Source organism: Astatotilapia calliptera, chromosome 15 (assembly GCF_964374335.1).
Source record: "Astatotilapia calliptera chromosome 15, fAstCal68.1, whole genome shotgun sequence".
NCBI classification, from domain to species: Eukaryota; Metazoa; Chordata; class Actinopteri; order Cichliformes; family Cichlidae; genus Astatotilapia; species Astatotilapia calliptera.
In genome coordinates, this window is record NC_137436.1 from 12,837,553 (window position 1) to 12,967,864 (window position 130,312).

General features: G+C 41.2%; 4 protein-coding genes across 8 annotated transcripts; 1 reads left to right on the top strand and 3 right to left on the bottom strand.

The window, feature by feature from the left end:
* Positions 1-385: 385 nt before the first annotated feature.
* On the bottom strand, positions 386-44,191 carry foxo3b (forkhead box O3b). Its single transcript, XM_026194144.2, has 4 exons — positions 43,847-44,191; positions 42,784-43,504; positions 2,746-4,210; positions 386-1,489 (listed from the first exon to the last, which is right to left on the bottom strand). Exons 2-3 carry the CDS (start codon positions 43,339-43,341, stop codon positions 2,765-2,767), a joined length of 2,004 nt encoding a protein of 667 aa, XP_026049929.2. The 5' UTR covers positions 43,342-43,504; positions 43,847-44,191; the 3' UTR covers positions 386-1,489; positions 2,746-2,764.
* A 4,997-nt stretch (positions 44,192-49,188) lies between these two features.
* afg1lb (AFG1 like ATPase b) lies at positions 49,189-79,626 on the bottom strand. 4 transcript variants are annotated; one of them, XM_026194145.2, is made up of 13 exons: positions 79,470-79,626; positions 78,939-79,246; positions 73,703-73,766; positions 73,506-73,607; positions 73,125-73,252; positions 69,468-69,567; positions 63,917-63,975; positions 56,384-56,466; positions 55,618-55,688; positions 54,653-54,753; positions 53,665-53,805; positions 50,220-50,327; positions 49,189-49,891 (listed from the first exon to the last, which is right to left on the bottom strand). In XM_026194145.2, exons 1-13 carry the CDS (start codon positions 79,582-79,584, stop codon positions 49,745-49,747), a joined length of 1,527 nt encoding a protein of 508 aa, XP_026049930.2. In that variant the 5' UTR covers positions 79,585-79,626; the 3' UTR covers positions 49,189-49,744. The 4 variants fall into 4 exon arrangements, with proteins under 4 accessions (XP_026049930.2, XP_026049932.1, XP_080145719.1 ...); XM_026194147.2 differs by lacking the exons at positions 63,917-63,975; positions 69,468-69,567; XM_080289593.1 differs by lacking the exons at positions 55,618-55,688; positions 56,384-56,466; positions 63,917-63,975.
* A 781-nt stretch (positions 79,627-80,407) lies between these two features.
* snx3 (sorting nexin 3) lies at positions 80,408-99,927 on the top strand. The gene is made up of 4 exons (XM_026142464.2): positions 80,408-80,620; positions 95,521-95,616; positions 95,949-96,073; positions 99,091-99,927. Exons 1-4 carry the CDS (start codon positions 80,459-80,461, stop codon positions 99,194-99,196), a joined length of 489 nt encoding a protein of 162 aa, XP_025998249.1. The 5' UTR covers positions 80,408-80,458; the 3' UTR covers positions 99,197-99,927.
* Positions 99,928-101,105: 1,178 nt separating this feature from the next.
* On the bottom strand, positions 101,106-109,337 carry nr2e1 (nuclear receptor subfamily 2, group E, member 1). Of its 2 annotated transcripts, XM_026143359.2 has the most exons (9): positions 108,729-109,337; positions 105,983-106,128; positions 105,114-105,201; positions 104,532-104,767; positions 103,922-104,068; positions 103,469-103,565; positions 103,232-103,381; positions 102,914-103,019; positions 101,106-102,195 (listed from the first exon to the last, which is right to left on the bottom strand). In XM_026143359.2, the coding sequence occupies exons 1-9, from the start codon at positions 108,787-108,789 to the stop codon at positions 102,033-102,035; spliced, it is 1,194 nt and encodes a 397-aa protein (XP_025999144.1). In that variant the 5' UTR covers positions 108,790-109,337; the 3' UTR covers positions 101,106-102,032. The 2 variants fall into 2 exon arrangements, with proteins under 2 accessions (XP_025999144.1, XP_080145721.1); XM_080289595.1 differs by lacking the exon at positions 105,983-106,128 and having other exon boundaries at positions 108,729-109,336.
* Positions 109,338-130,312: the final 20,975 nt, after the last annotated feature.

The following is a 130,312-nucleotide window of genomic DNA, read 5'->3' on the forward strand; positions in this document are numbered from 1 at the left end:
TAACAAGCCCCACAATCTCACGACAAGAAACCAGCAGAGCTTAACATGGATCCCTGCTATTTTTTGCTTTTTTTTTTTTTCCCCCGTGTGTGTGTGTGTATTTTAAGTGTGTGCATAAATGTGTGTGCTGTCATTTGGCTGCCAGCATATCCTACTGTTTATTTCAAGTAATTTGGCAATATACAGAGATAGCTTATTGTTTTAATCAAGAAACAAATGGCTTCTAGAGGAATGAGCCTATAAAAGAAAAAAAAAAGACAACAACCTTCTCCCTTTGCTCAAACTTATCATGCTACAAGTGGCCGCAGCTCTAGGCTTCTGTGGGTTTTGGGTAAAAACAGGAAAAAAAAAAAGAACAGAAAATATGCACAGCTTCCTCGCAGGACAGGATTCAACACTGTTTATATAGCACCTGTTGTGGTGTGGAAATGTTCACAACCCTAGGACACAGGTTTTTGTTTTGGCTACATCGAATGCTGTGATAAATGACCTCAACAGAATTCACCAGAAGTTAGGAAAGCAATGAGAAGACATACAAGATCTTTTCCCTCTTGAATTTTTACCTGCCCTGCACTATTCTGTACCAGAAGTTTTCTTCCTCTAGTCTTTTGATATATACAAGGATAAAACAAAAGCTGTAGCAATCATCTAATCATAATATAACCCTCAGTATGCTGCTGTTATTTCAAAGTCATGCATCATATAATATAGAAAACAGCAAGTGCATTGTGTTAAATTGAGGAATTTAAACTTCTGGGGTTTTGGAGATTTCACAATCTGGGGCAACGTTTCAGTTTGTCTACACATGGACTGAATAAGTGGCCACTCAGTGAGTACGACACTCCCATTTCCACCTTTTCATTTCACCAGTACAATGACTCTTTCTCTACAGACATTTTTGATTAAGAAACAAATATGATAAAACAGGAACTCAAAAAACAACAACAACAACAACAACAACATATGACATTTAAAATTACTTAGAACAGTGGGAATTTCTTTTTCAGTATTACACGTCTCAGGAAACCACTGGATCTGATTTACACCACAACATGTCTTGTTTTTTTTTTCTCTTTACACTTCAGTGGGAAAAACTGCACCATGCTCTCCTTCGATTCTTTGCTTGCCATTTAGTCCTCAATTTCCACCTGAAGACCCCTTTTTGATAAGCAGTGTCTCTTTGATATCAGCAGACTGGGCGTCAAAGGAAAATTGCATAATTCTAAGATTTGTGAGTTTCTTGTGATTGTTAGATGTAGCTTTCGTTTTTGCTGTTGTTGTTTCACAAGAAGCTTTGAGGGCTCATGCGCAGCATCTCTCGAGTCTGCAGGATCGTTCATGGTTCACCAGTGTGGGAGCGAAGGTAAAGCTCTCAAGAGGAAGTCTTCTTCTGTAAACACAGGGTTGGTTATTTTACATTGTGCTGATGGCAGGTTTGGCAAAAAGGATGTTGTGTGTCTGATCTTCTCTTGCACCACACAGGTCAGACCTGGAATGAAAAAGATATGATTATCTTTTTGTGTTCGTAAGAATGAAAATCTTTTCCCTTCTCAAGGTTTTAAGTCACATTTTTGAATAAGTAGATTGGCAAATGTCACTGGCTCATATTAACAACAAATTTCTGTTCACTGCTGGTTATTTGCAGCTGCAAGTTAGGTGCTTAAAGCTACCACTTCTGCATATGTTTCATAATACATGCATTTGAATATGAATTATTGAATATATGAATTATTCCTGATCAAGTCCTCATCACATACTTCCTAGAAACCCAAGAAACCAGTGGTTGACTGACATTTCTTCAGCAGTGTGCACATGACATCATGACATCACTGGAGAATCCTCAATTGAAGTTTATGGGAAAATTACTTCTTCTCACTCTAATTAAGACCTCAGTAAACGTTTTGCTGGTGAATTTATGGTCTCAGTCATATTTAATTAAGCATGATGTTCATTTCATAAATGGTAACAATAAATTGAAACAAATGAAGGGAATGTATCTGGGCAAGTCTTCCTTGTGGTAGACAAGTTGCTACTGTTTGATTATGCAGCTTTACTGGGTTCTTGATCATATTCAACCCTCACTCACGACTACAGGATTTTAAAAAAATTGATGATAATGGCCAAAATTCCCAATTCAAAGCTGCGAAACAATATCTTCAATGTCACAACATCATGGCAGCTATTTTCATCTTTTACAGACCAAATACTTATTTCACTCATGACAAGTAGATCAATTTATAACTTTTATGGGTGATATTCTTTCTCTGTCAATCAATTGAAACAACCTTTAAAATAGACACTGCTTATTTCTTTATAAGTGAGCAAACTTACAAATTCAGCAGGGGCTCAAATAATTATTTCCCCAAAATGTATATGCAGTCCACATCCTTATTAAAAACATGTAACATGTAAGGAAAAAAACTGCTGGAGAAGTTTTTTTATTGTGTCAATGTGATTTAGGAAGAACAATTAAGGTCGAAGTGGTTCAATAAAGAAAAAACCCCAGTAATTTTCTTCTGTGAAGTCCTTTCTTGACTCCTGTTATTATCACATCATCTTAGTGCTTTTGTCTAAGGCTGTCTCTATTCATGACACAAATAACTCTACAACCCTACTGTGAGCATGACGTGTACTAGACCAAATTTTACAGAGTTTTTTTCAGGAAAAAAACAAACAAACTAATTAGCTCATACATCAAATTCCCCATTAGATACTTCAAAACAAACAACACTTCAATTTACATACCTGCTCTGCTCCCACCCTCTCAGCCGGGTACCCAGCTCTGAGAGGTCTGCTTGGTGTTTGTGAAGTTGCTGACTCCATTCATGTTGGCAAGAGAGTCAAAGTTAAAATCCAGGCCATCTGCATCCATAAGATCGTTCCTGATGATGGAGTCCATGTCGCATTCCAGGCTGCCATTGAATATGTCCAGGTCCAGATCTGTGGGGAAACGATCCTGATAGTTCCCTCCATTGCTGCTAACTGTCCCACTCAGGAAGATTGAGGTGTCAATCTGCATGGAGGAAGACCCATTTCCTCCCAGGGGTGAGAGCAGGAGCTGCTGTTTGGCATTAGCCAGAGTGTTAGCCTCATTCACTAGGTTCAAGCCTCCATTTATAGACCTCAGAGAGCTGTGATTGTGGTTGTTACTTCGCAGCATCTCTTGTTGGTTGCTTTGAAGTCCTCCAGTTGTCCCAAAAGTCATGACAGGATCATTGCGGAGCATGAGGCCACGGCGGGAGTTCTGGGAAACGAGGGCAGCTGCACTGGCCTGTGACATCAATGGATCTGACTGGGTCATCATTACATCACTATGGTTGTGACTGTCAGAGTTGAGCAAGTCTTGCAGTGTCTGGGTGCCAAAGCGGGTCGTGCTGATGCTGGAGAAGGACGTTTGCTTGTTCTCCTGGATGGTCTGCATGGGGGACGAACGCAGAGAGGAGCCCGCCGTGTGGGGGCCGAAGATGGAGTTACTGTAGCTAGCACTTCCATTAGAAGAAGAATTGGATGATGGAGAGGAAGTGGAGGAAGGTGAGGCTATCCCATTGGGTTTGGACCCAAAACTGAAACCTGAGGAACCATTTGGTGCAGTCTGGCTGGAAGTGGTTGGCACCATGCTGATGTTCTCCAGGAACTCATCCATTATGTCATCTGTGAGTCCATCATTCAGATTCATTGTACCCGCCAGGTCTGCCAAACGGGGCAGCTCAGTCGGCACAGCCTTCCCATTCGTCTTGGCGTTCCCAGGAGACAGTGTTCTGCCAGGACTGGAGTAGAGCATAGGCGAGAGAGGCGGCTCGTCATCAGGCACCTCGTCTAGCTCGGGGTTGGCCAGAATAGGTGAGAGGCGGCCACTCACTGTGCTGGCATTGGAGTTTGTGCGAGAGCGGAAGTCTGTCCAAGCATCCAGCTCCTCGCTGCTGCGTGAGGTCGGGCTTCCAGGCCACTTAGAGAGACCTGAAGGACTGTCCGCACCACCTTCACCAGCTGCAGCAGCTGCAGCCTGCAGGGCTGCCTTCTTCTTGGCAGCACGGCCGCGGGCGGACTTGGTGTACTTGTTGCTGTTGTCCATGGAGACTGCCCGGCGCCGTGGAGCCTTACCACCCTTTCCTCCTTCTGGATTGATCATCCACCAAGAACTCTTTCCTGTTCCCTCATTTTGGACGCGGATGAAACGACTGTGGAGGGATAAGTTGTGTCGGATGGAATTCTGTAACACAAAACAGAGAAGAAGACTCAGCTGAGAGCTGTGTGGAAAATACTTTTTGCGACAATTACTCAAACTATGCCTGTCACCAGTATGGATTTGTATCCATTCTTCTTTTTGCCAGTGCAATATTCAATGAAAACCTCTCATTAAGTTCAACAACACTGATCCATAAACCACCCACGAACGCTCATTCTGCAGTCACGTAAACAGTTCTTCTCAGTGACTAGACGTACAAACAGCAAAAGCCTATTGTTTCAATTGTTGATCCACTAAATATAGACAGGCTCACATTAACATTGTGCACCACTTAGCACTGATGTCTGCATTGTTCCCGCTGTAGCTTTTGTGTTGTGGGCATAAAAGAGAAAAGAGAGAGACAGTGTTCTAAAAATCAAGCCTCCTCAATAATGAATGACACATACAAAGAGCCTCTATATGTCAGATCATGTGTGTTTGCGTGTGACTGTTTGTCTTGGCTGGTGTGTATTGATCAGCTCTGAGCTCTTTTCTTGTGAGAGGCCAAAAGGCCCACTGTGGGGCAACTTTTTCACATGACAGTCCCTGCCAGTGATCAAGAGTTTCATTCACGACACAGAGACGTACGCGCGCATTAAAGGCCCAAATGACTACATAACAACCCTGTTGAAATGCTTGTTGTCTTGGTGCTATGTTAGCATTAATAGTTAGCAGGCGTACATTTGTTCGTGCTTCACATTGTGCAGAGACTTTCACCACACTAGCAATCATTGTCGAGCTACTTTCACACGTGCACTGCAGCCCAGAGGTTTTCTAGACATTACCCAGAAACGCAAATGTCAAACTCAGTTGCATCTAACATTAAACACTCTTTACCCTACCAGCTTAACAGTACAAAGTCTGTGTCGTGTACAACCCATCCTTTTTTATAAATAGAGCCAGTAATATGCAGAAGGACCCATGCCATCATGGGTCCTTCTGCACATCTTTTTTCATGCATCTCCCATCACCGTAATGTTGTCATGTGCCACATAGGACAAAAGGCAACTTCACTGCTTGTGTAGATCTGATCCTCCTGGAGTTCATGTGTAACTTCAGCCTGTTATCTGTCCATAACCTTGAAAATTGTGCATGGTAAAAGTGGTGTACTTATTAAACTTCATGTTAGAAGTGTAGAAGTGTCAGAATGATTATGTTAGCCAAACTAAGAACAGGTGATACTGAGGTGACTATCTGATATTTCTAGTAGTTTCAGAACACAAAAGACTGAGAGAGTCAGATTGGCTTCTTTTGGATGCAATGGCTTGGGTTATAGTTAAACCACAAGATAAGAGTCAAAGGCCAGTAACAGATAACACAGCTTGATAAAACTGGGATACTATTTAAACAAGAGGTCTTGCAAGTTTTATTCATGTGTGTCATTATGAGTTTCCATTTGCACAATAGCAAAGATTCACATGCCTTTTTTACTTTAGAGAAGTCTGTTCACTTCAGTACTCTTTTCAATAATTAAATAATGCAGCTTAAACTGAGGATTGCATTGTGTAAAAGCAGTAATTTAAGACTTGAAACTCAAACTTGATCCCTAAATTACAAACATGTTCTTATCCATCTGGACATCCACCCCCCCTTTCCGGCCATCGCACACATGCTCCCACACAACACACACACCGCCATCTGGTTACATAACAGGACATCATTTCATGGATCTTTTTATGACAGGATAACAATGTGTACACACAGCCATAGTCTCAAATTTCAACTCACAGTAACACCATTAGGAGTCTTAAAAAAAACATGCATTTTAATGAAAAATAATTCTGTTCTGGATCACTAACTTATATGTTTATAACCTTGCCTCTAGCATTAATTACACTTTCCTCGTCTTCTCAATTTATTGCAGGCTTTGCTGAATTAATTATTTTGCCTCAGTCTCCTTCTTTTTCCACATCCCCTCCTTCTTCCGCAGTTTCTGTTGTTTCACAAACACATAGCTCTTATGGGCCCTGTGGGACTCTGGGGCTATGCTATATCCTCCCATATAAACAACCCAACCGCCATCCACAACATGCACGCAATTTTCCCCTCTCCTTTTACCTCTTATGTATATTTTTACTCATAAAGACGGAACAGACTTCTGGGTTCAAATCAGCGAGAACCAACATCTTCTTGTTTTTGTGGGAATCACAATATTGTTTTCCACGAAGCAGCACCGTCTTTACCAGGCAACAGTTTACAGGCAATTTGGTCAGGACTGTTATTCTGGTCAAAGGCAGTTCAGTCAGAGAGGAGAGAGAATGGGTTTAAGTTACATTTCTGAATGCTGCGTTGGCAGAGAAAGATCTCTGGGGCCAAACTGAACCCATGACCCTGTGTGAGTGTATGCATATTTGAGCGTGTACTATGGGTGCGGTTGTGATAGTTATATGAAAACGCTCTTAAATGGTTTGCAACTGTTATGCAAAAACTTGTTTCTGTTGGAGCATATGCTTCTTCCGACCCTTGCTATGCATTGCATAGAATCATGAATGATGGTGCGAACATATTTCTCAATTGTGCACCGTGTATTCTGCAGTGAGGTAAGAGGGGAATAAATACTAGAGAGACCAGTGTTTATCCTCTGCCGGCATCTCTCGAGGCATGACGTATTGCTGCTTTATTACAGAACACACACGTACATAAATGTTTCCATCTGCCAAGAAGTTATAAATAATGGCAGGGGATTGGCTTTGTAAAGGAAAAATAAAAACTTTGGCGGGATGAATAATAGGAGAATTTCTTAAAAAACAGAGTTTCTTTATCCAGCTGGTGTAAACATTCACCTGCCAGCGCCCGATACTTCATCAGTCCTTCTCCCTCGAAAGCCACTTGTTTAATGCATCTCTTTTTTTGTGCCATTGCTCGTTTCCTTCAAATGTCAAGTGTGATATTTCATAACTTTGTGTGACGGGCAAGTGATAAAAGCAAGCAGGGCATCTGCAACCACAGCATGGACGAGAAAATTTGGATCCATGTGAAAGGGAGGATAAGAACATGATGATTACAAGATGAAAGAATGAATAATGTGCATGCTGTCAGTACAATGTGTGATAAACTAGTAGAAGCAAGCCCTCCCACATACTCTTCCTCACAAACTGCACTGATCACCACTTTTATTCTGGAGATTTCAAGGATTTCCTAGACACAGTTTTCCGTGTTTTTTTTTTTTTAAATTTGCCTTGAGCACCACAATCCGAACTGTGCATAGATGCAGCACTGCCTGCGGTTTAGTACATGGAAAGTATGTTGTTTTATGATTTTGGTGGCCTGACCTTTTAACCGTTTAAAACATTTTTTACTTTGCATTTCTTGCAGACATTTAGCCTGTCGTGCAAACCACAACATCTCATTTCTGTCTCCTGTGATTCTTCTACTGCATTTAATGACACACCCAGCATATCGTTGAAATTTCCATGAGTTCATTAAACTCAATATAAAACATAAGAAAAACTCTTAAGACACATATGGTGAGCCCAATCCAAAGTCCTGGAGCTTAAATTTAAAACCCACCTCCTCCTGCCCATCTTAAGCTTAAATTTCCCGTCATTACTGACATGCACTCACTGGCCACTTCTTTAAGTACATCAGTTCAACTGATTGTTAGTGCAAATATCGAATTAGCCAATCATATGCTGGGATTTTCCCACACAATCATGTCTAGGGTTTACAGAAAATGGCCTGAAAAAGAGAAAATGCAAAAAATGTCTTGTTCCTGTCAGGTGTGACGTGGGATTGACATCATGGATGTGCAGCCTACATATCTGAAATGACTGTGTGACGCTATCATGTAAATATGGACCAAAATCTCTGAGGAATGTTTCCAGCACCTTGTTGAATCTATGTCAAAAGACTTAATGTAGCCTGAGAGTAGATTTCAAAAACGTGATAATATCATTACAGCTCTTTCTTGGAACTATTCTCTTACTTTGAGGCGACTTCCTTTTATTGATTTATTTTTAAATGTGCCTGATGGTTACCACCCCCAAACTATTAAAGTAGTTTCATTTGCTGAAAATTTGCACGTTAAGAATTTATGTGTGAACATGGTAAACTCACAGTGTGAGCTGAGTACTGTATACATACTGCTGTAGCTCCTTTGGGGTATTCCCGAAGCCCATTAATAAAAACAGCTCGCTGAGACAGCAGCTCTGAATCATAGCTCCTACTATGCAGCCACGGCAGCTAAATAACGCACATACACACCTACAAACAGCAACAAAAATGAAACTGCTGATACTATCCAGGTAACTTTTGGGACTTTTTTCTTTTTAAATTCTTTCTTTCTTCAGACCTCTTATTTCTCTCTCAGGTGAGCTTTAATTTCTGAGACTTGAAGTTTAACAGGAGGGCCCTGTTACAAAGGCAGACAAATTGATTTTTTTTTTAACTCAACCTTGCTTTTCATTTCTTGAAAAGAAAAAAAATACTTCTTCAAAGATGTAGTTTGACAGTTTAGCATTGTTGAGAGTTACTTTAGCATCCGTATTACTCTCATACCTGTTGGTTAAATAGGACGTGACAGCCAGAGTATGATTATCTTTACACGGCACAAAGAGTGGAACGTTGGCAGCGACGACAAAAACTTGAATTATAATTGTGATTCAGTTGTGCTTGCAGATTTTGTTAGCCTCACAAAGAGCCATCCTAGCAATTTAAACACTCCTGAGCTAAACAAACCTCCAAGTTAGCCATAGCTTTATATTTAGACAGGCATAAGTGTGGCTCGAGAAGCTTTAATCATTTAATTTTTGCCAATGAAACTGATAACAGACACAGATTGCACCAACATCTGATTTGATATTTAAAATAAAGTGCTCTTTCTAATGATGTTTTCTCTGACTCACCTCTGCTCACCTAGATAATGCAGGTTCAGCTATCAACTGTTTGGCAGACCGGTTATCCAGGTTTAAAAGCCAACTAACTCAGAGTAGCCAGATAAAGTTGAATTTGCTTGGTGAGACAGGCCCCAGCCGGGTGTGTGTGTGTGTGTGTGTGTGTGTGTGTGTGTGTGTGTGTGTGTGTGTGTGTGTGCACCAGCTGCAGCTAAAACTTAGGAACACATAGGCCTTTTTGTCTGTCAGCAACATGTGGGAACAATTAATCACTGTCAGCAACCACGCTAGGAATCTCCCTCCCTGCTTTCGCTCAATCCTCAAATTTTTGAAGGTGTGTCAGTGAATGCATAGAGTATTTTTGCATTTATGCAAAACTGATTTGCCGGAGGTGCAGGTGTGTTATAGGCACAATGAAGTTTTTAAACAAACAAGGGGATTGTAAGTGCACTCGGGAAATTTAGACTGATGTATAGGCAAAATGTCGTGTTTAAAATGCAAAGAAAGAAACGACCGAAAAGTCATTTAAAAGCAGATTTCTCTGATTGGTTCAAACGATCCTGGGAGCGCTTTGTAATTGGTTCTTGCAGTAGCAGTGGTGATTGGTGGAGTGAATGTGAATGTAGCCAGGCAGTACAGAAAAGGGAGGGTCTACGTGGTGTTGCAAGTGTATTTCATCACCCAGCTACAGTACATATTTAAACTCCAATGTATGAACTGGGTCAGTTTCACTTTGCCTTGTACTCTGTGTTCGTTTGAGAGAAGTGTGGACACAAGAGAGTGTTCATGTGAAGGTGAAAAAGGTGTGAGGGGGCAAGGAGGGCGCAGCTTTTCATGTGTGCAGGAAAGAGTTGTGTCATGAGGTTATAATGTCATGGAGTCATTAGAGAGCACTGAGTCAAAGGTGCTTTGAGGTTGCACTTTTCACCCCATACATCTTACAACTCCACCCCTTTTGTCCTGCTTCCACCTCCCTGATTGGACAAACTGCGTGACCTGAGCCTCACACCTATGGTGTACTTAACCATCAACTGGTACACTGTGCATGTTTTCGAGAGCCCTAGACAAATACAACTTTATCAGCCATTATGTAAACCAGCACTGATCTGACACCAGTGTCAACAGAGACTGCTGCAGGGTCAAGTGTACAACTATCACAAATTTAGCTACTATTTAAGATCAAGGAGTGATATATGGACAAGCTTATAATACATCTTGGCTTCCCCTGAAGTTTGGCGTCTTTACAGAGTGCAAATAAGATTACATTTGTGCAAACAGGTGGTAGACAGCTTGCTGGCAAATGTACAACAGATATGACCATAAAATGTTTCTGAGGCAAACGCAAGGGACAAAGAGGTCTTAGATATGATAACTCTGAACGTCATAGTTTTTATGATTCCTCTGTTCTCTTACAATTCTGCTATGCTTATGATTTACACTAACCTTTCTATAACGATCCTATTCATTCTTACTGCATGAATTTACTGGGTTTCTATTATTTAAAATTGCAGCTTGTTAGCAAGCTGTATTTGCAGAGTGGTGCATTTACTGGCACTTTACTTTGTTGTGCAAAATTTGCAGTAAAAGTGGATGCCAGTGCAGACTTTAAGAAGTCACTTACTCAAAAGTGCTTTGCAGCAAGTCTGAGTCGAACCTCATGGCTGCTGGACTCCACCAGGGCTATCCTTTGACACCTATCCTGTTCACAACTTTTATGGAAAAACTTTCTAAGCCTAGCCAAGCAGTGGAGGCTTTCCACTTTGGTGGCCTTGGGATCACATCTCTGCTTTTTTGCAGATGATGTGGTTCTTTTGGGTTCATCAAGCAGTGATCGCCAGCTCGCACCGGGGTGGTTCGCAGGTGACTGTGGTGGGAATGAGAATTAGTACCTCCAGGTTTGAGGCTACGGTTCATTAGTGACAGGAGAGTGGAGGGGGAGGACGGACAGACTGTTGTGGCATCAGAAGTTGATCTGCATTCCTACTCTCAACTACAGCCATTAGCTTTGTATCGCAACCAAAAAAAACCCCCAAAAGAAATCTCAGATACAAGCAGCATCTTGAGGGCATTCTAGCAAGACTCCTTCTGAATGGTAGGAGTTTTGAGCATGAGTAGACTGTAGGGCAGATCCAGGACACGTGGTGAGACTGCATAACTTGGCTGGACAGTGTTCCCTTGGAAGAACTGGAAGAGGTGCACGGGGAAAGCCAGAAAAAGGGCAAAAAATGGATGGATGGATGGATGGATGGATGGATGGATGGATGGATGGAATTTGGCTTTTGAGGAGTGCACGATAATGTAATGTAGAACTCACTACTATCCATCCTTCTGGTTCTGGGTCATGTGATGTTATGTAACAACTTGGACGAATTGAGGAGAGTCATGTGTAAAAAAAAAAAAAAGTCATTTGTGCAAACATATATATAAAACACACATTCTCGCATGAACAGCTAATCTGAGTGTGTAAGATGTGGCAGAGAGCACTGAAAGCGTAGCCAGGTAACGTCAGACAAAGGTGAAGACGACACGCAGGTCTTTGACACGTAGATGGCGGATTATAAATAAACTGCCCTGCTGGTCTGTGCTAACACTCCCCGAGAGGGGACGATTATTTATACTGTGACCCTTCACAAACACACACACGCTCACATAAACACACACACATACACTCGGCCCAGGTTCCAGCTGCCCTGAGCTCTGGACCTCAGACAGAACATTCCATTCTCTTCAATCATATGTGCGTTTCCTGGCCAGAGGCTGGGTGTCTCTCCGAGTTTGTGTGTGTGTTTAAGTTTCCTTTATGTGTGTGTGTGCTGAAGAGGGATCTGGTGCTTACTGGTAGGATCCTCAATGTGCTTCTAGTTCCTTTGTACAGTTTGTTAATTCGGTTAACTAAGGCACACACAAACAAAACTTAAGTGTCATTTAAGGTAAAAAATTTAATTTTGACAAAAAAACTTACATCTTTAAAACAACTTTAAAACCTGATTCACATATCACAATGTAAACGGGAGCAACAAAAATGCACAAATGCTGTTTTCCACAATTGTGACCCGATTAAAGATAGATAAGAAGCTACTGACATCACAAATGCCTTACTAATGTAATATTAACCTCTCTCTCTTTCTCACCGCTTCCGATTCGTCTCCTTCGCTCTCTTTTCTGTCTTTTTTTAACTGAATAATGTGTAAGGCCCCATGCTCAAAGAGCTCCTTGTTTACTCTGACATTTCCTCCAATCACTTTGCCTGAGTCGGGGGGAGTTGGCTCACCCATCCCACTTCAAACGACCAATCAGTGTAGATCATGCAAACGTAATGGTTAGTCATGTTACCTTGCCTAGGCTTCACTGGGTCAGTGTGTTTTTATCAGTACTGGGGCACACAAACGAGCGCGTACACACAAACACAGAGCAACTGGTGGGGTCAGGGATACATCCCGGAAGAAGCAATAAAAAAATCTTATTTCTGACATCAGCACACAAAGAAACATGAGTTTGCGAGACATATGTAGCTGTACATTAACCAACATGTTGTTCATTATAGCTCAGAACAGCGTGTGTAGTCTTTGCTCTGGGACAACACAGGACATCCCTGCTGGGCTTTATCAACCCGAGTTCCAGGACACGGCGTCCTAAAGATACAGAGCAAGTGCGCCTGCCAAGAGCATATACGCACACACACGCGCATGCAAATACACACCCACGCACATCACACACACACACACACACACACACACACACACACACACACACACACACACACACACACACACACACACACACACACACACACACACACAACTAAGACAAAGATGACTTCTTCAGACACAGAAGGAGAAACAGGCTTGCAAGAGAGAGTCTGAGTGCAAAGCTGTGTGCATCCAAAATCAGGAACAAATCTCTCGTATCCGTGCTGTTTTGTTTCGTAAGAATTCAAGCTGTGCTACTGCTAAAAGCTGCGCATGCAAGTGAACTTGCACATGGATCAGTCAACCCATACAGATAACTTTCTATTCCAATATTAATCGAGCCTAGCTGTTAAATCCCTGTTATATTAATGCCAACTTGAGCTCTTTTAAGCTCCTTCAGTCTAAACATAAAAATGTACCAGGCACTTAATGAAGCAAGGACCAGACATCTGCCAGTGTTTTGTAAAGAGAACCAGAGTTAAAAAAAAGAAAAGAAAAAAAAAGCTTTTAATATATTTGACGATAAGCTGCTGTTAGATTCAAAATACATTTGCTTTGTGGAGTTGTTTGGGTTTTTCTCTGGCCGTTCTACCCTGGCTTTGGGATGATGCTGTGGTGACTCTCGGCCTGCCCTTTTTAAGAACTTGAACGATTTCATCAACAGACATCTAAAAATAGCGAAAGACCAGAGGGCGAGCCTGCCAGCGATGATAATCGTGGCGAGTGAGCGCTGATGACAGAAGAGCCATTAGAGGAAAACACATTGACGTGTGATGGCGCAAGGTATACCCGAGTACAAAGAGAGAATAGTAAAAAAGACAAGAAAGGCTAACCACCAAATGATCCCACTAGCATGCATTACAGAGTATTCCTGTGTGAACAGGTGATTAATGAGTCTGTGTGTGTGTGAGGGAGAGATAGAAAGTCATTGAGAGAGACTCGAGGAGACAGAGCTAGATAAAGTGTGAAGGAAAAGAGGACAGCCTCAGTATTAAGAGTAGCAGGGTGCCCACATGATTAATTACATCTCTGTGTGATACGAGCAGAGCTGAAGTGCAGAGGGACAAGAGGTGGTGGGGGAGGGAAGGACCAAATCGTATAAAATGATCAGGAAGGGGAATGTTGCCATTCCTGTGGGAAAATATGGTGCAGGTGACAAGGAATCCATTGGGGTATGAGCCTGGCATCTACACCTCGCCACTCAAGACACATTTCAAGGACAATGTAGGAAGACAGTGTGATTTATTTATCGTTCATTTTCAGCACAAGCAACAGCAGGTGAAGGAGTTGACGTTGATGTCTTTCATTAAGTTTCTCAGTGAATGAAACGGAACAAACCACACAGCAGTATTATTTACCAATTTCTTTAGTTTAACTTGATTCTGTTTATCAGTAGTGAGTTTATTCTGCCTTACATACTAACATGCAGGCTCATACAGTGGGGCAAAAAAGTATTTAGTCAGCCACCGATTGTGCAAGTTCCCCCACTTAAAATGATGACAGAGGTCAGTAATTTGCACCAGAGGTACACTTCAACTGTGAGAGACAGAATGTGAAAAAAAAATCCATGAATCCACATGGTAGGATTTGTAAAGAATTTATTCGTAAATCAGGGTGGAAAATAAGTATTTGGTCACCTCAAACAAGGAAAATCTCTGGCTCTCACAGACCTGTAACGTCTTCTGTAAGAAGCTTTTCTGTCCCCCACTCGTTACCTGTATGAATGGCACCTGTTTGAACTCATCATCTGTATAAAAGACACCTGTCCACAGCCTCAAACAGTCAGACTCCAAACTCCGCCATGGCCAAGACCAAAGAGCTTTCGAAGGACACCAGGAAAAGTATTGTAGACCTGCACCAGACTGGGAAGAGTGAATCTACAATAGGCAAGCAGCTTGGTGTGAAAAAATCAACTGTGGGAGCAATCATCAGAAAATGGAAGACATACAAGACCACTGATAATCTCCCTCGATCTGGGGCTCCACGCAAGATCTCATCCCGTGGGGTCAAAATGATCATGAGAACGGTGAGCAAAGATCCCAGAACCACACGGGGGGACCTGGTGAATGACCTGCAGAGAGCTGGGACCAAAGTAACAAAGGTCACCATCAGTAACACACTACAACGGCAGGGAATCAAATCCCGCAGTGCCAGACGTGTTCCGCTGCTGAAGCCAGTGCATGTCCAGGCCCGTCTGAAGTTTGCCAGAGAGCACATGGATGATACAGCAGAGGATTGGGAGAATGTCATGTGGTCAGATGAAACCAAAGTAGAACTTTTTGGTATAAACTCAACTCGTCGTGTTTGGAGGAAGAAGAATACTGAGTTGCATCCCAAGAACACCATACCTACTGTGAAGCATGGGGGTGGAAACATCATGCTATGGGGCTGTTTTTCTGCCAAGGGGACAGGACGACTGATCCGTGTTAAGGACAGAATGAATGGGGCCATGTATCGTGAGATTTTGAGCCAAAACCTCCTTCCATCAGTGAGAACTTTGAAGATGAAACGAGGCTGGGTCTTCCAACATGACAATGATCCAAAACACACCGCCCGGGCAACAAAGGAGTGGCTCCGTAAGAAGCATTTGAAAGTCCTGGAGTGGCCTAGCCAGTCTCCAGACCTCAACCCCATAGAAAATCTGTGGCGGGAGTTGAAAGTCCGTGTTGCTCGGCGACAGCCCCAAAACATCACTGCTCTCGAGAAGATCTGCATGGAGGAATGGGCCAAAATACCAGCTACTGTGTGTGCAAACCTGGTAAAGACCTATAGTAAACGTTTGACCTCTGTTATTGCCAACAAAGGTTATGTTACAAAGTATTGAGTTGTATTTTTGTTATTGACCAAATACTTATTTTCCACCCTGATTTACGAATAAATTCTTTACAAATCCTACCATGTGGATTCATGGATTTTTTTTTCACATTCTGTCTCTCACAGTTGAAGTGTACCTGTGGTGCAAATTACTGACCTCTGTCATCATTTTAGGTGGGGGAACTTGCACAATCGGTGGCTGACTAAATACTTTTTTGCCCCACTGTAGGTGCAACTCTGTGGCAGCCCCAAAAAATGGGGGGAAAATTATTTTAATAGTTGAAAGAAAACCAAGAAAAGAAGAACAGGTCAGGTCAGTGGAAAGAAAAGAGGAGGGACAGTAGTAGGAAGGGAGGGCGAGGAGACATACATGACGTTTTAACGTGCACCGCTTAGGTGAGGGGTCGACTGAGGTTTGCCGCCTCCTTTAACACCCCTCTTCCCTGTGTGCATAGCGGTATTTTCACTGAGGACTTGTCTGAGCTCTGTACAGAACAAAATGTTTTTAGGTAAACTGAGGACACAGAGTGGCTTATGAATTACTCTGAGGGTCTGTGAAAGATTTATGAAAGAACTGCGCACCCTGATTTTTCTCAGCAAAAAAAATACAAAGAAGAACTGAAGTACAGAGAAGATTCCCCCACTCTTGACACTGTGGATTTTTCTTAGTAACTAAAAATAATTTCTAATATTGTCATTTATTATTTCTGCTCTACAAATGTTTTCCTCGTGACTTCTGTTTTTTCTTTTCACAGAGCACCACTCTGTACTACCAAAATAATACATTACTAGTGTCACCAGATGTGTTTTTTTTTAAAAAGAAGAAAAATCTGAGAAAATCCTTTTATCATGTGTTTGTTTGTTTTTTCTAATAAATGAATTTTCTTTTGTGTATTTCTTATAGTTCCGTGTTTTTCCCCATTTAATCAGTGTTTATTAGAAATTGATATCTATAGTATTCTATAGTATGATTTTACGCAACTGTAAGTTGAAAATGCCATTTAATAGCACATGCCCATGGTACAGTACTGTTTGGTCTGTGTTGTTTGGTGGTTGCTCGGCAACACGACGACGTCACAACACAACATGGATAATTCCAGTTTTGTTAGCTGTCACGAAATCAAGATGTTATTATGCTTTTATAAAGTGTTGTTGATGCGTAGATGCTACAAATTGTTTATTTTTAGCCCGTTTGTGGGTGGTTGCTAGGTAACATGATGATTTCATAATATCTGCTATAGATAAGAACCTTCACGGTGCACAAAGGTGTACCCTTGTGCCAACTTTGGCTGCTGAACTCCTGATTGTGTAACAGGAGTTGGTAAACAAACAGGGATTTTTGTACATTATAGCCTAGCTTGGAACAAGGCAGGAAACTAGCAATAGCTATGAACTCTCACGCAATGTACTGGCACTATTTTAAATGCCATAATTCCTACCAAGTAGAAATTATTATTATTATGACCATCATTATTATAAACATCATGTCGGATTGTGGACACAGAGTAGGTTTTTCTTCACTTCTCTGTGTCACAAGACAAAAAGGATTGTAGCAATATGAGGCCTGTGACTGTGAACTTGTTAGTACAGTTGTAGTGCTGCCTATGTTAATAAGAGTTGTAAGAGAACTTAAGTCAAGACCTTCAACTTATGTAACACAAACATTTGCGCAAGTCCTGCCAAACTGTCTCACTGTATCTCCTTAGCTGTAATAAATGTATTAAACTTTTCTTTGCCTATTCAAGAGTTCACTTTTCACTGATCTTGCAACAATCCAAAACAGACCTTTGCCAGCAAATGTCTAGCTACTTTAGCTGCAATGTGTGTGTGTGTGTGTGCATGCAACTCTGAGGTGTGTCGTTTCTTTGGCCGAATATTTCCACAGCACAGGCTGCCTGATGCCTCAGGCTGTAACCCGGTCATGCCTGCGTTTCTATCACTTGCCGTGTGCACTGTAATAACCTCTGAACCTATCAATTCACTCCGCTGAAGGTGAGCTATGATCTCGTTTGACAGATCACGGCGATAACAGTGTTGCACATGATCATGTAACAAAATACTAGTCCACAAATCGAGTTTGACCTCAGTTGTTTGAAACTTGTGACTTGCTGTTCCTTGTTTGTATGTGAGTATTTGCGTTGTGATTGGTGCCTTGGTTGCTGTAGGGGAATTCACATCTGGTCCAGATTATCTTGTGCTGAGTTGAGGCCCTGCTGGTGTTCATGGGGCTCTTCACTCTAATGGTGCTAAAAACAGATACAGTACACACAGCAGACCGCAGGGCACTGATTTCTACCATATGCTGTACCATGACAAACATTTAGAGGATAATTGTGGTTTATTGTAACCCGGTCTTTATTTTTGCAGTTCTGCTTGCTCTAATAATAACATGATGCTGAAATTTGATTTCTGAGAAACGGGAGTGTGTGACACTCATAAAAGGATATCTAGCTCAGCAAGAAAAACAAGCAATCAGTCAGTCTGATGGGTATCAACCCCAGAGGTCAGTCGAACTTATTCTGAAAGGGACCCAAAGGTAAATTATGAATTGCCGATTGTAAACACTGAGCTCAGTTTACAGATACCAAGTTAATTCCTTGCAGTTTAACCTCAAAATAGAGTGGTTTAGATAATCCCGCAAAACTCAGTGTGTAACTTGCAGGTGTGCGTTTCTCCACCGTCATGCAATATTTCACACTAACACATAGAAATGAGTGCCAAAGCTACAAGAATAAGAGGTTATTAAAGCCAAACCTAAGCCTTTGTGATGACAAAGCATGCTGCAAACTCATTTGTGTTTATTTTTTTATGACTTGTACCAGTTTGGCCAGTGATACTGCCAAAAATGAAAATTAGATTTTTTTTTAAAAATCTAATAGGTCGGTTTAACCTCACCTGATCTAACCAACACCTCTGCAACAGAAAGTGTTTCTATTTGACTTCATGAGCATTTGAGTGCATGTCCTTGTGTGTGTGTGTGTGTGTACTTGAGTGTGTGCCTTCTTCTCTGCTGATGTCAGCACTTTCAGGCCTGTCAGCTCTCTTCCTCCCACACACCAGCTGAGCAGCAGGAGAAAGGGAGCGAGGTGGCGGTGAAGGTCTTTGACATGCATATGCTCACATTGTGGATTTCATGTTTGTTTCAGTGCAAGTGGAGATCCTAAGTAGTGTTAATGACCAACTTTTTTTAAAATTTTAAATATGCAATTAGTAGTGTTGCAGAGGGACACAGTTAAGAGGGCTTCCCTCTCCATATGCTCTTTAAAGTGCTTTTAAAAGTGAAGAATATCAGTGAACAATTGTCCACCGATATTACGGTGCAGGAAAGATTCCCGTCAGTCATGTTACAGTTTTGGTTGCCTCTGCAAGACAGACAAATCACGCACACACTCTGTTAAAGCACACACCAACCGCACTGACTCAGACCTATGCGTTTTGCCCCAGCAACAATGAGCTACTTTTTCAGCCCCTCTGGGCTCAAGCCCTCTGAGGAATCACATGACTTCCTGTTTCAAGACAAAAGGAAGGCGAGCTGCAGCTGCCTCAACTCTGACCTGGATTTACAGTTTCTACAAATACATATTTTCATTTCTGTCGTTTCTAACTGAAAACGTACAAAGTCTGTGATGAAATACCCCCAAAATCATGACTACTGAATTCAAAGGTAAAAAAAATAAACAAAATAACAACAACACAAAAATCCACAACTGGCATCAACTGTCTCTCACTTCGCACTTTGTGTCCTTGTGTAAAACCACAGTTTCCCCCCTTAATGTACTCCTTTCTCTTCTATTCCGCTTTCATCACTTCCTGTGACAGAGATGCTGAAAAACCTGGTTTCTAGAGCAAAGCAGTTGTTCTATGACCACATAACACACTGCACCGGTCTCCGTAAGTGCACGGGTTTGCGTGACCGATAGAATTATGGCTGATTAAACATCACTGTTTGTGTGGATCACTGCAGTGGAGCTTGTGTGTGTGTGTGTGTGTATTTGAGCATGAGCAAACATGAGCTCAGAAGTTTTACGCAGGTCTGTTTGTGTAAGTGATGCAAGCGTCAGTTAAGCTTATTAATTATGAAAAGTAGCTCATGATAGCGTAAACGTGCACGTCCTCTTCACCGATGCACACTTGCACACACGTTTGTTTCTTATGCACATTATGTGCTGTTAGGTTTGCACATGACCCTACGGATCATATTGTGCAAGCCTTTTTTGCGTTTTGCACAGCTTATTTGTGGATTGACAATTTCATAGCGCTAAATCAAGAATGACATGTGAAATTCCTGATCTACCCGAAACAGTGAGTGGTGAAAAACGAAACACTCTGTACGTGTGTGCCTTTTTTTTTCTTTTTTTTAAAACTTTGACATAGGACATGAACTTAAAACCATAGCCACAGACGGGTGTAGTGAGTGTCATTCTCAGAAGCACAGTCTCTTCTGTGATTCTTATCTCCACCTCTGTTTCACATCTGCCTACAAGAAAAGCTCAGTTTTAGTTGTTTACGGGGCTCCTAATTACTGAAAAAATAAATAAATAAATCTTGCACAAGGCTGTCTGTTTTTCTTCTGTTAGACCTGTCTGGATTTTATTAAGACTTTCTGGTATGGAAGAGCTATGCTGTGCTTTTATGCAATATTAAAAAACACACAAAAGGAAGTGACAGGGAGTCTGGGGGAATGAGAGCAGACATGCTGAAAAGGTTATGAGCCAGACGGTGGTGAATTTTAAATTATGCATTTTTGTCCAAACGGACCAGTCACTCCAGTTTTTTTTAACACCTCATAGAAAGCACAGTGAAAAACAAGTCTTCACTATAAGGAAGACACTTCTGTCATGAAACAAGCAATAAGGCAAATTAAACTCCTTATTTAAGCTTCTCCTTTTTCGCTTTAGTGCCATGGTGACTGTAGTGGAATTTCATTAGCAGAGTTGAAGCAGACTGTATTGTTATCAGGTCTCAGTACTTATTTTGAGCCTAAGAGCAGCGTGAACTTAAATACCCTCTTTCTATATCTTACTATTTGAGGTACAAGTATGGGCGCATGGGTTATGTCGTCTGTCCTAGCTCTCTCACACGCTCATAGCTTTGTTTCCTGCTTCATGCATGGCAGTGCTCATTAGTCACAAGGTTTTCTGTGTCATATACACACATTCTATCTATCTATCTATCTATCTATCTATCTATCTATCTATCTATCTATCTATCTATCTATCTATCTATCTATCTATCTATCTATCTATCTATCTATCTATCTATCTATCTATCTATCTATCTATCTATCTATCTATCTATCTATCTATCTATCTATCTATCTATCTATTCAATCAGTGTCCCTTCACATAACCCTCCCTTGATCCACATGCAGCACTTTGTATTAATGTTACTTCACTATTAATAGACCACTGATAATTGCACTGCTACCACTTCTGTCTTTTGCGAGTGTTTTTCATGCAGGGGTGACCAGCAAAAGAAAAACTTGCACTTTTCAGTCGTTGCTATGTCTAAGATCGGTTGTGAAAATGTGTGCAGCTTGCAGCCGTGACCTCAAGTGATTCTCACAGAAGCCGGTCTCATCTAAGCTGCTGATCCCATTTCCCATGGCATTAGTGACTCAGTGCACTTCTCCTGACCTCACCTGTTGTAAAAAAAAAAAACAAAAAACAAGAGACTACCTAGTGTGTCTAAGTGCCTAAAGTTTCTTACAGACTAAGCGGTTTGGCAGAGGATAAAAAAAAAACGATGGAGGGAGGAATAGATGAGCAGAACAGTGTAGCCTAATCTCTTTAATCTACTGTACAGGCTCATGAATGAGTCTCTATCTTTTCCCTCAAACCCTCCTCCCGCTTTCATTTTCTTCGTTCTCATTATTTGTCCATCTTCTCCCTAACAGCTCCCCTTTTGTAATAATTTTTCCTCCCGTTTTGTTCCTTGTCCTCTCTCTCTTTAATGCTCTCTCGTTGCCAGTTTCTGTATTTTCCTGTCATCTCCCGCTTCTTTCTTCGCCTCTCTGAAAGGTCTTTTCTAAGTCAACTCTCACAACAAAAGCTGTATGGTGGCACTAGTTGGCTGTAGGCCAAAACTCTGCTCTTTGCCTCTTTCTCCATGTCTGTGTTGGTGAGCGGCCATCACTCAATCTGCTCTTCATACTCCCCCCTCTCCCAGCTCTCTCCTCCATCCACACCTCTCTTTTTGTTTTTCCTCCCACACGTTCGTCTCTCTGAGGAGGCAGAGTGGGTAGTAATTTCGGGATTTCAAATGTTCTCTTACACACCAACACACATGCACACTGCAAGGTGACTATGGAGCTGTAGGGCTCAGTGCTTCTGAAAGGGGTGTGTCTGGTAATCCTTTAGAGCTTGTGTGCGAAGGCCTTGTAAACCAGAGGGAAAAAAAGGAACAAGAAAGGAAGAGTGGAGAGAAAAAAAAGTGAGAGAGAAAGAAAGAGCTGACAGGCTTTTGAGCAGAGCAGGCCTCTTTCTATAAGGGGTTCAACACCACAACCTCCACATGATAAAAAAAAAAAAAAGCACACGCACATATGGTTTAACAAACCACACTGACCTGAGAGTGTGTGACTCCTTCAAGGAGGACTCTAAATAACAGCACCTTAGAGCTGATTGACAGCGCTTTCACCCAAATGCAAACATGCACACAGTAATGAAAGGTTTGCTTAGGTTTGCTTACAAATGCTAGTCATGCAACAGGTCCACGGAGCTTCAGACAGCAACCGTGGAAGGGAGGAAGAAGTAAGAGACTAGAAGACTTGTAAAGTAGGGCAAAAAAAACCCAACAACCCCTAACCAAGAAAAAAAGAAGTAAACAAGTGACGGGGGGAAAAAGTGGTTTTAGGTGTCTGCTGTGCAACGCCAAACCAAAATCCTTCGTGTGAGTTTTACCCATCTGAACCTACATGCTGACCTTGCAGCAGTAGCTGTGTTGTGGCACATGCAGTCAGCAGGCACCGGCAAGTGACAGAAATAAGCAGGGGAAAAAGGAAGTGGTGGCGTTGCACGAGTCAGTCGATCTGTCAATCGCTTGCCTGGTCACGAGACTGAGGAGGAAGCGAAGAGCTGAACTGGCTAGCGCCGTATCTCTCCATTGTATAATGTGTATGCATCTTTCTCATGCGTTAGTGCATATTTGCCTTTAGACATGTTTATGTTTCAAGGCGTGGTTGCGCGCAGTACATTGCAGGCTCTGTGGATGCACGTTTTTTTCTATCTGGACGCTGCCATACGCCGTCTACTTGGTGAGCAGTGGAGAGGTTAAAAATTTGAGGAGAGGTTAAGCATTTAAATGAGAAAATTTACATAATTTTCAAATCTGTCTGCACAGTGTAAACCTAGAGCGAAGACACAGTAAATCTCCCTGCCAGAACCTACTACTATTTATACTCTGATTAGTAAAAGAATATTTTCCACAAATCACGATTTATCAGTTTTTTCTAGGATTAAACAAACATGATACCAAACTGACTGCACTAAAAATGCTCTAGCTCTTGTTCATATTGAATAGACACACGCAAACCGTATCAGCCTTCTTAACTAGCTTTCTGCAATTATGAATTTTTAACAATGTAACAACTGCATAAGACATGAGACTGGAGTGTATTCACTGAAGGTCACAAAGATGTTACTGTATGCATTTCTAGTTGCATTTGTGTGTGACCAGTCTGCATTACCAGACACTGAGTAAGCCTGTCTTATATGTGTATTTGTCTGTGTGTGTGTGTGTGTGTGTGTGTGTGTGTGTGTGTGTGTGTGTGTGTGTGTGTGTGCATTTGCATCTTTTGTTGTTTTTTTTAGCTTAGTTTACACAGCGTGCCCTGGAGTAAAAAGCCCGCCGCCGTCTGGTGCGCTATTTCTCACTAAGTGGGTCAGTTGCTGGGTAAGTTGGGGGTAAAGTTCAGGTTAAAGTCAGCCTATGTATCTGTGCGTGTGCATGAAGTCGGGGCAGGGATGAGCCTCCGAGGTTGGGGCAGGGTGAGGAGATACGAAAGAAGAAAAAAATGAGAGCACCAAGATTTAAAAGAGGAAATAAGAGACGTCCAGACAGACAAGAATGTGCTTTACTTCGTGTGGGCAGGGCTGCATCTAAAATGCAAAGATATGGGGGAGTAATAATAAAAGAAAACGCAGACTTGTGTGAAAGGGTGAGATATGCAGATCGGGAGAGACAGACAGACATCGGAGGGGGTGGGCAGGGGCTGCAGAGAACACAAACTGCTGCAGGGTGCTTTTAATGTGAAGTAGGAGGGAGTAGTAAAGTGAAGTGTACAAGACTTTATTTTGTCTGCTTTTCACAGTCTGCTTGTCTGGGTTAGTCTACTATGGGCAACGCCTAGGGAGCACCACTTATGAGGGGGGGGGGGTGCTTGACTGTGTGTGTGTGGGAGCACTTAGGGGTAGAGTAAACACTGTAGAAGAATTTGGGTTAGCGTGAATTATTCACTGGTTCAGCTGAGTACAGAAGTGCCAGGCAGACTTCTCCTTGGGCGGCGCGCTCAACTTTAAAAGCTGTTATCGGATGTGAGGGGTAGCTGCTGGAAGATTGCTGCACAAATGAATGGGTTCGCTTTGTGCACAGTGTCACAACCCAGACGATTAGATAACCAAACAATCCTGTTTCTAAGTCATTTGTGGTCTGCGAACTCAGGATGTCCTGTGATCAGCCTCCATGTGAAGAAGCAGTTGGGCAAAGCACGCACTTTGAAATAGTGTACCACCAATTCACAGCTGCAATCTCCCTTCTTTCATCATATTTATTTGTGACACTCTTCGCTCTCCTCCATCTCTTCCAACATTCAAACGGAGAGAGAAGAAACCACACTGTGGAGCTATATTTGCCAGCAGGTGCCTGTTTGTGTGTCTGTGTGTATTTGACTGCCTAACATGCTAACACACACTATTGCACTCACAGATGCAACAGGGCACCCCATGTTAATTCTCCCCCCAACCCCCACTCTCCCGCCTACGCTCTCCTATGCTCTGCTGCCTCCTTCCTTCACCTCGCTTCCTCTTTTACCTCCCTGTTTTATTCCCCCTTTCCTTGCTCGCCTCAAGTCTGGGTTTGAAAGTTGGAACGTGGCCAATTAACACAAGAGCCGGTTCACCAAACCCAGGCGGTGGAGGAGGGGAACACAGAGAGAGAAAAAGGCTCACATCACTACACACTGACCTACATACACTTCCACCCAGCTGATTGAATCCTACGTTGAAGCCCGCGGCCAATCACGAGTGGGGGTGGAGTGCCAGCCAGCCAATGGCATTGGCCACTCTTCGCAGAGCTCATGCACTGTCTCTATACAGTTTTCAGTAATCATACAGAGGCAGGGAAAATGAACAAGACGGAGGAAGAAAGGGTGACAGATGCGAGGCACTGAAAATGAGCAAAAGAAAGAGACAGAAGGGGGTGAGAGTGTGGCTGATACTGAGAGGCAAACGTGGCTCAAACGGGCAAAAATTTCACACTTGCTCTCAGCCTCAGTGTCCCATGGTGCAGCAGCCACTGACAGATGAAGTGTAATACTGGCTAATGCTTGTCCTCGCTCCATTCCCGGTCCAAGGCCCAGCCTAACCTTTTCAGAGCCACACCTCTTAATCTCAAATAGTCCCCAAACATGCCAATGAGTTACGTAAAAATATGAAAAATTCCAGAATTTTTTGCTGAATTTTGCCAAACGATTACTCTCCTTGCATGAACATCGGTGAAAACCCTTCGATAAACACTAAAAGTCCTGAATTCCACACCTTCTGTCGGTTTGTGGTTTTGCTGTCACACCAGTGCAACCAGCAGTTACGCACCTCATGATTACATTATCTACTAAACCTCATAATCCCATGATGACCATGAAAGCTGAATTAGATCACTTGTCTGAGTGATTAATCTCTTAAAAAAAAAACAAAAAAAAACCTGCACATCGACAACGACTCTTTGCCAATACGGAAAGACAAATGAGATCCGACTCAGTGTAGATGAATTACAAAAAGAAAAAACGAGCAGCCTGAAGTCTGACGTGCTGATAAACCTTAGCAATGTGTGCATGTCACTTCCACAGACATACACTTGTGATAGCATGATGCCATCGCGGAGAGGGTTAGGGCATCTCTGGCAGTGATCAACATGGAAAGTTCAATCTGCAGCCAATTGACTCTAAAACAAAAACTTACATAACTGTTAAGGCTTTGTTTACATGGAAAAGAGATAGGACAAAATAGAAATCCACTATTCTATTCTAGTCTATTCTATTCTACTCTGTCGCCGTTTTGCTGTGGTGGCAAAAATAAAGGAAGAAGAGGAAAAAAGGGTGTCACAATCACAACAAAAAAACGCATAGAAGAGCAAACTGAAGGAAAAAGAGGGGGCAGTGGGGAGGCGCAGAGAGACATCATGAGGCACACTAACCCATATTTGAAGAGATTGAGGCGCATATAGCACCATACAACAGAGCCAACACTCTGAAAATGGATTACGAGCCTCCCGTTTTGTTTTTTCTTTCCACGCTGGGTGGTGGAGCCTGCCAGCAGAGATGGCCCTTCATGAATAATGCAAACATTGACTCATGTGGTCATATGAAAATGGATTCCTTGCCAATATTGACCAGTCGAAAAAAAAAAAGGAGAGAGCGAGAGACAGAGAAGCACTCAACTCGCTAAGCTCTCTCCAGAGTGAGGGGGGTCCGAGATAATTAAACTGTACTGTCAAAGTGAAGAGGGGTGGAGGGTTGGTGTGACCCTCCAGTCTGAACGCTGCACCGTGGCAGAGCACTCTCGTGGTGAGAGGAGGGTGTGGAGCCATTTGGAGGCATATCGCGGCATTCGGGGTGGACTGCTCACAGCGTCCGAAGCTTGTCCGCTTCACTTTTTGTGCTTTTTAAAAATCTGTGCAAATTAAGTGTTTTATTTCTGATGTGACACTTTTTCTTGTGCCTGCCTCATCTGGAGTTGGCTTTTTTCCTTCATTTTCTATAATATCATTTGACAACCAATGAAGAGCAAAAGGGATGGAATATTGCTCTCACTGCAAGTTCTACTGCAGCTGTTATTATTGAAGGCTCTGCCTTCCCTGCAAAGAACACAACTTGAGATTAAAGAATCACTGATGCTTTAATTCTGAAAGGATGGGAACCCTGATTTTCACATGCAAAATGCTGTCCTACACTTCTTAACACCTAGTGAAGTGGGAACTACCACAAAAGGTGGTTTTAGAGTGCTTCGGCAGGTGTTTTTTTATGTGTGTGGACAGATTTCGTCAAGTCAAAACCACAATCACATCAAAAGTGATCAGGTTAGACTCACGAAACTTTACAGATTTGTAGTAGAGATCAAAACTAAGGCCGAGTTTAAATATTGGTTTGGTTATTTTGGAATATTTTCTTTAACTCCTCATATGAGGTAGTTTTGTGTATCCCTTAATTTGCCTTGGTTACAGTTGCCTATAGTGTGTAAAGTATCTTAAATACATAACAGGGTCGGACTGCACACTCGCTCCAGCCAAATCATGACTTCCAATACTGTACGTACCCATCTCCCCGTCACCTCCATCAACATGTTGAGGGATTGACAGAAGAGGAGGAGAAAAGCAGAAGGCGAGGGGCCCACTTTCTTTTTCTCAGCTCTTGCCCTCTTTTTTTAAAAAAAAGGGTGACCTGAAGGCTTCTTCCAGAAAGGAAAGCATGTGTGCGGGGAAAGTGAAGATTTCTCTGGGGGAAAATGTACAACAACTGCTGAGGCCAGGGCTTTCCCCGGTATTAGCTTAGGCTTCCCTGCACACACATGCTGATATAGACATATATATTCATAGCGAGAACAGAGCCTTCCCTATATCAGGGCTCCTACACATTCAAAGGCTGGGAGCAGAATATGGAAATAAGAAATGTGCACTTCAGAGTGTCTCCTTGAGTTGGTCCTATTTGAAGTATATATAAGGATTTATTCTGTATTTCTACCAGTGCATGCTTTCCTCCTAAGTATCCATGTGTGTTTTGTGTCTATCCTTGCCACGGAGCCATTTTGAGACCCTCCAGGTATTGAGGTCAGTGTCTCTGGATATCAGTTACTCTCCTCAGCAGCACCAAGGGAACTGAGTGATTGATGGGCAGATGGCTAGCTGGTTTGGATGAAGGTCACTCTGGGAACAGAGTGATGATATACAAGCAAAAGGTAATCACAGATACCCATAATGCCTAAAATCATACTGCCACACAGAGTGAGGATGAAGGAAGAGATGAGGGAGAGAGTAACAGAGAGGGAGGCTCTGTGTCTGGGTAAAGCGGTATCCGATGTGCCTTGGGGTTTTGGGGCGATTTCATGCCCCCATAAGCAATGAGAAGCAGAAACACAGACAGACACACACACACACACATGCGCTTCTGAGGATTCTCTCTGCCCAGCTATCCACTTTGGATGAAAAAAGCATGGCACATGGTGAGAATTGGAGAGGTTGAGCAGAACTAAGATATGCCAAAAGAGTAATTCAATTGGATTTTAATTTCTCCAGCACCAAATGACAACAGCAGTTGCCTCAAGGTGCTTTATACTGAAAGGTAAAGACCCTACAATAACACAGAGAAAACCCCAACAATCAAACAACCTCCTTTGAGCAAGCACTTGGTGACAGTGGGAAGGAAAAACTCCCTTAATATGCTACGCCATATGCTAACAGATGTAACAAAGTGCTCTAACAATGCATTAATCATTCTATTTTCAGTGTTATCAGTTTCAGAATGAAGTTTCGGTGTATATTTCTTAGAAAGCAGTCAAGTCTTTTTGAGCTTTGAGCACAGAAACGAATACCCTGATTCTCTTACAATCAATCATGAGCATGTATAATTTTTACATTACATTTGCAAATCTTTCATAGCAATGGCCACTAAATCAGATATGTGCAGACCAAAGTTACCTTGCATTCCTGCATTTTAGGAGCAGAATGCCTTGCAAAAACAGATTTACAAAGAGTGCTCTGTTTGCATATAAGCAAGGTTAAGGACGAACGCAGTCTATGTGACCATAAATCAAACAGGGCTTCACTAACTGTCATACATAGGTCATATATGTGCAGAAAGTAGAGAACTACATTATCATTGGGTCATAAGCTAAACCACGCTCTTATAGAGCATGGTGACAAAAAGATGCAGTGTCGTTCAGTGCTCTGTTCAGGAATATTTGCACAGTAGTAGTTGTGAGTTTTTCATCTCTTATTCTTCATCTCTTATCCTCAATGTACCATCTATGTTTCAGGCCTCTGCAACAAATTCAACACTTACATGTTAAATTTCAGCAAAGCTAAATATGAGGGAGAAACTGGAGGAGCATTGCTCGTTTCAAAGTAGGTTTTGTAGGTGAGCAGTTCAACGGCAGAGTTTCACTGAGAGTTACTGGTCCCATCAGTTTGACCTTTCTCTTTATCAGGTAAAGATAGATCCACCCCCGTTTAATATAGCATCTAATAAACACTAATGCAAGATTTTTACCTTCAACCTTAAAAGGGCTGAATTCATTTGCAACACTTCGGGAAGCGCTTCAACTTTGAGATCGTGTTCCTTAATTAAAAGTTATTCAGCTGAAGGTCAAGTCACTTTTTGCTTTGTCAGCAAGCTGTTTCGTGCTTATCAGATCTACCCATATCTTATGTGTCTGTGTTCTGTTCTGCTGAACCTTATCAAGCTCCTAACCTCCCCCCATTCTCTCTTGTAAAACCCAGGTGTGCAAACAGAGAGGTTTACCTAGGTCTCATAAATGATAACAGATAAGAGGAGGGAAGAAATAATAAGGAAGGAGCCAAGCTCCACAGTGACCTTGTAATCTCCCTTCCTTTTAACGTGGATCTTTTCTTCTTACTCAAGGTAATTTATTGATTTATCCTCTAATCAGCAAATATATGATTAAACTGATTTGGTTGCTGTCACTATAAAGACTTGCGTTATATATGGCATCTACTTTGCAATTCTGTAAATATGGATGGCCAGATCAGTCCCATTACAGGTACAGATACTCATTGGGGAAACAGTGTTAAATTATTGAGCTGTACTTCTCTTTGAAAAGCAAAGAACCTCAAGCAGAGAAATACAATTATGAAATAATTCTTCGATTGAAGTGTTTTAGTGAATGACATCATGAAATGCCAGATAGATTGGATGTGATATAATCACCAGTTGCTAAGGAAAAATGTAATCCAAACTTGTTGGCAATGATTCCTGGACATTTCTGGCTCTCACTGGATGAAATCAGTTGCTGCACGTTGCTAGTGATCACATGCCTGCAAAACCTCACTATGTAAGGCAACATCAGGATGTTCATTTATTCCTAACTGTGAAGAAAGTGATTTTGAGCAGAAAGTATAACTTGTTATGTACTTGTACCTAAAATTGTTAATCCTTAAACAATACAATAAAAAGAGTGAAGCTTTTCTGTTATCCCCTCCTATCATTAAACCACAATAAACCTCAAATTATTACAAACTCACAAACAGAAATTGTTGGCAAGCAAAATGGGAAACGTCTCCACACTGCTGACGCTTTGTATTAGCTCCCTAAATGCTATAATGGCAATCGTCCTAGCAAAACATAATGTCATGAATCGCTGTGCGGCAGGCAGGAGTTGGACCCAAAATGCAGGACTCACAGACTCGGGGAGGTGAACTCAAAACACAGCTTTATTTGCTGGTAGAACAAACATACAAACTAGACTAAACTGGGAAACCATAAACTAAGAACTCACAGGGAGACACAGGGAGATCCACACACAGCATGAGGGACGACGTCACGCCGAACAGAGGGAGACGCAGACAGAAATACACAGAGGGTTAACGAGGAAAGTGGGAACACACGGGGAACACAGGTGACACTGATAATCATAACGAGACAGGGCGGGGTGAACTGAACATGACATGTACGGGCGTGAGAGTCACAAAGTAAACAGGAAGTGCACAGAGGTTCAGACAGGAGGAGAGAGAGCACGGGGAAAACACAGACATAACGGGCTGTGGAAACATGAAACAACCACAAAGGGAGACGAGGGCTCATAAATACACAGGGCACACAGGGGGGGGAGAGAGAGCACGGGGAGAACTTGGACATAATGGGCAGGGGAAGCATGGAATAAAACATAAGGAGAGACGAGGGCTCACAGATACACAGAGGGGCACACAGGGGGTAAAAGCCATGAAGGGAAAACACTTAGGGAACAACACAACAGGGCAACTCAGAAAACATGGCCTAAATAAGGAACAAAATACAAACATACAAGAAAACTAAGAACACTGGGCCAACATGGCCCAGGACCATGACACATAAGGGTCTGCTGGTGAAGTGCCGCTTACATATGATGCAGTAAATGGAGAACAGCACCAGACTGGATTTAATAAATGACACAGACCCCCAATCCAGTTATCTCAGTTAGTAGCGAATCAATAGCATGCAAGTAAGATTGTCATTAAGGCCCCAAGCTAGCATTAGCATGCTAATACATACCAATAGCAAGTGGTTTAGCAGGTACAATGGTTACCTCATTAACATACACAAATTTGTTAATTAGCACTAAACACAAAATGAAGTCTAAAGTAACGGGAATGTCATTATTGTTGAAGAGACATGTTAAGACTCATAATGACCCTAGCGAAAAGCTAGGGAACCACTGAAGCGATTAGCTTGAAACCCATGATGTTCACACACACACACACACACACACACACACACACACACACACACACACACACACACACACACACACACACACACACACACCAATAAAGGAGCAGAGAATGAGATATTAGACAGGAAAACTGAAAACCAAAGTGTGAGGTATGAAGCACATATGACCAAACCAACAAATGAGAGGTGGTGAGTGGCTTCAGTGGCTTACAGATTCAGTTTTGCACCGCTTGTGCACCGCCCCAAAGCAGATGGATTCCAGTTAGTAAAGAGTGCCTCGAAGAAAAATGTCTAATTGAAATTCTATCCCTTGTGTGTTTCTCTCTGCCCTCGCAGTTAGCCTCTCATGCAACCAGGGAAGGGGGGGGGGGGGGGGGGGGGGGTCAGACATCTGATACTAGTGAAAAACATAAATGACACAAGACAAACAAACGTGTTTGTGTAAAATGTTTAAACATGTCCAGATGCATAAATGTAAAGAACTGAATACAAAGAGACACACACTCTTTGATGTAACCTCAGCTGCTGCCATCAGCCTTGTCTTTCTGTGTCAGTGGCTGAAGCAGGCTCAACAATGGCTCGCTTTCATCCCACAGTAACATATCCACACACACATACGCACAACCTCTGAAGTGCTGGGCCATTGTTGTGACTTCATGACAAAGATTGAGACCCTGGGGCCCACTGGAGCCCGAACTGCCAACCACTCGCATCTTAGTTGGTACATATAGCGCACACACACAATAAGGGGCCATATTTTGTGTGGGGAAATTGCTCTAGGGACATTATGGGAACTATTATTGTATCCCTAGAAAGAACTGAAAACATCATTCCCTAATTTTAATGATGCATAGAGGATGTGGAACATTGGAGCCCAGCATGTGTACAGCAAGACATCCCAGGCTGTGTAATTCATACCAGAAACTGAGACGCTTTGCATGTGTGACTTCAACCTATAGAGTTACACAGAGACAAAAGAATGCTGTGTGTCTGCACAGAAAGCCTGTGGGTTGAACAGGTGGCTGGCAGGATGGCTGCTTGATGCCACTCTCAGGCTTTGTTTATCAAATCTGGGTTATCAAGTCTCTGTGGTTGGAAAGCCTCCACAGCATGTGAAACTGCACCCTGGCCGGACCAAATGTCAGCACACTTTCTCACTATGAGAACTGTTTTCATTACTGTTTGATGCTGTAGTCACACTGAGTAAAACAGTCGCTGGAGACTGCGGCACAAACAAAATTATTACGATGATGTGATGTGATGACCTCTGAAATCGCTGTGGACAAAGTCTGCGTCCTCTCGCAGTCAGCTGCCATCTTCACAGCGACATCGGTGCCTCAAGATGGCGATAAAACAGCAAGAAGGCAGAGTCAGTCTGCTATCGCTTTGCAGAGGACAAGTTGGCAATCAAATGCAACCTGTGATACGTCTCGTCTTGGGACCCTTGCTTTTATGTAGGAATATAACCGGAATACAACCAGTCGTCAATTAGTTGACCAGTTGGTCACCGCAACTACTTGCAATGAGTGTACAACAGCAAATATCCAATGCAGTAACCGGGCAATCCCTTTACTAGCTGCTCAGAGGTTGATGTTTTTACTCTGGTGTGACTGAGACATAATATACGGATTCTTTAGGTGGAAATAGTTAAATTTAGTGGTTATGCTGAGCTTTCACTGGAATAAATTACTTTTTTATTTAAATAACATTATTAGTGATTTTTTTTAACATCAGACAGGATGTTTTATCATAATTCAAAAAAGCAAAAACGCTAAAATTGTACAGACGTACTCCAAAATGTTACAAATTTACTTCAAGCAACCAACCATCTCATAGCTAATCCATAACAGGTTGCTTTACACTGACATAAACCGTTAGTGATTTCTACTCTAAATACAAGTTGAACAGGTTATTAGACAACAAAGAGATTTGCTGGATGTGTCAAATCGGAATTCAGTTACTTCGTGGGCACTAGCGCTGAATATTGTTAGTGTACTTTGATCAGTTCAGAGTCTTCCGAGTGGAAAGTACCTGAACTATTTTCTTCTATGGTTATGACAGACACTGAGCTAATATATCACACCACTGAGAGCTAGTCATAATCACTTTGTCTTATTCTGTGACTCACACTTTTGCAAACATGTGATACATGCTCGTAGACACCTAGATACACACACAAACAAATACACACAGGTGGGGCACCTGAATGTAGCTTGATTGTGGCTTCCAAAACACTTAATCTAAGGTAATCCAGGTTTAATCTGCTGTTATCACTCTTACTGACACAGAGGGGTATGAGTTGTGGCTTCTTTCTTCTCTCTTTCTTTCTTCTTCTTCTTCTTCTCGCTCCTCTGCCACAGAAAGCTTTATTGTACTCAATTAAATGTTAATCAGGAACAGTAGCTCATCCTGTCCTTTACAGACTTGATGATGCCAGATAGGTGGAGCGGTGTGATTGAAAGAGACAAGCTCAGAAGAAAACTAATTAAAGTTTAAAAGCCACATTGGAGAGCCACGTTCAGAAATGATAACTTCAAACACGCCTCAGGCAGATATCTGTTGAGAGAGCGCGGGTGCGGGTAGCCTTACCTGCTAGACACACATTGCTGTTTATAGTACCCCTCCCCACATACACATCTAAAAATACATAAAAAGTCAACACATAAGCCACTGTGTGTTTATTAGTAGATGTTGGTGTGCAGGATGGTGAAGGGAGTCGATTATAGAGGAGGAGGAGGCGACGAGAGAGAAGGGGCCCTCTTTAGCAATGTGGTTATCAGAGAAACTGAAATGTAACGCCACAGCGGGAGGTACATGCATGCTGACTCTGCATGTGTGTGTGTGCGTGTGTGTAAGCAATGTGTTCACTAGGTCACCTTGTTATCAGCTGTCACCCAAACTGCGAGTCTTACCCCCCACCTGAAAGACAAGTTGTCGGGTGCTATGGAGACAGATAAATAAACCCCACCCCTTGCCCTGTTGGTATGCAGGCCTTTAAGCATGCACGCACGCAAATGAACGCACGCGCACGCCTACAGCAGCTGGGCTGATAGCAGCCCTTTGGATAGTCATTAGCTATATTCTTGACTGCCCAGCAAGACTTCCTTTGCTCCACTGTTCATTTCCTGTTTTCTAGAAACAAAATATTTCCTTTCTTGTATTCAAGCCCATTGTTTTGCATGCTGTGTTCATATATAAATCAACTGGATTACAACTGATTGAGGAGGAAGTCATATTTTGATGCACATCACTTCAAGACATTTGGAAAATAATTTTATTCACCAAAACTGATGATACATGTAAGCAGTAAATACACAGGTTGGGCCAGCTGCTAATGAGCTTATTTAGAAAGAGCAAACTGGGCTAAAGGGGATGTATAATTGCTGTTTTCCTCCGTGTCTTATTTCTTTTTACAGAGCCAGACAGACGGTGTGTCTCAGAGCGGCATGTGCATTTTCCAGACTAGCGTTTCTGGATTCTATCTTGAACCTTCCTGCTCAGACTCTGACCTAGAAAAGTGCTTTGGTTAACCTTTCCCTCGGGAGGTTGAAGGCAAGGGTCAATTACAGAACAGTAGGGCTGGAGCAGGAAGACAAGTAATGACATGCTTTCAAACTTACTGTACGAGATTTAACTGAGGCCGTTCAGGTAAAAACTAATGTTTAACCACCAGATAAACCACTGCAGAGTCAGGTTTTGTTCCTAGATGTTAAAATACCTGCATATGTGGACATTTTTGATTTCTTTTTCTTGGAACTTTCTTTATTTAGCAGCTGGCGATGACTCTTGCAACTTCAGCTGTGCACTTTGCTGCAGTTATCTGGCTGAAACACCAGTTTTGTGCACTAACAGTTGGAAAAAGATCAGTGTAATCTGATGTCGTATAAACTGCTGAGCAAATGTTTTGCAGCATGAGGGTTCCGCGATAGCAGCGTCACAAATGTGATTCAACAGGCTCTGGAAAGAACCTGCAACACGATAGCTGCAGTTTTATAAAGCGACGAAGAACTTAAAATAATCCTCTGGGAAAATTCCACCTGTGATTGTTAGCACGCCGGCTGTGGGAAATAACTGTGTTATAACTGTAACACAGCCAGTAATAATCAACAACACTAACGAAAAATGAGGCCTCTTAAAAGCGTTTGAGGGAACAGCTAAAAATGAGGATAAATGTGCTCATATGCAATCTTAACAAAAGCTAGATAAGATAAATTGATACCATTCTGTTGCCTGTAGAGTAAATATGCAGTTGAACCAGGGGCCCATTAGTTGAGCTAAGCATAAACACCAGCATCAGTGGGAAAACAGCTGTCCTTGCTCTGTCCAATGGGAACAGAACCCACTCACCACCTTGTCTGAAGTCCATTAATTAAATATATGTTTGTGTAATCCTGTTCAAAAGCTGAGGAAACACCCAATTTTTTGTTGTGTTGAGATATAGTGGAGGTCTGGACACAGATACTGACAGAGACTCTCAGCACGTTGACGTTAATGGGCTTGGACACACGGACTGTATATAAAAGATGGACATAGCAGCCATGACATCACCTCTTGGACCGTTTTTCAGACTGGCTGCAAGCAAGGATGGATCTGACTGAGAGGACGGGGGATGCTTCACACATATACAACAGCAAACTCTCAATCACAACCGAGTTCTGCTCCAAATCACAACTTTTTTCTCATCCTTTTAGGGTCTAACTGGGACTATAGTTTAAAGGTCTGCACACAAAAGGCTAGGCAAATATAGTGCCAGTCAAAAGATGTTGGGGTGATGGTAGTCAACATATCACCCACCCCTAGAGTAATTTTATACCAATGTGTGGTGCCCTTGGTGTGATGCCAAACAGCATTGTACCTGCAATGTCCGCTAGTCGTGCACCTCTTAATATTTGTAACCTGGATTTTTGAACTGCTGCTGCCACAGCTGGCTTGAAGACTCAGGTGTCGGTTTTTACCCCTGTTTTATTGATATATATCAGTACAGAAGTTTCAAAAAACCTTTGAGTATAAATGGATGTGGCTGTGTGATCGCATTACATCTGGCACGTGAAGCAACCAAACCGGCAGGTACACTGGAGCCTTAATCCCTTACTGCATGAGGTAAAATGCTGAGTCAAACCAAGCCCTCATCTTGAACCTGCAATTCGTGTGTAGGACACATGTGTTTGTATTTTAGATGTTATCAATAACTGGGCATGTGCAGGCATGTGTCTGTTTAACACATGCAAAACACATAACACACACACTATGACCGGTCTGCTTCCAAAATCCAAGCCTTGTCAAAACACAGCTGGGCTCCACTGAGGTTTTAGGACTATTCATTCGTATTATAAAACCTTGAGTGTCTCAAAAACAGAGTTGCGTTACAATAATGGCCACCAAAAAAATAAATAAAAAATACTCCCTTGATATTGCCTTGACTCCTTCTTGTCTTTTTTCCTTAATGAGAGGAGAGGACCGAGATTTATCTCCATTCATTAGAGCCCACAACAGATCTCAAGAGTTGCGCTTCAGAGGAGCAGCGGCAAGCTACAGGGGAATGGCTTGTTTTTGCTCACCACGGTGTTTTACATCCAGACAAATGAGGGAGCTGGCAGGAAAATAATGAGGGATGGAGTGAGAGTGAGAAAAGGAGAGCGGACTAAAGAAGAGGAGTTCAAGCAATGAAGGAGAGACTGAAATGGTGAGAGAGGGTTCGCCTTTAGCCAAGAACAGGCCCTTAAAAATTAATATGGTGATCTGAATTCATCCCAAGTGCACTGAATAATTGAGAAGTGTCTTTGAGGAGAACAGATCGTTCTGAGGGTGACATGGGTGGTGAGGATCCAGAAAATTAAGAGAAAAAGAGAGAAAGAAATCAGAAAGTGTGCTTTTTTATTGTCCAGCCTCCTTAATGTTCACACAAAGCTCTCCGGGGACTTCAAAATGTGCTTCTTTCTGTGTGTTTCATAGGCCTAATTATGACAGAAAATCTGAAGAAGAATACAGGTTTTAATGCAGAGTCAGATGGATAGACAGATAAGGTAATGAAAAAGAAAGAAAAGCAGATGCTGGCACTTGTTGACGTACAAGCGGCCAAAAGTATTTGGACACCTTTGTTATCTTACATCTGTGAGTTTTTAATTATTGTTTCCTTGTTCCACTGAAAGGGGAATCCGAATGCTTCGGCACACAAATGAATACAAGACTATAATAGCGCATAACCTTGCAACATAGTTTGGGAAACACCCTTTCCTGCCAAACCACGTCTTTAAATCTGCAAGTGCAGATATTTTTGCGAGTACAGTGTCAGAAAACATCTGCATTTGGAACAGCTGAAAATGACAAATACAGAGTGAGTAAACCAAAATATAAAAGTTGTACAGCTAAGCAATGCCCTCAGGCTCACTACACTCTCTCTGTAAGCCAATGGGGGCTCCTATTTTGCATTGTTTTCTTGAGGTAGCTGATTATGGCCTCTTTAAAATAACACGTTTGGAAACTGACTTTACACTGACTCCAAGCCAGGTGTCATCACCCATCCCCTCCCACCATCTCACCCATGAGCTTATATGGATTGATTTCCCAGTTGGTCTTGCAGCATAATTTCTCCCTATGACTTATGCAGAAATTGCATATGGATATGATTTTGATTTGTCTGCATACTTTTGTCCCTTTAGAATGATTTTCAGATGCACATCTAGATGGGAAAAAGCTGCTTGGGCCTTTTAAAGAAGATGTTCCCATAGATTGGAATGGAACTGGATTGGAAATGGAACTGGAACAGAACCTGGGGGTTTCCTGCACACCGAGGTTGACTGGAAGACGCTATTCACACTTGAGGGGGGAGCCTGAAGCTGGTGTGTTCCTACAACCCATTGTCCCTTTCGTCTTACGCCCTTCCTTGGGGAATCACAGCCAGAGGGCAGTTGTAATACCCCAATTTAGAGCAAAGCTTGTTAATTTACCCCCTCCTCTCGTCCCCTCCTCTTACTGTCTCCCCCCCCCCCCCCCCTTTTTTTTTTTTTGCTTCACTTCCTTCACATTGGTAATTTCCCAGCTCCATCTGAGAGGACTTCAGATTGTGCTCCACATACATACAGACACATACACACACCACCCATTTCTCCTGTCTAATCTTTTTTGGTATTCTCCTTCAGGATTATGAGAGTTTCTTTAATATCCCGTCATCAACCTCAAAGAGTGCTTAAAGCTGAGGTAGGCCACATGTTTTTCCTCTGGCTGGACAAAAGAAATCCTTAATAATACAGCTGTAATTTAAGTGGTCTGGGAGGGAACTAGACTCGTTTGCCTCCCTTGGACTCTGGTTTTAGGCTTTAGAAAATCCAGCCCTATTACGAGAGACTGGTCAATCACGTCTTTTCAGAACAGATCAGGTGAGTAGTCATATAAAAGGTGAAATAAAAATAACAATTTTACTATGGCATGCAGGGTTTCAGCTCATATCAAGAACTATTTTCACTATTTTCTGGTGTTTTATTTGATTTGCTGTTTCTAGAATTCGATCTGCACTCAAGCTGGGCTCCTATCACCCAAATAAATCTCATCCAACACTGGAATAATGAGCAAGGAATGAAAAGTGAAGAAAGCTGTATTTTCCCCCTACTTCCCTTTTTCTCCACCTTGTCCCGCTGTAATAGAAACAATAAATAATTTCGGCTCCAAAGAATCAACTGTTTCGGAGTGCCTGGATAATCAAACACAGGTTTTTGTAACTCTCTTTTCCGCACAAAATCAGATGGTCTAATATGTAACGGTTAGGTCCGGAGCCTGTTTCTATCCCTGCGTGTGTGACTGTTGCAGTTGTTCTGTAGATGAACCTGTTTTCTTTTCTCTTTGTAGAGTGAGAATCAGATAAGGTGCCTTTAACTCATGTGGTTGTGACTCAGTGTTCTGCGGTTTCAGCTGAACGTGAAGTCTCTCCAAGTATCCATCAATTATCCAAGGACTTTAATATTTGTTTAAAGTGTGTTGCAACCATAAGGATCTTAAAGACTAACATAATTTAATCAATAAAATTAATTTCAGATCCCTGTATTAATTTACAACTCCTGAACTGTTTCGATAAGCCCGAACATGACCAGACAAATGCACTAGATATGTCTCAGCATGTCTGTGTGGAAATGTCTGGTCTAACCCTATTTAAAAAAAACACACACAGACAAGAGCTTAAGCAATCAGCTTTATATCAGATGGTGATAACCGTACTTTATGTGCAGTGTAGCTGTTACAACCTCTTAACCTTAATTACCAATGTGACATAACTAGGGCTTGGCCTGTGACGGGCAGCCATTGGGAACAGGGAGCCTATTACAACGAGGTTAAGTAACACTGGAGCACAAAGTTCACTGCAGCTCAGAATACTTGCGTGTACTTGCACAGAAATACACACAGGTGCACCTAATCTTTCGTTTATGCAAACAACACGCACACACACACAAACCCAGTGTTATGCATGTGCATGCATGTGTGCTATTTTGAGATTCACTCCCCCGCCATACCAAAGCTTTTTAACACACATTTGAGCAACTCTGAACCAAACCACCCCCACCACCACCATGACAGAAACCTTGCTGAGAAACTGCAAAATATACTGGTTCAGTCCAAAAAGTTAGGTGTATTTGGTCTAGCACACTCAGGAAAAATGCTCATTGGATTCTGCTTCTGAGGGCAAAAAGACTAGTATAGAATTTTTGATAAGAATAAAGAAAAGATAAAGTTTTTCTTTTAACTTAGGATATGAACACTTGTTTTCAGTGTCTAAGAACAAGTTAATGACAAATGGTACATGTTTCAGGAAAAGAACATCCAGTTTCCGTACCCGATTAAAGACAATCTAAGGTAATAAAAGCGTTATTGTTGGCTATCTGCTTTTACTGAGGCTGATGGTTAACTGAGAAAGACATGGAGCACAATGTTGTAGGTGGGAACCTGGAGAGAGACCTCAGGAGGATTACTAGGATTTGCTCAGCAAATCTCCTCAACAAAGGTGCCCTGGGTGCATGAAACTGTAGGTGTTCAAACCTCTGTGTGGAGGTGAAACCTAAGAGCAAAGGAAAGGGACTCTGAGGTCCCCATGCAGAGGCAGTCCTCTGAAAACTGGGCTCTGCAGGCTGTCTTTAGTTTCATGGGCTTTTCACTAAAGCCTTAGTACAGCTTGGGACATGCTCAGGCCTTAATGCTGAGAAGCCTGCTCATTATTTCAGAGCTGTAGAAGTGTCATCCTTTAAAAATCCAGTGTTATTGAATCACAGATTATTTCAACACAGATTTCAATAAAGATTTGGTGAATCCCTGCAACATGTTTAACTTTTTTTTCTCCAGTTTGAGACGTTTTGTATAACACTTTGAATAACTAGATTCCTCTATGAAGGAAAATGATCCCAGCTGTGGATGTACACCTAATGAACTTGTGGCTTTGATAAACATCACCACCCTGCAGATGGTATTTTACATCCCTAAACGCCACTGGAAGTAAAGCCCAAGATCAGCTGGAATGAATAGCCTGTATTTGTGTAGCACTTTCCTAGTCCCTAAGGACCCCAAAGCGCTTTACACATTCAGTCATCCACCCATTCTCACACACTGGTGATGGCAGCTACATTGTAGCCACAGCCACCCTGGGGCGCACTGACAGAGGCGAGGCTGCCGAACACTGGCGCCACCGGGCCCTCTGACCACCACCAGTAGGCAACGGGTGAAGTGTCTCGCCCAAGGACACAACGACCGAGACTGTCCAAGCCGGGGCTCGAACCGGCAACCTTCCGATTACAAAACTCTCTGTTCTTGAAGTCTGGAAACCTGCAAGCACAAACCACTTCATCTAATTTACTACCACCGCTCCAGCACCAAAACACATTAAATGGAAAGTTTTCCTCAGCATCACACATGTAAACAAACCAGCACGCACAAGAATATGTTTCTGGTTAGTCAGTTGGCAAGTATCCTGAAGATTCCTGATCCAGACTTCTAATTTCTGTGTTTACCTTTGCTCAGGCTAAAAACAAATCCAATCTGATTCACAAAAGATGTTTTTTGGAAACCTCAAGGCACTCTTCCTAATGGCCTCAATAAACGTTGCTCACTGCTCATTTCCTAGAATCTCAAAGGATGTGATGGGTAGCATGACGCCGAGAGACACACTGGCCACTTGAATGAAATATGCCTGGTTAAAATAAACTGCACTACTCTGTATCACAGATCTGTGATAGAAAAAGACGTCAAAACTCTGTTACAGCTAAAAGCAGCTAGAGTCTGCCTGTCTTATTCAACAAAAAGAAGAAAGAAGAAGGCATAGGCTGTGAGCCCCGGCCAAGATTTACTGACAGGACATGTGTAACACTAAACCTCTGACAGCTTGGCCCTCATGCCCGAAATTCCAGGAGTAACAGCCCTGCATGGTGACGGTGAACTCGGCCTTGATGAGGCTACACCCCGAACCATATCACATAAGAAAACTTGAGAAGGCCTGACAAAATATGGGCCCCCAAAGGACCGATCCTTCAGCTTATGGTGGGTGTTAATCTCTGCCCTTTGACCTTTTGTACTTCCCTCCAACGCCCTCTCTTTTTTCACAGTCCCCATATGCCTTTTCAGTCACCAGATCGATGCATAACAGCTCGCCCAAACTCAGGGCAGATCTTATGTAATTCCCCCATGGTAGGATCAGCAACCTTGGCAGTTGCCTACCTGACCCAGGAGACGGGCAGATCCCTGCCAAGGTTTACATAACAAATAGCAAACAGGGCAATGCCTCTGTGGTTACAATAACATAATGGAAATGTGTCTCATATATATATATATTTTATCCAAGTGACTATCAAAGTGTCATTCTAGTATCGCAACCACAGAAAGACTGAATGGTTTCACTGAACCAACCACAGTGAGGTTTCATTGCAGAGGTTAGTCATAAAAGGAAGGCCTCGGGATTCAAATGTTTCCACTGAGCACTAGTGTTAAATTGTTATGTTTACATTCAGCTCCTTGGCCAACCGGATTAGCTGCTGTTCAGTAACCGTCTTATATAACTGCATCATTCTTTGAAAGTCTTATGTAGCACCGCTTTACTCAAAATATGCCACTGTGTTTCCAGACAAACTGGTTCAAGTGTTCGTTTGCTCCATTTCCAGCCATCAAAGAAATATCACGGATCAGGAACTTGGAATTTTTCCAAGTCTTATAATGTTTTTTTGGAATAAGCTCCTCCTGTCACATTTTGTTACATTTAGAAGATAATTATGTAAAGGATTTACCAATCCTCATGCTGATTAAAGAGATTCGTGATCTTAAATGGCCTTAAAAAAAACCTGTGTTTTCTTACTGCTCTGTAATTTTTTCCATTAGCATGATAATGAGAGGTGTAATGAGTGCCAGACTTCCCAAATAAATAGAAGCTGAAAGGGGGGGGGGGGGGGGGAATCTACAGTCTTGGCATAATTGAGTGCATGTGAGTGTCTGTTTGTGAGTGTACGTCAGTGGGTTTGCAAGCCACATGCTTTTTGTTTTTGTTTTGATGGAGGAAGGGGGGGGGGGGGGGGCTGGTGGGCTGGATGGTGGGAAGACTCTTACCTTCCATCCTGCGGAGCTGTTGCTGTCGCCTTTGTCTTTGAAGTAAGGGATGGATCTCACCATCCACTCATAAATCTGGGACAGTGTCAGTCTCTTTTCTGGCGAGCTCTCAATGGCTTTGGTTATCAGGTCGGCGTAGGAGAGATTCCCCCAGGCGTTACGGCGAGATGATGTTTTCCTTGGGGTCTGCACGGCAGACAAGCTGCTGGGGTTCAGAGCGCCAGGGGTGGCCGTCGGGGAGTGTGTGGAGAGCGGGGAGCCACTGCTCTCCTGGCCGGGTGAGGAGAGCGCTCCATCGGCAATGGGACTGTTGCTACTCTGATCTTCTGCCGCCGCGCCAGAGCCATTGACACTGATGGCAGCCGCGGTGGCACTGTCCTCTTCGTCATCCTCTTCCTCGGGTATAATATCTGTGTCATTGCTCTCCGGCTTCACCGCGCTCGAGTCCGGTCGCGGCAGAGGCCAGGTGCAAGACCTTGGCCGCTTTTGGGGCTCAAAGTCCGGGTCTATAGCCACTTCCAGGTCCTTGAGTGTGTCGGGGAGCGGAGCCTCAGCCATTCTCTCCGGCTCCAATCACAATCTCGCCCCCGCTGCCAGATAATAAAGTTAAAGGACAAGAAATGGAGAGCTGTCAAAGTCGCATCCCATGAATGCGCGCTCCCGTCCTTTGTTGCTAATTCTATAGCAGGTAAGTCCCGAGAAAAACTTCAGTTATTCACGCCTGGGAAGGACAGGAAGAAAAACAAGAATCAAACCCAAAGCACTTGGTTATAGAAAAGCAAAAAAGCATAAACGACAACAACAACAAAAAAAAAGCCGAGTCTACAAAACACAGTGCTAAATGTGTCAGTGAAGCCACACTAGTACTATTTAAACATGGCACCCCGTGATCTTCACTACATTTATAATAAAATACTACTTCACTAATACTACTTCACTAACAGAAGCTCTACGTATAATCCCCTCCTGCTGCAAGAATCTGGAGAGCACCGGCGGAGGAGAAAGTGCTAAAGCTTCCTTTCTCTGGGGCATAAATCTGTTACGAACACTTTAAATTAAATACCTTGCACGGCCGGTCACTTGATAGCACAAAAAACCCTCAAATACAGAAAAGACTAAATCCCGGATTGTCCACAGCCACTTCCAGTTGCCATCTTGACTCTTTTCTCTTTCACTCCTCAAGTGCGCACAGCGATGTAAATGCAGACAGGACGCATGCAGGGCAAGTCGGTGTCGATGTGGAATAAGACTGCCACCTCACTCCGGGTTACTACTGTATCTCGATCTGCCCTCCACACACTGAGATACATACACACGCGCATGCATAGGCTCACACACGCGCATGCATAGGCTCACACACACTCTTTACACACACGCGCGCACGCAAGTCGATTAAAGACCAGCCCTCTGGATCCTGCGCATGGGATCGCCTTTTAAAGTGACACTACAGTTACATCGGACAGCTGTATCTCTGCGCGCAGAGGAGGCTGGAACTAAAGATTGCTGCACGGCTGGGACACGTCCTGACATGTCAGTGAAGTGCAAAGAAATTAAAGGACACAGGAGGAGAAGGAAGAGGGAGAAACACTGAAGCCCTTAACATGTTTACTTCAGAAAGGATTTCACTGTTATTGGAAAGCTAACATATTGTTTCAGGAAATGGAATTTGTGCCACAACAGGTGCAGGTATATATATATATTTTTTAAAACGCAACAAGTTTAATGTCAGTTGCTTCATAAAACCTTATAAATTGTTACATTTATCAAGTTTTATATATGATGCAATATTAAAATTATTCGTTTTTTCGCCAAAACATATCTAAAACATTTATATTAAAGTGATATTTAAAAACATACTGATTTACATCCATCTTTAAAGTTAACTTCCTATTCAGTACTCAAAGTTCAGTGGCCGATTGTGCCTTTAATCAGTCAATCACGCCCAGACCACTCCCACTTTTGTAGTCCAGAATTACGTCATCCCTTCTAGAGATGAGGAGAGTAATCCTAGATGGTTCTCGGTCCAGTAAGTGATGCTCTGGGCCTCCATCCCCTCCTCCCCGCTGCTTCTCCTCCACCTTGACTGCTTCAAAAGAGCCTCGTCCACGTCTTTGTTTCACCGAGCGCGCGTGTTCGCCTTTCTGTGCAGGAATGCGCGTTCATGAAAGACTGAAGCAAAAATATCACTGAAGCATTACAGTATGGATTCATTACTTTATCTTTTCAAGCATTTGATCCAATAACACGTTACAATTTATGTGCTGCTTTCTTTTGTTGATTTATCGCGTTTAATTTCTATGGCGTCATTGTCACATTTAAGGGTGAGGATATTGCTTCCACTACCAGTCAGATCATGCAAATAAACAATGTATTATCCATTTGCTGGCCTTTGAGTAAATCTCATCACAGTGCACAAGCATTAAGTATCAGTTGGTTGTTATTATTAACACTATTGTTTTACTGTGCTCAATGACACACATTTTCCCAGGTGGCCTGGTAGCCTACAGCTCACACGCTCATCCACAGCAGCAGGCTAGAGTGTGTACTGTACAGAATTACACACACACACACACGCATTGTGGGATGGTTTTTGTTCTCTTCATGTCAAAGAGAATACCTGATGCAGCAGTTTGGCGCCTGCCGAGAACTACAGAGTTAAATGCTCAGTGGATGTTCAGCGGGAGGTCAGGATGTCTGAGTTTACACACACACACACACACACACAAAAGCCCTGTGTACTTTCACCAACATGATCACACTTTTATCTTTCAGCTGCTTTATATCAGGCTGAATCTTCAAGATATCCGAAGGGAGTTAGTGTTTGGTTACTCGGGGAGAATTTTAAGAATGATTTTGTTTGGGTTTAATATTTTTGCAGCAGTAAATCATTAACTACACTACGTTTGATGGTTTCCCCCGCTCTAACTACTATAAATCTGATGCACCGATTGTTATTTTTAAAATTATTTCAAGAACTTTGAGACATTTTTACACTGAATCTGCTCTTATAAACCTTAAAATTGGCTTTATTTGTATAACTTATTTTGCTTTGTAGTCTTTTATTTCTTCCATAGCTGTAGCAGTTATTTCTTGAGCACATTTATAGCATCTATTTAGCCAAAAAAGCCTCAACCTTTAGATCAGTGGTGTCAAACATAAGGCCCAGGGGCCAGAATTGGGCCAGCTGGACGGCTTTGGAAAGTGAAAACAAGGGTGCAGATTTTGGTCTTTTAATTATACACATATACATATACATACATACATATATATACACACACACATATATATATATATACATACATACATATACTGACTTGTGTTTGCTCTGTCATCTGGTCAGCAATATTGACATGCACATTTAAAATAATGTGCCTATATTTTCTTTTATTCTATGTAATATTTTATAAGTGGAAGGTATGCACTCTACTTCCTTTCTAGGTCAGTTTGTTGTGCTCCAAGATAAGTCAGCTTCACCCTACATGCCCCTTCTGAAGCTTGTAAATCCAGGATTGTCAACACACACAAATTAAAAAGCATCTGAATTTTAACTCCTCTTCTTTCGTCCAGGTGAAATCACAACATTATCAGGACAGTTTTAGGCAGCAGCCTGATAAGCAAATGGATGATATGACGGTGGATAGGAGTCAAAAGGTGAACTGTTTTAGTCTTCCCTATGTCAGCATGGGGTATCTAGAATCCAGGCAGGCTGAGACGACAAACATCCCTCTAAGCCAGCGTAAATCATCCAATTAAGACAATCACAAAGCAAGGGCGGCCTTCTCTGTTTATGTCAGATGTTTACCCCAAATGGCATAATGGTCTGATTGGATTAGGGGCCTCCCCGTGGGTGGAGATCGTTTTAAAAAAAACAAATCCCAAACTTTAATTGAAAGTTGTATGGTGGGTGGACTTGCATCCTTTACTACCCACTCAAGCACATTTTAATGATTGCACACATGATGTGTGTACACGCACCCACATCGTGTGTATGTGTGTGTAGGTGTGTGCGCTTAAATCTAATGAGATTATACATTTACCTCAGTGTTTTTGTAAGCTACTTGTTCCATGATACTGGCTGGATGGACACTTCGTATAAACAAACTATGTTACATAACGGTCTTGGTTTAGATAATGTAGTCTGTAGTCAGAGTGGGTTTGTCTGTGATGGAGCGGTGCACTGTGATGACCTTATCCTTAAATGTTAAGCCCTCTGCCGCCTCCTACAGGCTCAAATGAGGGAAGTGCAAACGAATATGGATAACACAGTTAAAGTTCAAACTGACTTTGAATTTACACGAAAATATAGATGATATACAAGAAACATATTTATATTTTAATAACCACAAATTAGATATGCGCAAACTTACTGATCAAGTTGTTAGGTACACCTGCTCAGCTCCTTGTTACTGCAAATATATAATCAGCCAATCACATGGCATCAACCCAAAACAATTAGGCATTGTCAAGATGATCTGGTGCTCGAATTGTGGATCAGAATCAGGAAAAAAGGTGATTTAAGTTAGTTTGAAAGTGCCATGGTTGTTGGTGCCAGATGATGAGCCAGTCGGAGTATTTCAGAAATAACTGAACAACTGAGATTTTTCCACGCAACCATCTCTAGGTTTCCACCAATAAAAAAAAAAAAATTCAGCGAGTGGCAGTTTTTCCAGCGTAAATGCGCTGTTGATGCTACAGGTCAGAAGCGAAGGGCCAGACTGCTTAAATGACTGCTTGTTACAACTAAAGTATGCAGAGGAGCATCTCTGACTGTACAGCACGTCAAACCTTGAAGCAGATGGGTTACAGCAGCAGAATTCCACACTGGGTGCCTCTCCAGTCAGCCAAAAAAAAAAAGGAAAATGGGGCTTCAATTCACCCGAGTTCACTAGGTGTTGGACAACATGACACTGGAAAACTGTCGTCTGGTCTAATGGGTCTTGATATCCAACATTTGGGTGGTAGGAATTAAGTATAAACAACATAGTCAAACGAGCTTGCAAAGAAAAGCGTCTGGACTTCTTTAAGTTGCTTGAAGACGTTTCACCTCTCATCCGAGAAGCTTCTTCAGTTCTAAGGTCAAATGGTGGGGAGCCAAACAGCCACTTCACAAGCGTATGGCACAACATAGAAGAGCCACCTCCACAGGGCAAGACTCAGCAGTCCATCTGCATCTTAAGGATAAAGGACACTCTTTCGAGGATGCCAATGTTCAAATTTTGGACAGAGAGGACAGATGGTTTGAAAGAGGAGTGAAAGAAGCCATCTATGTCCACTGTGAGCGACCATCTTTGAACAGAGGCGGTGGTTTACGACACCAACTGTCTGCCATCTATAATCCAGTTTTGAGTTCCCGCCCCAGACACCTTAACGCCCACTCACATCCTGGGCCATCTGACCTCAGGAATTCGCATGATAAGGTGGGGCCAGGTTTCATAATGAGCTCACCCGAAACCCTGGCTGATTGGGACCCACACCCTTTTTCACACCTTGGCTCAGGCGATTAGAGGATCATCAGGGGGTCCTTTTGTCCCTCTTTGGGGGGATACTCCCACTAGGTTTAAATCTGGGACTCCCCACCATTTGACCTTAGAACTGAAGAAGCTTCTCAGATGAGAGGTGAAACGACTTCAAGCAACTTAAAGAAGTCCAGACGCTTTTCTTTGCAAGCTCCTTTGACTACGATGACCTGGATGACTGAGAACCTTCACAGATATAAACAACATAAAAGCATATATATCCATCCTAACCTCGTATCAATAGTTCAGCAGCCTGGTGATGATGTAATGGTGTGGGGGATTTTTTCTTGGCATACTTTGGGCCTTTCAGTACCAACAGAGTATCTTTTAACCACCACAGCCTAAGTGAGTATTGCTGCTGACTGTGTCCATCCTTTCAGGGCCACAGTGTACTGATGGTTGCTTCCAGCAGGATAACACATCATGTCACAAAGCTCAAATCATCTCGAACTGGTTTTTTGAACATGACAATGAGGCCACTGTACTCAAATGTCCACAGTCACCAGAACCAACAGAACACCTTTGTGATGTGGTGGAATGGGAGATTTGCATCATGGATGTGTAGCTGATAAATCTGCAGTAACTGTGTGATGCTATCATATCAATATGGACCAAAATCTCAGAGGAATGCTTCCAGTATCTTGTTGAATCTATGCCACAAAGAATTAAGGAAACTCTGAAAGGACTTGCAATTCCAAAGTTTAACTGATGAAGTGGATGGTGTCTATATATACACACTCTCTATATACTATATAGTCCTCTTAATCCTGTTGTCATGTTGAAATATGGGCTCTAAGTTGCTTCAAATCATCAATTTGGCTCAAATGTCATAAAAACCTTACAGAGAAATTTAAAGATCTATTCAAAAAGTGCACAAATAAAACAAATATTATTGCGAGACAAAGTCAACTTTATTTTCTCTCCGATTTCATAGAAAGCTTACAAAAATGGCAGAAGTTCCTTAAAATAAAATACATTAAGTATATTGAATAATAGCAAGCATATCCTAAATCAACATCAGTGCTCAAATGGACAGCTTGAAAACACCTTGCCCTTTTCACATCCACCCACTAGAGGGCAGTAACCAACTGCAGTGAAACACACTTCCCTCCTCTCTAAAGTGAGCGCCTGTTTGCCTGTGGTTTACTCATGTTAGAGAGGTTTTCATATTATTTAAAACAAATCGTTTTCAATGGGGAGATAGTGCATGTCACAAAAAAGGCCCAGGCAGAAAAAAAGTACAACACACACACAGGTACTATGCTTTGTTTTGCCTTGTTAAATATTGATTTCTCTGAAGAAGAAAAAGATGATTTTGGTTTCCCAAAACAGACTTGGTCTTTTCTACTTCTGCTTAACTGAATACATCTCCTATGCAGTGTTAGTGCTTAGAGGCTCTGTGCTGTGCCGAGGTAGATAATTATCATGACAGTTAGGAACAGGCGCTAAGTTTCACTGTGGGTCTTTCTGCGATTGCGGTCTCCCTCCAGCCAGTATGCCTCCGTCTGCATCTCCATCAGTCTAGAGATTGTCCTCTGGAAGGCAAAGATCTCTTCCTCGGCTGTGAAGAGGGTAAGTCGCTCTGCTGCCTCCTGAATAGACGAATCGACACCAGAGTTGGCAACTTGTATACTCAAAAGAGAAATGTTTATGCAGCAGGGGAGAAAGATTAAATCATCGGGCTAATGAGCATAGAGTCATCGATTTAATCTCCAGCCTGTACATCTGTGTGTAAATACGTGAAAGTGAATACTGCATTTCTGTAAAAAGGATCTAGATCTTAGTGAATTCTTCCCTAAAACGGAGAAATTGAGGACACAACTTCAATAGCAGCAACAAGCAAGTTTGTTATTAAACGAAAAAAAGAAAATAATAGTGATATCCGATTCAACGGGATAAATAACAGAGATGTGACCTTACCTCACTGAGGCCTAGGTCATCCAGGAGCTGTCGGTCCCTCTCATCATCTCCTCCAGTGTGGGCAAAGAGCCGGTCCAAAGGAGCGTCTGCCAGCAGCACCACCCTCACCTTGGACAAGGGGGCAAGAAAGAGCGATGTGGGAGTTACTGTCTATAACATTAAGGGCTGAGTGTCTGTTTACTGGTAGCTTACTCACACATTCATTCCCTGTCTTGAATTATTGGATTTAAATGTTATTGTGGGACGTGTTATTGTCTCATTGATGTGATAAAAGTGCTCTCATTCACAATCCCAAGGTTTCTTCCTGTTAAGAGTTTTTCCTTCCCACTGTCACAAAGTGCTTGCTCACAGGGGGTCGACTCTTTGTTGGGGTTTTCTCTGTGTCACTGTAGGGTCTTTACCTTACAATTTAAAGCGCCTTTAGGTGATTGTTGTTGTGACTTGGTGCTACATAACTAAAATTAAATCGAATATAATATGGGGTTAAAAGGTAACAAATCAGTGAGTATTAAGTTACCTGTTATGAGGCTGGCACAGTGTTGAGGGGTTTAGCCCTTGTAGTAAATACTTTTTTCAGTGCTGAATAGAGTATTTTGCAAAAAAACCCCAATCAAACAAATGAAAAACCGTGTGAGTGTGATAGTAGCCCTACTGGAGCCTGACTGATATATTTATTGCCCATAATAATCCTAATGATGATGTTGGCCTATCACAGGTACCTGTATTGGTGTATATATTTCCATTACCAGGTCATTAGCTGGGCTTTAATCACTTTCACTGTACCAAAAGATGATGTGGCACCAAAAGCTGGTAAAGTAAAAATTTCCTACCTGTAGCCAGCAAACAAAGAAGACTCTTACATAAAAAAAAATAAAAAAAACCAACACGCTTCTCTGTGTGTCTGGGTAGGACTCCAGCTGCTGATTCCATTCATTGCCCTGGACTGCGAGCAAAAGAAAGGCAAGAATCGGCCTGAAGCAAGAGAGCCCACTGACTGTGGCTTACAGAAGTCTGCCTGAACAGGATAAAAGTGACAGGTACTTGGATGTGTATGTCCATTAGCAAGACTGTCAGGAGAGTGTAATGCAAATTCTGTTCAGCTACGAAGGAGTTCCAAATTTCTGATCCAAGGCCAACAAAGAGAGTGAAAAGAGATGTTTGTGGATGATTAGGAATAATACAAAGCACGTCTGATGGTTCACATGGAAACTGGATGACATGGAAACCCACTGTGGAAAATGTCACAAGCAAGACTCACCTTTCATCACAGGGCAACAGGCTAAACATGAAACCTCCATAGAGCAGCACCAATGCTAACATCCAACACAACCTGTCAGGGCGCAAGACTGCAGTGACCCAAGGGAGCATATACATGGAGGCATGACTAGCTCCATGGTTGACACCTCATTCAATTTATCAAGCCGGGAGAGTGACGTAGCAACATGACATCACAAGGCATCCCAAGACCCCTTTCTCCAGGAAAGGATTGGGGCAGTAGGGTTGCCCTTGATATACGGCTTCAGTAGCATTCATATATCACCAAAGATCACCACAACATATTCATATTTATCCAGAGCTCTGGACAGATTCTGCCAAGGCTGCCTTTCAGTGTTCAGGATGCTCATAATCGTACCACGATTAAACATCCAAAGCTTCAGAGAGTCAGGCTGGACCACTGTCAAAGGTGGAGTATGATGGCCTTTAGCAGCATGTCAACAACACAGCTGCCTAGAGATGTAGGTGCACCCAGGTGGAGAAAACTCTGTGGAAGCTCTAATGCTCCTCCTCCTTCTCATTTAATGGTTTTACTTAATTTTTACTACTTTGTAAATTGTAGATACATACTGAAGATGTCAAATACATGAAACAAGATATATGGAATTATGTAGCAAAGAAAAAAAGATAAATAACTATAAACTAAATATGTTTTATATTTTAGATTCCTCAGAGTAGCCACCCTTTATTTGTTGACAGCGCTACAAACCCTTGGTCTTCTCTCAGTGAGCTTCATGATGTAGTCACCTGAAATGGTTTTCACTTCACAGTTGTACCTTATCAGGGTTCATTTGTGGAATTTCATGCCTTCTTAATGGGGTTTGGACCATCAGTTTTGTTGTGCAGAAGTCAGGTTGGTACACAGCTGACAACCCTATTTGACAACCGTTAGAATTCATATTATGGCAAGAACCAATCAGCTAAATAAAGAGAAATGACAGTCCATCATTACTTTAAGAATTGAAGGTAAGTCTATCCAAAAAATTGCTAAAACTCTGAACGTGCCCCCAAGTGCAGTCACACAAACCATCAAGCACTACGATGAAATTGGCTCACATGAGGATGTGAGCCAATTTCTGAGGATGAATTTATTTGAGTCACCAGCCTCAGAAATCGCAAGTTAGCAGCACCTCTGATTAGAGCCCAGATAAATGGCACACAGAGTTCCAGTAGCAAACACATCTCTACATCAACTGTTCAGAGGAGACTGTGTGCATCAGGCCTTTATGGTCAAATAGCTGCCAAGAAGACACTACTAAGGAAAAGCAATCAGGAGAAGAGATTTGTTTGGGCCAAGAAACACAAGGAATGGAAATTAGACCAGTGGAAATCAGTACACTGGTCTGAGGACTTTGGTTCCACACGCTGTGTCTTTGTGCGATGCAGAAAAGGTGAACGGATGGTCTCTACATGAATGTTCCCAACGTGAAGCATGGAGGAGGAGGTGTGATGGTGTGCAGGTGCTTTGCTGGTGACGCTGTTGGTGATTTATTCAATATTGAAGGCACGCTGAACCAGCATGGCTACCACAGCATCCTGCAGCGACATGCCATCCCATCCGGTTTGCGTTTAGTTGGACAATCATTTATTTTTCAACAGGACAATGACCCCAAACACACCTCCGGGCTGTGTAAGGGCTATTTGACCAAGAAGGAGAATGATGGAGTGGAGCTCTGGACTGTTGGAAAACCATTTCAGGTGACTACCTCATGAAGCTCATCGAGAAAATGCCAAGAGTGTGCAAAGTTGTAATCAAAGCAAAGGGTGGCTGTTTTGAAGAATCTAAAATATAAAACATGTTCTGAGTTATTTCAGACTTTTTTTGTTTACTACATAATTCTATATGTGGTAATTCATAGGTTTCATGCCTTCAGTGAGAATCTACAATGTAAATAGTCATGAAAATAAGAAAAAACATTAAATGAGAAGGTGTGTCCAAACTTTTTTTAGTGTATATATATCTTGTTGGAAGCCAAGAGTCGAGTATTTTATATTACACACTCTTGGTTTTGAACTGAGATGTCGAACACATCCAACACTTTTATGGATGTAATGTAGGAAGATTTCTAAAAGTTGTAAATAAAGGTAGAAAAGCTGCATTAGAAATCCTTCGGTAACACATGAGTGTAATAGAATCCATGCCTTTCATTCTTTTTTTTTTTGTTTTCACCTTTTTGTCATAGAAGTTGTCTATGAGGGTGGTAAAGCGTCTGGCCTGATCCTTCATCGACAGCGTCAGCACGGGAACGCGGCGGATCAATACTGTGTCGAAGAGCCGCGCCATCTCCAGGTAATCGCTGGCACCCAAAGCCTGGAGAACGACAGAGCATGTGAGATACTGAAACAAAGTCAGACCCGAGCTTCAAACAGACAGCACACCACAAAAGAACACATCAAAGATTTCAGCTTTGCACATGTGCACATCTGCTCCATAAATGGGTACAGGCACTGTGAATTTCTGCACTCTGCACACATGGCCTGAAAAAATGACAACTGTGAAGTGAGGGCACCTTGTGCAAAAAGGTTCTAGCTGTTGTAATTTTTGTCCTCGTCCTTGGTTCTTTGCCATTCAGGCTGATTGCTCTTAAAATTAATGAGGACTCGCCAACATATGCCAGAGGAAGCCTTGAAGCTCACATGCCTTCTAAAACTCACCGCTGTCCATCAGGGTTGAGACTTTGCACACGCTACACACTTCCTTTTTCAGGTGCAGTGGGCACAACTAATCATAAAAAATGTCAATAGACTTTCTTTTTGACATTGAGCAGAAAATACCTCATCCAGTTCAAAGGCCCGGACAATAAACAGAGCATAGAGGTAATACAGGGACAAGAGAAGTGCTTCGAATTTGAGCAGTTTTGATTAGTAATGAGTGGATTTTGTGTGTCTCAGTAGAAAAAAAAAAGAACAAGAAAAAGGATGTGGTTTGACTTTGGTTAGAGGTCACAGGCTGTTTTAAATGCCATCAAGCAGTTCTAATTTGTTCTCTATCTGTATAGCGAGTAACTGTGGTGTTAAAGCTAAAAACCAAGAAAAGCTTACCTTAAAACACTCCTTGTTTTACTCTAAGTTTTATGTGGCCAAAAGATGTTAAGTGTCGTTATGTATCAGCCTGTTTTGTTGCACAATAATGACAAATTAATCGTAACAATGCTCACTCTGCCGCACAGCTCATCAAAAGTACAGTCAGCAACGGTTCCGCAGGTCTTTTCTAGAGTCACATCTCTACCCAGCACTGAGAGCACCCGGGGACCTGTAGCTATGGAAACACACACACAATGTACAATGGCTACAGTATATACATGTAGTTAGGTTAAAAGGTAGTATATTTATGAAATTTGCTTTACTACACACTCACGATTTTTGATCTTTTAACCTCTAATATAAGACAAAATAAAAGAAAACATAATGAAAAATACTGTTTACTACTAAAAAACTATTTACTATACAATTAAATCCTAAAATTTCACAGTGTTACAAAAAAAAAAACCCTTTAAGGCCCAGTAATTTTGAAAATCTAAGTTCAAGTCTAGAGTTTGTTTTTAATTTAGAATTGTGCAGCTTTTGTTTTTTCCTGTTGAATTATAACATATAAAAAAATGACATGTAAAGCATCACAAATAGCCCAAAAAAAGTACAATTGTATTATCTATGTAGTTTAACCCTGATAAATGTTATTTCTCTGTGCCACAGACTTCTATTGTTGTAACAGAACTATTTAAAGTAGGTGAGTGAGCCGTCTCGTGGGCTTGGGTGGCATGAAAATTAGCATTTAAAAAAACCTTCAGCAGATACACTAGATAATCCTGTATGATTGAAAAGTCATGGTCTTCAAAATCCCCAGCTGTTTCGGGAATTTAAAAAGACAACAACAATAAAATAAAAAATTAAAATCTATTTTTGAGCCTTAAATACTAAGAAAGGATAAATGTGAGACAAATTAAGGTAGAAATTGATGATTTTTCTAATTGTTATCAACACTGTTGATTTTGGTATTTTCTTTTATCTTTCATATATATAAATATTACAAAATGTGTAATTTTGACGTGTCCTTGTGTCACAGAAAAAAAGTAAAACATAATCAATTTTTCTAAAATGCATTGTCTTCCTTAAATGCCCTTACCACTCTTTTGTCTTAATGAGAGCTCTTCAAACAGTGCATCCAAGAAGGCCTCTGCACCAGGCTCCCCTGTGCTGCACAACACACATGCACCAGCGCGCGCACACACAGGCAACGAAACAGAAAGGAAATAATAGGATATGAAATTAATAATGCTGAAGTGGCCACATCAAACGGTGGCAGCAAGGAGAGCAGGGGAGAGGGGTACTTAGCTTTTCACTCCATCGGTAAAAAACAGGATGTTAGGCTCTAAACACAAGCATTAGCCTGTGAATACACGTCGAAATGAGATTGTGAAGTGTGTGTGTTCGTGTCTGCGTGTGCTTGTGTTTTAACTCCAGGTAAAAGGGTGTGATGTACTCTATTTACATACAGTGAAAAGACGAAAGCACTTGTTTGCCTGCGTGCGCGAGTTCCTAACAGCGCATATGTAACAAGGAAAATAGAAAACTAGCTTTTAAAGCTCTGCCCTTTTCTCATATTCTATTGACTCCTCTTTTTATTCTTTTCATGGATCTCTCAAGGTAATGCAGGTCTTTATAAACCTCCCAGCCTGCGTCTCCCTCATTTATTCATCTGTTTGCCTTTTCTTTCTGCCCAAACTACATGATGTGCACAAGCATTTCCTGTGTTTGTGTGCGTGTGTGTGTGTTTAATGCAGGTTAATGTCAACTCAACCCAGCCTCCGCACAAACTCTGGGCTGAGGAGGACTATAAAGAGGGAAGCAGAGAGGTAGTGTGCTTGTGTGTGCGTGTTTGTGTGTCTTACAGGTAGTAAAGTTTCCCTGCTGCAGCCTCGCCAAGCTTCCTGTAGTCAATCCCTGTGTCTAAGCAGACGGTGTGGCAGTATTCCTGTTTACACACACACACACACACACACACACACACACACACACACACACACACACACACACACACACACACACACACACACACACACACACACACACACACACACACACACACACACACACACACACACACACTGTTATTTGTGCTCTTTTTGCCCCATAATTTTATGTAAATGACTAATTTAGAGACAACTTTTAGCATCAGCTTCATTGAGCCCGTGAGCATTTACAGCAGCAGGACCTCCTGTGTGACTGACGACAAAATTAAATACAGTTTCCATGTTTGTCACAAGGAGATTTGAATCTTTCTGGACAACACTGACAGTCTAAGACGTGTCAGGCTTCATCTAACACACCTAATCGATTATTCTTGTCCTTTTATTTGATAAAAAGATAAGGAAAATTAAAGAAATATCAGAACTTTGTACATTTTTCGCTTAGCTCTGATTTTCATATTGGTGATTGCTGATAGAAATGCTAAAACATATTGCACTTCTTCAGGTTTAAATCATTGTGACAGCTTGATTTGTCTTGATGATGCATTGTTAATATGGCAACCCTGTAAAATGGACAATCAGAGCTTTGTGTCTTCACTTCTTTCACACTAAAATGGATACAGAACAACCCTAAAAAGTATTAAATTAAATAACAAGGCATCGCAGAAGGCAGCCGGCATCTTATCTCCTATCCTCCGACAGCTTTGGGATTTTGTGTCAGCTGTTCTCGGTTTGCCGAGCCGATCCATTGTTCTGCAGCTATTCAAGTGCGTTACAGCAGGGGTGAACCTGCGATGCAGGGTTCAAACTTTTCCACATAGAGTAAAACGTCAACAAGATTCATGTCAGGGAGTACAGCACAAACTATAATCATCATCTCCACTATTCTATCAAAGAAAAGAGAGGAACTGCATATCATCCCATCCAAGCCATCATCGGCTGACTGAGTATTCAGCGACAGCTCCAGTAAATTATGAAATCAGTGAATTTCTGCCACTGGCCTCCTTAAGCTGCAGGATAATTAGTAATCATCACAAAGCAAGGGGACGGAAATACTCTATTCTTCTCTGCTGTCAACTTTTTATCTCCGTGTCCGCTCACACAAACGGGGTTCCCACTCTGAGCCAATTGGCTGAATCAGGCTTAATAACAACCTGACAAACTCGCCCTCCCCCACGCACAAAAGGGAGGTGTCATTTCATCAACCTACTGTGACCCCACCAACGGGTAAATAGTCCCTCCAGAAAAGAAAAAAAAAAGTAGGAAAAAAAAACTTGTCACTATTGCCGCCACATCATTAGTATCTCAGTTTGTCTTTTCTCCTGCCATCTTCAACTCCCTCCCTTTATGAACCTCGTCTCTAACGTACCAACGGTAAAGGCGGTTGTTGCGTTCCTTGACGGAGGAGCGAGGTGCAAATACGAGAGGGGAAAAGAAGGAGGAATGGAAACACAATCAGTGATGATGATTCCATTGGTTATTTATAATCAGATGAGGCTGAGGCCTCGCGGGTCATTACTTGATTATCCATCTTGAGGGGATTGTCAAGTTCTCACTCCTCTAAGATTTTTATCCGCCTACACATTGTGGTTTTGCAGCCTCCCCGCACCCCGACGCCGCCACCGACAACCTCCTCTCGCAAATGTAGTCAGTCTACTTTGCAACTTTTAAATCTCGTCTTAAACAGTCCCTTCAGTTTAATCGGCGAATGGCGATGTACAAATAGTGGAGTAACAGCTTTTTTTTTTCTTTCGTCAGGTGGACGGATAGAAGAGGTGATCATTTATTTTAAGGAAAAATGATAAAAATGCGCTCGTGCTGCAAGTTGAGAAAATATTTAGGTTGTAACAAATTTGTTGGTCACAAGTGTGCAGTCTTTAGATTTTTTTTTATTTAGTAATTTTAAAGGCTCACAATTTGATTAATTTATCCATTTGCAATACTTTGAAGTTTTTCTAATGGAATTTTGTAGTATTTTCTATTTTCTAAATAATCACCTCTTTAGATTTTGTCTTGTTAATTAACTTAAAAGAAACTCCAATCTGCAGTTTTTGTTATTTTAATCATTATTAAGACACATGACAGATTAAACCATAAAAAGAAAAGAAGTGCAGCCCTAAGGTTTATTACCATCAGGCAACAATATTAGCTTTTTAAACTAGTGGTGTAAAAACCTGGCAAACGTTTCGCTGATTCAAAGAAAAGCAGCAAATTAAGAGTTCCCCTGCTCGCACAGATGCATTCACCGGCTCAGACACAAGAGAGAGAGATGACAGACATGAGAATCAGAGACTCTTTGGAAGAAAGTCATCCAAACACATGTAGCTCCAATCATGTCATTGTCCAAGCTGTCCACTGCTCTCACTGGACAGCCGTTTAGCATAAAAACAGAGTGGCTTTTTTTTTTTTTTACCCCCCTGCTCCCTCCACTCCCCTCTGTGCCCGCTCCCTCCATGACATATCTTTCTCTATCCTTTACTCCTCAAAAAGTTGCTTTTGAGTTTTTCAAAGAGCGCGGTGCCATTGAGCTGCAACAAAAGCCAAGGATAGCTGACTATTGGGCCCTGATGAGGTCCACTCCCTCATTACCCAGCAGCAGAAAACATTTGATGCTTTTTTTTTTTTTGTTTGGCCTGGAGAATTGACCAGGCCTCAAAGAAATGCAGGGTGGGAAGGCTGAAAAAGAGACGGGGGTTGGAGGGGGGTGAGGGGAGGAGGGGAAAGGTTGTCGTTCATTCATCCGTGTGTGTCTTACAGCCTTGTGTGGAGGGACAGGAAAAAAAAAAAAAAGTGGGAGGTGGCAGGGACAGAGGGGTCGAGAGAGAGGGAGAGAGATGTGTGTGTGTGTGTGTGTGTGGCGGGGGGGGGGGGGGGGGGGGGGGGAGAGCTTAAAACAGTGCCTTTATGCTGGCAAGTTCTGGACGACTCTTCTGACATCAAAGTGTTTTCACTAACTGGGGAGCTGCTTAGTTAGTGTGTGTGCGTGCACGCATGCGAGCCGGCTGGGGGTGTATCTGGTGATTTTATTCATTCTTGGGCCGTCTGGGGGGGTACGTGACAATGTGAACACCCTAATTACACCTAATGATCTATTCCCTTAAAGTGTGACTGCCTTGGGCCGGCGATGGATTGTTCTGCAGGGTCGTTCTCACAACCTCCTCCTGCCTCGGCTGCTCCTCTTGGGGAAACATCGTTTGAGTTGGAGGCCCCATCTTTTGTGATCCAGGACCCCACCGGACCCCCCGCTCTCAACCCATCGAGTTTCGTTGGCCCAGGACTGAACCAAAACGGTAACTCGGGCAGTGTGTGCTACCTGCACCTGGCCAACAGAGGCTCCATTTGTTGATCGTGACAGACGCGAGCAAAACATGGGCTCCACACAGTTTATTACAAAAATTGCTCTCTGATCATCTTGTATAGTATAAACCTGCAAGACCTTTACAAGAAGACTTCAACAATGTAGCATTGCAGTCTTTTAAACCTGCAGGACTTTATGTGCACAATTAAAAAGGAATCAGCAAAATTAAATAAGAGACTTCATCTTTCTTGTTCTGTGCACTGTGAAAACCTGTCCGTACTACCCCCATCCATCTGAGATTTTGTACCGCTGACTTTGTAAAAAATTTTTTTTACATATAAGTTAATTCTCCCCAGCACCTCGGTCTCGAGTTAGATTGTGTTCTGTCTTAGTCTGCTGCCTATAAAGATACTGATTAGTGAATAACTAATTATCTGGTGTATTAAAATGGATGCAAATAATTCAAATCTGACATTCAAAAGGGTATTGATGTCAGTAATATACATAAAGTTAGTCTCAGAATAGAATTTCTGTTAGGATCACTGTAGCCAAAAATTGTTATTTCCATGTGTGGTCACTTATATTTGGTGGTACAGTTCTGTTCTGGGACCTCCTCCTGTGGGTTTTGAAAGCAGCAAGAAGACGACAGAGCAGGCATCAGTGAATAAAGATGTCACAGTGATTCAGATAGGTAGGGTGAACATGGTTTGCACATGTGACTTTAGTCAGTTTAGTCAGTTTGCCAGATGATGTGGGCTCCCACTGAGATCAGCTGATCTACTGGGAGAGGAGCTTGACTTTATGTCACTTCCGGGGTGGCTTGACTTCTACTGTTTTCCCTGATTTCCTGGTTGTCTGTACTGTGACTAGCAAAGGCAAAACCGCACCCCATGAAAGTCGAATTAAGAGACATTTCTATATTTGTACACGCTTACTATTACACATCTGACATCTGAACACTCTGATAGAAAACAGGAAAACATCATTTGCCCAAACGGAACCAAGGTAACTGCCATAATTAAAATTTAGGTAACAATTAGGATCCTGGTCTGATTCTTTGTGCTTAAAAGAAATCGATTTGTCCTATCACCCCTTGTTCAGGTTTCAGAACAGACAGCGAGAGACACTGATATGAAAGAAGTGAGCTTTGCCCTCGAAGCATGCTGCCATTAAATATTTTAAAAGACAATGACTGTCATCAAATATCAAAATCTATTTGATTTGAACTCTTCCAGCTCTTCACACACGGTCCTTCTTACCAAGGTCTTCAGTGGAGGACCATGTCCCTCTCATTCTTCAGTTTTTCCCTTTCTCTCTTTGTCATTCTGTTTTGATTTATATATTTCATTTTTTCTCATCACCAACTGCTCAGCACAGAGCCAGTATTGACAGTGACACAAAAAAAAAGAGATGAAAAGTGGATCAAAAGAAGGGTTAAAAACAGATAGAAACTCAGAGATACTCAAAGTTGCCTCAGGGTTGTTGTCATGTTTTTCTCCCCTCGGCAGCTTTGTGCGCAACTGCAATCGAACAAGTGGAGGGAAAATAAAGTCACTATTCTGCTACCAAAATACAGAGACCTGACCTTGGGTGAGTAAAGCCAGCGAGCAGAACAGGATAGTGATAGAATAAAGAGTGGGGATAGAGGGGTGGAGAGAGAGGATGGGCAATGAAAAGTGGAGTGGAGAGCGAGGACAGTTTGCCAGAGAGAGAAAGAGTGTCTTCGTTACAATACTGGCAGCATCCATTAAAAAAAAGAAAGAAAAAAAACCCCAAACCCTGTATTTCACGAAACTACGAGCTTTGCAGCGGCTGCAAAGAAAAAGACGCCGGAACAACTGAATAGACTCATAAATGGAGTCTACAGAGATGCTACAAAGGACGAGAAATTACAAACGACTGTGTGGATGAAAAATAGCAAACAAACTAAATGATGACAATAAAAAAATAAACAGCGTCTTCTGGATTAAATGAAGTTGTATGTAGCCCGTGCGTTGCAAGTCATTAAATCATTTTTTAAATATAAAACTGGATGATTGTGGAAGATCGGGAGCTGCAGAAGGAAAGGTGACCCAACTAATCAGAAGTCAACAGTTAGATAAAGACATCATCCGAGGCGGACAAAAGTGGCGGATTAACCCTTACCACTCCGGCTCAGGTGATGAGGGGAGGAGGTCAGAGGCTATTTTTGTATGTTAACACCCTCTTTTCTCTCCTGCACTCACCATAGAAACACACGCTGGCATGCACATGCGGAGGCGATCTGCGCCGAGTCAGCGGCTGCTCCCTGCGAGCATTCATTCAATCTATTAAGGGTCAGCTAGTTAGCAAGCTTTAACTTTACAGGACAGATCACTATAGAGAATCCATAGCACCCCACCTAAAAAACACCCCCAAACCCTCCAACCAGATGGCCTCACAAAGGAAAACATGGTATCCTGAAAGAGAGGAGCCAGTACGGGGCAGAGAGGGACAGCAGGCATTCAGGACCTTGATGAGGGTGGATTAGAGAGGGCAAGGGTGCTGCTGCTGCTGGGTTAGCAGGTGGGGTGCAGGGTGAGTCCAAGACTCTATGCAACTTTTAGTGGGTTTGACTTCAAATGTGCGTGTGTTTAATGTTACAGTGGTTTGATAACTCTGGTCAGGTTAGATTGCCTGTATTTTGCACACATATTCACTTTAGCATTTGTAATGCAACAGATTATTTATTATATCAGAGCTAAATCGGAGTTTTAGGGTTAAAAATACTGTGATACCTGAATATATTCAGAGGCAATGCCATGTTAAGTCATTTCATAAATAACCAAGCCTAAATTAATCTGAGTGACTATGTTCTATATCATGTATTGTATTTCTTTAACAAAATCCCCATCATAGTATGAACAAAAACGAATGCATTTGTTTTCAAAAATAAACCAAAAGTCAATAATAAGGCGTTTACTATTGTATATGTATAATCCTGTGTAAAAGTTCCTATTAAAAGTAAATGAGGCATGCCGAATAATAATGAGAATTTAACAACAATTTCATTCAAAAAGCCACAAAATTCAAGTAGCAGTATGAGTGGCGATTTTCAGCGCACTCACAAGAGAGCATTTATCTACTACTTCATACCAGGAGTGTGCCTGAGCCAGACCTTAGCCGAGCACTGCTTATGTGACTGTGTGTGTGTAAAAAATGTCTGCTTTCAAACTAAAGGTCATAATATATAACAAGATATTCTATAGGGAATCCCTAATAAAGTCAGCGTGGTCAACCTGGGGCATTAAGGAAACTCTTAGTTTTGGTAAATTAGAACTTATTATTAATTATTGGCCGTCCTACATAACGAAACGATGGCAGTGCAAGTGGTTTGCATCAATGTGATTATATGAAACTGGAAGGTTGCACAGCTCAGGTGCCTCATACTTACAGGACTTCATATTGTTCAATTATGAGTTTATCCGGTACGTTTAGTGTCAGAGGAGGGGTTCTCAGTTTTAAATTCTTAATAACGCTAAGCTGCTTACTTTCACTTGCTATCTTGCCCAAAAAAATTGCAGCAGTGTCAACGCTTGCCTTTACTATTCAGACAAAATACCAATAAAAGGCGCAAGAATGCTGCCCTCCTCTGTTGCAAAATGCATGACAACAAATTAATATGCAATTATTTATGATCACGATCACTCCAAACACATCAATGATCATCTGGGATGCAGGCAGGATAATGGTGCTACCTGCTTAAATTGCAAAGTAGATTTTTCGCTAGAAATGCTAACCGTCACATCGCTCCTGTTCTCCGCTCCACCCCCCGCCCACCACCCCCCTCTACTTTTGAAATGCAAGCAGCCTGGGTCAGTCACAGCTAGTCCACCCATCTCCCACTCTCCCATTCACATTACCTGTACCCACTCACACTCTTTTCCATCTCTCTCTGCCTTTCTCTCTCTGTGAGTCTTTCAGTGTGCCCTGGTATGATCAAAGACAGCTTTGTGACACTGTGTGAAGCATCCATGAAGCAGAAAACATCAAACCACTAAGAGCAACTTGCAAAAAGACGGACACAGAGGCATACATGCAAGTGTGTGTCCGTGTATGTGTGTGTGCGTGCGCGCGCGCGCGAGATAAACAACTGAATAAATTAGAAAGACAAGAGAGAGGGATGACTTTGTCTCTACCTTCAGCACATCGATGAAAGGTAGGAAGGTGTCCCTCTGAAGTCCGTTTTTGTACAGATCTGAAAGAGGAAGGGAGGGCCTGTATTAGAGCTGCTGTTTAGCCTTCTAATAATGTCATCCCCTCGCCACAGATTGGCAGATAAAGTGGCTATTGATGAACTGAAGGATGGGTGGGGAGGCACGACAAAAGGGACTGGGACCAGGGGAGAAAAATGGATTTCTCTACCGGCAGCGGCAGCAACATAAAATTCATTACATTCCCAAACAATGGTGGCCAGAGAAAGGACTGTCGCCTTTTCAGCACGGACAATGTCCACAGCAGCTCGCTGAATAGAGGTTTCAATTAGCTCGGCTGGAACAAATTACATCTGAAGTAGCATCCCTGATAGACAGATAAAACAGATAGGGATTCACACACAAACAGGGACAAAGACACACACACAGCGAGGCTCAAGCTCTCTCCAGCTGCAAATGCAAACAAGTGGCCGTTGTTGATGTTTGGACTTAAGCTTACTACAGTAGGACCTGACACAAAAATAACCTTTGCTTAATAACTTCTATACTGTAATGGACTGTGCCCTGTGAGACTGGAATATGCCAAAGGTTTATGAAAGAGAGTTCAGTGTTTTGGGACGTACATTTTTCTTCCTTTATTGGTGCAAATCTAGTCCTTGTAGAATGTCCTAAAATGAGGTAAATACATAAAACTCGTGATGTATTACACATGTCATTATTTACTTAACAAAAACTAACCCACGATGCAGAAGCAGTGTGTGAAAAACTAAACATTCACTGCAGTAATTGTGTTAGTAATTGTTACGTTTTGGGGGGGCATTTGTTTATGTACAGCTCTCTTAAGGTCCAACCACAGCATTTAAATCAGGTTGAGATGTGGACTTCGACTGGGCCTTTGAAACACATTGGCTGAAAATTAGAAAATAATCAATCTGTTTTAGATTTGCTGCTGTGCTTGAGATCATTTCTTGTTACGGAAACACATTTCTCACATGTGACTCTAAAATACTTTGGTATACAGAAGAGTTCATGACTGTTCCCAGATCATGTGGCTGCAAAACACCCTTCTCCTGCCGTGCTTGACAGTTGTTATGAGGTGTTTGTGCTGGTATGTTGTGTTTGGACTTCATAAAATGTGCTGTGCAATATGGTCAAGCATTTCCACTATGGTCAAGTCTCTCCAAAGGACTTTTTCTAGAAGTCTTGTGGTTTGTGCAACTCTGGAAACAAAAGCTGTGCTGCCATGCTCTTTTCTTCAGGTAACCCTTCCAAACAAGTCATACTTGTTCAGTTTTTTTCTAACTGTACTCTCCTGGACTTCAACATTTAACATGCTAACCTGTAGAGTCTGAGATATGGAGCTTGCAGTTTTTCTGAGGTATGCGCAGTTTGAAGAATCTTCCTCAGTGTAGAATAATAAACTTCAAATTGTTTGGAAATGGCTTTATAATTCTTCCCACAGTAAAGGGCAGCAACAGCAATTGCTTCTTTAAGATCACTGCTGATATCTTTCTTTCTGCACTGTATTAACACACACCTGAATGCTCCATACTAGCAAACTGCCAAAACTCTGGCAGACGCTCACTTTGGCAGATGCTCACACTGATGATCAGTTAATCAACTACATTTGATTAGTAGCACCTGGCCGCTAGTTACCCTACCCTAATTCCTGTAGAAACAGTACAGATGTTCTTAATTTTTCACACAACCCTTCTAAAAGTTTGGCTCAACTTTTAAAAAATAAATGCCATATTTTTTGGACTATAAGGCGCCAGATTATGAGGTGTACTGTTGATGAACGGGTCTGTTTTCATACATAAGGTGCACCGGATTATAAGGTGCATTAAGTGACACAAAACAGACAGATAAGTCAAACTTTACTCAACTCATTCTTCTTGCTTCCTTCCCTTCCGTATCATTGATTCATTAATGTTGAATTCTCTGGCAGCTGCTCTATTCCCATGTTGTTGCAGCATATTAATGACTAACCTCGTATTGTGGATGGATTATCTCAGTTGTTCTCCTGACTGAAGTTTGGTCCATTTACAGCATCCTGCCATGCGATTGCATTTGTCCCTAACCATCGGGAATCCTCACGTTAACTTTTATCAAGTGGAAAAAAGTTAGCGTTCATCCTCCAGCCACTGTGTTTATGGTATGCTATCATAGCTGTGTTGCTAGGGATTAGTAGCACATCATTATATACCAGCTAGTCCAACTTCAGTAACCCTACAAAAGTCACTGCTGTTTAGTTTTCTGTCTTCATTTATGTTGGAAGAGATAGCAGAGCTGTACGTTTAAATTTTTTAGAAATCTCTCAGTCAGAACATGCTATGTATGTTTAGGTGAAAACTAGTGCGCTAACTTCCTGCTAACCTCTAACTCTGTTAAATTTAATAAATTCTGTTTTCATGGATGCCTGGATGCTAAACTTAGTTGTTACACCTGGTAAAGGAGCAGCTGATCATTTTATTAAAGATGAAGGAATTTAGACAGTTTTGAACTCTCAGTCACGCTGCAGTGTTTGTTTGACTTTGGGACCTGAATTCTATGATGTGCTTTGTTAGTCTGTTTCTCAGCACTGACCCGAACAAACAAACAGAAACTTAAAATGACTACGGCCAAAATGCAAACACTGAGGCTTCAAAATATGGAACCTAAAACCATTAGTCCATTTTTGTAATCTTCTTCTTCTTTCGATCTCTATAGCGGATCCCCTGCCTCCATCTCACCCTATTCCTAGCATCATATGCGCGCCTTCACTCCTGAAGCTCCATATTTAATGCCCTTTGTCAAGTGTAAAGTAAATTCCCATATACTTTACACTTGTATATGGGAATAGATCATTTGTTTTTCTGGTGTTCTATTGCTAGCTTTGTACACACTATAAGTGTAACATAATAAGAGGCACTGAGTTGCATTTGCTGTTACTTCAAGTTGCTGAAGTCTAGTGAGTTAAGCTACTGCTAAGCTAGCGTATGTAGACTCAACAGTGTCAGCCCAGTCAACACAGAACAGGAAACAAAGTAGTGCGTCGGCAGGTGACAAGGCGATCGTGGCTCAAGAGTTGGGAGTTCGCCTTGTAATTGGAAGGTTGCCGGTTCGAGCCCCACCTTGGACAGTCTCAGTCGTTGTGTCCTTGGGCAAGACACTTCACCCGTTGCCTACTGGTGGTGGTCAGAGGGTTCGGCAGCCTCGCCTCTGTCAGTGCGCCCCAGGGCGGCTGTGGCTACAATGTAGCTTGCCATCACCGGTGTGTGAATGGGTGGATGACTGGATGTGTAAAGCGCTTTGGGGTCCTTAGGAACTAGTAAAGCGCTATAAAAATACAGGCCATTTACCATTTACAAGGCCAGAGCAGCACTGCTAATGAGTGAGGAGACATGTGCCACTGCACACTTTACTGGAACTGGATTAATACATAATTCAATAGAGCCTAATAATTAAAAACATTTGCGATCAGTGGAATTAAATGGGCTAATGTAAACTGCATGCTATCAACTATAATGCCCCCCAATCTAAAAAAAAAAAAAAAAGACACCATTTATCCCTCCATCCCTCTTCAGCTGCATTAAACCCCCATCAAACAACAAAACACTGAACGTTCTAGCACAAACCTATCTCTGAATTCCCCCTCCAAGCATGTCTAGGGCTTTTTGATACTAGCATCTCCACATCAATAAACACAGAAAATGCATGCCTTTCATGTCTAGTTGTCTCCTATGGCTTTTAGAGTTCCATTAACCATGTAATTAATACCAAGTAGCCTCTCTATCAAGTTTCCCTGGTTTGGGGCTTTGTTCTTAATAGCTAGTAAATATCAGAGACGCGCATCTTTGTCTATGAGAGCCACCTTGTTGCCATTCACTCCGTACCCACTCAAGGCTTTGGGACATCGACATTACATGTACCCAAAGACGATGAAGACCTTAGATAGCACATCATGCATTTATCTCCACGTTGATCACTTGCTAATTCCTTCTCCATCCTTGCTCTGCGGGCAGTAAATGCAACATCAAAGCCTGTTAAAAGATGGCGTCATGTCTAGGCGGGAGAGGTGAGGTGTTTTTTTGGTCAATTGCCGTAAACAGGACGCAGCTGGTTCAATTCTTGCAGGAGAAAAGTATTTTGAAGACAATTGTGGTCAAAATAAAGTAATCTATGGTTGTAAGTACCCTCACTGGCAACTTTAGGTACACCTATTCAACCTTTTGTTAATGCAGATTTGTTAATTATTCAATCACAGGGAAGAAACTCAGGCGTATAGAGGCATATAGAGTCTAATCGACCTGCTGAAGTTCAAACATTAGATGCATCAGAAAGGGGAAGGAAAGTGATTTTGAGTTTCGTATGGTGAATATTTCAGGAACTGCTGATTTTCTGATGGTTTGCCTGCACAGAGTGAAACAGAGTGAGCACCATTTCTGCAGTTCAAAATGTCTTGTTAATGTCGGAGATCAGAGAAGAGCAGAACTAATAGCAAAACCTGTTGTTACAACCAAGGTATGCAGAAGGGCATCTCTGAATGTACATCATATCAAACCTTGAAGTAGGTAGGGTATACAGGAAACTGAAGCTTGAATTTGCACAGACTCACCAAAATTGGTCTGAGTCTCAATTTCTGCCGCAACATTTCAATAGTAAACAAGATGAAATGGCTCCATCCGGTGCTTTATCAATAGTTTAGGCTGCTGCTGGTGATGTAATGGTGTGGGGGATATTAGCTTTGTATCAGCTCAGCATAACTTTACTGCTACAGCCTGTCTGAATCTTGTTGCTGATCACGTCCATCTCTTTATGAACGCAGTGTATCATCTTCTCATGGCTGATTCCAGCAGGTTAATGCGCCATATCACAAACCGCAGATCATCTCAAACTGTTTTCTTGGACAATAAATTAAGGTTATTGTATTCAAATGGCCTCCACAGTCATCAGATCTCAGTCCAATAGAGCACCAATAGAGTTGCATCACAGATGTGCAGCTGATAAATCTGCATCAACTGCATGATGCAATCATGTTAACGTGGTGAATCTGTGCCACAAAGAATTAAAACAGCCCTGAAAGGAAAAGGGTGTCCAACCCAGTGCTAGAGTGGTTTACCTAATGAAATATCAGTTGAGTGTATATTAGCTTTTCACTGGCACTGTCAGATTATAAATGGAGCTAAATTTCCCCAAATTAACAGTTTTCAGACTCATGAAGATGACAAATCTTGAAACTACATGTTTGGAAGCTGCAATGAAAGACATCAAATTTCTTCTATTTTGAGATTTCATTATTATCTCCCACTTCAATATCTATATTACTGACAATTTGTAGTCGCAACCATCTATCTTGGTGTTGACAGTGTTTTCTGCTGAGACGCTAAAATTACAGCTGACTCTCTTGGTTTTTAACTCATTGCTTTAAATAAAATTTTAAGAAAAGAAGTAGAATGGGAAGACATGCACAAGATATATTATTATTGCTACAGACTACAACAATATAATTAATAAGGAATAGCTAAAACGTGCATAAAATGTTTGCTGGTCATACCATCAGGGGGTCTGTTGGAGGTAGCCACCACCACCACTCCAGTTTTAAACAGCATCTCAAACAGCTGCTTCAGGATCATGGCGTCGGCAATGTCCGCCACCTGATTGAAGAGAGCCAGAGAAGTCGAGGAGCATCTCATATTATTCCTTTCTTGCCACACCTGTGTGTGTGCACGAGTGTGTTTGAGGTCACAACATGCCATCATCACTCCATGTTGATCAGTGTCATTCAGGTGTGCTCATTCAGTCCTTTTTGTGTGGTCATTGCCACCCAAACTTACGTGTATACACATGGATGCAAACACACACTCAGGCACTTAAATTTACTGCAAATGGTCAAGAACTGGCCTTCCGTTGAGTGGAGTAGCTGAGGTGAAGAAAAAGACCTGAGCTAATCAACGAAGCCGAAAAACAAGAGGAATGAAAGAATAATAAAAACAAAGCAATGCGAGGCAGGACTGGGGTCATGACGGCAGACAAAGCTTCTATCAAAGCATGTCCACATAAAGGCATATTAAAGTGCATGTGTGTTGTATGTACTAGACACAAGGCTATACGGTGTGACAATACATAAATCCAATTCAACTGTCTGCTGCCTTTTTCATCTACATCATTTCCATGAGTCCACAATGAACAAAGGTCGATGACAACACTGAAGCAAGGACGTTTATGAGTCGCTAGCTGTTAAATGAAGAGCTCTGACCTTTCTATTACTAATCCAGTGCTCTCACTTTTGTTCTTATTCTCTCGTCTGCGTCTCTCTCTCTCGAACCTATGTTGTTCTTTTGAACACCTATAAAGGGAGAAATGTTACCCTGTGATTGGCGGTTGTCAAAGCGACATTTATTTAACGTGATGCTCGACGGATGAAAGTTGGGCACAAAGGATTTCCAACCTCTCTGGTAACTTAAAGTTGTCGGTCTCATGTCAACAGTAATTTATATCCTGTTAAATGACAATGTTTCCTCCCAAGAAGATGTAAAAATGCACAAACAGAAATCCATTGTGAGAAAACCGCCTCACTGTAATGCCAAATTCTTGACCCTTAAAGTACTTTTCTTGTTTAAAAACCCTAAAAGAAAATGTCTTGAATAAAAGAAAGACTTTGCAGTCATGCATCTGTCCCGCCCTCTCCTCTTATTCCCTCTTACCTACTTTCCTGTATATAACAGGCACTTCTGATGGCCATACCCACAGCATATGCTTCCTTTCAGACTCTGGAGAGTCTTCTGCTTTTTGCATATTAGCCCCACTGCCCTTGCCAATACTTGATTAACATTTGTGTTAAAGCCTTGATTTTGCTAAGGAGAGGTGGCTAAGGGCATCAAATTAGCGTGTGTGTGTGACTGTGTGTGCGTGTAATGAGAATCAACAGAAAGCCAAGGCTCAGTGTCTCTCTGAAGGGGCCCCCATTTCCTGCGACCACAGGATTTTATTTTCATTTCAAAAGAATCATTTAAAAATGACCTTTTATACAACATGGATTTGTTTATTCATGTGCCCTCCACACGGGCATAGTATGAGGGGCAATATTGATTGCTGAATGACTAGGGGAAGAGGGAAAGAGAATGGGTACCCACAGGATGAGAAAGGTGGAGGGGGACTGATGTAGCACTTGTGGAGCACAAAAAAATAATGGTGCAATCTCTGTCAGCCATTGCCGATATTTAAATGAGCATCCAATTACTCAAGCGGCTGTCAGTTTACAGCGAGGCACACGGGTGCCAAATTAAACCTCTTTTGATGTTACACCTCTTTATGTACACAACCTATGAGCAATTTCACAGAGGCTACACAGTGACTGAGGCCCTGAGACAATGATGCTCGAGCGTTTTCTTCTCACTCTTTCACGTTCTTTCTCACTCTCTACCCATCTTTCCATCTTGGACCTCTCAATGGCGAGTATTCATTAGAGGAGCCGGGTAGGGGTCGCAAAAGGAAGGAGGGGAGGAGAGCTGGGGGGGGGGGGCTACAAATTACTGATAATGGCATGGCGCTAATGAAGAGAATGGAAAAATGTCATTAGCATTTAAGAGGATAAGATCCATCTGACCCGCCGCCGCCAGTCGCTTTCTAGCTCCACTCACTTAAGGAAGCAGGAGAGTGCGACTGATACCCAGAGCTTCATTTGCATGGCTGAGTGGTGGAGGATGCTGATTGGTATAGCCCCTCGCACCCCCCACACCCCAAACCCCCAACTCTCCCAACCTCGCAACCTCTTATTTATGCATCACAAACAACGCGCACATGTCTACTTGTTTCCCCCGCCATTCACCGGTAGCAACAGTCGACAAGCGAAAACAGCAAAGCTGGCGACAGCAAACAAAACAAATCAATGAGAATGCACAAACAGCGCCGCGGTTTAAAATGTGAAAGACGGCCAGATGAAAGGAGCGGCTCTTGATCCACGCAGATGCACGGAGAGTGATTAGAGGGAGCAACTGCACCTTCTGTGACCTCTGACCTGCTGGCATTAACTGTAATGATATCAGTAAAAGGAGCAACATTGTGCTGCTAACAGATGTGTTTGGCTGGCTATTGATGAATGCAGAAACACGTGTTTTTCTTCACTACAGTGAATGACTAACAATCTCACAGAGAGTAGACAGCCTCAGTAGTGGTTCTCACCTCTAATGGTGAGAACTTTGTGCATCACTAATGACTCAAGGGGGTCCTTTAGTTGTGTACAGTGTGGCTGTAATGGTTTGAGAGCAAACTATTGTGAGATTAAACAATGTACCTTTATCTGTCCTAGTAAACTATAACTAAACACACTAAAGAGAGAAAATACAACTGGAAGTCATTTTGCAATTGTGCTATATTTAAAAGAGGCCACTAGGTGTCCCCAGTCCTGTTTTTTATTTGGATTAGAAGCACGCAGTTGTTCACAGGAGAACTCTGAACTTAAAATACAGAGAATGCAACGTTGAACAAGTTTTTTCTAGTTCCTTATCTTGACAGAAATAGAGGTCAACCTTGAAGCAATTGCTGCCAATTGCTGCCAACTGCAGGAAATAAACAGCAGTTTATCGCTTTGTTTTATTCTTTAAAGATTTTAAGATGTCTGATTTGTGAGTTTCTGCTGACCCCAGCATTCAGTTGGGTTGTTGTACAATAAAGCAACACTTTGGTAAAAGCCAACTAGTCAGATTCACTCTAAACAATGTGAAATATTAGGGAATAAAACTTGAAAACTTCATAAACTCCCAGTTATTTCTTTTCTCTTTGTGACCTCTTTTAAAACTAGGAAAAAGCACGCAGATATTATTTATGAAACATCCAGCCTGACTTGACAGACACGTATCCCCGTTTTATATTAATAGCACATGTAAACAATAGCATGGCAAAAATATAGAAAATTTAACTAGCACTATATTTATCAGTGAATATATAAAGCACATGGCTTTCAATTAATGTGTGAAAACCCCTAGTTCGACACCAGGAGGAGGCACAAATCACTGGCGAGGCATCCAGGACAAAAATATATCCACATCAGACATACTGAGCCATCCGCTGTGGTGCTCGTTCGCGAATAAGGGAGCAGCTTTAGTCAGTATATAAGTGCAATAGTTACAAATATCAAAACACGTAACAGTATTTAAAATTCTCATTGTGTAATGTTCCGCTTTACAACAGTGCCTGTGACATGGTTGCTCACCTGAAACTCGTCAAAACACAAGAGGCAGGTCTCACTGCTGATCTCCATGGCAACCGGTGATATGGGGTCATAGGTGAACATTTTCCCTAACCTCCGTTTTGGCAGGCTTTGTTTCCTCCGATGGATCCCTTTAAAGCAGCACACAAACGTCAGGCACATCTTAAAGCACACCTGCGACGGCAACCCAAACCCACTGACAGTGCTGAATAAAGCAGTAATTTCACCTGTGTGCATAATGGTAGACAATTAGCAGGACGGCTTCAGGACAAATAGAGGGATAAATATAGGATCTCCGGTGCACGGGGAGTCGGAAAACTTCTACAAAGTCATGCAAGGAAACATTGGGCTGTTAGAGCCGAGGAATGGGAGGATGCTACTAACTTTTGTGGATGTCCAACATGAAGCCGTTGAAGTGGACTCGCTTTTTGCGACTGTTCTTCACATGGGAGTAAAACAGATCCATAAGCATGGTCTTCCCTGTGCCTGAAAAGGTGGGAAAACCAAACCAAAGTTATTATGATAACCACAGAGATGTTAGTTTGTATAATGATAGGAGCTTTTTCTGTATCCAAGCTCACCAACATCTCCATATATATAGAAGCCTTTGGGTGGTGGTGCTGGTGGTGGTGGAATGGGTTTCTCCTTTGGGACAAAATATTAAAATTAAGATGATTGTAGTGCGTTTTTTTGCTTTTTTACATGAATCTCAACCAACATAATCGCTGAAATTTATTCACAGTGATTATTTCCACTCTATAGCTAATGACTTAAATAAACTTCTTCATATTGATTCCAATAAATGTCTGAAACATCATCTAATAAACAAAGTATGCTAAGGCATTAAGCCACCACTACAGTGTGAGGTTTCACAATCTCCAGACTAGCCCACTGCAGGGGAGGAAGACAAAGGGGATCTAATCAACAAGACAAGCCAGGGTTCCCACGAAAGAAAAGCATCATCAGAGGAACAATGGAGGGATTTGTCAGACAAAACGGAGAGGACTGGATGAGGCTCCATACGAGATGGAGTGGACTTGTCTGTGCAGCCTGTTTAGCGCTGCTAATTGTGATACGGTACTGTTGCATTGAGGTGCTGCTGGAAGTCATTGTGCTGCCTGCCTCCTATTATCAAAAGATCCTTGCTTCAAAAAAAAAAATAAAAATCTTCTGTGTGGAAGCTGAGAATATCGAGTAAAGCCAAAAAGGACCCAAGCCATGTGAACGAATGTGCCGTCAGCTTAATCATCTGTAATAACAATGTGAAGAATATCTATGGGTGGCCAAATTATGGATCTTTTTATCGCCTTTAAAAAAACCTCTGTTGTTCAGGATCGTCCATCTCTGTAACCGGGCAACACCAAATAGCTTTGGAATTAATCACTCACTAAACAAAAAAAGTACTGGTCTCTTTAAATTTAATTTAGTTAGAGGATGGTACTCGGTGTCCACCGAACTCAGTGTCCATGCACAAGGGGCACTTGACTCTGGTAAAATGTGGACAATGGCAGTTTGAAATCCAAATTAAAAAACAAGCTTGCTATCCAACCTCTCTCTCTCTCTCTCTCTCTCTCTGTCTATTCCCGCTCCACCCCTCTACTTTTTACCCACCCCTCCATCCACTGCCTGTCCTGGGCTGGATGTGAAGTACTGGAAGAGCAACAAGCCTTTCCTGTTTGCTCTGGCATAACAGTGTGTGACTTCTCCCTGACTTCCCAAGCTGCCCTGTAGCATGGCGGGGTAATTGTCAGTGGCTGGAAACCATTCTGCTACGGCAGAGTGGCGAAGGACAAGACCGTCCCTCAGCCACTCTGTCTAACTGAGCTCTGTGGCCTCGTCTCACCTCATGCTGCAGGATATAGACTGGCACATGAGTGGAAAGTTCACATGCAGGACATGGTCATTTTGGCTTTAGGAAGAACTTCTTTTGACCACTGCCAAAAATGACTTGCAGAGGCATGGTCGGCTAAGATCGTCAGAGCCCGAGTCAAGTTTAACTCACACAACTGTCCTGCTGGAGGCCTACCATGTGAAGGAGGACTCCATGATGCAGGTCTGTCTTGAAGAGGGTGGATCCCACTGAACAATGGCCCATTGTCAGCCAACCATCCGCAAAACCACGCCACATTGGGTCAATATTAAGTCAAGTGTACTCTCCTCACAGACTTGATCAGTTAGTGAGGACAATGGCGGCACTTTCACAGAGAGAACAGACACCAAAAGGACAGTGGTATGACCTGATTCAAACTGGAATAATTGCATAAGTACTCCAGTCAGTGTGTGTGTGTGTGTGTGTGTGTGTGTGTGTGTGTGACAGACAGAGCAAGAAGTAAGGTGCAAAAGGAGAGGGGTGGGTGTGAGGGTGGTTGGTGGTGGTGGTGTTGATAGCCTACCACCAAAGTATTTGTCAGAGTCCCAAATCAAAAGCAAAAAGGACAAGAATGGCTGAGACAATGGGGATCCCCTCATTACTGCCCGGGGACGGTGAGAGAGTGAGAGGGGTGCCGGGACGGGCCCAGCGGGAGGTCCTCCCTGCTGCCTTCCAAAATCTGTGCCTAACTCTGTGTGTCTGTGCCAGCCAACCAACAAAAAAACTCCCACCACCAAATAGTAGACAGTCAGCTCCCCTGACCTAAAAACAACAACAGCCCCCCTGCATTATGCCGTTCCAAAACTCACATGCACAATAAACTTCCCAGACCCCTACCCTCCCTTTGACCTGAGCCCCACGGCCACCATCGATGATACAACAGGAGAACAGGGAAGTCGACTCTGTGAAGTCCGTCCATATGTTAGATATCAGTGGTGCTTTTTAATCCAACGACAATCCGGATCCAGACATATCTATGCTGCCTTATGAATCCTAAACTGTTCCCCAAATAATGTCCAGCGTAATGCATCCTAATCCAAACGATGCAAATCCGATGCTTTCAGTTTTTGTAATTTTTATTTATTATGTAGGAATATTTTGAAGAAATAACACTGGTCTTGACCCTGAAAAGGAGTATAAATACCCTTCAAGACTGTCTCATTAGCTTTTTTCTCCGAGGCTTTCAACAGTATTGCATGGTCTTCATCGGTGAATGGAGTTTGTTCAATTGTCACTTGTCAGTCTGTTGCATGGCAACAGACTGACAAGCTTTTTTTTTTTAAATTTTTTTATAACAGCTACTGAGCAGGTATATTTTAATAGTGTAACAAACTACCTTCCCTGATGATGAAGACTGTGTGAGATGTGGTTGAAAGCGCTGGAAAAAACTTCAAAGTGAACCTCGAGTTTAGAGTGTTTTAAATGTTTGTCCGCATGGCTCATCCGTCTCTTCGCAGAAAATGAAACTTGTTTAAAATACAGTGAAACACTGAGTCGCTAGTTGCTTTAGGCCACAGTGATTAGACCTCTAGTGAAGTCTGTTGTTCTTACGTTTAACTCTGGTGCTCAAAAATGTCGACATGAGGTTGTTTAAAATTAATCAAGGGTTTGATGATGCACCTTTTGATAAAAACAAATATCATATTTCATGAGTACAATAAAATATATTATTACAGTTAAATGAACAATGCATTTTTTTTTTACTTTTTACATTCAATTACAATAAATTTGATTTATTTATATAGCACCAATTGACAACAACAGTTGCTTCAGGGCATTTTACACTGTAATGTAAAAACCCTACAATGTTTAAAACAAAGAAAAATCCCAACAGTCACATGACCCTTTATAAACAAGAACAGTGATAGTGAGAAGGAAAACTCCCTTTTAACAGGAAGAAATCTCTAGCAAAACCAGGTTTATGGAGGGGCAACCATCAGCAGAGAGAAGGATTTTAAATTTAATTCAGGCTTTAACAGGCAGCTAGTGAAGAGAAGCCAGTATAGGAGAAATATGCTCTCTCTTTCTCGCTCTTGTTTGTACTCTCACTGGAGCACTTTGGATCAACTGAAGGCTTTTTGGGAAACTTTTAGAACAACCTGATATTAATGAATTATAGTAGTCCAGCCTACAAGTGAGGAATCTGTGTTGCTCTGAGACAGGATCTTTCTAATTTTGAGGACATTGTGCAGAAGAAAGAAAGCAGTGCTAGATATTTTCCAAGGTAATGCCATGTAAAAGTGAAATATCTAAAATGAATTTCTAGTGAGACACTGTTTTTCTAAGATTTTTTAGGTCTGAGTACTGTGACCTTTTTTTGTCTGAATTCAGAGGTAGGGAATTAGAGGTCATCCAGGCCTTTATGCCAGTATGATATGCCCGTAGTTTAACCAGTTGATAAATACAAGGTAACTGAGATAAAATATTTTGTGACTGAAAGACAGAATTGTTTTTACACCGCCACTGTGTGTGTGTGTGTGTGTGTGTGTGTGTGTGTGTGTGTGTGTGTGTGTGTGTGTGTGTGTATTTCAAATCAAACAATCGAAATGTGATTGAAGTGCAGATTTTTAGCTTTAAATTCCAAAAACAGTTAATGCAAAGTTAATTACAACTATTTTTTTATACATAGTACCCTTTTTAGAGGTTCAAGATTAATTAGACAAAATAACGTGATGAAAATATTTTGCATCAATGCCTGAAGTCTAAAACCCATGAACATCACCAAATGCTGCGTTTCCTCCCTGAGATGATCTGCTAGGGCCTTTACTGCAGCGACCTCGAGTCTGTCTACATTCAGTTTTGTCTGCAGTAACTGAAAAAAGCTGGTTGAGATCAGATGAGTGACTTGGTCATTGAAGAGTATTGCATTTCCTTGCATTTCCATTTATGTCAATGCCAAAATACTTTTCTCATTGTCTCATTATTTTCATTCAAGTTCATCTTATTTTACCTAAATATTTGTTTTCAAAACTACGCAAGCTCTCTTTGGTTGAGGTGTACAGAAGCAAAACTACAAAAAAACCGTATCTCTCAATCAAATGAAGAAAGAAGAAGATGACATTTACCAGTGTCATACACTTAACCATGTGTTACAACCAAGGTATGTAGAAGAGCGTCTCTAGACACACAACGTGTCCAACCTTGAAGCAGCTAAGACCACATCAAGTGCCATTCCTGTCTGCTCAGAACAGAAAACGGAAGCTATAATTCGCATGTGTTGACCAAGACTGGACAATAGAAGATTAGAAAAATGTTTCCTGGTCTGATGAGTCTTAATTCTTATTGCAACATTTCAATGGTAGGTTCAGAATTTCGTGTAAACAACATGAAAGCATGGCTCCATCCTGACTTGTATCAACAGTTCCAGCTGGTGGTAAAGGTGTGCGGGATATTATCTTCAGCCTTTTAGTACCAAATGAGCATTGTTTGAACACCTGAGCATTATTGTTCACCATGTCCATGTCTCTTTTATGACCACAGTGTAACCACTGCTTCTAATAAGATAACGCACCATGTCACATACCTCAAATTCTCTCACACTGGTTTGTTGAACATGGCAGTGATTTTGCTGTACTCAAAGAAAACCTTTGTGATGTGGTGGAAGAGGAGATTTGCATCATGGATTTAAAGCAACTGTGTGATACAATCATGTTAATATGGAAGAAAATCTCTGAGAAATGTTACCAACACCTTGTTTAATCTAGCCCATAATGCACTTCTGAAGGGGAAGGGGGGTATACCTAATAGAAGAGTGTATTATATTAGTAAGTATACATAGAGTGAAGAAAAAAAGTCCTGATTTTTGCAGTAACTGACTAGCTGTGGTATATATTGGGGATAAAAACGGGCAAGTTGTAGCTTCTCTGAAAAGCCAAACCTGCCTTATTCACTCCAACCATGGTCAGCACAACTTCTCTGTGATGATACATGAACAATCATGTCATTACCTTTTCAGTGAGCTCACTGCCTTTGTTTTCGCCTGCTCTGGTGCCACTGTGATGTTGGCTGCTGTCATCTTTTGAGTTTAGAATGTCTTGATTCAAGTAGATACTGTTACTGTAGCTCTTGAGGGTGTGCTGCAGCTGGGCCAGCTGCTGGAGAACCCGTCTCTGTTGGGCATCCCTCCTCAGGAAGCCACCCTGAACGAGGCTATCAAAGTGCACAAGAGTTTCACTGGAGCCACACGTGTCTGCTGCTGGAGGATCCGACGAGCAGGACGATGCAGATGAACAGCATGCCCTCCAACTACTGTAACCTTGAAGCATTACACCAGAACACGTCAGTGTTACATGCAAACATAAAATATGCCTCGATATAGTATAATCTAGATGTTATAATATGATTCCAGTAAAGCTGTATTAAAACATGTCGTAGCAATAAATGTGTAGTTGTAGCACACGGAATTTAGATAGAGGAAATACAGTCTGAAACATTTCCCGGACGGGTTAGACTCTGCACGTTGGCGCAGAGTCGCCTACCTTTTCCAGAGAAACTGCTCGACAAACAACAAATCTGACGTGAAATCAAAGGAGAGTCTTTGAGGAAAAACTTCAGTGAGCGACTGACAGCGGCAGCAGCCGTGTAAGTCGCCATGATGTTTCAAAACGCTAAAACTTTATTGAGATTCATCCACACAAGCGTTTCGCAATAGCACGACGAAGGGGCGTTTAGAATACTTCAAATTTAAATAAATGTCACGAATGTATCTCAAATCTATAGTATCTATACACATAAACCTATAAGATTTTGCGTCAAAGGAACAATATAATTATACATTTTTATAAAATTTATAGTTTGTATTCTGTATTATGTCGATTTTCTTTCTCCGTTTTTGACTATAAACTGTTATTGATTGCCAATTATTATGACTAACCCTGTGAACTAGGTCTTTCAAGGAGAATAATATAATACTGACCATTAAATTTCTATATTTCGGTCGCTTGGGGTGTGACAGTAACAAGTTTCCGTTCTAGCAGTCACTTTATATTATTAGCTGTGTTTGATCTGGGTTGTAGGGTAAAATGAACACGTTTGTGTCTGTAGTGTAGTAATCGATGTGTGTAATGTGCCCGCTGGCAGGTTGTAAATAAATCGAGCAGGGGGGTGACAGAGAAGCGTCAGCTGAACCTCAGCTGATCGGAAGTTCAGCTCTACGGCATTTCAAGCTGGCGAGAGTAAGTGACTGGGTGAAACCGAAATTTGCGTGGTTTGCCTTCAGAATAAACTATGAAATTTTTATTTTTAGCTCTAGCAAGAACAACATTCACGTGGAGAAATTAAATAACAATATATCTCATCTTTAAACTCGGATAAGTCAGGAAATCAGACCGTATTTTAACGTCAGTCTTCATTTTACATACACAGCATTCACCAAAATCCTTTATTTTGAAGGCCATCAAGGTGACGTGCATATTCGTAATCTGACTAACTTCACGCAATCCCCAGGCTGCTAGAAGGAAAGGGAGACATGGCTGAAACCATAGCTGATACAAGAAGGCTTTACACCAAGCCTCAGAACTTAAATGACGCCTATGGACCTCCGAGTAACTTTCTAGAGATTGATGTAAGCAACCCTGAGACGGTCGGGGTGGGCAGAGGCAGATACACCACGTACGAAGTCAGACTGAAGGTGAGCCTACCGTAACAAGTGCAAATGGCGCTAGCTTTTAAGCTACACACCTAAGCACGCAAACATATCTTTTCTGCAGTCACAGAAAGTTGTAATTTTTATGACATCGCGATTTTTGCCCCCACTAAGACATTCAAATGGTCGATATTTAAAAGTGTGGGCTATTAAGAAGTATCAAATTGTCCGTTGCTAAAGGAATTAGTCGACGCTTGCTAGGAAGCTAGCAGCCTTTATCTGACTGCACGGTTACCTGACGTTACACTGTCTGCTCAACGTTGTTGGTGTACATAAAGCTGTTTGACTGCATGTTAATTAAAAGTGTTTGATAACGTGGTTAACGGAAACGGTGTCTGTGTCTTTTGACGGCGACATCGCTCCGGGAAAGAAGGGGTGTGCGCGCGCGTGTGTGTGTTTACATTAGCCTCAAGTGTTTTTCCACAGCGCAGCTGAAACATGTCTACAAATAAACTGCAGTTATATAACCTCGGTTTAAGCGAAACACATAACCTTCTCAAAGACTTAACGTCTTTCTGAACATTTGATCTCCAGCCACACCCCATTGTCCGAGTGCAAACCACAGATAACAGTATTGGTCACACTTAATGACAATCCTGAGGTGAGGACTGGCCTGTATGACTAAATGGTGCACTGGGACATAATGCGAACATTTTGGTTGGTATAGTATTTTACTTTGTAGCTTTTCTGACGTGACAAATCACCAGAAGCCTAAAGGAAAGCATACTTTTGAGTCAGCTTCTCTGGAGCTATAAAGACAGGATGCAGGATGCTGCCTGATCCTGTCCAGTTTCACCCACCCCCTTACAACACACTTACTTCCTCCAACTTGTAGAGGAGAACAAAAGGTGTTTTGTTTTTTTTCGTATAAAGAATTATTTTTGTCACTTTACTATCTATTTGGCTGTCAGTGTACATTTTTTTTTTAAAATGTGAAATTCTGGGATGGCAGCTAATGCTGCGTAGAAATGCAACAGTGTTGTTGAGCAATAGGTCAGGATGAGAACTGTTAGAGAGTCAGCAATTGCAAAACACATCCTGTGTATCTTTCTGTTACTGCAACTTTGTGGTCAGAGTAAAAATTAGCCTTGAATAGCTGAGGTCAGCTGATACATTTCTTTCAGTGTTGATACAGATCACTAGTAACCAAAATCAAACTATTAAAATAACAAATCATAGTCAACATTAACTCCAACACTAACCTTTGTTAGGCTTTTTGTGTCTTAAAACTGTTGCAATGTAACAACAACAAAAGAACAAATGTATCTTTTTAAGATCTGTTCTCAAAGATGAAGTGTATTTTTTTTCCTGGGAACTTGTAATTATAGAAATAAATCACTGTAATTGCGATATTTGGCAAAATAGTTAGTTCAGTTAAGTATTTGGAAAATCTTGCAAAGAAAAGCGTCTAGACTTCTTTAAGTTACTTGAAGACGTTTCACCTCTCATCCGAGAAGCTTCTTCAGTTCAGAACTGAAACGTCTTCAAGTAACTTAAAGAAGTCCAGACGCTTTTCTTTGCAAGTTCCTTTGACTACGATGACCTGGATGACTGAGAACCTTCACAGACATATTTGGAAAATCACACTTTTTTTTTTTTTTGCCTCTGTCCACAACTGCTGTGGATTTTAATTAAACTCTCCAGATGTGATAGAACTGCAATGATGCACCTGCATCCTCATGACTTGGTGACAGCTTTAATTCAAGAAGCCTTGAACCAATTTTTATACATTTTCCCATTTTTAGATGCTCAAAAATAATTAATAACTGACTGACATTTTCTTTGTCAGATGAGATCTGTTCCCTTGTTGTTTTATTGCAAATTAAGCAGATGAAAAACAAAGATGCTGACGCAAGTAAAGGAGGGCAATAGGTTGAAAACCTAAAATAAACCTAACAGAGAGATGGAAATGATCAGACTGGCCAAATCAGCAACACCAAAAGGTCTGAAAGACTACAGAATACAACTAAAATAGGGGGTTTCCATGGTTAAGGAAAGCAGCTTCACAACATCTAACCAAGCCACGAGGCGGTCTACAGTCAAGAGATACCTTCATAAATGTAAATAACAAAGGGTTTACAACAAGGTGCCAATCACTGGTTGCACTCAAGTACAAGCAGCCCTGATTAGACTGTCAGAAACCATCTAGAAGAGTCTGCATAGTTTTGAAATAATATTTGAAACACGCAAACAAGATTAACTTGTACCAGAATGACTGGTGTGCATACTTCAATCATACTTGAAGAGAAAATAATGGAGAGGGAGAGAAGTGGCTCATGATCTAAAGCATGCCATATTACCTGTCAAACATGGTGGAGACATTTTTTATGGCACTTTCATGTATGACTGTCAGTGGAATTAGTGTTTATTTATTATGTGACTGTTGAAAAGTAGCAGAATGAATTGTGAAGACTACAGGGCTATACTTTCTGCTGAGATTCACTCAAAAGATCCTGCAAAATGGATTGAACAGTACTTCATAGTGCAAATGAGTAGTGTCCCAAATCACACTGCAAAAGCAGCTCAAGTGTTTCTCAACTCAAAGAAATATTGTGAAGTTCTTTTTTTTTTCTTCAAGTCGGTCTCCAGATCTAAAGTAAATAGAGCATGCTTTTCACTTGCTGAAGACAGAGCTAAGGTTAGAGAGATCAGTTGGACACCTTTTGGAGCAAATGTGTCAAAGCAAGTCACAGGATGAAACAGCATATTAAAAGCACTCCTTAAAATGGTTAGCTTCTATAATTACCTTAGAGCCTCTAGAAATTTATATGTATAAAATGTCTGTAAATCCCCTGAAAGTCTGCATTTCTATCGTGTCTCGATAGTTTGATTTATAGTCCACTGTGGTTGTGTCCTGAGACAAGAGTTGTGTCATTTTCCAAATACTTATGGACCTAAATGTATCTGGCAATCCACCTTTGAAACATCAAACCTGCTTAAATCTGCAAATGCTTTTCTTTGATCCTGTTTATGGCACAGTACCCACAGTGTTGATAGGATAAATGTCTTACAAAATAAAAATGTAAATATAAACTAAAGGTCGCTTGCTCTATTATTGGAGTTTTAAATCATATCATACATGGAAATGGGAGTTGACGTGGTTGTCATAAAACTATAGATTTTAAGAGTTTTTTAGAACAATGAAAAGTTTGAACGTTTTTTATTTCAGTGACAACTTAGCAGTCTGCCTGTGCTGATAATCTCAGTGAAAGCTCCATGGTGAACAACTTGGACAACCTTGGACCGTTTGATTCAGCTGCTGCTGCTTTTGTCAGATATTAAATGTCATGCCTACATCAGGAATTTTGTGAGAATGTTAAAATATAAGTCTTATTTGACATGCAGACACAACAAGCAGGCAGTTAGATTCACGAGAAACGAAAAAAAGACACATTTTAGCTGGGTTAGCCACGAGGTAAACTTTGTATTTTTTACAGTATTTTCAAGCTTTAAGAACTCCTTTTAAAGGCTTGTCAGTTTTGCCACATAAGCCAGGCAATTTTGTATAAATGTAACTATTATTGGACCTTTTGTGTTCGATTTTAAATACACAGACTGTCAGACAGTCACTATAGGCTCATCTGATTGCTCCATCTCCTCATCTCTAAATTGTCATCTTGGTTGACTGACACCCCTGTAGTTACTGGCCCGGAGTATTTAGATTGGTTACCAGCCCTCAAGTATTTAGTCGTTTTCCTTTACCTTTAAGAAACGAGTTGAGAGGAGAGAAGCTGTCTCCAGGCATTAGCGTTGAATATAAGGCTACTGTACTTGATTAGCGTGTAATAATTAGCATATGCGTGTAATCAGCATTATTGTGCACCTCATAGCCCTGTGTGACCCTGCTTTGCATAAGACCACAGAAGAAGCGGTGCATCCCTCACTTCTCAACAAACGTGGTGTCAACTTAGCTTTGCTTCTCTCCTTCTCCTTTCTTTAGCTTTCTTTGGAAGCGTTTTACTCCATCTCCAGCCATTAAAGAGTGTTTGCCACAAGGCCTAGGTCTGGAATGCGTAGTGTTTGCTTTGCCCCTTCATTGCTTTTTTTCCCCTCTTTCCCCCTCTTCATCTACCTTTCTTTTAATATTTCAGAATACTTGAAATATATCATCTCATTACTCTGTACTGTTTCCGTTCCTAACCTTTTCCCCTGTTCTCACTGCTGTCCCGCTATCCACCCCGAAATCGAGAGAGCTCTTGTGGCCGCAGTGAGAGAGTCTGCCTAATCCCCTCATTGAGAAAAGAGAAGAATTGAACCAGGCCAGGGTGGCTGGGTGGGTGTGTGTGTGGTGAGGGGGAGCTGGAGCATTTACTCCCCATCCTCACCCTCCAACTCACCCCCCCACCCATGGGAGGGCAGAAAGCCACCCCCTCACCAGATTTCATCCTGTTGCTTACTTTCCCATTTTACTCCCAGCTGTGTGCAGTCACTTTCCTGGTTCATACCGTGTTACCGTTGTTCCCCATGATAACTGAAATCATGAAGTTTGCTCCGAGACTGTTGAAATAAGAGTCATTCAGTTTGCCTGTGACTCACCGGCGGTGTTGGGATGCTCACAAAGTTAGTGGCGAGACAAATTGTTTAAACATTGTTTACTGTGGCTGTGAGGCATAGTCACTTGTTGGCAGACGGGCCTGCGTTTGGCGTTTGAAATTAATGGGATCAATCTCTCACTCTATGCATCAGTTTTTTAACGAAGTGGAAGCTAAGTTCACACCGAAAGGAGGCGGATATCTCATTTTGCATGAGCAGACTCGTAATGTCGGGGGTCATGCTGAAACAATGGATATCTGTTCCAATCCAAATCCCTTCGTTTTAAGGGTAGTTTTTGAAGTGGCTTATGGTTGCTTTTTTTATGCTTCTGCACATGTTTCATGTTCCTAATGGAGAGAGTTGTTTTTCATGAGTCCTATCATATCACCTTAATGGTCTTTTACTTTTTTCTGTGTAGTGTCTGGTTTGGCGGACCCCCCTCCCCTCAATACAGCATAGTGTATTTGTTTGGACCCTCAGCAAACAGGGGGTTGGAGCTGGGATGGGGGTGTATGTGTGTGGAGTAGGAGGAATGGGTGATGGATATTATCAAAATTTTAGTTGGTTCCCATCTCATCCAGAGAGCACATTCAGGGGAGCGAACTTTGGGATCTCACTTTGTTTATGGATAGGAGTACATAAAAGGGCTCTTATAGCGGTGTCTCCCACTCTCACTCAGTCTTCTACCCCTCCTCTTCTCTTCTCCCATAGCTTCTCCCTCTCTCTTTCTTTCTCTTTTCCATTTGGGCACCAGGGTGAGGGCGGGGGCCTTTGGTCATTAATAAAATGGGGAGAGATGGTGTGTGTGGGTGTGTGTGGATTGTGGGGGGAGGAGGGGAGGCTTGTCAGGCACAGTCAAGTGTAATCCAAAGTCTACAGCATCCTCTTCGACAACTATTTTAATGGAAATGGGGAACATATTGTATCAAGGCTACCATATCCTACTTGAAATGACAGTATCAAAAGTGGGAGTTGATACTATGGCAACAAAGCAGCTTTTTGCCAGCTAGGCGAGTCGGAGAGAGGGTAGGCTGTCAGGCCGCAGAGGCCGGCAAGCGAGGGAACGAGTGAGAGAGTACATGGAGAGGCGAGAGCAAGAGACCCATAGCCCCAACTCTTTTGTTCGGGGTCTTTTTTTCCCATTTTGGAATATGATGCAATGAGATGGTATTATGTTGCCATTTTTAATGCTATTATTCTGAAAGGGGACTATATGGGAGGGGTGAGAAGGGGGCATGGGGGAGGTTTAGGATGTGCACTCTCAAACTTGACTTAATCCATCCTGCTAAAAGCTAATGCATGGTGGCCTTGAACTATTCTCTCAGGAGATGAGTGATCTTTGTCCCCTCTCTCCCTCTCTCTGTGTCTCGCTGTTTTTAAGGGTTCTGCCTCTTTTCAACCCATTTTCAATGAGCCTAAGGTATTGTGTCCCACACATTATGAATCACATGCTCTTCCTATGGAGCGTAGATTGCACCTTGAACACTCATAATTGAAAGTGAAGCAAGCAGATCCACTTTGAAGGAGGTACATGTAGCTTTATGCTCCTATTTTAATGATGTCTAAAAATCTATTTTTCCACCTTTGCTTTTAACGTGGCCATTAATTTCTCATTTCTGTATTTTTCTACCTTTGCAAATATCCTATTTGTGCCTTTTGCTTGCTGTTTTGTCTGGCTTTCCTCTTGTATCTGTCTTTTACAAAGTGAGGAAAGCATCTTTTTTTTTCTTCTTTTTTTTTTTGTGTCCCTTTTAAAAAAAAAAAAAACTAAAAAAAAAATCAGTTAATAAAATCCTAAGACCTGACTGGGTGTGGGCTGGTCCCCTGTTCTGATCACTGTGAGGGGTTAGTAAGTTGATACACCCTGGTCCTAACCTCTAACCAGCCGTGAAAAGAACAGAGGCCGGGGAAACCTGATCTTTGACTTGTAGAGCTCTCACGCACCGCCTCTTTCTATGTGTTCGTGTTAGAGAGAGAAAGCATGAGTGAGACCTCTCATTTTTCAGTTCTGTCGTTTTCGTTCCTCCCCTTGTCCTGAAAGGCCAATCTCTTAATCACAGGGTTATGGTGGGTGAGGGAACTGAAAGGCCAGGTGACTTTCTTTCCTTACACTCTCACTGCTTGCTTCATTGTCTTGAGATAAGTGGTCCGGGTTCTAGTGTGCATACAAGCAGGCTCGAATGCTTTGGACTATTATATTTACATTGTTAAATGTGTGACTGGTCAAATCCTGTGCCTAACACCTGTGCCTGCATACCTCCTCTGTCAATGTGTGCTCGCACATGGATAAGTGTTTTCTGTGTTCACGTGATGGGATTAGAGTCACGGCGGTGGCAGATTACCTGTAACTGTGATCTGTTGTGGTGGGGATTAACTTTGTGGCGCTCCATGCTGTGAGGTAACATGACGCAGCAGGGACGAACCACGGTGAGAGGAGAGCGGAGTTAATGCTAGAGCACTGGGGCGATAAAGCTAAGATAATCCACTTCTCCTGTGACCTGAGAACGAGGAGGAGTGAGGGGTTCATTGACAGCTTCACCTGGAATGAACTTGAAATAATTGAAAAAGGAAGTTTTTTGGTGGGCTGTTTAGTCACACACAAAAAAAACAGTTGAAAGAGGGAGTGGCAGATATTGTGCCCAGTGTAAGGAAATACTCCTACAGTTAATACAGTGTCACCTGAACCAGGTTATTTCACTTGGTTTTATGTTTTAAATGTAATAAATGTGGCCTTATTTATTTAAAATAATCTTACGAATTTCCTTTTTTATGTATAGTCCAGGCTCTGAATATTACATCAGTTAATATTTATTGATGTGATTTGGCGTATTCGTCCTAAGGGGGGAAAAGGGGGACTAAACTTTGTTTTCAAATCAGCTTGTTTATAACCCCAATTCCCAAAAAAATATTGCGATCCTTTGTGATTTGTGAATAAGACAAAGTTGAAAACTGTTCTGTGGTCAGACACATTGAATTCATCATTGATTCAAACTCTTTTTGGAAAACATGAACGCTGCATCCTCTCAACTAAAGAGGAGTGTGACCATCTGACTTATTATCAGCGCTCAGTTCAAAAGCCTGTATGCATGTGGTATGGGGGTGTGTTAGTGGAATTGGCAGCTTGAACATCTGAAAGGCCAGCATCAATGATAAAAGGTATATACAGGTTTTAGATCAACGAATTCTCCCATATAGATAAGGTCTTTTTATGGAATTCCTTGCACATTTTGGCCAAGACATTACTAAACGCCATAGCATAGCTATTACAATAAATCAGTTTCACAAAAACAACAACAACATCTTTTTAATCTAGGGCTATGCTTAATCCATGCCTGGGAAACTGATCCAGTGTCCTAACTGCTGTTTTTCAAGGAATTGAATGCTTGGCAGTTTCAGGGTTAGTGCATTCACAATGTAAATAGCTTGCATGTGGTGCAGAATGGACTAAGGAGTTTGACCTGCAGTTGTGTTGGTTGTTTTTTTTTTCAATCTTTACTTAATGTCCATGTAAGCCTTGTATAGTTGACCTGAAATAACTGAGGAGTGACCTTTAAAGTACTATAAGTCTCTGTGACACAAACAGTATCTGCTATTTTCATATATGTGTTTTGTTGCCTATCAGTTCACATATTTCTGCCTGTCTCATCTGCCATGTAAATTAAACATTGAAAAATAAATCTTTCAGCAGTTACATCATTAAATACCAATGCCTCAACTCCATTCAGTAAACTCTTACGTTCACTACTTGGGCATACTTGTGTCAGTGTTGAGGGATCAGTTATTCCTGCAATTTCAGTTAGAAATTCCAGTTAGATTAAAACACAAAAATGTCTGCAGAGTCATGAAAACTTGTAGAAAAAAGGCAGAGCAAACCGCTAGAAAATGGTTAAGCTAAATGTAAATGGACAGGTACTTGTATAGCACCTTTCTCCTCAGTTTGAGCACTCAAAGAGCTTTCTACTACAACTCTCATTCACTCAATCCCATACATTCATGCAGTGCTTTTATCTATGCCTAAGCACTTTTATCTAACGTTTATATGCACTCAAACTCTGATGGATGCAAAAAACGTTGGCAATTATCAGTATCAGGGTTTAGTATCTTGACTGAAGATACTTCTACAGATGGACTGGAGTAGCTGGAGATTGATCCACCAACCTTTCACTTGGTAGACAACCTACTCTACCTGCTCTTCCACAGCCACCTCAGAAGCTTTTATTATATGTTGGCATACAGGGCTTTCTTATTTACTGCAGTTTATTAGTGTTGTTGCATCCTGTCTGTGAAACGTTAATAATTCTTTGCAGATTTCTGACATAGAGAGGTCCATCGCTGGATCTTATATTATGCGTTATTATGCTGACAAGTTAATGTATACAAACCTTTTAGTTGTACACAGGTGATTTGTGCCCTCTAGTGTGTATCAGTTGCAGTTTTGAGGTGATCCATTTGACAGTTATGAAGTCCCGTGAGATTGAAAAGGAAACGGTCAGCTGAGAATATCCTATAAGATAAACGATCAATAGATGGCCAACTTTACTGTAATACTGAAATGGTTGGTAAGAAAGCAAAAGAAAATTGTGTTCAGCTGAACTCATAAATAAATCAGGAAAACTCAATGGACCAAAAGCACTGACTTTTTAAGTGAGATCACCTGTAATAGTATTCAAATCCACATTTGGAAGACGGTGGGGTATATTGATGAAGGGGTCATGTGAAAGATCAGTGTGTCTATACGAGTCCAGATTTTAACCCAATCATCAGCTCAAGAAAACATTCTGTGCGATTGAGTAAATTGCCCAGGTAGCATTTATTTTACAGTTAAACATCAAACCAGTCGTGGTTGATGGGCGACTCTCTTCATCATTGCTAAGGGTGTGACAGATGAGTTTGTTCTTGCCCACTAAACTCGGGTGGGATCCATAATTTTGAAGGTTGAGGATAGGACAGAGCAAAGACTGAAGAAAACAAATGCCCATATTTTTCCCATTCAAACACCACAAGAGGAGTCTCAAGGGCAGAAAATGTGACTTAGTTTTGCAGATCAAGGGAAATAAAAAGGAAAAAGACTGAAAAGGGGAGACCATGAGAGAGAGAAATGACCACTCCTGGTCTTCCTCCTCTTCAATTAGTCTTGCATAGAGCAGGCAAAGCTTCCAACCTCTCTAGTATCTCTGCTCCTTCTTTATGACCACGTACACCCACCTCCTTTCTCTTTTGTTCAGCCATTTACTCAGCCTTCTAGTTAACTCTCCATCCCCTTTACCGCACACAGTCACAGTCGTCTGCTTATCGATCAGTCTGCTGCTCGCGCTGTATTCATGCTGCACCTACTTGCTCAATTGCTTTGCTCTTGTGATTCCTTCTTCCATGAATTCTGACCTTCTGTGAATGTAGCCTGCCAATGAAATGCTCACTCACTCCCTCCTTGTTTGTACATTGTCATGGGATGGCCATGTGCTGTCAGGAATAGTGAAGAGCTTTGGCATTGTGCCGTAATGTGCTGTTTGCTTCAATGTTCTCTGTCAATGTCGAAACATCTCCTCTTTTTTTAAAATGAAATTCACTCTCAAGTGCTTGTCAACAGCAACTTGGAATTATGCACACATCTGTGTGAACGCACAAAAAAATGGCAAAGCATTCTGAGTGGGACAGACCTTGGTTAGCAAAATGTGGAATTTCTTTTCGCCTTGAGGCCAATTTCAATTTTCTGTTCGGTTTGGTTCGATTTGAAGGAGTTTTTTGTTCCCCCCCCCCCCTTCCCTTTTTTTTTTTTTTTTTTTACTAAGTTAGAGTAGATAAGACAAAGCTATGCCCAAAACCAAGTCAATAAAACCTTCCTCTCTAGCTCTTTCAAGTTAGCTCAAGCTCTCCCTGAAAGCTTTTTAGTGATAATTTTCTGATATTCATATGATTGCCACAGAAAGTACAAACCTTTGTTTTGTTTTTAGTTATCACATTTTCTTAAAACATGTTTCCAATAAATGAATGTCTTGGTGAGTTTGTTAACTCTTGGGGAACACTTAGGGCTGTTCGATATATAACGATATATATCGGATGACGATATAAAAACATCTATCGTTTCATTTTATGCTATCGTTTGTTTCGTGGTGTCGCAAAATAAACTGTTTACGGCAATATTTTTTTCCACCGTTTTGATGGTCACTGTAGTGGCTATATTAATTTCTTAAAGTTCTCTCTTTCTCATTTTTAATATAACCACACTACTGACGGACAAGCGCCTGTTTTGGTTAGCAACAACAACGGTAACACCATCGCGTGTCCGCTTGTTTATGTTCCACATAAACCTTTCACAATAAAGCTCAAGATCCACTTGAGACTTTTCAAAATAAACTGAATCACGTGAAAGAGCAGATTATTTACGGATGAGAAGTAAAAAAAGAGCCGCCAGGTGCTAAATAATAAACCTTAGACTCAAACGTTAGAACAGGCTTTTCCCCGCAGCACGCCTTGTAATAAATACTCACAAAGAAAACGGCGGCCGTTACAACTTATGTCTAAAAATGTATCGTTTAATGCATCTGTTAAAACTAGAGATGGACCGATCCGATATTACGTATCGGTATCGGTCTGATACTGACCTAAATTACTGGATCGGATATCGGAGAAAAATAAAAAATGTAATCCGATCCATTAAATATCACGAAAGCACCTCACAAAACTTGCAACACGCCGTAACTCACCTCAGAACGTATGCATCACGTGATAGAGCAGCTGTGGCATGCAGGACCTGTCGGTGGTCTGGATAGCATGTGGAGCTTCGCTAGCAACCTGGCATTTCATCTCCGACAAAGTTATCCCCGAGAGAAGTAAAGCAAGTGTGTAAGTCCATCTCTGAATGTTTGTAAAGCATTCCCACGTTAAGCTTAACGAGCGACTGCCTCTCGCTCTCCGGCTGCTACTTCAATCGTGAAACTGCTTAAATCAGCTGATCGGCTTTTCTGTCGCGAGTCTGTCTCTCGTTTGTTTTTGGTCCACTTTGCGCCAGAAAGAGCAAACCAGCGGCTGAACAACAGCAGCACGTTTAAGCTTGATAAGCTGTTGTTAGAATTTATTTAAATATTAATTTCTACACCAGGATCTTTTTTCTACGTAGCTGACGGCTGGTAACTGTGCAGGGGCGGATCTAGCAAAGTTTAGCCAGGGGGGCCGATAGGGCATTAACTGGGAAAAGGGGGCACAAAGACATACTTTTCTTTCTTATTCTCATTTAAAATGTCTAGCTTTTAATAAATAATTATCTGACACCCAAAGTTTTAATTTGATGTAAAATGAATAGAAGTCAATTACTGTACATAGTGACTATTAAGTCTAATATATATACCCTAGTAAGCTATAGTACTTTTTACTTTGGGAAGGTACCATCTGTGCAGTCTGCAATTTTGTTGAAGAAAGATGTTGAATCTATTTAATATTTCTTGAAAAATAATTGATTTCTGTGCATTTTTTTTCACACTGCATCAAATTAAGGTTGATTACGTCGATTAAGCATCATGAGGTGGCGCGTGAGGGGTGGTTCCCTATTTTTTATTTATTTAATTTTGTTGTTGCTGGGAGTTGGAACCCTATTAGTTAGGTTGCTTAATATTTACGCTAAGTACTCTTTAAAATACCAGAATAGGGAGGATGGTGTAGGTTTAAGTTTATTAGATTGATCAGTATTGCTGAACTATGAAATATTTTTTTTGTATACAGGTATAACAGAATAGCTTTAGTGTAGTTGTTGTTTTAAACTTGAGTATGAACTTGCAGACTTGCAAAATGCAGCAAGATATTTTAAAAAACAGTTTTGTTGATTAAAAAACACTATGCTAAGCTAGCGTATGTAGACTCAACAGTGTCAGCCCAGTCAACACAGAACAGGAAACAAAGTAGTGCGTCGGCAGGTGACAAGGCGATCGTGGCTCAAGAGTTGGGAGTTCGCCTTGTAATCGGAAGGTTGCCGGTTCGAGCCCCGGCTTGGACAGTCTCGGTCGTTGTGTCCTTCGGCAAGACACTTCACCCGTTGCCTACTGGTGGTGGTCAGAGGGCCCGGTGGCGCCAGTGTCCGGCAGCCTCGCCTCTGTCAGTGCGCCCCAGGGTGGCTGTGGCTACAATGTAGCTTGCCATCACCAGTGTGTGAATGTGTGTGTGAATGGGTGAATGACTGGATATGTAAAGCGCTTTAGGGTCCTTAGGGACTAGTAAAGCGCTATATAAATACAGGCCATTTACCATTTACCATTTATATCGGATTCATATCGGTATCTGCAGATATCCAAATTTATGATATCGGTATCGGTATCGGACATAAAAAAGTGGTATCGTGCCATCTCTAGTTAAAACACTCGACTCCAGCTACATGACGCACAGCTGGGAACACTTCCGGCAAGTCGAGCTGCCCGAGATTCACAGAATTTACAGAAAATGTTATATTTTTGTGATTTATATCGTTATCGGGACGATAGAATTCTTATATCAGGATATGAGATTTTGGTCATATTGCACAGCCCTAGGAACACTTCCAACAGTACAGAGATACTGCTTTGCAGTTTGGTGGTTGTATCAAATAAAAGTACCCAGTACACTTGAAATAACAGAATTGGCCTAATATAGCAAACGAAAACAGAACTACAACTAGTGATTATTTTATTATCAATCAATCCGTCTGGGTTTTTTTTTTCTTCCTCAGTTGATTTAATATTTACCTGTTTTTGGTGGCGTTTACAATTGCGTGTGTAAACATCCCACATATAGAATTGAATGAATTTGTAGGCATGTAGAGTGAGGTCATGTTAACAAATCAATAAAATGTGGCTTACATCCACCAAGGTCTTTGTGGTCAACTTAATGTTTTATTTGTAAAAAATTAACAAAAACTTTGAAAGTGTGGTTGTTACAAATACACCGTATATTATCAACATATAAAAAAGTATTGTATGAAGATTTAAAATATGTCACATTTAACCCCTGACCTCTCTTCTCAAGGTCAGTAGTGAGTGAGCAGAAGGTCAAAGTGATAATAATGGTATACAGAGCTGTATAGATCAGGTATTTGGAGTATCCAATGCCAGATTTTTATTATAACTTTATGTACATTAAAGTGACAGGTTAGAACTGTTTAAATAACAATTTTAGTACATGTATAATGTACCTGAATAAGAATTAATTTTTCAGAAAGTAAATTACACTTCAGATTTCTTTGTTTCTGGATCTGGAGGCTTTGTCTAAGCAGGGAAACCTATTGTTTAGGAGACCACTTCAATGAGTTCTTGCAGCTTCAGCGCTGGTATAAATGGTATGGAGCTGTGGTGATGACTCTGTTTGCATGAAAACCCATCGATACAGTGAGTGAGTAAATCTGCGATAGACTGGTGACTTGTCCAGGGTGTATCCTCTTCACCTGGTGTCAGCTTGGATGCAATTCCCACGGCACTGAAGTGGACGAGAGAGCAAGAAAATGGATGGATATGAAATGTCAGACAGTAGTACTCAGCTTTGAGTGCTCAGTCAAAAAGCACTATATAAGAATGAGTCTGTTTAACATTTGCTTGCTTAGTTTGAGCAACAGTCAGAAGTAAAAATCAATCCCATAGTTGCTGATCAGTTTTCTTTTTATTTTCCATTCTTTTGAGCTTTAAAATAAAGATTTACTTTATCACATTGTGGTGATAAATCCATAACTTTATTTAAATAAAACGGGCATCATTTTCATTATCCTCACCATCAACCTGTAGGAACAGCAAAGTGTCTTAGTAAGCCACCTCCACGGTGGGATTGAGTCTCCAAAATTATATTAATTATAACTATTCTCTCACTCATTGGCTTGATGGCGATGTCCAGAATCTCCCATTAGTGCTTGATTACTTTGAAATCTGGTATCTGGTTACAGATTAGGATTTTCTTTGTTGTTGTCCTTGCACTTAGTGCCGACTCATGTCCTATGGACAGGTTCATAATCACTTTTATTCATCAGGATAAAAGTGATTACTTGGGACAGCTTTTAATGGATTTTGCAGTGATCTGTCCCTCCCCAGAGGGCAAGTGGACTCGAAGCATGGCAGTAAAATGCAAAAAGAGATATGTGGGGGGAGAAATCATCCACACAAACTGGATTTTCCTATCACTTGCTAAACGATTCAATCGATATTTCTTGAACTCAGCTTTCTGAGCTTTACTTTGAACCACTCTGACTTACCTGAAATTTTCTTAGTGTATATCAAGCTACTTCTTGAAAAACTGTGATTTCATTTGAATAACTGCAGCCAGAGTTTAAGGGCAATTTCTTTGTAAATCACAACAGCTCTTAAAAGTGACACCTGTAACAGTCTGCGGCTTGTGTTTGTCCATAGACCAACCTACCCATCTTCAAGCTGAAGGAGTCTTCTGTACGGAGGCGGTACAGCGACTTTGAGTGGCTCAGAGCGGAGCTGGAGAGGGAGAGCAAGGTGAGCCATTGAAGTGAACTCCACACAAAGGCTGCTCGAGTACTTAGCTTATCAAATCAGCATATAACATTGACCACATCTGCAGTGTTTTGCTATGAAAGAGAAGGGAGTTTTGTGCATCTTTGGGTTGTTAAAGAACATTTTCTTCCCTGTCTAGGTTCAGCCCATAAACAGTTTCAGAAATGACACACAAAAAGCATTGACAAAACCCATATTTAAATAGTTTGAGTTGTTCAAATTTCTCATAATTTATTGTAACAATTAAAAACTTTTAATTTTGCTCTTTCTTTCTTTTTCTTTTTTTCTTTCTAATGGGAAATCTGTTCTCTCAGGTGGTTGTACCACCTCTCCCGGGGAAAGCTCTTTTCCGGCAGCTTCCTTTCCGAGGAGATGATGGCATATTTGATGACTCTTTCATCGAGGAGCGGAGACAGGGTCTGGAGCAGTTTCTCAACAAGTAAGCCTGTCCACGTCTCAGTCTTTATCCATTCTCCCACAATGCGTCCATGAGGTTAAAACAATTTCTTCTTAACAATTTCTTCTTTGCAGCTGCAGTCGTTTTCCGCTTCTGCCGTTGCTAGTTTAATTATTTATTTATTTTATTTAACTCTGACGAACAATGAAGCACGTTGTGCAATAACTAGATTCAACTTTTTCACTTCTCTTCATATTGTTAACAAACTGAACCCTCGGAGACGGGCAGGTCTTTTTCCTCACTATCCTCCTTAAATCTCCTTTATAATTACCTCGCAAAGGACAAGAACAACCAAAGAGGACTCAAGTGCGCACCCCCACAACATAATTTTTCCCACATTTGTTTTGTTGTTGATGTGTAATTTATGTTAATTGCAGCTCAAATTACAGCGCGTGGTTCCACGGGATGGTGTGTGCACCTCTGCTTATTTTTGATCCAGCATGTCCTCGTTTTCAGCTGCGGAACAATAAAAGTTACAGTCTGATTGTAATTATTTGCTTTGATTGCAGACTTGGCCATTATCTTTGTTTCATGTGCAAATGCTTCAATGTTTCCTGTTGGAATATTAAGTGTGCAAAGACAGTTGAGGAACATTAAAATCCATAAATGGTTTTTTTCTTCTTCATTTATTTATTTATTTATTTATTTTTAAAGGAGACAAGAATGTGTTGGTAATTAAGATTTCTCCCTCCCGTGCTTTCTGTGAATGAAACACTGCTGTTAATCATATTATTGTTCAGACTTAACACCGGCTGATGTGGCTGGCAGCATTGTTAAATCTGTGATTGAGAGCATTGTGAAGAGGAAATCTTTTGGAATGCTAAACATGATTATCCCTGCAAAATGAGTGAGGAGGAGGAGAAGAGCGAACAATCTTTTTTTTATTTTTTATGATAGGCTAGTCATACATAATGCTGGCTTCAGGTAAGAGGAAATGGCTTAAAGATTGTAAACATGCTCCTGCTGCGCCTTACGTCCAGATCAACATTTCCAAACCTATTAAACAGTATTTGTTGGTAGCTAGCCTGATGTTTCCGGTGACTGCCCTGGTATTTGACCTCTGGCTCAGTCCCTTTGCTGCTTAATTTGTATGAAATATTTCCTATCAGAGGTTAAGACGCATGCATACAGTGCGTGTAGTCTTATCATTTTGATGTGTTCTGAGCAGTTTGTCGTTTACAAAAAGAGCCGTTTAAGGGTCTCAGGTGCACTGGCTCATTCTCGTTAAGCCGCTTTGCGTCATCTGAAGGGACATTGAGGGAAACTCGATGTCAGAGTGGCTTTAACAGAGCCCCAAACATCCAATATTTTCCACAAGAACTACCACTCTGACTGGGAGGGGGGTCATAAAATATTGATTCATTTAAGTCCTACTGGGATTTAAAGACGTTTGAGAACACCAAATACTCCAGAGCCTCTTATCAATCCCTCAAACTAGGATCAGAGTAACTTTGTGAAATAGTGGAAGGAGACAGGCAGTCTGCTAGTTTTCCTGTTTGCCTTGGTGTGACTTAATTCTATATCTTTGCTCATTTCTGAGTCAAAAGGGGGAAAACGGATTACTACTCCCAAGTGAACAGTTTTTGTGACTGTCAATGTGTTTGTAAATGTGAGATAAAGTTGTCGTAAATTTACGGTTAAATGGCAAATTCAAATAAGAGTTACTCTTTTTCACATTTTTGGCCGATTAGGGAAATGTACTGTGCTGTACATTACTATATGTGGCAATATAGTTTATAATAATATCAATGATATATAACAGTAACTTTTAACCATTAAACTACCGATATGTTAACTAGATCAGTTCAGATCAGCTCTTTATTCTCCATTAGTATAAATTACTTTAGCGTAATTATTTTTCAGAGTAGTTTAAATTATTTGTTAGTGAATCAGTGACATTGTTGACTGAAATCTATCCCAAATCGAAACTGCGCACTAAATTTAAACAGGTTTGACTTTGAATGCACTCATATAATATAATATAGTATAGTATATTTTAGAGACCGTAGGGAGATGACAAGTTAAAAGGGTTCAAACAAAGGTGGGAAATTCTTTGCCTTTCACACACACAAAAATAAGAGTGTTATAACTGTTTATAAATGGTGCCCATGTAACTTCAGGAATGCCTAATTGAAGTTGTGCACTTATTGTAGTGTTTGAAGTTCATTCTGTGTCGTCGGTGGTTAAGACACTGAACAGTGAATGAGAAGCAGCTTTTAATGACAGGCGAGTACCTAGATGTGTTATTAAGCAGTGTTAGCTTGTAAAACTTTTTGTAATTTGACCGTTTTTTTTTTTTATTGTTTGGATTTTTGTTTTTAAACTACATGTTTGTTTTGTATCTTGATCAGATTTTGTATTGCTGTTACTGCACTTACCCATTCTTACATATTTTACTCTGTTTTGTTGTACGACTGCTTCTTTGTGAAAGTAAATTTTACTTACCTACTCAGCTTGCTTATTAACTAAATTTAACAAAAGTTATACTTAAATGTTTTCCCCCCATATGCCACAGTGGCACTTTTGAAGGATGTGGCATATATGTGTAAATATATACTTTAAAACGCAGTTATACTCAGTAAAATTCTTTTAAAAGCATTGTATCAATCCTTATGCATTTACATGTTACTGGAGTCTGATAGGATTGAAATACAGCAAAACACCTGACATGACCAGTTTATTGTGCAGGCTGTAAATAACCCATTAAAAGTGGGCGAGTCACTTTTTTTTTTTTTTTTTTTGTGCTTTTTTTTTTTTTTTTTTTTTAAAGCATGCACACAAAAGATATCATCCTTTAGAAATACTTGCATAAAAATGTTGAATGCTAAATAATTGTCCTTCTAGCACAATTTATAAAAAAAAAAAAAAAAAAAAATCCCCACACTTCTCACGTCCATTTCAGTAATTCATGCAAAATCTTGTTTCCTGTTTGTGCTCATCCCTGTTTAAACTCATCAAAGCTTCATGTTTGAATGTCCACTTTTGCTTTTGTTTTCCAGAGTGGCCGGTCACCCTCTAGCTCAGAATGAGCGATGCCTGCACATGTTTCTACAGGATGAGTCTGTTGACAAGAACTACACCCCATCCAAAATCAGGCAAGCCTGAGGGAAAGAAAAATAAATAAATAAATGGATGGCTCTGCTTGGCCTGGTCTCTCTCTCAGCCCTGCTCAGCCTCGCTTGGCCCAACAACCCAAAGCTCTTTTCACTGCTCCAGGTTTCTCTCAAACAAACATTTTATTGACAATATCGCCCATCCCCCCCCCCCAGAAAAATTATATAATTCACTGCCTCTTTTAGTTTAGTTATCCTGATCGGTGTTTGTTTTCACCTTCTAATCAGAGTCAAGAATGTTCGACACGTAACTGTGGTTGAAAGTAATTTATAGCAATTTCTTTGTCTGGAAATGCCACTAACATGGATATATTGATGTATTTATCATTTAGCTATGTCTTAAATATATTCATTTATATAGTAACATTGAATGAGTGTTCTGTATATGCAAAGCTCTCGTAATGACCCACAGCGTTTCTCGTCCAGTACGGCATGTTGCTCACCACCGACCTACCAACTAAACACAAAAAACACACATGCAACGACGGGCGTTGACTTTCAAATCACACTTAGGTGTTCTTCTCCGAAAAAGGAGGCGTGCATATGTGTGCGTGTGTGTATATTGACCAGCACCTGCCCAATTATCACAAATGATTTTCTAGCAAGAGATTTACACAGAGGGAACTGCAGTATTTCTACTGGCTATATGCATTTTGAGATTTGTATACTGCTGTGCCATTTTTGTTTATTTTGAATATTTTCCAATAAAATAGGTGAAACGTCTCCACGTGTGAGTGCATTTGTTGTCGCTTCGGGCCGTTTGCCTGTCTCGCTACCCGCTCTGGACAGTCAGTCAGGACCAGTGCAGTCATCCTAACTTTATTGTACCTGTTTAATAAATACTGTGCAAGATGTATAAGGACTATAGCTATTCAAAGACAGCCCTGAGTTTGGACTTGCACTAGAGTGAGCCATGCTAAAGACACAAATGATGCAGTCTATGACTTGTGACAGATTAAGCTTGAATTAGTACAACATGTATTTGGGCCAGGTCACTATGCTTAATGAATGCAAGATCCAGAAGCTTTTTTTTTTTTCCTTTACTTTTGTATCACATGTGCCACCACAATAAAAGTAAAAAGCCATTTCTTCTTGCCTTCAGGGCTATTTGTAAGGTCTGACCTTTTTCATAACAATAACATATCTGTACATTATTTTTTTTAAGCACACTGCCTCCCACATGCTGCACATATAAGATGTGAGGACTTTTGACCCGTGCAGTTCCATGTAAAACTTTTGAATTTGAAGATGGATTTTGATTGCAGCTTCATATGTCCTGTGAGAGCAAGCACTGCTCTGATTTTGGAGAGATTAACCCCAAATGAACCATTTTATGTAATACAAATCTCATTTGGTGGCAAAGAAAAATGTAAAATAATATGTTATTCATTACTTGATAAAGCACCAACAAATCAAATGAACGTACACAGAGTTGGTTATTACTGATGAGCTTCAGGTGTTCACAAGAAATCCTGCATTAAATCAAGATGCATGCATTAGTGTTTAATAATTTAGTATGAGCTCTACATCCTTATAAAGTGTCACTGTAATTAGATATGAAACCAACACCACTGTTTGCTATGATGCCAGGGCTCCAGCTGGTAGTTTTACTATAAGCATCTATAGCAGGGGTGCCCAATCCCGGTCCTCGAGAGCTACTATCCTGCAGCTTTTAGATGCATCCCTACTCCAACACAGCTGAATCAAATGGTTTGATCTCTTCAGCATGCCATCATGTTTGGCAAAGGCCTGATAACAAGCCATTCATTTGATTCAGGTGTGTGGGAACAAGGATGCATCTAAAAGCTGCAGGACGGTAGCTCTCGAGGACCGGGATTGGGCACCCCTGATCTATAGTAAAACTATACTATAAGCATCTAGGTCATGTTATATGAAAACCGTTTAATTCAGTGTATTTTATTCTCTTGGTTACAACTCTAAATAGTTATAACTCCATTAAAAATTTTGTTTTTTTTGCTTTTACAACAGAATAAAAACATTACAGGCCACAAAAACATTTCCAAGTGCTGAATAAGATTGTATCCAGTGTTAGTGTCTAACTTCAAAAAGTCGACCTTAAGCGTTTTCTTTTCTTTCTTTTTTTTTTATGCTGCGCCTCAAACAGGACACACCAAACACAAACGGGACAGCCATTTAAATACAGACACCATTTTTCAGATGAATGTAGTTTTACAGTCAAAGGGGGGGGAGGGGGGATAGATAGTGCATCCTTTTTAAAGAGTCCTCCGCAATGCTTCATGGAGCTGACGCCTCATCGGTGCATTTGGTTTCAGCACCGAATTGAGGAACAGCGACTCGCATCTCCCCCCCGGATGCTTCTTCTTCTTCTTTTTTTGGTTTCCTCCGTTGGGATTGAACACAGAAATAAAATGGTGAATTGGTCGTCAAGCTCATTGGTCTCATAGACACTCGGAAAAAAATCAAAACAAAAAAAGTCTTAATGTACAGCGTTTCTTTAGGAAACGTGCTTGGCAGGTGCTCTCCAGAGCCTTAAGGCGACATTTAAACGCTGCAAGCTGTTTTGGCCACAAGATATTGCAGTTTTCAGAATCAGACAGGCAGGTCTCTAATGAAAGGTACATGCTAATCCTTGACTAGAGCAACTGTTAACAGGCTAAAGTTGTGATCCGGATGTGTTCAATGGAGCCTAAGCCTAAATAGGCTGTATTAAGACAGCCCGTAAGAGATTTTGTGCCGTGGCTACACCTGCTATGATTTGACAGTCTGTGTTGATTGTTCAGTGGGTCTCCTCGTGGGCCTCCAGTCTTTTTTTCCCCTCCTCACGCGCCCCGGCAGATGGTGAGAATTCATATATCGCTGGATTTGTACATATCGGACAGGAGCCTGGTGATGGGAACGTTGCCGATGGTCTTTTTGAAGAACACCTCCTCTATGGTGGACGGGCTGACAGAGCGGAGGGCCGGCAGCAGCAAGAGGAGCTTACCAAAACGACACGGCTGAGTCGGGTACCTGAAACACAACTGGTGTCAAAAACAGCCTTTTTGTCCGGTTCCATTTGCAGACTGTCTGTTGCAGCCTGTCCAATTACCGCACACCTGTGACAAATAGCTCCTACTTAGCTTGAATACGAGCTTCATCTGGTGCACCTGCACAATTACAGGAGGCTTATTGCCTCATTAACTTTATAATGAAGCTGGCAGACTATAGCCAGTTGACACGTGCGTAAAGCATGCTTTATCTTAGGATGAAGAGAGAGAGATAGATAGATAGATAGATAGATAGATAGATAGATAGATAGATAGATAGATAGATAGATAATGGCCTGTATAGCGCTTTACTTAGTCCCTATGGACCCCAAAGCGCTTTACACTACATTCAGTCATCCACCCATTCACACACTGGTGATGGCAAGCTACACTGTAGCCACAGCTGCCCTGAGGCGCACTGACAGAGGCAACTGCCAACTCTTGAGCCACGATCGCCAGATAGATAGATAGATAGATAGATAGATAGATAGATAGATAGATAGATAATGGCCTGTATAGCGCTTTACTTAGTCCCTATGGACCCCAAAGCGCTTTACACTACATTCAGTCATCCACCCATTCACACACTGGTGATGGCAAGCTACACTGTAGCCACAGCTGCCCTGAGGCGCACTGACAGAGGAAACTGCCAACTCTTGAGCCACGATCGCCAGATAGATAGATAGATAGATCTCTTTTACCTGGTGTGTATATAACTGTTGAGAGTGAGCTGGGCTTCATCTTGCAGAGCAGCAATAGCGCTGGCGTTGCGGAAACTTCTTAATTCTGTGTTTCCATGCGTAGGAACTGTAAGACAAGAGGCATCACTATAGCTGTTAGAAATCTGCTGACATGACACTGCTGTAATGACATGTCATATATTCTCTTCTGTCTTCCCAGATTGGCTGTAGTTGTATGCAGCAGAGAAAGTTGAGGTTTGCTTTGGTAAATATGGTTATTTCCGGTAAGAGTCTTTACACTGTGTCAAACATTCGGGCAGTAATTTGCGAGGTACTCACCAGCTTTGAATGTCACGATACATTTCAAGCAGGCGAACTCGGTCGCGTCAAGGCGCATCTGTCTGAATCTGGTGACCACCTCTTGAAGCGCTTGAATCTCAGACATAATCTTGTTCATCCGCTGAGACTCCGTGTTTTCAGTGTTCATCCCTTTGGATAAATGTGAAGAAAAGTTTTATTATGCACGACAACAGCTGCTCGCTCTTCACTTAAAATTCTCTCGTGCTTTGCATATACCAGAAACAGCGAGAAGAGTTGTGGAGTCCACGGGAATGGCCCACTGCGCGATGCCCAGAACAAATAATTCTCTCCAAGCGTCCTCCAACAGAATCAGCTGTAAGGGGGTATTTTAAGTGTTAAACTGTGCACAACACGCAACAATTAAACCATTCAAAGTATTTGAAACTTTTTGAATGGTAAAAATAACAACATAAGATTAATAATTCCTTCTTATTTTTCCATGTTGTGTGCAGGTTTTAGGGCTTGGTTGGGAATTATTAGATATGCGGTTTTCAAATCGATACTATCAAATTCATGACATTAATTTAATTAATTTAAAGCGTCTGTCTGCGGACCAAATACTTAATTGGCAGCTGTTCACCATTTCAAACCCCACAGGGCGCTAATGGCCTGTTTGGGGATCATGTTTAAGCATCATTCATTTGGAGAATGAGTCCAAATCGTGGCTACCTGATCAGATAAAGGGAGGGTGGAGAACGCGGGGACACTTTTTGCCCACTTGATGCTCATGAAGAGAAGACGCGCAGCTGACTCGCACACAGATTCCGTAGCCACCTCGTACAGATACATCGGGGTGCCACTGACCTCGTGGGGATACTGCAGAGAGGGAAAATGAAAATGTTGTCATTGTTTATGTCAGAAAGAAACGCAGGTCGGAAAACAGTGAACAACAAAGGTCGAATTCCAAGCCCCAGCGCCCAGTTTTATAATGATTAGTGTTGCTTGTGGTGGATTTACAGTGAGAAATCTAATTGGCGGATTTGTTGGTCTTACAGGCTTTTAAATCTGGAGAGGAATTTCAACTTCTAACCCTTGTGTTTAAAAAAAATGTTTACTAATTAATCGCACAATAACGGTTTGGAAGAAATACAAACATCTAACATTTTAAGGAATTCTACATCTAGAAGTGATTAAATGTAAAACTATGCATGGACTGCGACACGAGAGCCAAGAAATGATTGACTTCTATGCTCTCATTCTTTACTTGAAGGTCTAAAACTCTTTGAAGAAAGTGTACGTTGTAGCTATTAAATTGCGTAATCTTAAAATAAAAATCTACCTTAGGAGTTGGCTGTGCTAGACCCACGATGGCCTGTCTTTCCGGTGTAGTGGCTACTGTGCTCATCTCCAAGTTGTGCGGCTCCAGCTGGGTGACAGTGGTGAAAAAAGGAGGACCGGGTAGTGAGGATCCGGGGAAATGTGCCGAGGAGCCATTCACCTCTTTGTGGCCCCGGAAATACAGAGCGACCTGTTTGCGAATTGTAGATGTCCGTGGCCCCCTCTCATGCTGAACGGCTGTGGAGCAGGACAGTAGGAAGGCAGTGTGAAAGAGAGCAAACTGCTTATTTATCAGGATCGTTAATTGCATTCTCCAGGAGCAATCCTGGGTTTATTTTATTGAACGAAAGCTGCTCCTTAAAGTGCAAATGTTCTGCGTGAAAGAAAAAAAATAATGAGCTTCTACCAGCGCTCCCAGGAGGTATAAATAAGATCTCCTTTAAAACAAGCAGCAGGTAATTATCAACTTCTTTTCAGCTTTGATTAACAGATTTTATACACTTTTTTCTCCCCCGAATCCAATACTGTCCTACTGTACTGGCGTTTCTTTGCTCAACGTGATAATTCAATTAAGCTCGTTTACCGTCTTTATTCATGTTCACTTCCAGACACTTTTTCAAACGACAAGCTCGGCACTGGTTTCTGTGAGTTTTGTCTACGGGACAACCACCCTGTACAGAGAGAAAAGGGGAGGGGGAGAGGGGGACATAAAAAGAGGAAGGGGTTACAGCTTCTAGTTAAAATTCTCTTAGCTTGCAGGAGAGAAAAAAAAAGCTTCTTGCTATTATCCTCCTGGGAGGGCAATCTCCAGGTGAAAGATCGTACTATTATCTTTTAGTTATGGAGGTGCTCCCCTGCGGCTCCAGTGTGGCCTCATCCCGCAGGATAAGTACTCTATCCCGCCCTCTGCCGCCTAAATCCTCGGCTTCGAGTCATCACATTAGATTGGATTACACCTGATATATTACAGCAGCGCGGCACTTAGCCCAGTACTTAATGGTCCAGGCATGACATAATTAGGCTCATCAAGAGAGACTTAACTCAGCGCCAAAAAGAAAAGCAAACAGAAATCAGCTCGTAAAATGTGCATTACGCGCGTAAAACGCTTGGTATGTTTTGTGGGTGAAAATCAGACACCTAGGGAATATAAAGAATAAAGGACGAGACAAATTCTGTGCAGGGTGCTAACTTTATTTGGAAAATGAAAGAAATTGCTCCATATTCATGGCAATGATTGCGTACAGGTTTCTCACTTAGGCTTGATTTGATAATTCCTTTGCCTGCTTGTTTTCCCGCCTTGCTTGAAATTCTATTAAAAATAAATAAATAAAACTACTTAATCGAATTTGAAAAGCGCAAATAGTAGGTGCATTTAACCACAGCCAATTCAGCCTCGTGTAAAAAGCAGGGAAATTTAGTTACGAGCTTGTATAAACTTAAAGGAGGCCTCACCTGCGAGCCAGATTTACACACATAAGTCCGATTTCTGCGGATGCTCCTCTTGAAGAATCCCGAGCAGCCATCACAGGCGTAAACACCATAGTGTTTCCCTGAGCTGCGGTCACCGCACACTTTACATGGGATGTCCAGAATCCGACCTGGGAGAGGTCAAAAATGTCAAGTAAATGATGTGCTCACTGAATTACGAAGCGCACAGTTCAGTTTTAAATCAAAACATTTTGATGACATTTTGTAGCGGTTGCTCGCGTAATCGCGGGATTTATGAATAAATATGATGGAACAAAGTGTTTACAGTGTTTTTCCAGAATAAGTTGGTATAACAGTTTTCAAAGTTGACACACTGGCTGCAGTTCAGCGGCCGACCTGCAATTATGTGACTTTACACCGACCCTATAATCAGTTAAAAAGTACCATAATCGAGCTCATATACACTGAAGCAATGAACAAACTGTCCTGCATGTGACTTACTTATGTCCGACAACTCCACACAGCCACAGACACGCTCTCACACTCATTACACGCACACTGGACAACGCCCCGCGTCTCATCCGAGCACGACCATGGGAATTCACTGCGCACATTTTAAGAATAAAGTCCGGTGGGAAGCGTTATATTTGAGCTCTCTAAGACAATACCCCGAAAACGCACAATGGAGACATTAGGGGAAAGTGTTAACTTAATGATTTTCTCCCATTGAACCTCGTCTGACTGCCTGGATCTCGACAAGCTGCCAACTCCACTTCATAATGGGACTCGACAGCTGCTTTATCCCACAGGTCTATAGGCCCCAGGATTAGGGAGTGACACTGCACCATGAGAATAATGCGTACCAACTCGTTTCACCAACTCAAATGAAGTGTATGTAAATCGACCCCGGTGTAGATGAAAAAATGTGATTTTTTTTGTGAAGATTTTGTATTCAAATCTCTTAAAAAGAAGATATTTGTATGCATATGAGGCAGTCCTTTTTTTATTCTGGAGGGAAAAGCCGTCTATGTAATTACACTGACGTTTTGCCACCTGCTCATTGATTCACCAGTGACCCGTCAAAAAGGGTAGCATGGGAATAACTACTCAGCAGCAAAAACAATGACTTCAGGAGAGAGTTATAGGACTGGAATTGGCTGTTTATTAAGAATCAAAACACCCTGTAGCCCTTTAAATGTACGCAAAAGACATTTAATTGCTGTAACATGCAATAAAAAGTCATTTTAAAGTTGGATTTAAACATTTTATTGTTAAACAAAATTTGGTATTTTGGTACCCAACTTGTCCTTAGTAATTGGAGAAATTTACGCTCAACATGTTCCATACTGGTCCTAGTTATTATTATTATTATTATTATTATTATTATTAGTAGTAGTAGTAGTAGTATCACTGTTGTTCTTTTATTTTCTTGTTTTCTAATTTTTTTTAAAAATAAATCATTCTTTTTTATTTTGTTTTAACAAACCTTTAAAACCAAAGCTAACCAAATCACATTTTCATTGACACAGCCCCCAAATTAAAATTTAGAGTTTAATTAAACCGCGGATGACCGAAAGTGTAAACATTTTCAACAAGAAAAAATGTCCCCCCAAATATTAAACGATGGTCGCTGGGAGTCAATTAAATAAAAATGACAGACAATTTTGTTGTGAAAGGGGGAAATGTATTTAACTTCCCGCTGTGGGGGTCCACTGCGTCTCCATTGTGAGCAGTAATTGCTTGAAGATATATGGCATATTCTATTAACGTAATCACCATCAAGGCGAAAACCTGCTAAAAGAGTTGGAAATGAAGTTTTAGGGAGAGAAAGAGCTGTTTCCTCTGACCACTCGGTAGCGTGGCTGTGAACTTGAGTCACAGCAATGCTGTGAGTCGTTTTATTCTCATTTGAAAACACACGTTTACATCGGCCGAGCACAGATTTTAAAAGCGGCGGCCTGGTGTGAAAAAAATGTGGTAGCTCTAAAAGAAGCATCAAATGTGAATTCAACAGAAATGTCCATTCTTTGGAGAGAGAGAACAATAGCCTACTTTAGGCCTATATTATGATCTGAGTCCGCCTTCATTTGAATTCATAATGAGGCCTAGCAGAGGGATAATTGCAAGGGTTAAGAAAAAAAGGATCAGAAAATAATTTGATAGGAAAGTGTAAATCTGCTTGAAATTTATTACTATTTAAAAAAAAAGTCAGTAACATGATTTAAAGCGCTTCAGGAAACTCAAATGAGGGATTCAGAAATGCGCAAACACATTTCAGACATAAGAGAAAAAAATCTCGTGCGCAAACGGGATTTCTCTTCATGTAAGATTGAATGATACCCTGCATATTGCGCTGTTACTCTTTTTAAAGGCTGAAAATTAAATTGCAGGCAACAAGTGTCATCAAAGGGAAGCATGTGGGGCTTTTGAAGAGCAGTGGTCGGCAAATGAATGTGGCTTATTATTTTCGCTTCCTTCTTATTTTGTTTCTCGAAATCTGTGAGCAACATTACAAAATAAATTTTACACATGATTTCCTTTCATTCAGGAGCTTTGTTATCCGGGGATGTTCATGTATTGCATTCTGAGACGGCCGACAGCCAGTCCCCATACTCACAACTTTGTGATCATGAGGTAGAGTCGTGAGAAACATCTTTAAAGACACCATGGACTCACTCACTCATTTGTTATACCCGTCGCTACTGTAGACCTCCCATTATCTATGCCGTGTTCTTCAGAGGAATCGGAGATGATGATGAACAAAACTTACTTGATTTGACATTCAGAATATCCAAACAGCCACTTGTTGAACCGGTGGGTTTGCTCATCATGGATCCTCGATATTTTAAAGAATCTGGATAAAAAGTGTCCTTTTTCTTCTCTTCTTGTGGACAGAAACAATGAAGTTTGTGACACTTAATCACTTGTGGTTTCTCGGTTTCTTTGCCAGCAGCGACGAGAAACACAAGTCAAAGTCCCGAAGCCAAGTTGATAGAAAGTCAGCCTCCGATCGATCGAGAGCCACAAATTAAAACATTAATTATACATTTTATCAGGGATCTTTGCCCTCGACGCCGAAGATTCCGGAGAACCAGGACTGGATCCCCGGGCAGCAGCCGGTAAACGGCAGCAGCAGCTCTCCAGCTAGTGGCGCAGTAGCCGGTGCGTAAAGTTCGAGTTGGAAAAACGGTGGCTGGAGCGCATCCGATACTGCCAACGCGGTGGCGAAGGGAAAAAAGGGGCAAATTTCCGATTTTCTTACGGTTGAAAACTTGTTAAAACCAGGACACGATGTGACTTTATGGTGGGAGCCTCCCGAATAAGCCTTGGTAATATTTATGAGAAGTGTCAGGGGGAGGCTGGAGGGTGGAGATCTCCACTTCCTTCATCCACTTGGCTTTCTACTCCAAACTCCATCCTGACGTCACTGGCGTGCGAGGGAGTGTGTGTGCGCTTGAATGTGTGTGCAAGTGCTGTGAAGTGCCTTGCTAACGGAGCCAGATCCACTGCAGACAAAACACACATGTTGCATGTTTTCCTGGACTGCATTTGCGATTTTTACTGTGTAGAACTCTTATTTATAATAATAATAATAATAATAATAATAATAATAATAATAATAATAATAATAATAATAATAATATGACCGAAAATATTCAAAATGTGTTTAAAATATATAATCGCATATCCTAAAGAATAAAAAGATAAAATAAAATGAAATAAAAAAGTAAAAATGATCCAAACTGTTGGGACCGTGGAGATGGCTTTAAGAGGCTGATTACTGTAAATATTTTCGGGTATGCTAAGGTATGCTGACCACTAATAAGAGTGTATTACCATATGCAGGGAGGTGGGGGGTGAGGGTGGGCTGAGACCTTCAACAGTCAGCGCTCCTCATTTCCTACACTAGCACAACGACATTTGTGTCTGGTTCCTCGTACAGTCCTCCAGATTAAATGCTTGGGCTCCACCACATACGTAGCAGCGGTCAAGACAACTGTCATAAAGCTGAACTTTAATTTTTAAAACACTTTATTGCGTATTTGATTCTTTAATAAATATAAAAAAGGCTAAAGAGACGACAAATTTAAAAGGTTCATACAGTTAAAAGTTGTAAAATATCCATCTCTCCCCCGTTTTCTCGGGGGCGTTGGTGTAGTTTTGCTCCACAGTCTGCATTATCTTTCCTTTGTTAGTGGCTTATTGGAGCTCGTTAGGTGGGCAGATACACCATGCAGACACACTTTGGGACCTTGTAATATAACTTATTAAAAAAACAAGGCTTCTAGAAATTAATGTATTTTTTTTAAAGAACCTTTTATTAAATGTAAAAGGTAAGCATTCATTTTTAATTTAACAACCATCTTTAAATACAAACTTGGGAAAAATGTGAAATATAAAAAGTCATACATATGGAATATATAAACACACTTAAATATATTTGCTTTTCATTCTGTTTACTTTGATTTTCTTTGACGATTCATGCAAACCTACCGCTGAACTTCATGAGCCCTTCACATTTAAGATTTTACTATTATCTTTTAAAATGTTAGATCGATTTGCACTCTTGCACTTTAGCTTTTTTAGTTACAGCAAAAGAAATGGGCAATAATAATATTAATATTAATAATAATAATAATAATAATAATAATAATAACTTTTGATATCTATCTATCTATCTATCTATCTATCTATATATCTATCTATATATCTATCTATCTATAGATAGATAGATAGATCTATCTGCCTCTGTAGCTGCCATTCTCTGTAGTGGGTGATCCGGTTTTGGACATGAAGGTGCAGACCACGGCCGGCTGTCCGGGGCCCACTCATTGACACACTGACCTTGACAGCTTGTTGCGCTTTCGCCGGGTAACTCCAGAAATCCATATTCTGTTTTAATTGTGTTCATTCCCACGGTACACTGAAGGCCATATGGACTCACAAAGTGTCGATTTAAGCGGACAGGGGCGAGGCGGAGAGGCGTAGTTAATTGCAATTAGCTTTTGTCGTGTCTTTCAATCTGCCCTTTAGCTGAACGGCTCCGGCTGGAGCCTAACAAGCCTGAGGAGAAATCATTCTAATATTCCTTTGATTTTCCTGAGGGGGCTCATAGAAAGGCCCTCTGTAGGACGTTTATAGACGCAAATTGTGTGTTTTAACTATTCTCTGAATAGGCCACTTATACTGTAGAAATTTTTTAATTTTAAGTTCCCCCCCAGACTTATTTTTGGCTTATTTTTGCATTTCCTAAATTATTAACTTTTCAAAAGAAATAAGATCCAATAACTTTCCTTAACGAAGACATAATCAGTAATCGATAACAGTTTTCATTTGTTTCTAAATGCACGTGAAGTGGTGTATGTGTGTGAGTGTGTGTCTGTGTGTGCGCATGTGTGTGGGTGGCTGCTGGGTTGGGTGAATGGTGAATGTGTGACATAATCTCCTTAACTCGTCCTAATCCTCGTCATTCACTGATAGCCTTTACACAAATATAACCAACATCATGGTTGCCCGGGCTGCCTTCTTTCACTTTTTTTGTATGAGTGACTCTCTTCTCCTCCAGCAGTCAATGAAATGTGGCCAACAAAGGGGGCAGTGGATTGTGTATCTGTTTTTTGGGGAGGGGGATCTCGGCATCAGTATGCGGATACTTGACATACTATAGTATAGACTTTAACAACGAGAAAAGAGTGAGAGTCCAACAGAAGTCAGCGCAGAACAATGCAGGGAGACCGCGGTGTGTGCTCAATGTCTGAATGAGTTTCGAACAATGAGAAAAAACACCTGCGAAAACATCACATATCAGACAGAAAGCGGATTTTATATTCTTGGATTGTGCACCTGTTGATTTTTTAAAAAAATTATTAGAACATCCAATGTTTTGCTCTTTGGGGAATCTTCAAATAGATCCCATCCATTAGAGTTTATCCATCTTTTATGTACTGCTATCACTGTGGAGGCCCCCCGAACCGACCAGGCGTAAACCAATTGGCTTTGGAGAGAAGTCACTAAGCTCCAGAAAGCAAATAATAGGGAGAATTCAAGTCGACCAAAGGCCCCAGCAGCCGTGGATCTCTGAAAACTGGCCAGGGAGATCATCTTCAGTCATCTCATAGCCTACAGACACTGATCGTGTTTAGCCGAGGAGGTTGGTTGTCTGGACCGTGAAGAATCACTTCATCTGCTATGGTAATGACAGTGATTTTCTGAAAACATTCCACTGGTTGAACGCAAAAAGGTTTGTTTGGCACATTTCCGAAAACGGCAGTTGAAAGATCTTCCCCAGGTACTGTTAATATCCAATAACCTAAAATATGATTTAACGTCCCAAAGAAGTGGAAGATAATCAGTCTGATTTCAGCACCACGGACAGTTCTTCAATAAGAGTCACTGAATAGATGCAGACTACCTGTCCGAGCGATTCTTCAACATTTTAAGGGGCCCGCAGGTTTCCACTTGCACATCGGACCACATTTGGCTTCCCAAATTGTTTTGATGGCAAGTCTTAAATCGAAATTACTCAAGACTCACGAATGGTGAATCACATTGGACATATTGAAGCAACTGCAGGTGAGTTATAATGAGAAAACAAACTCAGTTCCCTCAGTTGCAACATCAACTCTCTATCTAAAGGATGTTAACGCTATGAGTAAGCAGCTGATCAGGTACAGTGTGTACAGCAACATGCTTCTCTTGGAAGGTTTGGAGTCAGCAGTTCTTTCAAAGTGGTTATTAAAGTGGGCGTTTAATGCTTCAGGAGCACAGTGTTGTTGTCGTGCTTGCTCATCTAGGAGCACGCTGTCTGTGAGTACAGTAAAACTATAGCCCTCCTCCTTAAACTCCACAGGCCTATCCCCGCATTCCTCCACTGCCACCGCGCCACCTCGTTAGCTGCAGTGTAAAAGAGATGCTGGCATACCTGTGCGTGCGGACAGACAAACCCATGCGCACTTACACGCATTCACATACACACGCCAAAGCCCCCCCCCCCCCCCCCCCAAACCACCACCACCACCACCAAAAACACAGACCCAAGACCCAAACCCACAAGTCGGTGCGGTGCAGTTGGACGCTCTGACAAATCTATTTGGGGCAAATTGTCAGTGAGAAACTTCCGCTCGAACTGCCGTGGACAAAACTGGCTGTTGGGGAGAGCAAATCCCGCTGCATGAGGGTGGGGGACAATTGGGGGCGAATGTGTTGATGTGCGGCCGGTGGCTGGGGAGGTACAATGGACGGATTAGTCAGTCCCCTGGCTGACTGATTTGAGATGGCTCCTCTCAGCCTCTCGCCGTGGGGAGTCCCATTGTCCCGCTTCTGATTCCCACTTCTCACAAACTCCAAACAAAAGTCAATCTCTTTCTCAAGGGGGGGAAAAATATCGACCCGTGTTTCAGCTGGGGAAAGTGACTCAAAAACTTATTTGCAAGAGATGACTGACTCTGTAACTCCCCTTCCACTCTTTATGTCTTTTTCCCTTCTCTTGGAGTCCTCTTCATGTGCAGTCTTTATTGACCGGCGGTGGTTAGCGAGACGTTGAATGATCCCAGTTTTTCAGACTCGAGTGGGGCTGGGGGCACCTGTTGGAAGCTTAGAGGCGGCTTTGCGGCCGAGGTCATTAATATTAAAATATACAGAGATGCCATCACGGGCTGGTCTGAAATCGGTCTGATGTCGCCCCTGGGTTCCCTCTCTGGATGGACCTCTGCTTTCAGTCACTCGTGAAGAGCTTTCTTTTCTTTTTCTGTCTTCTCTTTTTCTTTTTTCCCTCCCTGAAAAGACTCGTTAACAAATTATGACAGCTGAGTAGAGGGGCTTAGTCTGTTCAGACTGCAAAGACAAACATGTGAGAGCCGAGGAGCCCGCGATGTGATCAGTGTATCTACAGTTCATTTATTATTCTGCCTGTGGTGTGTGAAAGTGTTCGGATTTCCAGAGCTGAAAGGACACGTTTCAGTCATGCAGAGGTGACTGGACTTGATTAGATCGGTGGGTGAGTTGTACAGGCCTGTCTCTTTGTCTGTCTTTAAGTTCGTTTTGAACAATAAACTTCACCTAGTTAATGAGTTTATCTTTCATTTATTTGTGTCTAATGCTCATTTAAAACAATCAAATCTTTGATTGTCTTTTTGTAGCTACAAAAAACAAGCAAAATGAGTATGAAAAAATGACACTTTCGACCACATTTACCCTCATTTTCAAAGTCATCAGTTTAACTTTAAGTTGTTTATTTGATTTCTACATATTCAGTTTTCATCATTTTAACATCAGTGGGACATCAAAGGTTTGATCTACTGCCATCAGAACTACTGATCAAACCACAACAGGTTTTGTGAACCTGTCCAAAATACCTTGATGATCACAGGTCGTAAAAACAAGACATAATATCGTACTCATTCATTAACTCAATAACAGAGTGCATAGTAATTTATCAAAAATAACAGTTTATAATTCATCTAAGAAAGCGTTCTAGACTAGTTGTGATGTCACAAAATCATGTTTATCTACAGTATCTAAACCTCTATTTTTCAGTGAATGAATTTGAAAACAGAAATCCTCAACATACAATCGAGGAAACAATCAATCTAACAAACATGCCAATTAGCAACACACATTTTCGAGTTGAGAGGGACTTTAACAGTTTGCTGCATCAGTGGCACTTTGCAAAAAATGATTTATATATATCTATCTATCTATATCTATATCTATATACACACACACTTTCTCCCACTCTTAGTCCCTCACGGTGTCTAAATGACTTTGTTTAAGAGGCAGCAGCAGTGAAAGTACTGGTCGCGGTCGTCGCACAGATTAAGCAGAGACTAGTCTTCGTCTACTCCTTCCACAGCTGCCATTCACCTGGAGTCACTCTGATAGTCATTCTGCTGTTTGTCCAGCTCTGTTCAGCAGTCAGTCTTGCTTCGCAGCCCTGCTTCTCCTGATGTTATCCTGCAGACTCCACAGGTCAGGTTCAGTGATCACGGTCTGAGGTCACAGCTTCCACCCGTCAGTAACCCTCAGGGCAGCACAGGAGCTGTCATCATGAGCCTCACACTCACCTCATGGGTCTTAATACACATCCAGACACCCAGACGCTAGGAGGACTGATGACCCATTGATAGAATCGGGGCATGTGACTTTGTCTATGGTCAGACCAGGGTACAGTGCATGCATATGGGATGCAGCTCCTTGGAGAACTTCTTAAGTAAATTATATTAAGTAAAGTAAATTATATAAATTTTTGTACATCACAGAATTTTCAGTCCAAAATTTCATATTTATTATAAGCATGAAGGAGTATTTCATCACCCTCAAGCATAAAGTTTAGCTCATGTGTGCTAACAGGCGTATAACGTCACCTGTGACTGCAGTGGAAGCTGTCTTCAGTGTGTGGCTGCTCAAATTAAACTTGGCCAAAGTCCCAAATAATGCAGTCAGTATATGTTTAAGTAATCTCAATGAGCTAAAGCTCAGCCTTCAGACTGCTCTAAACGCGGTTTCAGATATTTTCTTTCTGCTCTTGACTCTCTATGATGTCAGTTAGGAGGGATCTCCTTAATATGGTAATCTCAGGGATGCAGCTCTTTTTATTTGGTCCACTTTGAATACTGAAAGTCAGAACATTACGAGCACCAATATAGCTCCCCCGTTTGAGCAGGTGGTCCAGATGTCATAAGCCTGGGTTTGAATCTGAGGCTGTTTAACATGTGTCTTCTCAGGGTCTATACTCCCATTCTCACCAATAATGACAGAACTGCAGTTATAAATGAATGAACTAGATCTTTAAGTATGTATGGAGACATAATCTGCCTAAAGGAGGATTTAAATGATTAGAGGTATTTTCCACTGTGTACATTCATTAGTGCTTCTGCAACCCTTAGTATTAGTAGGGTTCTGTCCATGACAATAAAAGTTGATGATCTCATAAAGTTAACACAGCTTCACTTCACAGTTGTGGGGCTCTTTCCCCCATTTTTAAATTTTTTTTTTAACCATGCAGTTAATACGAAATGTAAAATATTATAAATGTTTGACAAGATAGGATACTGTCATCTGTTTGCTTCAGCCTATATACGGAACGATCTTTCTAAAATGTTAAACAATCACAATACTGGGTGATAATTTGTTATATGATGACGATTTAGTTGTTTTGTCTCCAGAATGCCAGAATGCTGCCAAATTGCAGCCGCTGCTCAGGCTCTGCTCAAGTTATATTTTACAGTATCGAATTCAAGCCTAGAAAGAATGCAATAATGACCATTTCAGCTTTAAAGGACCAGAAGCAAAATTTCCCCTTATTTTGTAACGTTTAAATGCAGCAACTAAAGTTAAGTACTTGGGTCATGCCATCAAGAATGAACTCTGTCATGATGATGTGTAGTGCCAGTGTTGTAAACTGTATGCAAAGCAATTAGCCCTTAAATTCTACGTGAACAGGTTATGTTAAAAACACTCTTTTTAGAGCATGTTGTACCTCATACGCATATTTGTGGTGCACTTACGGTGTATTGAAAATGAAAATACTTCAGGTGGAATGCATTCATGCATTCAGCTCCTAACATGGACAAGTGCAAGCCAGATGTTTGTGACTAGTATTGTTCCTATCTCTCATGCGTTACTGAGAAATTTCATAGATAAATTTATGCGTTGATGAACTGATTCGAAATTGTGGTTATAATGGTTTCAGCTGTACCAAATTTATGTGACACAAGATATTTATCCTGCTTCTGGAAGCACTGGAACGGCTATTTATTAATTTTGCAATTACAGATGATTACATTTGTGTGTGTGTGTTGTTCTTGCATTCTCTTTCTTTACTTTTCTGTTCTTTTATATTCAAATGGACTGCATGGAGCCTTCATAACTGGAGGTTCTTTCAGTGTATGTTATGATTACAGTGTCATAACCAACATCCTCTTTGAGTTGAGCAAGCTTTACTACCTAGGCTAACCACTTGGATATCTGCAAAATCCATCATCACAAAGCTTGAAAGCTGTTCCTCATGAAAACATGTCATACTGGAGTTACAAGTTTTGTGTATTTAAGGCGTGAAAATCGTGATGCAAACTAGCTAACCTACACAGTTGATGACATAAAGGAAGAAACATTTTCAATATGTAGATGTTGTTTTACCTATTCTATTTGAGTAAGCAAGTATTTATTCACAAAGTGCTTTTTCACAAACATAAAGTCACTTAGTCGTTGTACAACAAAATAAATACAAACTAGGAAGAAACACAATAAAATATAGAAAATTAAAAACAGTTAATAGCATGTAAACAGAATAAAACCACAGATATTTAAGCAATAATAACAAAAGCGTCTCAAAAGAGGGCCTGACTAAACAGACAAGTTTTCAACTGCTTTTTGAAGGAGTCCATAGAAGTGGTAAATTGAAGACTAGACCCCCTTACAGTCCTCAATCTGCAAGCAGGAGTGCGTCTAACAAGAAGTTGAGATAAATGTGCAGCTGGTCGAATTAGTGCTCAACATGTAAGCAGGAGAATTTTAAAAAGAATTTAAAATCAACTGGGAGTCAATGAGAAGAAATCTCAGCACTCTGGAAAAACTCAATTTCCTCCACACCTGCTTTGTATATTTGAGTATTAAAAACGTACCAATTTTTTCTATACAAACTCTCCCCTGTTTATCAGTGAAGTTTTGAACTGTAGCAAAACCCCCCAAAACAAAACATCCTACGTCTTAAAAAGAGGCTGGGTAACTTTTTCTAACAGTCACTCTCGCAGCTCTGTGGCTTTGTGATGTTTTATTACAATAGTTGTAATGATCTCCCATAAGCCACTGGTCAGCTGCACACCAGATAAGTGAGTGAGAGCACTTAGTGATTGCTTAAGAGTGAAACACAGTTGCTATTTATGTAATACTGCCAAAGTCTCACTTGAAAACAACGTATTAGGTGAAATATGTTGAAAGGTGCATTAAGAGTTGGCAGTAAGTACATTATATTATTGTTCATTACGATATATGTATACTTTTTAAAAATTATACCATAACATCACTATGACTGGGCTCATAGCTGCACCTGTATTTTCACACTGATATCTACTCATAATAAACAGAAAGTTTATTATGAATAAACAATCATCAGTGAAGTGTTGGGTGTGTTAGTAAGAGATTGTAAATTATTAGAAGTGCTTTCATATGTCTTTCTTTTTGGACTTTTTTTTTTTTTTTTTTTGCAGAATAAACGGTAGAAGTGATGAAAGCAGCTGTGGGACATGGGGGTCCTTTAGAAACACCCAAACAATGATGAGGGCAAAGAGGCACTTATTTTTTTCTCATATTCACTACATTTTCTCAATCACCCACCCCACCACCCAGCAGCTCAGTGCTTTCCCATCCTCAAATTCCCTCAAAGTTTCAGATGCTCACAATTCCACAATGCCCAGATGCTGTCCTTTGGCCCTTTACCCCCCCTCAACCCAGAGCTATCATTCATAACCTTTCTGTGGAGCTGAGAGTGAAAGAGGTGGGATAAGGGGGGAAAAAGAGGGGGAGCGGAGAGCAACATGGCAGCTTATTTAGAAGACTTCCTTTATTGGAACATGTGCAAGCAGTTCACTCACAAAGGACTTAAATAGGATATTTTCTGTTCCCTATAGTTGCTTTCCCCTTTTAAGTGCCGAGGCAAAAAAAGTAAGTTTACAACTCCCTCCTCAATGGGGGCTCTTCACTCTCAGGTTGCGGGGACCTGAGTGACCTAGGAAAGTTAATTAGGAGGCGAACAAAGAGCGGGCTGGAGCAGAATGCCTCGCCTCTCCTCCAGCCAAAGATGTCATCCATTAATTAGGAAAATCTTTAAGGTGGCCTTATTGAATTTACAGAAAGCCCTGTGGTTGGCGGGCAACAGTTTTTTGATCAAGCCCTGACTCAAACAATGCCTTTCTGGAGGTTAAAAAAGAAGAAGAAGGGAGGAGATTGGTGGTAGAAGAAGAGAGGAAGAAAAAGAAACGTATGGGTTTGCGGCGCAGTACAGTTTAATGGTGGGGAAGGGGGGGCGGCTGCTGATTGTGACAGCTCAGATTCACATGGGTATGGGGGACATAGTTTGGGAATGATGTCATGCAAAGGCAACCTGGGGGCTTGGGAAGTAAGAAGGAGGGGGTGCTGAGCTTGAGCCACAGGGGCCACTCAAAGTTAACATCTCTGCCTGCATCTGGGCCAAATCCTTTTCTTCTGGCCCAGGAGAGGCTTTCCTGCACGCCAGGCCCTCCACCACTCCTCCCACCGACTCGTTCACAAATCAGGACTTTTCTTTAAAGCTAACCCTTTGCTAACTGACTAGCTAACTGCCTATTCAACCTGAGCTCACTCTGAATAATATAGCTGGATAACATGGGACTACAGAGTAGCACCTGTACTTTTACAAAAAAGTAGTTTTAAGTATACACCTTTGTTACTCTGTCTCCATAATTTTCTGTATTTGAACCAGGGATGAAATTTAAAGCATCTGAGGCAGGCATCAAATTGTAAATACTTGGAATGTGACTTTTAAAAATATTTCGCAGCAGGACCATGCCTAAGGTTTAGAAATCATATTTATGGAGTGGTACCTGTGCCTTTGAAGAGACTAGTTCCTTTAGTTACAGTACAATCAAAACCAGAAGATTTGAAATATGTATATGAAATCAAAAAATATTGAATTTCTATACTTAAAATTAAACTAACACATGGCGAAAGCTACTTACTTAGGCTAACGTCTCTGGTATTACTGATCCACTCCTCATGAGTCACTTATTAACCAAATCCCCCAAACACAACCCATTCAGATAGAATGTCACAGTCTTTTCAAAATAAAAATCATCTAGAGTATGATGCATTGATTTGTATCAATATTTACCGTCTTGGTGTGAAAAATATATATATAATACATATACTGTATATACACTCTCACATTCACGTGAATGAATAGTGGAATTGTAAAGCGCTCTGAGGGTCTTGAAAAGTGCTATATAAATGCAATCCATTATATCTATCTATCTCTACATATATATAGATAGATAGATATATTTTTTTTCTTTTACAAATGTTATGTGTATATATATATATATATATATATATATATATATATATATATATATATATATATATATATATATATATATATATATATATATATATAGAGAGAGAGAGAGAGAGAGAGAGAGAGATGTAAAGTCTGTCAATAAATTAATTAATTTATTTATTTTTTTCTGTACAAATGAATTGTTGACATTAGGTGTCTAATGGACTTGTTTTACACTTTTTTGACCACCAGTGGTAGCATAAAGCAACACTTCTTATTCTGCATATTGAAGAGAAGAGGGTTGAAATAATCAACATTTGTTAGCAGTAACTTCCCATAAAGTGTAGAAAACAAACAATAAATGAGCAGGAAAAAGTCCACCAAGCGCTATATAAATACAGGCCATTTTACCTTAGGAGTTTGATATGTAAGCATGTGCATTTGATGTACTTACAATGGAAATCCTAGTTTATTTATTTGATGTCTTTTCCTTTTAAATCAAAGTAAAGAGACTATCATGCATACATATAATCAGAATCTGAATAAATCAATTGGTTAAATGTGTGCCCATCTAAAAATATATATTTCAGGTTATAAGTAAAGAGATACTACTCACTTCCTTGACTGAAGACACTGTAATGAGTAACTCATCAATTCTCAGTGTTTGAAATAATTTCACCAAATGGGGGAGAGATAATCTTGGATTAGGTTCAAGGGGGTAACAAGCTCACCCACTGGCTTTCCCCTCTTAAGTGACTTAAAACCAGTAATAGATTTGGATCAAGGCATGTTAACATAAGCCAAACTGAACAGAGAACTTTTGTTTTTGTTTATTGACAATTTATTTTTCTTTAGCAAGAAAGATAATCCAATTGGTAATTCATCCCCAGAACGAGCTAAAAGGTAAGAAAATAAGCCACTACAAATGACAGTCACGCCGATGCTCATGCTATATACTGGCATGCTGTCGTGTCCATGTGTCTCTTGGGACCCCCTCACCCCACCCCCTCCTGGGCGACTAATTTGAGGGGAGGGACGGTGTGTTTTGTTGCTTGTCAGAAACAATCACCCATGGCCCATTACATTAACAGCACTTTACGCTTTCATTGCTGTAACACATTGAGCGCTGAGAGGGGGGAAAGGCGGCCGTGAGGAGAAATCATACATCATGAACAACAGGGAGATAAAAAGTTGGCAAACATTTGCGGATGCAGTTCAAAGGATCTAGATTTCACTGTTTAGATGCCAACGTTGGAACTGGAGTAATCAGTTTAAAGTGAAGATCCTTTGTTTTGTTTTTTTGCCTCTAAAATGTACGATTAAAGTGAATAACAACTTTATTTAGTGCTCCCTGTGCCGCCCCCACCTCTCTCTTGTCCTCGCTCCCGGCCCACCCGTCCTCTCTCTGTTCTCTTTGGGCACTGGAGGTTGTCAGTCGGGGTTTATGTCCAGTTCACTGGAGCTGAAAGAAGTCAGTTTCGCATCTTGTTATGGAACAAGTCGTCCTGCCTCTCAGGAGTGATGAGAAGAGGGTCTGGGTGAGCAGGGTGAGCAGGGAGCGGGACCATCCCCTGGAGGCGACCAGCAGTGAGGAAGTCAATGCAGCTTTTGTGCCTCTGCTGTCGGCTGCGTGTTTGGTAATTATCCGCCTCTATGTGAAGACAGACTGGACTTTCCAGAAGAGATCCCAACCAGCCAGTCCACGGAAGAGTGCACAACACACCATCAACAAAGATGAACTTCTCACAGTGCCGCCAAGGTGCCAGATTGGGAGAGAATCAACAAATATCAGCAAATACATGAAGCTCTCTCTTGTGTGACATGACGAGCAAAGCTCCGCTGTCTTGTTTGTCATTGTAGCATGTTTAGATCGTGACACTGGTAAAGCTGAGATAATGAAATGCCACCACTATTTGCCTTCTTTTTAACTTAACTGCACATCAAATGTGTTTTGCACAGAAACATCCACATTACTATTGTCTGTTGATAAAATCATTACTGATAAGCTATATCAGTCAAAATGTTATTGTTGTGGTTGGTAAATATTGAGTGACCTTTACTGTGTATGAAGTTGATAATGAGAATTTCTCATTTTAGGAATCAGGGGACTCCTTTTAAAGGGTCGGTATAGCATTTTGGGCCAATTCGACTAAAACCATTTCATTTTGTGAAATTGGTTTACCTCCAATGTTTAAACTAAACAATATAAGAAGAGAGGAGAAATTTGTCATCGATGGTGAAACTTAGAACTTACAGATAACTGGAAGATGTCATCCCGGTCTAACTAAACAATATGGGTTTTATGAAAAAAGTTTGGAAAACGATGGTTTAACTGTAATGCATAAAAATTCCTAAAACTAGCACAAAGATATAAAGTAAAACAATTGCTAAAATACAAGTAGCTCAAGCATAGACTTAAATATAATTCCTAATATAAAAGAATTTGTTACTCATGTCCATCCTTTAAAAAAAAGCATTGCAATTTATGCATATAACCTTATACAATATGTATATACTTTACACAGTCGCTTTTAGCTATTATTCTATTCTCACGTGTACTTTTGATACACACTGGATATACGAAGAAATTTATTACGTTATCCAGTCATAGGTTTTTCAACGTGTGTAGCTTGTGTGTGAGTCACTTACTGTAACAGAGCAGAGTTTTCTAAAAACCTCACAACTAACAGTTGACACCTTGCAATTACAAAACTTTCAAACCTCTACATTTAGCTCAAAATAAAGTTTGAAGATGGGTTGGGTTCATCAGAGCAGAGCTAAAAAATGAAGCCAATTGAAACCAATGAGGAAGTGATAAAAACTTTAGTTCTAGTGGCCACTTGAGGCTGTCTCCAAAAGCATGTTAATCTCTTCTAACTCCTATTCTTGAGTGCCAAACTTTACTGCATTAAAAAAGTACATTTATAGCCTGGAATGAAAAAAAAAAGATATTGGCCTCTGTGGATAGATTAGTATAGGCAATGTGAAAAGTGTGTGCTTCATTTCTACTGACTGAAATTCTATTTGTTTTTAGAAACAGACTGCAGCATGTGAGGTTGGGCAGTGGCGATCGTGGCTCAAGAGTTGGGAGTTCGCCTTGTAATCGGAAGGTTGCCGGTTCGAGCCCCGGCTTGGACAGTCTCGGTCGTTGTGTCCTTGGGCAAGACACTTCACCCGTTGCCTACTGGTGGTGGTCAGAGGGCCCGGTGGCGCCAGTGTCCGGCAGCCTCGCCAGTGTCCGGCAGCCTCGCCTCTGTCAGTGCGCCCCAGGGTGCTACAATGTAGCTTGCCATCACCAGTGTATGAATGTGTGTGTGCGAATGGGTGGATGACTGGTTGTGTAAAGCGCTTTGGGGTCCTTAGGGACTAGAAAAGCGCTATACAAATTAGAGATGGCACGATACCACTTTTTTATCTCCGATACCGATACCGATATCATAAATTTGGATATCTGCCGATACCGATATGAATCCGATATAGTGTTTTTTAATCAACAAAACTGCTTTTTTAAATATCTTGCTGCATTTTGTATAAGTTCATACTCAAGTTTAAAACAACAACTACACTAAAGCTATTCTGTTATACCTGTATGCAAAAAAATTATTTCATAGTTCAGCAATACTGATCAATCTAATAAACTTAAACCTACACCATCCTCCCTATTCTGGTATTTTAAAGAGTACTTAGCATAAATATTAAGCAACCTAACTAATAGGGTTCCAACTCCCAGCAACAACAAAAATAAATAAATAAAAAATAGGGAACCACCCCTCACGCTCCACCTCATGATGCTTAATCGACGTAATCAACCTTAATTTGATGCAGTGTGAAAAAAAATGCACAGAAATCAATTATTTTTCAAGAAATATTAAATAGATTCAACATCTTTCTTCAACAAAATTGCAGACTGCACAGATGGTACCTTCCCAAAGGAAAAAGTACTATAGCTTACTAGGGTATATATATTAGACTTAATAGTTACTATATACAGTAATTGACTTCTATTCATTTTACATCAAATTAAAACTTTGGGTGTCAGATAATTATTTATTAAAAGCTACACATTTTAAATGAGAATAAGAAAGAAAAGTATGTCTTTGTGCCCCCTTTTCCCTGTTAATGCCCTATCGGCCCCCCTGGCTAAACTTTGCTAGATCCGCCCCTGCACAGTTACCAGCCGTCAGCTACGTAGAAAAAGATCCTGGTGTAGAAATTAATATTAAATAAATTCTAACAACAGATTATCAAGCTTAAACGTGCTGCTGTTGTTCAGCCGCTGGTTTCCTCTTTCTGGTGCAAAGTGGGCCAAAAGCAAACTAGAGACAGGGACTCGCAACAGAAAAGCCGATCAGCTGATCGTTAAGCAGTTTCATGATTGAAGTAGCAGCAGGAGAGGCAGTCGCTCGTTAAGCTTAACGCAGGAATGCTTTACAAACATTCAGAGATGGACTTACACACTTGCTTTACTTCTCTCGGGATAACTTTGTCGGAGATGAAATGCCGGGTTGCTAGCGAAGCTCCACATGCTATCCAGACCACCGACAGGTCCCGCATGCCACCGCTGCTCTATCACGTGATGCATACTGCTCCGACGTGCTAACGTTCTGAGGTGAGTTACGGGATGTTGCAAGTTTTGTGAGGTGCTTTCGTGATATTTAATGGATCGGATTACATTTTTTATTTTTCTCCGATATCCGATCCAGTAATTTAGGTCAGTATCGGACCGATACCGATACGTAATATCGGATCGGTCCATCTCTAATACAAATACAGGCCATTTACCAGTGCTCTCTCTGATTTGGTGATGTGCAGCACAGAAGCTCCACAGGGCACGGTGCTTTCTTCAGTCCTGTTTCCCTCAGACTTTCAGTACAACTCTTGGTCACGCCACCTACAGAAATACTGCAACAATTCTGCAGTGGTTTGATGCATATTTGGAGTGGTCATCTGCATCTGAAGGTGAATAAGACCAGAGAGATGGCGACCGACTTCAGAAGTGGCAGGACAGCCGACCTGTGTCTATCCTGGGACAGGGCGATAATGTTGTGGAAGGGAAGTAGCTTGGATTCTTCACCAACAACAGCTTGAGCTGGAAAATCAACACAGAGGTTCTGTGCTGGAGGATAGGATACTGAACAAAAAGTTATCCATTATGAATAATCCTGACCATCCTCTGAACCGCTTACCAGACAGGCAGCGGCAGACCTTCTCACACTGACTCAGCTCCATTGGCACAAGGACTGATAAAGAACACTTTTCATACCATAAGCTGTCACCATCTATACAAGCATAAAATAATTTCACAAACATGGGATAAATAAAGTAGTTCTCATCCCTCATCGCATCATTAGCACTATGATTAACCAACCAAATGTGACTATGAGGCGTAAACATCAAAAATGATATATTTTACAGATGTTTTACTACTCTTTTATTGAACCTGTGCTCTCCTTCTTTCTAATTGAATGGTTTGGAACTTTCTGAAATTTATACCATTCAAGGTTTATGATACTTCTACACTGGCTTTGTTTTTCTGAACTGGAAGCTATCTCCATGTTTTGTTTTGACTGTCTATTGTCTGTGCATTGCACCCTCACATTTTATGATTGCAGCATGCTAGCCAAGTTATCATCATTATAAAAAAACACTCCATCTCCACTTTTCGGTCTTTGTGATGGCATCAGCCACACATAGATAAAACAAGTAAATTTATTCACTTATTAGTTTGGTGTGCAGTTTCTTCATTAATATAATTCATTAACCATTTTAACGTAACACTGATATTATGAAGTGCGAGCATAAAACATTGTGTGGTTTTTCTAAAAATATTTTCTTTTATATTAATTATGTTTCTCTTTCTTTGAGTTACCGGGTTTGGGGTGGTGGGTGTTTACTGTCTGAGCAAAAGGTGACTGAGGAGGACTTCTGCCTGCTCAGCAGGACCAACCATGTGTTAATCAGAAACAGGGGTGTTTTAGATTTACTTATGTTATTCTGTGCTTAGTTAGTATTAGTGTTTGCTTTCGTTTCTCCCTACTGTGTCTAAATGGTTTGGCCAAACCACTATAAAAGCTAACCTCTTGTGTCTTTGTAATTGGGTTAGTTTGTGAGTTGTGTCCACTTTGTTGTTTTAAGTTTCTGGAAATTACTTTTTGTAGAGTTATATTTAGTTGATCTCTTTTGTGTGCCCGCTAATTATATTTTTGAATTTTGTCTTTTTGAACTTTTTTTTGAGGGTTAAAATAAAGAAAACCCATTTTGAAGATATTTTTTTCCTGTGTCCTCTATGACTTGGCTGCTTGGTCCCTCACAGTCTTGCTCTAAACCCACATTTATTCTCTGGGTTTTCTGTCCCACATCTCCCATTTGCTGTTACATTTATAACTGTGTTGTCAGTGTGTGTCTGCTTGCTGGAGAAGGTCTCTTAATCTATGTTTTATGTGTACACTTCTAATTTTTCTATTTATATATATATAATAATGTGTGTGTCTGTTAGGTATACATGTTATAGCAGGTTTGTCAGTAAACGCTATGTTTAAATGTGGTTTATAAATACATTTTACTCGATAAGAATGTGACAAAGTTATTTGCTTGCTCTAGTTTGATCTAACCACCTCTTCCCCCTGATTTATTTCTGTTTGCTCCTTTGAGATTGGAAACAGAATTGTATGCTGTCATTGCAGATATAACTTTTAAATCACTGATTTTCCTATGTAACATAAAAAAACAACAGCACTAAAGATTTCCTCGTATTTGCAGCTTTATTAAGGTCAACATACCTTATATCCTTTATTTTCTGCTGACCCTCTGAGAAGAGCCGTAATCAAATTTATCTAGAATTACTTACTTAATCTTCAAAGTCCATCAATGGAGTTGCCAAAATCTTCATTATTACATTGTTATTACAGCAGAGCAATGTAACAACATACCACTCAATAACTATAGCAACTTTTGTTTTTGTCCGTCTTTTTATTTGGTTCCTCCGTTTAGGTGTGGTCACATCCGCTCATCTTCCCTCATCTCTTCCTATTCCTAGCATCCTCTTCTGTCACACCAACCTCTCTGCATATCTTCCTTCACTACATCCATGAACCTCCTCTGTGTTCTTCCTCTTTTCCTCCTCTCTGGCAGCTCCATCTTCAAAATCCTTTGTCCAACATATCCACTACGCCTCCTGTGGCCTCCAAACCATCTGCACCCTCCTTTATCTCCAAAGCACTCCACCTGAGCTATCCCTCTGACATACTAATGTCTAATCTTGCCCATTCTGGTCACTCCCAATTAGCATCAGTGCCACAGTCTCCAGACCATACACCATAACATCTCAGTACCATCTTGTAAATCTTCCTTTTTACGGTTGCTGCTATCCTTCTATTCAAGAGTGAGTTTCCCAAATGGTGTGGATGACGCTTTCCAACCGATCCTTCTGAGTAGTTCAATGACCTGGTAAGGAGCAGTGGTGAAAGCCAGGCTTAAATAGTGCGCTTGATTGTAGATGAGTGACAGGTGTGTCTGTCCGAGGTCTCCAAAGGCCACGCCCACGAATGAAAGCAACTGTTAATCAACTTTCATGCCCACAACACTCACACAGACACGGGTGAGAAAGATGGAGCAGGTAGGACAGCAACTTGGACGACCATGACATTGTTCTCTGTTAAACATAAAAACCTGGTCACATTTATTATTGTATCCCCATCATCATCATCGTCAGGTTTAGTGGTGCTAATAGATCTGCTTCTATTAGCCTAGATTTTTTGGGGGGTCAACAACACAAAAAGTCATTTAACAGAAAATATGAGATAATTGTGTACGATGCAAACTCAAGCACGTCTGCTTTTTTCCATTATAACTCCTTCATTTAAACTCGGCTCAGATCAGTCCCTTTCAAAGACACAGAATAAGCCTGCCTTGATCTGCATCAATTGTCATCCCGGGGCTCTGGGGCTCTTCGTCGGCCAGTGCGCGGGCGAAGTCAGGGCTAATCCCTGGAAAAGGGGAAAATCACGGGAGAAGAGAAAAGCAACAAAAACCAAGTCAAGCGTGTAAAATGAAAGCGAAATCTCTATTATCACTCCCCGCAATTCCCAGCAAAGTGGTGAAAATCAGGGTTAGTTTGTGATTCGAGTCAGACGCGAAGGAAAGAATATAGGGGTCCCTGCGGGTTGGGAGACTCACACGACGAAAAGGGCAATATTCTGGAGAAAGGGGCAAGAAGAAAGCCCCTCTCCCATCCCGACATAACCATTAAATGCAGTCTGACTTTATGTTGTATAGAGAAGGGGGGACAAGAAAGGAGGCACAGTTCTCCGATGAAAGAATGAGGTTTTTGGCGGATTAGGGACGGCCCGAGGGATGAAGAATAACTTCTGCATAACTTTACAGCTATTTTCTCTCCCCACGCCAAGAGCCAAGTTTAAGGCTGAACTGGTTTGAGTTAACCCCTTTGAGATTGTCCAGTTTCCCAAGATCATATCACACTCAGCTAACAGGGCAGTAATCTGCACCAGCATTCAAATTAATTTTTTTGGCCTCTCAGCCTACAGCTGTCACTATGAAGTGACTGAGAAGCCTGTTTTCATTGTATTCCCCTTCTTGATTGTTTTATACGGCATTTGAAAACTTCCATGAAGTTAATAAAATGTAAGCTTATGCTAAACATTTCGTACTAGTAACAGTTTCCCAGTAACAACACTTTTGATTTAAGGAAATGATTTTTGACAAAGTCTGAAGATGGAAACTGAGTTTTTATATACAAATCATGTCTAAATGCACACAAGCTGCATAGTTTAATACTTGAAGTTTACTCACTTAAACTGAGCTTTCTGTACTTTTTAAATACTTGATGGAACAGATCGGCACCAGCCAATAACTTCAGTTATTTTGTGTTTAGCCCGTGCATTATGGTTTCAGGTGTTTGCATGGCCAATTATAATATAAAGGCTTAGCAAACAATTAGGAAACGACATGACAAAGCATCAGTAATAGTTTTTGACCTCACTCAGGTTTGTCGTTCAAATGTAAATTAAATCTGCTGTTTGTCTCATGACACAAAATGTTAAAAATACATGAGTGCATTCAACACAGAATTAAGTCATGCTTAAGGTGGCACACAGTTTGAATAAAAAGCTCTTCTATCTACCCATCTTAAGGTTGTTGGACTTCTTTTTTTGAGTAAATGAGTTAGCATATTTTTAAAGTGAAGCTAATTTATTATATTTACTGAGTAGAGGGGCCCCAAGCACAAGGGATTATCTATCCAGCTGTACATAAAGGGGTTGAAATTTATTCCACTTGATCTGCCACAACAGCATGTCCCAGTAGTAACAGGGGTAAGTTAATGCATAATGACTACTGCTGAATACTTACTGGTAACTGTTCTTTAGCAAATTAATAGTTACAGTGGTGTGAAAGAGTATTTGCCCCCTTCCTGATTTCTTTTTTTTTTGTATATTTGTCACACTTAAATGGTTTAGGTCATCAAATAAAGGTTAATATTCGACAAAGATAACACAAGTAAACAGAAAATGCAGTTTCTAAATGAAGGTGCTTATTATTAAGTGGAAAATAATTCAAACCTGCATGGCCCTGTGTGAAAAAGCGCATGGTCCCTTGTTATAACATAAATTCACTGTGGTGTATCACATCTTTGGAAAGCTGAGTTCAATTTCTCTAGCCACACCCAGGCCTGATTACTGCCACACTGTTCTCAGTCATAAAATCACTTAAATAGGGCCTGCCTGACAAAGTGGAGTAGACCAAAAGATCCTCAAAAACCAGATGTCATGCTGACATCCAAGGAAATTCAGGGAGAAATAAGAAACGGAGTAACTGTGATCTCGAAAAGGTTATAAAGCATTTTCTAAAGAGGTGGGATTCCAGCAAACCACAGTGAGAGTCATTATCCACAAATGAAAACATGGAACAGTGGTGAATCCTCCCAGGACTGGCCGGTTGACCAAAATTGCCCTAAGAGCACAGCGACGACTCATCCAAGAGATCGCAAAAACCCCAGAGAATAATATTCAAAGAACTGAAGGCTTCACTTGCCTCAGTTAAGGTCAGTGTTCATGCCTTCACTGCGCACGAGTGGCAGAGTTCCAAGATGAACACCACTGCTGAGCAAAATGAACATGAAGTCTCATCTCGGTTTTGCCAGAAAACATCTTGAACATCATGATCTCTAAGACTTTTCGGAAGATACTCTGTGGACTGACAAGACAAAAGTTGAACTTTTTGGAAGGTGTGTGTCCTGTTACATTTGGCGTAAAAGTAACACATCATTTCAGAAAAGGAACACTGTACCAACAGTAAATATGGTGGTGGTA

Excerpts from the sequence above, each read along its gene's own strand:
- foxo3b (XM_026194144.2), bottom strand. The coding sequence starts at position 43,341 with ATGGCTGAGGCTCCGCTCCCCGACACACTCAAGGACCTGGAAGTGGCT. Across the intron at positions 4,211-42,783 it reads ACAGCTCCGCAGGATGGAAG|AATTCCATCCGACACAACTT; the intron begins GTAAGAGTCTTC and ends TTTGTGTTACAG.
- afg1lb (XM_026194145.2), bottom strand. The coding sequence starts at position 79,584 with ATGGCGACTTACACGGCTGCTGCCGCTGTCAGTCGCTCACTGAAGTTT. Across the intron at positions 55,689-56,383 it reads GCAGGGAAACTTTACTACCT|CACAGGGGAGCCTGGTGCAG; the intron begins GTAAGACACACA and ends TGTGTTGTGCAG. Across the intron at positions 50,328-53,664 it reads ACAACTTCTATGACAAAAAG|GTGAGGGTGGTGCTGCTGGC; the intron begins GTGAAAACAAAA and ends CCCTTGTCCAAG.
- nr2e1 (XM_026143359.2), bottom strand. The coding sequence starts at position 108,789 with ATGATGAGCAAACCCACCGGTTCAACAAGTGGCTGTTTGGATATTCTG. Across the intron at positions 103,566-103,921 it reads CCCTCCCTTTATCTGATCAG|CTGATTCTGTTGGAGGACGC; the intron begins GTAGCCACGATT and ends ACCCCCTTACAG. Across the intron at positions 103,382-103,468 it reads AACTCTTCTCGCTGTTTCTG|GGATGAACACTGAAAACACG; the intron begins GTATATGCAAAG and ends ATTTATCCAAAG.
- snx3 (XM_026142464.2), top strand. The coding sequence starts at position 80,459 with ATGGCTGAAACCATAGCTGATACAAGAAGGCTTTACACCAAGCCTCAG. Across the intron at positions 95,617-95,948 it reads AGCTGGAGAGGGAGAGCAAG|GTGGTTGTACCACCTCTCCC; the intron begins GTGAGCCATTGA and ends CTGTTCTCTCAG. Across the intron at positions 96,074-99,090 it reads CTGGAGCAGTTTCTCAACAA|AGTGGCCGGTCACCCTCTAG; the intron begins GTAAGCCTGTCC and ends TTTGTTTTCCAG.